We start from the raw sequence: 125,737 nt of genomic DNA on the forward strand, positions 1-125,737 counted from the left end.
TAAAAATGGCTTAAAACAAGTTAGAAATGGGCAAAAGAGGGTTACAAATAGTCAAGGAAGTGTTAACAAAGAATAGATGTATGCAAAGATGGGTTAAAATTTGCCAGAAATGGCTTAAAATGTTTTAGAATGTCAAAACTGGGTTGGAAATGGCCAAAAATGGCTTTGAAAGTTTTACACAGAGGACAAAATTGGATAGAAATGGCAAAAAAGTTTAGAAATAGCCAATTCATGGCTTCAATCTAAAGTATATATAATAAGCTGAATTCCTCATATTTTAATTAACACAGTAACTCTCTTCAGAAAGACTATATCATGTCTTGCATAATCAACCCTTATTTAAAGTACAAAGCTTGCTCCTGAAGTTTCCACATATCTGACTATATTCTACCCTATAGAGTACAATGGCCTAGCTTCAAATTTTTCCTCCAGCAGACTGTCTCCAAAATTTCAAACATTTCTTGCACTGTCTTAGTGCTCCTGGTTCTCAGAACAGATACCTAAAGAGCCTGGCATGGTTAAACAGGCAATTCATGAGAAAGCTACAAGGCCAAACAACAGCACACAGAAGACAGAAGCTGGGACAGGGATCCAAGGAAGAATTTAGAAAGATTGCCTGAATATGTAGCCATGGTGTCAGGAAAGCCAAAAGCTCACCAAGAATTGATGTTTGCAAATGATGACAAAAAGATTTTAAAACTACATTAAGGTAGGAAAGAAAACATGGACCTGCTTCTACACAGACTGGGTAATTTTATGGAGATAATAGAGCAAAGCACAGAGGTCACCATACTCCACCTTTTTTGCCTGACAAGGTCTTCTAAGCCTCTATGATCAGTAGAAGTGTTCAAAGAAGACAACTGCTAGCACCAAGGATTGAGTCAGGGCTTAGTTTTAAGAACTCAAACCATGGAAACTGAAGAGGCCAGCTTGCCTACACTCAAAGATTCTGACAAAGCTGGCCAATGTCACAGTGTGGCAGCTCATCATCTTTGAAAGGTCACAGAGAATGAAGGAGGTACCTGGAAGAGGTACCTGGAAATGGAGAACATAAATGTTGCAACTATATTCAGAAAAGGACAAAGGGCAAGCCAAGAAACTATAGACCAGAAAGCTTCATTTCAGTCCCAGGAAGATCATGAAGCAAGCCCTTTTAGAAGAAATTTCTGGGCTCATGAAAGAAAAAAAAGGTGATTGGGATCATTCATTGAGGATTTACCAAGGCTAAATCATGTCTGGCCAACCCAATCACAAGGCCAAGTGCAAGGTCCTGCACCTAGGTCAGGTGACAAGCACAACCACAGGTTGGGCGGAGAATGGATTGAGAGCAGCCCTGAGAAGATGGACTTGGGGTGTTGGTTGATGAGAAGCTCAGCATGAGCCAGCTGTGTGCACTTGCAGCTCAGAAAGCCAACCATGTCCCGAGCTGCATCAAAAGAAGCGTGACCAGCAGCTTGAAGGAGGTGATCCTGCCCCTCTGCTCTCATGACATCCCACCTGCAGTGCTGCAATCAGCTATGAGGCCCCCAACACAAGAGGGACATAGACCTGCTCAATGAGTCCAGAAGAGATTGGCTATGAAGACTATCAGAGGGCTGGAGCACCTCCCCTAAGAAGAGAGGCTGGCATTGTTCAGCCTGCAGAAAAGAGGGTTCTGGAGAGACCTTAGAGCAGACTTCCAGTACCTAAAGGGGGCCTGCAAGAAATCTGTACAGGGAAGAGGGACTCTTTCCAAGGACATGAAGGGATAAGACAAGGGAGAATGGTTTTATACTGAAAGAGTGTAGATTTAGATTAGACATTAAGAAGAAATTCTTTACTGTGACAGAGGAGGGACACTGGAACAGGTTGCCCAGAGAAGCTGCAGCTGCCCCATCCCTAAGGGATGCTCAAGGCCAGGCTGGACGGTGCTTTGGGCAACCTGGTCTAGTGGAAGGTGCCCCTGCACGTGGCAGAGGGTTGGAACTGGATGATCTTTAAGGTCCCTTCCAACCCAAACTATTCTATGATTTTATGAACCCAGTTATATTCTATGATAAAAAGAGATCTGTGAACAAAATGAGAGCAAGTTGATTAAATATAACTCAGCTTTAGCAAGGCTTTTGGCACTGTCTCACACAGTATTTTTATAGCCAAGTTAGGACTTCAGTCTAGATAGGTGAATTGCAACATCAATAAAAATGGTTTGATGGTAAGCCTCTGACAGTAGTCGCTGATGATAAGTGGAATACTGTAGGACTCTGGATTAGAATCCGTTTAACATCTTTATCCATCACCTGAATTAGGCCAAGAGTGTAATCTTACCACATTTGAAGATAACAGTGAACTCAGTTGAGGTGGGTGACTACACAATACAACTAAACACTTAAGAGAAGAGCTGTCATTCCCTAGAATCTAGCCAGAGAGGAGGAATAGGCCAGCATTAGCCATCTGAGATTCAAGTGATATGTGCAAATATCAGAATTTTAGGAAGCAAGAGTGGTATGGCTGGTAACTGGCTGAGAAGCAGCTATGCTCAATAAGGACCTGGTAATTGTAGTAGACAGAAAACCACAACAGCATGGGATGCAAGTAGAGACAGCAAGCACCATCCTGGACTGCATTAATAGTAGCATAGCCAGAAGAAGTGATTAATTAACTTTTATTTGGCACTTAGTGCAACACTTCTAGAACAACGACCATGTAACATGGGAAAAAGTTGGAGTGAGCTAAAGGGAGGATATTCAAGCTGGAGGAGAGAGAACTTCAGGATGCGTAACAGCCTCCCCCAGTATCTACAAGGAAGTTATCAAGAAGATGCAGCCTGTCACTTCACAGCAATGTATGGCTAGAGGACAACAGTCGCAAATTGAATCCAAAGAGGTTCAGACAAGGAGAAACATTTTCCACCTTAACGGCAGTTAAACAGCGGAACAGGTTCCCAAAGAGGTTCTGTCATCTCCATTCCTGTAGGTTTTCAAGACCTATCTGGACGAAACACTGAGCAACCTGATGTCATATCTGATCCTGGTTTGATAGGAGGTTGGACTACAGATATTCTTCAATCCCTGAATTATCCTTTGATGTAACTCCTAGCAATGGGAACACCCAGGTGTCTCTCCTTTCCTTGTCTCTTCTATCACTTCTGTCTCATTAACTGAAATACTGCAAACAGCTCAAAGTTCTTCCAGCTTTTGAATCGATATTGTCACTTCCTGACTTTGACTTATATCTGATAGATCCACATGTCTTTTTAGCTGAACGACTACTTCAACAGTCCTCGATATACCTATGTGCTTCTGCTTCAGCCTGGCCGTTTTTCTTTTATTTTAGTTGTAGATGGCTACTTCTTATTCTTAAGAAAAAGAACTCACCTGTTTCAGTCCCCCAAAGTAGCTTCTACTCCCACAGCTTTCAGAAACACACAAAAAGCAGTTCCAATTTATTCTATGTCACGATCTCACTCTTCAAGAAAAGCAAATTCACATGGAGACCCAAATCCCATGTTGCTTCGAATTTACATAGAGCTACTGGGTTCAGAGCTTATTAATAAATTATGCAACCCAGAAAAGCCTGCTTGCTTGGTTTTAGTTATTACAACTATCTTTTTCTGAGAAAAGAAATTGTCACAGCTTTGTGCAGTTTCCAATTTTGGTATCATTCATCCCACTCAAGTCCATCTATAAAGACATACAAGTGTTCTAACACAACAAATGAAACCCTCCAAGACTTTCCAAAGACTAAGGCCTTAAGACAAAATCCAGAGGACTCCTCCAGAGAAAGAGAAATTATGGTAGGATGTCAAATCACAGCTTAAAAGAAAAAGCCAGACTCCTGACATTGTCTGGAGTCCAGGGATCACAGCCTTCAAAGGTAAGTAGATCAAAGGCTCTTGTATTCTCTCTTGAGGGATCTAGTGAACGCAATCACTGATATTCACCAATGTTACTAATACTTGTAGGCTTCAAAGACTAAAAAAGGCACAAGAAACGACAAGGTATTACATGCCCACCACACATAATTACCTCACGGGAACTGAGTATACAGATGTCAATCTGAGACAAAGCTTGACCTTCACTACTCATCTTTATAGAGCTCTGGAAATTCAGGTGTCTGGACTAACAAAATTATAAAGACAGGCTGTTTCTGTTTCTTCGAGCTCTATTAACAAAACCACCAACTGTTTAACTGCACCAGCTTTCATGGAAGTATTTGCATTCTCTAAAATCACAGATGATAATTTGTTTTCAAAAACTCAGTTGGCAGAAGGTGCTAGGAGTCACTGCCTGAATCAACAGATGATTACAAGTAGTGATAAGTACTATTCTGGACATTAGACAAAATTTATTCTGATGTCCAATTAACACAGAGAACAGATGCTTTAATTAGGCAAAATTTCTTTTTCGTACCAGGAAAAAATAAAACAAAATGAAAAGACAAACAAGCAGGTAAAAAAAACAAACAAAAAAACAAAACCAACCAAACAACAACGAAAAATAAACTGACACAAACCAGGGCAAATCTTTCCTGAGGAAGAAGTGTTGAACAGAATTACCCAGTTTAAAGAAAAAGGGAAAGGCTGTTTAAAGTTCTTGTTGTACTTTAGCAACACAAGAGAAGTCTCACTTCTCTGTAAGCACCAACACTGAAACTCCTAATGCAACTGGTACCATAACCATAAGTACTGTATTTCCTAGTCTGGTATTTCTTATAGAAGAAAAAAAAACACCAGCCTCTAAAAAACAATTATTTTTATTCTTTTAATAATCTAATACCAAAAAGTATCCTTAACTCAAAGACTTGGAAATTTATCACTTGCAGATTTTCACAATTTTTAACTAACACTACTAACTTCAAATTTGAAAGGCAGATCTTGTGGTAAAACTTGTAAAGTTCTAATGGCTTGGAAAATTCCTAAACAGATGCTTAAGCTACCATTAAGAATGCTTCTAATTAGCTTACATTTTATATCTATTTTCATCCCTTGATTCTCAGAACATATTCATGCTAATAACAGAATAATTCAGGCCTTAAAAGACTCACATGTCTGTTGCTAACCTCAAAATTGCAAATTACACTCCGCTAAGTGCTTAGAAAAAATACAGCGTTACTGAAACAGTGTTCAATACCTAAGAGACAGTGTAGCTCCACACAGTAACAATCGGGCAGCATTGTTCCATGTGCATGCAGTACTCCACTTAAGACTATTTCTTGAGGTAACAGGTATCTGCTCATCTGAGAAACTATTATAATTCTCAGAATTAAATGCTCTGACTGACTCTGTTAAGGAAACCTAAGTGCACATGCATATAATTTGGGTCTAATGTGATAAAATCAACCAATCAAAATCATTTCAAAAAAATGCAGGTGAGGAACCCATATATTTTATTAATTTCATGTGGGGCCAAAAGGAATCTTCCTAGAGGATCTTCTACTGAAAATTATTACTGAGCACAGATATCCAAGATAAAACATCTTGTAGAAACATGAAAATAAAAATTTGCTAAAAGAGGAGTTCCTGAGAGGACAATTGTTATGAAAGTTAAAATGAACAACCCATGTGTTCAGAATCACATTAATTTTCAAAAGACCTATAAAGATAAAAAACTGCAGTTCTGCTGTGTTTATAATACAGCACAGGTTTCAACTATTTTACTAAAAGCATCTCTGTAACCATGCATATAGAAAGATTACCTAAGGCCCAGGCACAAAAACCTCCTTACTTGTAGGAAAACCAGCTTCTTTTGCCCTCCACTACTGCTTGAGTAAGTCGATATAAATACCTAGTGCACAGACCCATATCATCCTAGATCAAAAGAAATGACACCTATGTCTTTTTCCAACCCCTTCTACTAGCTCTAGTCTCTGCCAATACCCCCACTGTGTGCCACCTGCTTTAAGTCTTCTTAAACCTCCTCTTTCTCTAAACTTCACCTACTACTATCCTTTATTTCACCTACTCCTCAGTTCTCCGTCTTCTAACACGATTCTTCTTCCTGACATTTTCTCAGCCCAATATCTACTTGATTCACCCAGGGAAGAAAATTTAGTACTGTACATCCTCTATCTGTCTGGGGAATATAATAAAGCTGTTCTTCCAAAAGCCATCTGTTACCACAGACACAAAAGATTGCGCTGAGCACGAAGGGAATCAGAATCCCAAGTAATTGTGCCTGTTCTCACACACTTCACCCCTTTTTCTATTCCTTCTTACAAAGTTCAAACTTTCCACAATTATTCAAAAGCTGAAAATGAAGACTATCCACTATAAATTATACGGAACTTCAAAACAGAAATCTTCAAGATTTATCTAGCTCACTGAAGTAAAAAAAGTATTGTTTTCATAATAAGTGTATACAGAAAAAAAAAAGTTGTTACAAACCTGACACATATGTTTTGCTACACTCCTCTCAAGCACTACTGGAAACAGGACCCTATCATATCTATTATTTTCAACACCCGTGCTTTGGCAAATAATCTATAACAGATCAGTTATTTTCTCTACTTACTCATAATATGTATGGTTACTGATATGAACTTATTAATGGAACGCCAGGTTCTGAACTTTGGCTGAGTTTGGCAAATTGCATCAGACTGTTTTCCAGTGAGTGAAAACTAGAAAGAATGTAAACTATAAGTGGTACTCAAGCTGACTACTGCCACTTTACAATGAATTCAAAAGTTAACTTACACACTGAGTTTTTCCAGGTTCTCTTGGGCATTGCGTTTTTCTCTCTCATATGCATTTTCTATCTCTTTAAACTCTTTCTTGATCATTTCTAAATTTGAAAAAGCTTCTGCTTGGCTGGCTTTTTCCACCTGCAAAGCTCCTTCAAGGTCTCGAACTCTTAACTACCAAGTGATAAGAAAGCAATTAAAGCAAGTTAGGAAAAACTATCATGATCTCTAATACTGTTCTATGCTGTCTTCTGCTGGTAAACTGTATTATATTAATTCTATATGGAAGTATATACACAGAAAGCACCGAACACATGTAAAAATGCATGAATACATACAGTTCCAAATGAAAACAAATAGATACACTGACCAGAAGCAACTTTTTTCCTTTGGTGGTGTCTGGATTTTTTGTTTTTCATCTATTACTAAATTTTCCAGAGGAATTCTTTCTTTTTCTTTTTCTTTTTTTTTTTTAAGTAGACTCATGGAAGCATGGGATTAACAGTAAAGGCTGTATTTCCACTCAGCACAAAACACACTTGAAGCTTATTCATGTATACGAACAAGGAAGAAAAACTCACCAGTCATTCACTCATAAAAGGTAAGTCTCTTACTGTAAGGAATGTTACCCTCCAGTTCCTCTGTATGTTGTAAAAGTAGAGAGAGGAAATTAAGAAAACTAAATCCACTAGTTTAATCATCACTCTAGAAAAATTGAGTGCCTGTGCATAGAGAAGATGATGAGAATAAGAAAGCAACTGAGTGAAGAATGGCAGTACTTATTTTATTTACTCAGAAAATAAGGAAAAAAAAAATCAAACTTACTTTTTCTTTTTTTTTTTTTTTGCTTAGTTTTTCAGAAGTCCAGTGTGAAGGGTTTGTTAGTAGGAGGTTACTAAGCAACCACCATTCAGCTTTTTATCACTTGCTTTTTAAAGTAACCCGTAATTACTTTACTGGGTCAAACCCAATGTCATACAGCTTAATAATACAAACATTTAATATTCATACTACATTTTACATATATATATATACTACACTTTTTTCATATAATCAATCTTCACTGGCAAATGCAGATATCCTAACTTTGACGTTGAATGTACTCTGAATAACCACATTTGGAAGTGTAGTTTCAGAATGCGTTAAGCTCTCAGTCCTAGAAAAGTTGGACCCATGCACTTTATCTCCAAATAGCTCTAAGTGCCCATTCAAAAGATACAGGGCAGGATATTGAAACAGTAGTATAGTGTTTAACTATTGTGAAACATTTTCTTTCCCCTCACTGTTTAAATGCTAGTGGGATTCTCAGACTTAAATAAGAAAATATAATAACATCTTTGTATTCTAGTAGCTTCAAATGTTCCCTGAAAAGCAGGTATTTTTCTGTTGTCTCCTTTTATACATCAGCTGTTACAACTTTAACACTTGTTACAAAAAACCTATTCAGTGTTTTCACTAAAGCGAGTAGGTAGTCTTAACATTTTTTCAAGATTATATCTTTACCACTTCAACTGTTTTACTGTAAACTTCTACAAAGTATTTAACAAAAAGTTTACCTGGATGATCTCTGAATTGAATTTGGATTCCAAATGTGCTGCTCTCTCTGCTTCAATGTTTTCTTCCAGTTTCTTTATTCTCACTGTAGCTGCCTAAAAGTACATTTTAAAGAAACTTAAGTCCAGAGAGGTAGTAAACATGACACAAAGATTATTCTATTCATTCAGTATATTAGGACTTCATTCACCAAGATAACATGGCTGAACTACTCGTACTTTGGAACTGTGAAAACTCATACCAACAAATAAACACAGAAATAATTTTTACATATCTAGAATATTTATTATTTTATATTTAAAGAAACTGATGTAGCATTATGCTATTTCTGCATTTTTTACGACCAAGAAAATTGCATCTGCAGCCAAAAGGCAGAAAGACCAAGTTAAATGTTTCACCTATTCCCTTACTATTTTCTTTTTCACCAAAGTTGTCACCTGAGGCAATATAATCAGATACATAACATAAAGACACATGAAAATATAAGACAGAGGAAGCTCAGAGAAGGTAAGAGTATTCCTCAAAAATATGCTGGCTTTGGCACTTAAATTCCAATTAAAATGCTTAGGACAGATTGCTTTGCAGCCCAAAACTAGTCATAGTTTCCCTACAACAAAAATCTCTGAACTCTGTAATGTTTTAAAAGTACTAATCTAGTAAATTTTTACTGTTGCATTCCTTGACCTGTAACTATTCTCTTATGATTTTGTCTAGCAATTACCAGATGTTCTTGATCACTTTTAACAAATATCCTGATTTCTTCAGTCAGTTACTATGTCTCATTACACAACAGAACATCTGTACATGCATGAATAACCTAAGCAAAATGGGATTTTCCGAATTAAACTGTTCCATCTTTCTTATCCATTCTTACAACATTTAGGAAAGTAGAAAACCACAAATGACTATGGTAGAAATCTACTTGGAAATTTGAGTGATCCAGGCTGAAAATGTTTCTTTCAAGTTACAATAAACACAAAAGCAATCACCAGATATGTATGCTCAGATAAAGAAAAAAATACCTTTACCAGTAGTTACTACATATCTGCTATAATGGAAATTCACATGCAATCTTAACTACAATGCTTTTTATCAATAAAATCTTTTCACTTTGACTGATAGCTGAATTGAAAAGAAAAATTCATCCCAAAACATCTCTTGGCTTCAAGTTAAATCAGGAATATCAAAAAAAGGAATTAATATTAAAAACTCATTTACCATAAGCACACTTAAGGTTATATAAATACAATCAATGTTACTGATTTTTGAAAAGCAAAACAAAGTAGCATATAAGATTGCATCTTGATTCTGAATGTTTAAAAGAAGAGAAACATTAACAGATGCTAAAATAAAAGCTCTTGGCAATAAATTGAAACTTTGTATAATCACACACACACAAAACGAAAGACTTTTTGAAACTGATGTCCACGGAAGGCCTAGTAAAGAGAAAAGCAGCAACAGCACAGAGCTTACCAAGCTTACTTCACAGTAAGGTCTGACAAAAAGCTTATACCTTCACTCTTCCCAGGAGTTTAATCTGTTTAATACACTTAATTTAAAAAAAAACACAAATCTTGCACAAACACTCTCACTATACATTGATACTGCTAAGATTATTCTCAAAATTGCTTGATTTAGGCTCTTAACAGTATTATTCCTTCCAAATATCAGCTCCTACTACCTTTTGCCCTTAATGAAAAAATTTGCAAACTACCTCCTGCTTCAGTCTGGAAGAACTCGTTAGTTATCCTTCAACAGATTGACATTTGTCAGTGGATGGTTTTATACAAGAATGTTGTCAGCCTAGTAAAAGTAGTCAGTGAACAATAAATGTCAGTGATATGGATCTCATTTTTTTAATAACATTTTAAAAGTCAGCTGCAAAATAATTCTCAGTTTGAGGAGAAGAATAAAGGAAACAGTGAGGAAGGTACCTATCACAATACTAAGAGTGGGAAATGTAATTTTTAAAAAACAAAACGAAGAAATAGAAACGTCACTGAGAATATTTTACTGTACACCCTCAAGAGTAAAAATGCTTTCCTGTCTTTGACTGGCTTCTTCAAGTGTCTACTCTCCTAGCAAAAACTAAAATGGAAAAACAAAGTGATTCTGCAAGTAAAGTTTTTAGGCACAATAACTATTACACAAGCTCTGTAGTGCATTTGGCTTCCAAGTCTATTTCCTGAGCACGCATCCAAAGTAGAACTATGCCTTTATCTTGGTCTCTCTTCAGCTGAAACCAGAGATGCAAGGCACTATCAAAATGGTTAAACTCTGCTCTCATATGGAGCCCCCTAGAAGTGTTAGATTTCTTCAGTCCCAAGAAGAAAACTTAAGAATAAATAACAGCTTGAGTGAGGGCATCTGCAAGAACAAAAAACTGTAGCAATTGAATTCTCCCAAACTGTCCTGAGTTCAGCAGTATCAGTCATTTTTCTCCTTCCTGGTAGCTGCTGCAGTGCTGTGTTTTTGACTTTCAGCCTGCGAACAGCACTGATAACACCGATGTTTTTAGTTGTTGCTCAGTAATGTTTCCTCTGATCAAGGACTTTCTGAGCCTCATGCTCTGCCAGGGAGGAGGGGAAGCCGGGAGGAAGCAGAGACAGGACACCTGACCCAAACTAGCCAAGCAGGTATTCCATACAACAGCACATCATTCCCAGTAAAAGAAACTGGCAACAGTTACCTGGGAGGGCTAGATCACTGCCCAGGTTGGGCTGGGTATCGATCGGCAGGTGGTGAGTGGTTGTATTTTTTTCCCCTTGTTATTTCCCTTATCACTATTACTACTGGTGGTAGCAGCAGTGGTTTGTGTTATACTTTAGTTACTGGGCTGTTCTTATCTCAACCCTTGAGAGTTACATTCTTTCGATTCTTCTCCCCATCCCTCCAGGAGCAGCAGGAGGAATGGGGGGCAGTGAGCGAGCAGCTGCGTGGTTCTGGATTGCCAGCTGGGTTTAAACCACAACACAAACAGAGCATATAGGTGTCAATTCTTGGTATAATTCTTTAGAGTCTATTTCCTCAAGCCACCATGATCACAGAACCACAGAATGGTTTAGGTTAGAAGAGACTTTAAAGATCATCTCATTCCAAATTCCCTGCCATGGACAGGGACACCTTCCACTAGACCAGGTTGCTCCAAGCCCCATCCAACCTTGCCTTGAACACTTCCAGGACTCCGGCAGACAAAACTTCTCAAGGCAACCTGTTCCAGTGTCTCACCACCTTCATTTCTTCCTAATGTCCAACCAAAATTTGCAGAAAAATTACAAATATGCAAATCAAGAAACTAATGTAGATGCTGTCTGTGTCCAGTGGAACAGTGAATATTCTTTTTCCTGGGTTCTATGATTTGATTACTGTACTTTATTGTTCACCATACATCCTGCAAATCTAAATGAAGCCATATACCAGCAAAACAGTGGGACATCTGTGGGAAAACAAAAACTTTGTGAGAGATATCTAACCACCCATTAGTACATAATCCTTGCTAAGCAACAGAGTTATTAATATAAAGAAACTTAGATTTGCCTAGATTGCTAAAAGAATCTTGGAATCACTGTTTATGAAAGTACACATCAGCCACAGAAGTTGCACGTGGCTTCAAAGCTGAGTCTGAAGTTTTATTTGGGAATAATACAGCTGCCAAAAAAAAAAAAAAAAAAAAAAACACACAACCAAACAAAAAAAAAACCTACATAAAAAATACTGTCTGTTCTGCTAGTAATGGTTCAAACGAGTTCTTCTGAAACCCATATGCACTTCCCTTCACAATGAGAAGCTACATGCTTTACTAGTGAGAATGATCCACTATACACTGTGAGAGAAAGCTCAGGTATGAATCTATCCTGTAACACCATACTAAAAAACCAAAAAGAAAGGGGATGGGATGAGCTCAACTCAGAGCGACAACAGACACCGAGGGAGCCTCACGTCCTCGACAGGGCCTGCCCAGGAGCAGGCAGCTCAGCTGACGCGAGCAGCTGACTCACAGGGGGCGGAGCCAGGAGGAACGGCGCCAGCCGTGATTGGTTAAAAACGTGCCCCAGGGAGCGCGGCAAACAGAGCGGGTCGAGGCAGTTGGCGGGGGCAGGCGAGCAGGATGGTGAGCACTCGCCGTATGACCAGGGCCTGCTCTGGGAGCTCTGCTCTGGCTGCTCCGGCGGTGGCCACCGTAGGCACCCAGACAGCGCCGATGAGCGGGGAGGCTGCAGTGCAGACTTTGGGGTGTAGAGAGTGCCTGCACTGGTCTGGTGAGGGAAAGGTACACAATGGGCAGGGCTGCACTCGGTGCTCTCTGGTGGAGGCTCTCCTGCAGCAGGTGACTGAGCTGCGGGAAGCTATTAATAGGCTACAAGATGTCAGGGTAGTTGAGAGAAAACAGGAATGCTTGCTCCCTGCCCAAACTGTGCAGAGTCATCAAGCTTCCCCTGTAGCTCATGGAGGAATGAAGGAGGTTGTTAGCTCTCGAAGCTGGGAATTGGTGACAAAAAAACCCAAGAAAAAAAGAAGGAAAAGAACAATTAAAAGCAAGGGACTTCCTCCTGAACCTGTTGCCCCCACGCAGAACAGCTTTGCTGTCCTGCAGGGGCCTCATGAGGAAATGCAGTTGCGCCAGAAACAGCCGGCTGATGCACTAGTAAAGAAGATCTCTACTGGTGCTGGCAGGAAAAAGCAGAGGGTTGTAGTAGTAGGGGATTCTACTTTGAAAGGGACAGAAGCACTCGTCTGTCGGCCTGACCCGATCTCAAGGGAGGTGTTTTGCCTACCAGAGGCACGAATCAGGGATGTGGCAGAGAGGCTGCCTGCTCCGCTAAGCCCCACGGACTATTACCCACTTCTGATGATACATGTGGGTGCTAGTAGTAGTAGCTTGGGGAACATAAAGAAGGACTACAGAGCCCTGGGAGAGGTGGTTAAGGGCTCTGGAGCTCAGATTGTCTTCTCATCTATTCTCCAGGATACAGGGGAGGACCTAAAAAAAGCTAGGAGGATTAGCCAGGTTAATAAATGGTTAAAAGGGTGGTGTCACAGTCAGGGGTTTGGGTGTCTTGAACATGGGACCCAAGTTTGTAGGCCAGGTCTAGCGGGGGCTGGTGGAGCTGGTCTCAGCAGTTTTGGTAGGAGGCTTGCCAGACTGGTCAAGGAGGCTTTAAACTAGATGTGTTGGAGGAAGGGGGCATCATTCCATCCCAACACACCCAGTCAGTTGCCAGCACCTATAATAAATGCTTGGACCAATGCAGAGATATTCCGGCTGCTCCAGCCAATGAGCCGGCTTCATTTGGAGCTCGGCTCAGATGCCTCTGTACAAATGCCCGTAGCATGGGGAACAAACAAGAGGAATTAGAGATGTGTGCTCGTCTACGGGACTATATTATAGGCATCACAGAAACATGGTGGGATGGCTCCTATGACTGGAGTGTTGGAATGGAAGGTTACAGACTCTTTAGAAAAGACAGGCCTGGCAGGCGCGGAGGGGGAGTTGCCCTTTATGTTAGGGATAGGCTGGAGTGTATGGAACTCTGTCTGGGGACAGGTGAGCAGTTAACAGAGAGCTTGTGGGTCAGGGTTAAAGGGAAAACAGCGATGGGAGACATTACTGTGGGGATATGTTATAGACCACCTGATCAAGAGGAATCTGCGGATGAAGCACTCTATAGGCAGATAGGAAAAGCCTCACGCTCACAGGCCCTCATTCTCATGGGTGACTTCAACCACCCTGACATCTGTTGGAATGACGGTACGGCCCGGTACAAGCAATCCAGGAGGTTCCTCAATTGTGTGGAAGACAACTTCCTTCTGCAAGTAATAGAGGAGCCAACAAGGAGAGGTGCCATGCTTGACCTTGTGCTCACCAACAGGGAAGGGCTCGTTGGAAATGTGGCACTGCAGGGCAGCCTTGGATGCAGCGACCACGAGATGGTTGAATTTGAGATCCTTAGGACAGTGAGAAGAGTGTGCAGCAAGCTCACTGCCCTAGACTTCAAAAGAGCAGACTTTGGCCTCTTCAGGAACCTGCTTAGTAAGGTTCCATGGGATATAGCCCTAGAGGGCAGGGGGGCTCAAGACTCTTGGTTGGTCTTCAAGGATCACCTGCTACAAGCTCAGGAGTGTTGCATCCCAACTAGAAGGAAGTGCAGCAGGAGGGCCAGGAGACCTCCTTGGATGGATAAGGAGCTGCTGAGGAAAATTCAAATGAAAAAAGAGTTTTATAGAAAGTGGAAGCAAGGACAGGCAGCCTGGGAAGAGTACAGGGATATTGTCCGGGAAGCTAGGGACCAGGTTAGGAAAGCTAAGGCCCAGTTAGAATTAAACTTGGCTAGGGATATTAAGGATAACAGGAAGGGATTCTACAGGTACATAGCAAATAAAAAACAGATTAGGGAGAACGTAGGCCCCTCAGGAAGCTCTCAGAAGGCTGAGGTTCTGAATGACTTCTTTGCCTCGGTCTTCTCTAGCAAAGGCTCTGACCGCACCACCCAAGTCTTGGAAGGCAGATGCAGGGACTGTGAGAATGAAGACCTTGGGCCCACTGTAGGAGAGGAATTGGTTTGAGACCATCTTAAAAATCTGAATGTGCACAAGTCCATGGGTCCTGATAAAATCCATCCGCGGGTCCTGAAGGAGCTGGCTAATGAAGTTGCTAAGCCACTGGCCATCATATTTGAAAAATCATGGCAGTCAGGTGAAGTTCCCGATGACTGGAAAAAGGGAAATATAACCCCCATTTTCAAGAAGGGGAAAATGGATGACCCGGGAATTACAGACCAGTCAGTCTCACCTCTGTGCCTGGCAAAATCTTGGAGCAGATTCTCCTGGAAGGCATGCTAAGGCACATGAAAAACAACAAGGTGCTTGGTGACAGCCAGCATGGCTTCACTAAGGGGAAATCCTGCCTGACCAATTTGGTGGCCTTCTATGATGGGGCTACAGAACTGATGGACAGGGGTAGAGCAGTTGATGTCATCTACCTGGACTTGTGTAAAGCGTTCGACACTGTCCCACACAACATTCTTGTCTCTAAATTGGAGAGACATCAATTTGATGAATGGACCACTCAGTGGATAAAGAACTGGCTGGATGGCTGCACACAAAGAGTTGTGGTCAATGGCTCAATGTCCGGCTGGAGACCAGTTACGAGTGGTTTAGGATGGAAAGGACTACTGGAGGTCAACTAGTCCAACCTCCCTGCCCAGGCAGGGTCACCTGAAGCACATTGCCCAGGCTTGTGTCCAGATGGCTCCTGAATATCTCCAGTGAAGGAGACTCCACAATCTCTCTGACAAACCTATTCCAGTGCGCGGACACCCTCACAGTAAAGAAGCTCTTCCTCAAGTTCAGGTGGAACTTCTGGCAGTTTAGTTTATGCCCATTGCCTCTTGCCCTTTTGCCTGGCACCACCACGATGACTCTGGCCCCATCCTCTTGACATCTTCTCTTCAGATATGTGTATATATATATATATATATATTTATCTGATTCTGTCTGAGCCTTCTCTAGGCTGAACAGGCCCAGCTCCATCAGCCTCTCCTCATTTGAGAGTTGCTCCAGACCCTTATTCATTCTAGCAGCCCTTCGGTGGACTTGCTCCAGGAGATCCATGTCTCTCTTATACTGGGGAGCTGTCCTGGTTTTCACTGGGATAGAGTTAATGTTCTTCCTAGTAGCTAGTGCAGCGCTGTGTTTTGGCTTTAGTCTGAGAACAATGCTGATAACACACAGATGATTTACTTGTTGCTGAGTAGCATTTACCCTGATCAAGGACTTTTCAGTCTCTCATGCTCTGCCAATGACGAGGGGCACAAGAAGCCAAGGGGGAGCAGAGACAGGACACCTGACCAAAACTAGCCAAAGGGCTATTCCATACCATGGAATCTCCAAAGTTTCCTGAGATATTCAAGTTCAGTCAATTTCTGTCTTAATTAAAAACCAAAGATATCTAGGATGTTTCCATTACAGCACAGACAGAATTGTGACTTTTGAGAAACAGCATATAAAAATCACCATGAAAACTTCAATGCCAGCCTTAGAACTTGTAGGCAACAATGCTATATGTTTACTCTTATCCTTTAGGGTTCAGCCTCTTTTTCCATTGTCCTGTTACATGTCAATGCTAATGTGGTTTCTAGGAGATGTATTCTGCACATTAACAGTTTGCAACACCATTTTCCAAACTGGCCTTTGTGGCTTCACTTTTCTCAGACCCTTGGCACTTCCTCTAAGTACTGCCACATTTGTGAATACTGGGGCACCATGTACTGAAAGAATAATTCAGTAGCCTACATATATGCAATGCCACAGCCATGAAAATGTAATCATGTGACATTTGCATGTACATCAAAATATCCTTTATCAGATAAGCAACAAAGAAAACAACAGGAAAAATACAAAAGTACATTTACTAAGGTCAGATACAGTAACAGAAGTAGATACAGTAACAGAAGTATTTTTTCCTCTTCTCTGCTTCTACTTAGACCAATTCTGAAAGATTTTTCAGTTTCATTTTACTAACAAGTTGTCAGGATACTGACACTTCCCCATGGCTGAGATTCAATCCCTCTCTGAAATTCTCAGCCAAGATAAAGGTTAAAGTGAAGAGGACACATGTATCTTCTATTTGGATCATCATCCACCCACACTGTTTGTGTGCTTCCATATTCGGATTAAGATCCTACTTTTTTCTACTTGAAAACATTTCTGTATAATTCAAATCAGGAGGTCAGATCTAAACTCATCTTTGGGAGATGTGATGACCATTTCGACCTAGTGTTAGAAATGCTGATGCTTCTTGATCATGGTAAGGTGGAGCCATCTCCTGTCCGGATAATAAACAACCTTTTAGTAACTATAAAGTTACTTAACTACAAACAATTCTTTTGATGTCCCTTTTGATTCTCATGCTCAGTAGCTGGCAAACCCCTGCAACAGTTCATGAACTGATACTTTATCCATGCACAGACAAGATTAACCTGTGACTTTTTACTAACTCCTGCAGAGGGCTACATAAATATTCAAATAACTTCGGTCAGATAATGAGCTACGTCCAGCCTTCAAACTGGACTTGAATAATATAATGGCTTAAGAGATGACTAAGAGAAAGGTCCTTTCAGAAAGTCCATTATGACAATGAGCTTGTCTCTGGAGAAACATGAACTCTGGAGTCACCACAAAGGTATCGCTACATAAAATGCTTAGAGGATATACAAGACAGTCAGAGTAGCTATAATTCCTAGATGCCAGTTGTGGAGACACTAGAAAGCAGAGGATTAAGTAAGGGTAAGACATTAAGAAGCATGTAGTCATATAGGACAAAAAAGTTGTTTAAATTTTATCCAGTGGCACTGTTAACTAGCTGAGGAATGTGTCCTCTCTTGCAATGCTTGAAGCTTTTTCAAGTCTTTCTTACGAGAGCTGTAACTTATGTACCATTGCAGGTCATGGTGAAATAGGAGGGGGAAAAAAAAAATAAATACAATGTCTGTGGGTTTCATGGGGCAGGGAGGAGGAGGGTGTTTTTACCCAGGACCTAAATTTATGTTTCACTGACTTAGACACAATAAGAAATTTAATATACCCACAGCCTTACACTATTGCATACACATATAACTTCAGCAAATGCAGAAGTGGACTTACAGGTGGAAGAGCAAGAAAGGCAATGTGAAAGCTAAGGGAACATTCTTTAAATGGTAATTCAAAGTCTCAGAAGTATGGCAACATATCCATCTCAGAAATAAAATGGACCAAGTTATGAGACATTTCTCAGACCTCATGAGAAACGCTTAAAAAAATCCAAGAGACCTTGAGCTCCAGATTAGTAAGAGTTGGCACAGTCGAACACATAAAACAAACAATAGAGAATGACTATGTTTCTGTGAACAAGACAATGAGTTTGAAATTTACGAAATAATATTTCTTTTCCTTATGGCAAAATCCACATTCCACTTTTCTCCACTGTTTGTTAACAGCTTTCCCACTTTGCTTTCTGCCAACTAGACACACCACAATAAACACTATTTTTTATATACAAATTGCTTTATATTCCTCAATAAATCATCTTTGCAGAGCAATAGAGCTAAAGGCTAAAATGAAATATACTGCTTCCAGAAAACTGATTATCAAAAATAGTGGTATATTGATAAGTTCAATATAAATACATCAAGAATCTGTGTGACTACTTATTCTCAGGCTAAAGATGCAGAATGATAATAAAGTTCCCAATCGAAATATTCCACAGTTCGAAGTATGTGTTCCACTTCAGGACTCCATGTCTATGTAGTGTTACCACACTGGTATCACTGCAAATTAGAAAAGCTAGCTGGTTAGACACTATACCAACAGCTACCTTTCAGTTGAAGAATCCACAGAAACTGGCTGTTAGCCTTTCTTGTCATTTCTAACTCTATAAACTAGAAATGTCTTATTCTAGAACATGTTTAAGATATTGAAGTGCAGCGTCTGTAAAGAAAGAGGCTAAACACACACACACTACTTTCACAACTAGTTCCCCTTTATTCACTCAAGCATGGTAATATATAATTTACAGATACAGGTCTGAGCCATGAAGCCAAAGAGCAACTACATCATTCGCAGTGACCGCTGTCAGTCACTATAAATTCCATTCTATAAGCAATCGCTCCCCAGGCTGCTTCCCAGCCTAACCTTGCACGCAAACACTCCCTGGCTTACTCAAGACTCAGCTGCACTGTCAGCAATTATTCTTCTTTAATTATCCACATATCGGGAACAGGATGGCTTGCAGTTTCCACATTGAAGAATGAAACCAGACAAATATTAGGAAAAAACAGAAAAAAGGAGGGGGGCACAGACTTTTTTCCACCTTCATTCCTAGATACAATCTTTTGCAAGAGTGCCACTGTACAAAAAGAAAAATACACTAAATCTACCATTTTATTTCATTATTGAAACACAAATATTTTCCTATGGACTCCTCTCCTACGTCCAGCAGAGGGTAGTGAAAGAACAGCTTTGTGAACTCCAAGGAAGTTCATCCTCAACTGCCTATCAAGTAGAAGTATATAACAAAAGATTGTAAGATTGCCTTTGACTTAGACGTTCTATTCTTCAGACAAATCACCTAAAGTTTGCTGCCATCAACAAGAACTTAAGCACACATTTTCTAACCAAATGCTAATTAACAGAAGGTACTCTGCATGGAAATTGAAATGTCTCCTGTGTCCATTCTCCCAGAAAACCAGATTTCGATCTACAAGCTAAAAATACCACAAAGAGAGATAAAGAAATGTAGGGCTACTTCACGAAAGAAAATGTAGACCATTCTGTCTCAGGCATACTATTCTAAAGCTTCTCTATCTCAATGGAAATCCATCTTAAATAGTGACATCATAGGCAAAAATAAGTTTTATTTAACCATAGCTGCAAGTACGGGACTGGAGTTTTAAACTCACAGCTAGTACACCACAGTACACATGTAACACCACATGGGAGAAAAACATGGATACTTGGCATGTTGGCACACAGTGAAAAGTACTGCCCATGCTTTAGTGCCCTTCTTTAATGCCCCTTCCACAATGTATTTGGCAACTAAGAATGTTATCCACAGAACCTAGGACACTAATGAGCCAGCTATTAAAGCAGAGAAAAGGAAATTCTACTAAAATTAATGTATTTAATCTCCCACAATCTTCAGGCTTCACAGAAGCACCTCCTTCTACTTGGGAATGCAGAATGTAATAGAATCATAGAATAGTTAGATTGGAAAGGACCTTAAGATCATCTAGTTCCAACCCCCCTGCCGTGGACAGGGACACCACATACTAAACCATGTCACCCTAGACTCCGTCCAACCTGGCCTTGATCAATGCCAGGAATGGAGTATTCACAACTTCTTTGGGCAGCCCATTCCAGTGCCTCACCACCCTCACAGTAAAGAACTTATTCCCTATATCTAACCTAAACTTCTTAAGTTTAAACCCATTGCCCTTTATCTTATCACTGCAGTCCCTGATGAGGAGTACCTCTCCAGCATCCTTGCAGGCCCACTTCAGATACTGGAAGGCTGCTATGAGGTCTCCATGAAGCCTTCTCTTCTCCAGACTGTACAGCCCCAACTTTCCCAGCCTCTCTTCATATGGGAGGTGATCCAGCCCCCTGATCATTCTTGTGGCCCTCCTCTAAAAATGTCCTTTTAGAATGGCATAATCCTTTCTTTCAAACACAATTAGATATGAAGATTGTGCTCTTTTCCCCTCCTTTATTCAACGAGTCTGTCCTTGAACACCATTCCCTTACAGCCTCCAAGACCAAAATTCCAATAACTGAGCTACAGAGGTGAAGAGCAGCTCATCTGGTCCCTTTGGTTGGGGTCTTTCCACTGTGTCTCAGCATGAGAAGCTGCTAATACCTCTGCCTTATTGTGCTGCAGAAGGTTAGAGAGGAAGAAGAACAACAAATTTATAAATCATAGAAAGGTTGCAATTACATTTCAAATTCTTTTAATAGTAATCTGTTCCTCAGTATACAGTTTTTGGGAGAAAGGATTATGTGTGAGAGAACAGAAAATAGATTTTACTAACCTGCACTTTGAACTTCAGAGTTCTTGCAGCCTTTCATGACCACACAAAATGCATTCACAAGATGCAAATGACAATGTTGTTACAAATTCTGGAGTTTGAGTCCACTATCTAGTATGAAGACTACAGTAATCAATACTGTCTACAGTATGATCAATATTGAAAGCTTAAAATATCTAGTGCTTTTGCTTCTTAAAGAATAAAGGTATGTTCAAAGATGCTCATTAATCTCTCTTTGACTTCAAGTATAGAATGTTGTTATTGTTGGCCCTTTCAGACACTCACATACATGCTATTTACTTTTGAGATGGTAAAGTGAGATGCAAGCAGAGTAAGGCATATGCTTGCAGTCTAACTTAGACTTTAATTCACAGGGACTTGTGTTAATTTGCTTAAAACTTTTGAGGTTTCATCACATACTTTCTTTAATCACTGTTAAAATAGCTATACTTGCAAGTTCCACAAGACTGATTTTTCTGTAGTCTGAATGTGTTGTTTTCTTATGACATTATTAAAAGATTCAGTAAGTTAAAAGAATTTAATAAAAATCAAGCAGCAATAGAAATATCTTAGCTGACTCTGGTTTATCAGCATTCCCTGATAAAACCATCTCCAGGGCACAGTAGTTATACATTTGCAAGGAACTGAGTGCTTGCTTCTCAAATTTAAATAATGAGTACACCGAATCAAGATATTGAGAAAGACAAATAATTTGCTATCTTGCCTCTCCTCATTTCAGCTCATGATTCCTATCATGACATATCAATATATTAATTACTGTTAATATATTTAGTATAGTTAATATATTAATATAGATAATATTAATATATACTAGCTATATTAATATATAGGTAATATATTAATATAGTTAATGTATAGTCAACATATTAAAAGCTGTGAAATTACCAAAAAAAACCCTTGTTCAAGTACCTGGAAGCAAAAATCTTTGTTTTTAAAAGGGCTATTGGAACTTCACAGTATGCAGCACTTTCCAACTGATGTTAATTCTGCCTAGCCCAATACGTGCAGTTCACAATATACCTGAAAATAGATTTCCTGTAGATCTCTTTGAGGGCACAAACAGCTACCTTGTTGATCAATTACTGAGTGTTTTTTAGTTGATGAGATTTGATCTTCCCTGTAGGAATTTTCTTTTGTACTTCATCTTTAATGCAGGGCTTTACTTAACCTAGCAATCAATGCTTTAAACACTTCTTTTGCCTTTAAGGAAAAAGTAACAGAAAACACTGAAAACTGTATGCCATTTATTCCTTTAAGGGCTCCCAATAAACTGCAACTGCCAATTCTTTAAAATTCATTGCAGAAAATATATAAAAGTTTTTAAAGAAAACTTACATCAGGATAAATAATAATCCAGTCAGTATGCTTTTCTGCAGTGACAAACATTCTACCAAGAAAGTCTTGGTCTAGACTGTTCATACAGATATCTTATTTACTACAAAGCCTATCTATCAGTGGACAAACAAAATGTTGAAACTTAGGAAAGAACTAGTAGCTTAGTAAAACAAACACATTGAAGACTTGAGACTTCTCAGCAACAGGCGTCACTCAACAGACAGGTAAACTAAAATTACCTGTAGCATTTAAGATAGGAAGAGGCTGCCATAAGACCACTGTAATCTTCCAGTATGCTATGTCCCCTAACTAGTAGAATATCTGATGAGTTTCTCAGCTCCAGTAGATTCTCCCATTGCCAATCCACTAATAGTCAATTTCTGTTCTTAAATCAAAAAGGCAGGAACATAGACAAATTAAGAGATTAGGGAAAATTTACAGATTTACCAAAGTAAAGTTAGCCTTGTTTTCACGCTTACATGAACCTTTTCCCATCTGCTGTTCAAACACCAGTCTCAAGTCAGGCACACGGTGTAAACAGCATTCACCTGTTCCGCCATTTTTGTGAAACAGATGTTCAATGTTTTGTTAATCCAGTATACAGAGTTTACAGCCTAACTGGAAGGTTCCATCCTTCAAAATGAAATTGTTCAGAGTGTCAGCTCTTGTTAAGATTAACAGCAATAGTCAAAAAAAGCCTTACTTCAAGTTCTTTCTTCAGTTGTTCCTCTCGTTCAGCACTGTGTTCAATCTGATTGACCTGGTGCCTCAGCAGCTCAGTACAGCCACTGTGTTCCATCTCCATATCTTTCATTTTCTTACATATATTTTGCAATGCATCGTTTTGTCCCTGGGGGGGGAGGGGGGGGAAGAAGAAAAAAGCATTAAGAGATACTTTTACTAAGCTAAAGTATTATAGTAGAGAGACCAGAAGAGGAATACTTTGCAAGTGGAGACTGCATTAAAATAGGTTACTAAAATTAACACATTAGCATGTCAACAGAACCATTTACCCAACAGCACATGCTCTTCGTTCATCACCAGGTAAAATGTGTTGGTTCAAAAATAACTACAAACATGACCTTCTGAGGTAAAACTAAAATTAGAGCCAATTCCCCACCTGATATGTTCTCTAAAAGAGTACAAGGCTGCTCTTCCAGTCTCTTCTTTCTCTCAGCTCAATGGCCGTGCTGGAAATGGTTAAGTGCATTTGACAAAATGATACATAGGCACAGAAGTTCTGTTTTCTTCTGGTTTTAACTGTTAGAACTTGATATCGAATCAGACATTTTTAGAAACAGTTACTCTCATAGACTAAGTAATCTTCATTTCTTTTATTCTGAGAAAGACTTCCATCTGTCTAAAAATTTAATTACTTTAAAAAATTATCTACATGAACTACAAAGTTCTCAGTAGAATAAAATAACCAAGCTGTTCTCCATTTCAATTTCTACATTCAGAAGTTGAACCAAGCTACAGGCTGCAATAATTACTAACTCTACTGGACTCAACAGCTCTGCGGAGTCACTGCTACAAAATCCACATTCACACCACACTCAGCTCAGAGGAAAGTAGCCAAATAATGAACCCCCACTAGTCTAGCGCATACTTAAGATGGAGATCCCAGAAGTCCCCAAAAGACTAGCTTTGGTCTAGCGGACAGGAATAAGCTCTTCTGTAACTAGCATCAGAAACAAGCTATAAATCCTGTGATTTAGTTGGAGCACCTTTGGAGACCCAATTTGTTAAAATGACTTTCTGTGCAAAACACAGAAAGATTACAATAAGTCCTTCTGTTCATTTACTCCTATTCAATACCATGGCAAGAGACATTTTTTGAAAATAAACTGGTTGGTCTGCAAATTCTATTACTCTTACATTATATAACCTACTTCTAGAAATTACTAATCATCTACAGAGCAAGAAGGAAGAGGAGGAGAAAATGAATTATTCATATAGAATGAATCTTTGGAAGATTGAAATCTGACAGAACCATGTTTATACATGAAGATCAAAGAAATTCAAGTCTTTTCCAAAGTTTGCAAAACAAATCTTAGAAGTTCTTCCACTTTGAATGTAGAAAGTTTTGGCAACTCAAACATGACAATAAGGAAATCACAGAATCACACAATAGCTAGGGCTGGAAATGACCTTAAGATCATCTAGTTCCCACTCCCCTGCCATGGGCAGGGACACATCACGCTAAACCATGTCACCCAAGACTCCATCCAACCTAGCCTTGAACACTGCCAGGGATGGAGCATTTACCACGTCTCTGGACAACTTGTTCCAGTGCCTCACCACAGTCAGAGTAAAGAACAACTTCCTTGTATCTCACCTGAACTTCCCCTGTCTAAGTTTGAACCCATTACCCCTTGTCCTATCACTACAATTGCTGATAGAAAAGTCCCGCTCCAACATCCCTGAAGGCCCCCTTCAGACACTGGAAGGCTGCTATGAGGTCTCCACGCAGCCTTCTCCTCTCCAGGCTGCACAGCCCCAACTTTCTCAGCCTGTCTTCATAAGAGAGGTGCTCGTCCTTATTGTCTTCTTGTCCCTCCTCTAGACTTGCTTCAACAGCTCCATGTCTTTCATATGTTGAGGACACCAAATACGTACACAATATTCCAAGTGGGATTTCACGAAAGCAGAGCTGAGGAGCAGAATCACCTCCTTTAACTTGCTGGTCACTCTCCTTTTGATGCAGCCCAGGATACGGTTGGCTTCCTAGGCTGCGAGTGCACACTGAAGGCAGCTCGTGTTCAGTTTCTCATCAGCCAACACCCCCAAGTCCTTCTCCACAGAGCTGCTCTGAATCACTTCTACACTCAACTTGTAGCTGTGCCTGGGATTGCTCCAACCCAGCTGTAGGACTTTCTACAGTGTTAAATGTTACCAACTAGTAAGCAAAAAAAAATAAGTTGCATAGGCACTATACAAAGAGCATGCATGTGAAACACATGAATAAACAAAAACTGGAACCTCAGTATATCAAAATACTGGAAAAATAGTACACCTGGACGTGGACTAAATTTAAGCTAATCCTCTTTCTTTGCAATAAGTATCAAGTCAATGCACAGGTTTCTTCCCAACAGCACACTAAAAGAAAAAAAAACATTCTTATAGAAATACACAACTATTCCCACTCTTTGCCCCACCGGAAAGACACCAAGATATTTATCTCTTCAGGTATATTTTGTTAATAATCTTTCAATTATTAATAAAAGTGAGCTGGGAAAAGCACTCATGAAATAAGTAATACAGCATTTGCTGGAAAATAATACATCAAGACTTAAAAGCATCTTACACTGTAAATGTAGTTAACATTAATCAGACGAAAAATCAACATGAACACATCAAGCTTGTTGTACAAGTCAACTGGAATTGTGAGATTTCAGAATCTTGGAGATGTCTCTAAACTTTTCAGACTTGGTAAGAAACTGTAAGATTATCCCAGCAGTCACCTACACGTCAAAGGCTCAAAGGAGAAACAAACTTCACCATGTAACAATAAATACATACACATATATGTACACCTGCATGCCATATACAGAGTTACTATATATATCTACGTATGAAAAACATGGCTGATTTTTTTTTTCAACGTGTATGAACAACACTATTTCACAAGTAGCCTAAGCAGAAACTAAGTTCTGTAAAGGATTATTACATTCTTCTGATTAACCACAAGGTGATGCTATTGCACTTACTACTGAACTCCAACATCTTTTGTTAGGAAGCGGATGGCATGCTAAGCATACCCAATAGAGTAGACTACAAACCTGTTGGAAAGCAGAGTGGATTATTTTCCTTTCATATCTTAGAGCCACATTTCAATAGGTTAAGCTGACTTTGTCTTCATGCCTACCTCAGCATTTTCACAGCCAAGTTCAGAATTAAGAGTTCAGGGAGTGCAGTCTTTCCCAACCAGGATTTTTATACATGCTTAGAATCTCTTATTTACATACATATTAACACAAAAAACAAAATCTACTTTAGCTTTCATTTCATAATTTAGAATAATTATAAAAGTATTTAAACAGGCCTGTAAATGCACAACACAAAAACTGGTACACATTTCACTACAAGGGATACATTTTTCACCATGTGAGTACTGAGGGACTGGAACAGGTTGCCCAGAGAAGTTGCGGATGCTCCATAGAATCACAGAATCATAGAATAGTTAGGGTTGGAAAGGACCTTAAGATCATCAAGTTCCAACTCCCCTGCCATGGGCAGGGACACCTCGCTCTAAACCATATTACCCAAGGCCTCGCCCAATCTGGCCTTGAACACCGCCAGGGATGGAGCATTCACAGCCTCACTGGGCAACCTATTCCAGAGCCTCACCACCCTAACAGGAAAGAATTTCCTCCTTATATCCAATCTAAACTTCCCCTGTTTAAGTTTTAACCCGTTACCCCTCGTCCTATCACTACAGTCTCTAATGAAGACTCCATCCCCAGCATCGCTATAGGCCCCCTTCAGATACTGGAAGGGTGCTATGAGGTCTCCATGCAGCCTTCTCTTCTCCAGGATGAACAGCCCCAATTTTCCAACTATTAATACATCATACCTCCAAAAAACTTTCTAGTTTGGCTCTTTCCTTGAGAAGCAATTCATATTCATTCTTGCAAGTTCTACGGATATCATCCTTCTCACTTGCATGTCTTTGCTGTTCTTCTTTCCACTTCTGCTGAGCAATATGAAACGTTTTCTCAGTCTCTGCCACTTTCTGCTGCAGTTCTTCGTTTAACACTATTGTTTAAAGATAAGAAAGAAAACAAGTAGCACTGCAAAGCATGTTAAAAAAAAAAATACATAATGATCAGTTCTTCTGTGTATTGTGATATCCTGTGGGATACTGGAGCATAAAAAGTCCAGCATTGGATAGTACCAACTTCACTACAAAGAAACAAAATTGGTGCTCCTGTAGCATATTTCACACAAGGACATAGAATGCTACAGAGATTTTTATAGATTAAAACTCTTCTCCTCTCGGAAAAGAATAAAAATTAGCAGTAATGCTTTGAAGTGAAGTCTCTATTGCATGGAAGCCTTAATTTCAGATTTCTTCAACACTTGGCCAGCTTATTTTGAATTGTTTATTTCATATAGAAGTTAGCTTGTTTCAATTAATTTTGAGGTCAACTTGTGTGACAGTGAAGATAAGCACCTGCCCCATGAAAGGGACTGTAGAAAAACCTATGCCAGTTTGGGCTAGCAAGCAAAGGAAATAAAATGCTGCTCAAGAGATTCAAATCGCCAGCCAAGCAAATGCCTGATAGGGGTACATTTATATATTCCTCAGTAAAAGCTTAAATGGTGCAAAAACCTTAATTATCTACGGCTGTTTACTTAAGCAGTCTGACTTGGGAGTTTTCCTTTATTTTACAAATTTGCTTTCAGATGAAAGTACTTTAGATTACCTTTACATTTTCTTGAATATAACTAGCTACACTGGCAATTAAAAGATCATCACTTTCTAACAGATTTTTATTTCAAATTCATCCTAGTTTTCTGAAATTTCTTCCCAGTCAGAGAATGATAAAACAAACAGAAGAGGCACACTAAGACAACACAGAGAATCAGTGGTCACAATTATGGGAGAGGATTGTCAGACAGCAGAAAGGCAAGCCTGAGAGCTGCAGAAAAACCATCTGTAGGAAGTACTGAAGAGGACAAGGCACAAACAAGGCATTCTGCACAAGAAACAATCAGGGTCACATCAAAGCACCAAATGAGGTGAGAAAGACTCCAAGTGACCCGGGAAAGCAAGCAGGAAGTTATAAACTACAAAAGAACAAACAAGCCACACCATGATAATTTGACTGCTTTGGCACCTGTCATGGAAAGAAAAACAAACAAACACAAACCACAAAACCAATGTAATTTACTGTCAGTTAACAAGAATTCCAATTAGTGATTCTGGTATTGAATAAACTAACACATATACACATTTAACAAAACATTCTTGCTTCCACAAAACCTCGACTACACCCTTTTTGTTCTCCAGTCTTCTAACCACACACAAGCACAGTCCCTTCAGGAAGCTGACATTCATGTACTGTGGTTCCTTCATCTGCAACAGTCCCTTTTGAGTTCTGCCTCTTGGTGCCTGCATGTCACTACTTTGGTCCCAACCCCTCCTCAGGCTACAGCTCTGCTGATGTCTATCCTGCTGTCTCTCCTGCTGTCCCTTTTCTTCTCCTCTTCCTTCACTCTTCCTCTCGGCATTTACCATCCTTTCTGAAACCTGTTTTAGCAGAGATGCCATGCACTCTCTGATGAGCAGTTGGGTGCACTGTGGTGTGTAGATTTGTCAGCTGTGGAGCTGGCTCAGACCAGCACTGGGCAGACCCAGACCTCTTTCCTCCCACACAGGTGGCCCTGCAGACCAGCACCCACTACTGAACACACTGTCTGACACAGGAGTCAATGGGTTTTCCAAATGAAAGTGAATCACAAAATGACATTTGAAGTACTTCAATACATACACACTACTCGCTTCTAAATTGGCAAGGAGTAAAGTGAGCATGCAGAGTACGAAACAGCTTTCCCCTAAGTGAGAAACTAGCACTTCAAGTCTTTAGCTTGCAATCACAGGGAAATTTCCAAAGGGAAATAAAATGCATTCTTTCAAATTGCAATCTGTAAGATTTGTGTGTGTGTGTGTCCTCCAAAGGATTGAACAGTTCAGCTTTCTAATTACCGCAAAAAATACCTGATAACTTAAGTACTTGCAAGTCTCCAAATCTCCTTCCATTCTTGGAAAGATAAAAATCTCCAAGAGGAATGCTCTAAACTCCTCATGGAACACAAAAGCTTCAGCAAACTCATAAATGCACCTCCTGTACTAAATTAGAAAGGTACTATACTTGGGTAATTAAAAACACACCTCATTTACTTGTAAGAATGAGAAATATCTCTGTTGAGGATCAAGGAAATCTGAGTTTCTGAATACAAAACTAGCAGGGAAAAAAAATGTCTAGGTAAAAACCCTCCCTTCCATATACTACTGTCACAATATACATGTTCCATTACCTATAAAAAGAGAAACAAGGATGATGATAAGAAAAGAAACCAGGCGTGAGCAATGAAAAGCTTGAAACCTTTGAAAAGATGAAAGAAAGAAGCAGTATGATGAAAACTTCTAGAAAAAAGTTGTTTGAAATTGTGCAAATGAACAGAAATTGGCTCGTTTTTTTTTCTTTTTTTTTAACCCTGAAACAGAAAAAGAAGAGCTGCTGGACACAGTGATAACCAGGATGCGGAGACAGCCACCAGGATTACAATTCTGTATAAGGACAACACTGAAAGAAGGAACAATGAAAGGGAAGAGGCAAGAATAAAAAGGGTTGATTGGTATAACAGGTTAGTTCTAATTCACGTGTGAGATAGCAAGAGTTTTGTAGACTGCTATGGGTTTACAAAAGCAGACGGACAAGAGACTGGAAAAGTAAGAGAAGTCCAAGAAAAACAGCAATAACTATACATTTAATTAATCATTGCTTCTCACTTGTTTTCCGAACTTGGAACTGACTTAGCCTTTGTTGATGTTTGCTTTTTTGAAACTTACTTTGCAGTTCCACAAGTTTGGTATTTGCATCACTTAATTTCTCTTCTGCAGCATGCATGTTCAGACGACCATCTTTTCTGGCAATTGCCAATTCATACTCCAGATGCTGTCGAACAGCCTCTCCTTTCTCAATTTCTGACCGTAATTTGACTATCTGGCTTTCATAGTCAGACAGCTAGAAAATAAATTTGTTTCAGAAAACTGGTATCAATTCTCTTTTGACAAAATACATGTTACAGAAATACACCTACAGAATATTTTTTAAAGATACTTTGAATCACATTTACAGCTGCCTTCTTAGTCCACTTCAAAGTGAAATATAGACTTACAAATGCACATCTATGCAGATTTTAAGTACTTTTACTGGTTTTATGCAAATTAATGTTCCTATTCCTAGATAAGTTTCATGTACCTTAAACATAGCCCTCAATTTTTCAAAAAATACACTACCTTAAGAAAATAAATGTCATCATGCTGTCATCTTCCTGCACCTCAAAGGAAAAACTGCAGCAACAGAAACATTATATTCCACAGGCAATTTTCTAGTAAGTTTCTTCAAATTTAACACTTAAGAAAAACAATTACGTTGGAATGCTAGACTATCAGACATCTAATAACTCACAAATATGTGTATGAACATAAAATTCAGCTCAATGATGTTCAGTTGTCAAATAGAATGCTATTAAATTTAGCAGACAACAAACTAAGAATGGAAAATGCTTCAAAAAGTTATCTTATCCAGATTAAGAAACATAGTATAGTCATTGCTGCTAAACTAGGTCCAGAAAATCAAGCTCAAACTATGTCAACACAAGAAGGTAGAAAGTAAAATACACAGAATCACAGAATTGCCTAGGTTGGAAAAAACCTTTAAGATCATCAAGTCAAACCATTACCCCAATACTGCCATGTCCACCACTAAACCATGTCACTGAAGGCCTCATCTACATGGTTTCTGAATACTCCCAGGGACAATGATTCCATCACTTCCCTGGGCAGCCTGTTGCAATACCTAATCACCTCTCTGTGAAGAAGTTTTTCCTAATATCCAATCTAATCCTCCCCTGGCACAGCTTGAGGCCATAACCTGTTGTTCCTATCACATTTGTTATTTGGGAGAGAAGACCAGCCACGTCCTCGCTTCATCCTCCCTTCATGTACTTCCAGAGACGGATAAGGTACCTCTTGGGCCTTCTCTTATTCAGACTAAACAAACTCGGTTCCCTCACACGTTCTTCATAAGACTTATTCTCCAGACCCTTCACCAGCTTTGTTGCCCTTCTCTGAACCCACTCCAGCACCTCAATATTCCTTACTATTCCTTCAGAACATCTATAAAGTACCTCCTTGACTTCAGTAATATTGCATGTAAGTAACTTAAGCATGTCCATTATCTGCAACTATAGACTAAGTGAATAGGGGAAAAAAAAACTAACAACAAAGCAAATCAAAATAAAACCAAAAAAACACAACAGTCTCCAGTTTATCTGCATTGCAAACCAAAACAGGAAAATGGCGCAGAAGATCCTTGTGCACCCCCATCTTTCAAATTCTGTCTAAGAAGGGTTTTGTTTGTCTGAATCCAGGTAATTCCAGAGAGAATTGCACAGAATCACCCTGCAGTTGATAGGGCAATGGGAAAAGAATGAGTTAGCTGCAGCACAAGAGCAAGTCATTGTGTGGGAGAAACAGGTATTTCTTAATTTGGCTACACACCCCAATAATAAATGGATATGGAACAAATGGTTCCATAAACTTGGTTTATTCACTGGATTTGGCCAAAAACACATGAACGAACGGCCACATCAACTGCCCCTAGCAAACTGATAAAAACGGAATTGTTATCTGTAGTAGTAATAATACTTCTGCACCAGCACAGTTTAAGCCAGGATATGAGCTGCCAGATTGGCATTAGCAAGTCTGGTTAGTGTTTCTAGCAGCAACAAATCCAAATCCGATTACAACTACTGTTGTACTCAGTGCCCACCTTCTCTTATGTGTACCAGCATGAAAGTCAGTAAAAAAAAAGATTAAATATTTTCGTACTACTACTTGATTTTAATACTAGTTTGCTACAGTAGCATCAGGGAAAACCTTTGTAAAACAGGCTAATTATCCCCCTGTGAATGAAGTTCTTGTTAACAAATATTAAGTTACTGATGAACATATCACCACATCTGTAAATTATACATCATTACAGCTGTATAAAACTGGTGATTTGCACAAGCTGAGATACTGCCAGACCACTAAAAGCTGGATTTCGTATATACACAAAAATATGGTACTAAGTTTATGAGTTGCAAATAACTTCTGCAGAATTAAAATGATACTCTAATACCCTGCAGAAAAAAAAAATAAATAACAACTAAATTAGATCTTTTTATGAGGCTACAGTCAACTGTGGCTTTTAATTGTGTCGCCAGGCAACCCTACCTAACAAACCAATGGTAGCAGCAGTGACTCTTTTCTCTGGAGAAAATCCACACTCTGCTTGATGCATGATCTTTAAATATCAACAATGCCAGCAGATGTACTTCTGAACAGGTACAAAAGGTCTGTACAGTGACACCTTCCTTGTTATTCTTCAGCTAATGACCGCTTTTGATAGTCCATGCTAGAGTATTATTTTAATGAAACAAGATCACATTTGTTCTGACAGTAAAATAAAGCAAGCAAAAGAAGTCCTTACTTCTCGATTGTGTTTAATGGTTAAGTCTAATTTTTCTTTTTTAGCTTGACAGAGTTTCCATCTCAGATCTTCAACGATATATACTTCTGATTCATTGCTGTTTTGTAGTAACTGTGACTCACACTTGGCATTATGTAAACTGCAAAATATAAACGTTTTAAAAAAATGTAAGTATTCCTTGTAAGTTTTAATGCTCCTTTACTTCACCGATCAGATTGCAAGCTCAAAGCTCTAAACATTCACTTAAACAAAATTCTGCCACAGTTGTCATCATATTATTACTGTTCTTTGAAAAAGAGTTATACAGAAATGTTTATTGTGTGAGATATGAGATGCTGCAGCAGGAATTACTGTTAGATACACACTTCAGATTTCCCCACGTTGATTTAAACATGGTAAGTTTTTTATCAATTTTAATTACCACTATTATTTTTTCAATAAACTTTCAGGATGCTTAAAAAAAAAACATTATTCCAATCACATTAAAATGACTAGCAAGTTTTTGTTTGTGTCTTGCAGTAAGGTTCATTTTTCAACGTGGATTACCATCCCAAAACCATTTCTGCCATGAAACAAATGTACATATATACAACAAAAATCACTTTTCCACTTTTTTTTTCAAAGATACATACATTTAAACTAGACACAAGAACCTGATCACAAACAACATAAATTAAAGTTCTAGTCCTCTAAAATACACAGTATCTTCATTTACACTATTTCAGTTAAAATCTACTTGGCAGCTAGCAGGAGAAGCCCTTCAACACCACAAGCAATATTAAAATAATCAAAACAAGCTTTTACAAATAGAATGAAAAATAAGTATTAAAAATACATATTTAATTAAAACAGCCCAGTTTAGTAATCTTATATGCAATTATTGCAACCTCAGACTGAACAACTTCTGAATTATTTCGGGAGTTTAAAATCAGTTCTCAGATTATTTCATATATGTAAGACTGGCTGCAATAATTAGTTGTTCCACACAAAAGCACAAGCTGCCAGGATCACTAAAAATGAAATATACTGTGAAAAGAAACATGATTATAATAACCACAAAGTTGGCAACATGTCATACAGGACTGAAAATACTAAAATAGCTTACCTCTGTCTACACGAGGTCTTAATTACAGAAATGTCAGTCCCCCGGGATTTAATTATTTGTTACATTTTAAAAAAAAATTTACCACTTTACCCCTAGGTTTGTGCAGAGGCACCACTACCATTTTCCATGACTGAGAACTCAACCTTATGAGATATGTTTTTTTTATCAGGAAAGACACAAATGTCATCAACAGGGGGAACAGTAATTTAGATCAATTGTTGACTTTAAAGACATTACTAAGTAATGAAATTTCAGGGTTCTAGCTAAAGCCTATAAATATTTTGTAATGTAATAAATATTGTCTAGTCTCCATTCATAAAAAAAGATCTATGAGTTCAGAATATGTGTGTATCATCAGTAATTGTTCCACAGGGAACAATTAGTGTGTTAAGTACAAGTGTACTTAACACATTATATATATTTAATAAATGCAGGAGATAAGGATCACTAAAACCTGCATGTACTACAGAAAAAAAACACAGGCACATTTATTAGCTTTCAGTGTTTACTATGGGAGCTATACCCAGAGGAACCAACATGACTCAAAGGACAAAAAAATCAGCAACAAGGTAAGTAAAAACACGTATTATTATATTATGCAATTCTTTGCTACTGCAGTAGGAAAATGTGGTGCTAAGTCAGGCAGGTAATAAAAAGCACCTGTAAACTGTATAAAAGCTTATTTGTGGATATCATATAACATGTCTGTGAGACCTTTATTTTTCCATGGCTAGGGACAACAGAAAATGAAAGAAAGGCAGTCATGTTGATATGATTCAAGAAGTACCAATCTCAACTAAAGACAGCTAAAGGCCAGACAACACCAAAGGTAACAAAGCACAGGGTAGGGAGAAAATCAGAACCCAAATTGGAAGCTGGAGAGAACTAGGGCAAACAAACAAAAGTTATGAGAAGAGTAACCACTTTATTAGCTTGCAAGGAGGTCGTTTTGCTTCTTTAAACCTACTGGTATATAATGCTTCTTGCATGGACAGCACACTGGATGCAAGCACGGGAACGAGTACATTTTTTCAAATTAGTAGAAACCTACATTTAAATCTCTAAGTAAATTACATTGGTTTGTACGGCAATCAGCTTTTAAGAAAGCTATTCCTTTCAATGCATCTATTATACAGAAATTAATCAAAAAACCCCACACTAGTCAAGAAACTACATAATAAAACTTACACAGAGGAAAATTTAACTCTGCTTAATTGGACCAATTTGGGGGAGAGGAGACACTCAAATAAACCACAAACAAGTTACAAACCATCAGAGGTGACAGCAAATTAGGGAGATTATAGAAATGCTAAAAGAACATAAGAGCATTAAGACACAACAGCACAACAGTAAGTACTGGGGGGAAAAGCATTAAGAGCATTAAACACCTTTTTAAAATACCATTTTTGGCACAGCTTCTAAACTCACAATGCCATTACCGAAAAATTTAAAATATAAAGCAGAAAACCCTATTTTTCCTCTTAGTATAGAATTAAATTGAACCAGCTACTTAAAAAAAAAAAAAAATTAACTCCGAGGGAATATTACCATGTTAACCATTTCATTATTTTATTTGATTACCTAAACGTTTCCAAATACAACAGACATTGGCCTTAAGAATTCTTATTTCTGTAATATTTTCTTTAACCTTCACAGCATTTCCAGCACATAAAGTACTTTGTGAAAGCTTCATATTACCTACAGTAGGAGATTCTTCTTTCATATTCATACTGAAAGTACAAGTGCTACAAGCATAAAGCTTCTGGAAGCTTAAATCAAAGACTAAAACACACAAAATCCCTCAAAAGTTTCACAGCATGTATGATTTGCAGCTTAACAGGAATTCAGAGGATATTTTGTACTTCCATCTTCATGTATTAATAGCTTATCCACTGTTGGTTTTGAACCGTAATACGTAGTTTACTAACTACAGCTTTTATCTAAGACACCATTTTTAGTAGTACTTTTAAGATTCCTCAAGAAAGCATATAAGCAGGTGAAATAGCTTTTGAGTTCTATGCTGCAGAATGACTTTTCTAACTCAAAAACCAAATTCATATTCACTTATCTGTTAGGGCGTTGAGGCACTGGAATAGGTTGCCCAGGGAGGTTGTGAATGCTCCATCCCTGGCGGTGTTCAAGGCCAGGTTGGACGAGGCCTTGGGTAATATGGTTTAGAGCGAGGTGACCCTGCCCATGGCAGGGGGGTTGGAACTTGATGATCTTAAGGTCCTTTCCAACCCTAACTATTCTATGATTCTATGATTCTATCAATTCAACTAGAAATGACAGCCAACAGAACACTGCAGAAAAACAGCTTTTCACTAGCTTTTCTTCCACATCTGGCAGAAAATACAGTGATTTTGTAACAGAAAGAAATTTTATTTCCTCTACTATCCAGCACTGGAATTTTGCTAAACTTCCCCAGCTGAAAGTTTCCTAACCAAAATTTATATTCATGGAATTTTGCTGTTCCTATATAACTGGTACTTTTGTATAATCAGACTTTAAACAGTGACAAATAGCTCTCACACCTAAGAAAGACAGAATGAATTAAACCTTACTTTAATTGCCCCAGAGATTAAACACACATAAGGTTTTAGAAAATAAAAGTCATGTGCAAGATTTAAAGCTGACCTCTACCCCCTCAGCTTATGCAGAAAACCATTCTGTAACTGCAGGTCACACTCCTAACTGCAGAAAGGAACCACCTCTATCTCCAAGTCACATCTCCCACAGTCATGTGAGAATTCTTGCAGACCCAATTGCCTCAAGTAAATGCATGCCTTCAAGCAAATCTTGTCATCTATAATAACTGCACTGAATGGCATAGCTTGCATGTATCACACCGTACCTGGTGGTTCTTCAGTCTGAATTACATTATTTCAGGGATCTAGAAAATAAACCACAAAAACACAACAATACTACTAGAAGTACAGAAGTAGAGCTCACCATGCAACTTCCATGACAGCAGAGCTGACGGAAGAGGACACACTCATGACATCCATAAAGCAGCTTTGAGTTTATTAACTCTGGAGAAGGAACATCATCTTCAACCATGTACACTCTTAGTTGACAAGATTCAAAGATTACTCTTTTCCATATCATAACATTAAAACCTGCAACAGAGAGATATTTCAGTTTATTTGGCAATTAACCATTTAACATTCCCAAACAGTTACCAGTGAGACTACTATGCCTTGTGAACAATTACCACCCACAATCTGACATCAGTTTTAGTCAAGAAATAGAACTATTACTGTCCTCTAAGCTTGAATATTGCAGATGAAGATAAATATATATACTGTACAATATCTTCTACCAGGTTTTCAGAAGGAAGTAAACACAAAACGTTATGTTTGCATAGATTGTTCCCCTATATTTTTTTCCCCCTAAGAGTATCACCAATTTAATTTATCTTCAAAATAATTCAAGGGACATATAAGCACATACTGTGATTTTTTTAAGTAGGTCGACATCCAAGGTTTGCTGGCAAATGGAAGCTAACATAGCAAGTCTTCTAACTTTTTCATAAACCTGGAATTTTCTATTTGAACACATTTTTATTAGATAAGTCAGCAATATTTAGGGGTTATGGGAAGAACATTAAACTGAACTGTAACTCGGTTCACCCATAAAAGAAACCCACTGATTTAGAGTTACTGACAAAAAGAAATATACAGACAACATGCTGACAACACAGATCTTAAAAAGAGCTCCAACATGTACTTCAAGTTGAATAGTGAAGACATTTATGTGTTCTATTAATTAAAGCAAGACGACATGAAAACTAAGCTGTATCCAACAGTCAAGATTAATAAGCCACAACTCACTGAGGAACTGTTTCTCCATATCACCCTTTTAAGCTGTGTTGCAACAAAATCTCCAAAGAGCTCATCAAAAAAGTGTAACAAACACTTTCCCAGATATCTGAGAGATTTACCTCAAGAACAGAATTCACTAACTCTATCCAACAACAGCTGCAGTGAAAACTCTTTGTCTTAAAACACAATCAAAGCATACTGTCACATCCACCCCATTCTGTAGTTTAGAACTTCCTGAAATTACTCTGAGCCATATAGAGGGGGGAAAAAAACCAAAATATAAAAATAAACAAAAAGCCCTAAAGAATATTTTCTGAGAATACAAATTATTTTGAATACACAACATTCCTCTGTTAAAATACGTATCAACAGATAGCTTATTAGAACACAGGGATACCCTCTAAAAGCATGCTACTTCACTTCCAAACAAAAGTATTCAAATGGCATGGAATGGCTTGTAGGAGCCACATAATTAAACAACTGTTCATCTGAGGGATTAGTACATTTGATGGGCATTACCTTACAAAGTTTTCATCATATTCTCCCCATGGACTTCTGAATATGTGCAACTATGAACTAGGCCATTGATTTTGAGAGTGGATATAAGTAAGTTCTTTACTGTGAGGGTGGTGAGGCGCTGGCACAGGTTGCTCAGAGCAGCTCTGGATGCCCCATCCCTAGCAGTGATAAACGTGAGGTTGGACGGGGCTTGGAGCAACCCTGTCTGGTGGAAGGTGCTCCTGCCCATGGCAGAGGGTTGGAACTAGGTGGATCTTCCAAGGTCCAACCCAAATGGTTGTATGACTGAGACTCTCAAAAAAGGTCTATGATCTCAAAAGGTACTATTTTAAAATATACAATCCCAGGCATACCTAACATATCTGCACTGGACCCTATAAAAACTCACCAGCAGTTGTTTCAGCTCAAAGAATCCCTAGATTTTCATTAACGTGGATTAAAATTTCTATGGAAGCTAAAATTTAAGCAGCAGCAGCACTTCACTGCGTTACACTACAGGTGTCACTGGACCGTACTCGCGGCTCACACGGTCTGTCCGGCAGGCCGAGGTGACAGCCTCAAGGAAGCGGGACAGGGTTTCAGCACACCCCTCACACCTGCTCGCAGACACCCGAAACCTCCCAGCAGCACCGATCTCCGCCGTTCACCTAACTCCTCCAGCCGGCTGGAGACCAGCAGGGCAGCCTCAAAGCCCGCCCGCCGCCGGGATGGGGCTGACGGTGCAGTACCGCACAGACCCGGAGGCGCCGGACGTGGACTGGGCACTCCCGAGCCCTGCGTGAGGTGTCCTTGTCCCGCCGAAGCTCCGCAGACACCCCCGGCCCACCTCAGCTAGACCACCCGCGGCCCGCCCGGTTACCAAGGCCCGGGAAGAAGGACGCGAACCCGCCCCACCACGCCACGCCCCGCCCCGCCCCGCCCCGACGCGGCACGCCGCGCGCAGGAGCTCCCCAGCGACGACTTCCGGCTGCGGAAGGGTCCTAGCAACGCCGCCGCTCGGAGCCGGCGAGAGGAACGTCGCGCATGCGCGGCGGGCACTGTGGCGTTGCCGCGGCGGGGTGCCGTAATGGACTCCCGCCATTGCGCCCGCCCGGATTGTCCTTCGGCGGGGACTGGTGTCCGCCCGCGAGGAAGCGGAGGCGCGATGCTCAAGCCCGTCGCGCAGGCGGCTTTCACGGAGCAGGCAGCAGGGCTGGGAGGCCAGGATGAGGGGCAGGCTCACCCGCGGTGTTTGCCGCCAGTTCCACCTGAGGGTTTGCACTTTGTCCAGTTCAGGAGTTGCTTCGGGCCACCCGAGACTTACGGGTGAGTGCAAGTGTCCTCAGCCAAAACCGGTATCCCTCAGCCAAGCCACTCCACAGCTGGTTGGGCATGCAGGATGGTTCACCTAGCACAGCTGCCTGTGCCGGCCCAATAGGCAGTCACCCCTGTGAATATTGCCATCATCAGGAAGCTTTTGGCAGCACAGGCAGCATACCCAAACACCTCTCTTCATGGGAGGGTAGCTGTATCCTCCTTCCCAGAGCTGCTGGCATGTGGGCATGTCTGCAGCTGGACAGTAAGAGATACTAATCTGCAAATTAGATTATAGGGTAAATATGTGTAGGAAATCTTAGAATCACAGAATGGTTTGGGTTGGACAGGAGCTTAAAGCTCATGTAGTTTCAAACTCCTCTGAGGGACACCAACATCTTCCTCTAGCCGGATTATTCAAAGCTCCACCCAACTTGGCCTTCAACACTGCCAGGGATGGGGCAGCCACAGTTTTCCGGATAACCTGTGCCAGTGCCTCACCAGTCTGACAGTAAATAACTCATCCTAATATCTAATCAAAATCTACCCCCCCCTTCAGTTCAAAGCCATTAACTACCCCTTGTCCTATCAATACAGGCCCTTGTAATGACAATTACTAACATGAAAGCCAGACTGAGACTTGGATGCCCTTAAATATGGGGTCGCAGATTCTTCACCCGGATCACCAGGAAAACACGTGAAAGATGATGGTGCAAAATCATAAGAAGGGTTGATGGGGGAAACAAGTAACAAGGTTACCACTGTTGTTTGCCTCACTACACAAATTGAAAAGTTCTTAAGAAGCACTTCAACTGAGAGATTCCAAGGTCCAGATGGAAGCATATGTAATGTCAAACAGCAACAGATGCTGAGTAAAATTCACACTACAATAATCCTAGGAAAGTGGATGGGGTATTCTGGAAAGAGTGTTACAGGCTGAAGGGAATTAAAACAACTTTAACATGTTCAGTAACTACCATTGACACGTTCATAAGTAGATACACGTTAATATATTAGTAACATGTTCTCTTACTCTTTATACTTAACCTGAATTTCTGCAGGCTGTGAGAAATATTGCATGAGCAAAATTGTGTTAAAAGCTATCACAAATCACATTTGGAAAAGCAACAGTAAGGTTGCTTTAAATAAAGTAAAAGTATTATAAAGGTAAAAGTAGTAAAAGAGTATCGGTCTGCATTCCAAGAGAAAAATGCCTCACCATGTCCATAGCCTAGCAGGTTATCTAGGAAAATACACCATCCACAAATGACCAAGTTAATCTTAGAATTCATACAGTCCAAAAATGACCAGGTTATTTAAGAACACAGGGTCCAGAAGATAAATAAGGCACTTAAGAGACAATAATATAAAACGGATAGCGCACGGAATGGGCGCATGAGGAAACACAGAAAAAAAAAAAATCTGTTAACTCTTGAGCCCAAGTAATAGCATAGCTGAAGACATATTAAGATTGGATATATATGACTGTAGCGAGCTCACACAGTGCTCTGAGTAAGGTGCTCTGTTTCTTCAGCACTGGATATGCAGCACCCATAAATCTGACAGGCTGCATGTACTGCAGCTTATGCGAGTACAGTCTTATCACTAAGGGGAGCTGTGTTGCATTACCTATTCTCAGGTTTTCTAAGTTGCTTGTGATCTGGTAACCCATTCTAGCTCTGTGTCACTGTGTAGTCTGAATGCAACAAATTGAAAAAGAAGCATAAAGTCTTCAACTTTAATTCAGATTTTTTACTCTAAAGGTCTCAGAGTTTATAATGTCAAAAAAATCTACAGAGAAGTATGATTCACAGTTTAAATTAAAACATCTTTTATCTTTACATACATGCTTACATTTGTAAAAACACATAAAAATTGCTGGGATTTTTCTTCAGGTTGGAATTCCCCAAAAGGAGCAAAATTACACTATAGATAGTTACTTATGAAGTTTAAATCATCTTGTATTAACCACAAAGCTGCAGTTGGTCCTTACTCAGGAAAACACTCATACTGAATTCAAAGTACAGCTAAGTGCTTTGGCTTACAGGTCAGCATGACTGACTTCATGAATTCAAGTACTGCCAGAGCATTTAAGGTTCCTGTCACTTTTTATTCCAAAGTTGTTTCCTGTTGCTTTTAACTGCAAAAAGACCATTTTGGGCTAAGGTTTTCTAAGATGTGTGGTTAAGTATAGCCTGATACTGGTATCCTTCAAGGTCTAGACTGAAGTTTTAATTACAAGTCACAAGATGGCCCATCATGTTTTACCCCCTTTAAGATAAGTCTCAAAACTTCATTTCTAGTTTGTGACCCAGTTTATGTATAATTGGCTTTTAGCTGTCGTTTTGCTACTTCTGCATCACAGTTATTTTAGATGTCTTGTGCCAAATCAAAGAGGTTCTTTGCCCAGAGGCACAACATTGGAAGATTTCATTATGTGGCAATTCTTTTAATAATAGCATGGCTTTTTTTTTTCCTGATCAAAAATACATTAATGAACAGGGCTCTGTGTCTGCTGTTGTCTGATGAATAGTAAAAAATTGAACATCATTCAAAACAGCCTGGGATAATAAATGAAATAATAATATGAGAAGAATTGTAGAGATTTAACACCATATCTGGAGTTTTGGTAGGTTTTGGCACCTTAATACCTTAACCAGATACTGAATCGATAAGACAAGTTTATCTTCCCAAAATAATACACATATCATTTTTTACCTTCATTCACAAAAATTGCTTCAGATACAATGCTGCTGCTGCTGCATGCATGTAGCTAACCAAACACCTTTTCTTCCTCCCACACTGAAAACTATTTATCATATATCATAGAATCATAGAATCAACTAGGTTGGAAAAGACCTTTAAGATCATCAAGTCCAACCATTACCCCAGCACTGCCAAGTCCATCCCTAAACCATGTCACTGAGATGAGATCCACGCAGTTTTTGAACACTTCTAGGGACAGCAATTCCACCACTTCCTGTGCAGTGTGTTCCAATGCCTGATCACCCTCTATTAGGAAATTTTTCCTAATATCCAATCTAAACCTCCTCTGGCACAGCTTGAGGCTGTTTCCTCTTGTCCTATTTCGTGTTGCCTGGGAGAAGAGACCAATCCCCACCTTGTTCCCATCCTCCTTTCATGTACTTTTAGAGAGGAATAAGGTTCCTCCTGAGCCTCTACTCCAGACTAAACAACCTCAGTTCCCTCAGACGTTCCTCATCAGACTTATTCTCCAGACACTTCACCAGCAATATACATGCTATCTTAGGTATTTCTTCACAGTTCAAGTAATATTTTGGTCTAAAATCTACTTGTAGACAGGATATATAGGAGATTTTTAGAAAGGTAGAAACAAATCAAAGTTCTTTCACACATGGGATTCAGCATTATTCCTCAAAGAGACCTGTTCAGGATGTCATTAGAAAGAGTGCTTGAGACTGGGGATAATGGAGAGGAGAATGTGGTGCTTCACTGTGGATGTGGCCTTGGCAGAGCAAGAGGCAACTACTTATCTTACAGGCAGGATACGAGTGTGTTTCTTTGCAATGAGACATAACCCACACCTGCAGGAAATCAGTTGAAAATGGCTGTTTAAAACACAAGTTCAAGACATAAAACTTCTCACGGGAAGAATTATTTTGCCCTTCCAAAGTTCGTTCCTGGCTTGTAAGCTTAATGCCATACTGTGTTCTGACCTTGTGCTCAAGAAGTGGGTGGCAGATCTGTCTGAAGGACAGAATTCTGTCCTTCAGAATTAAACTGCTAAAAAATGCTGATATGGTACACAACGTTTAATAGCAACAGTATGGCATGTTACCCTCTTTCAAGTACAATGTCTGGATTGCAAAATACACATTTGTTTTTCCTTCTGTTGTGTCTGTCTGTACTTGAACAGTCTGTCTTCAGTCTTTACTAACCATGCACAAATGAGCCTGATTACACACAAAATATAACTTGTTCAAGCAATTTTATTTTTCATTCTTTAAATTGAAGTTTGCTTTGTTTTCTTTAGCTTTAAAAAATGCTTTAGTCATATTAGGCTGTCTTGAAGAACACCCTACTTTTGTATGAAGCCAAGTCATCTCGAGTTACTTCCTTAATTAGGAAAAAAAGCATTTTCAGCTGCTCTTCACTGGTTTTAACACAAGGCACAAAGCTTCTGATTCCTAAGGAATGTCAGATTCAAAAGACTTACCAAGGGTTAAGGAAATTAGAATGTTCTCAGGAGATTCCAAAAGCATTACTTCAAAACTAAAATATAAACTTATTTGATCTGATGTATAATTAAACAGAGTGGTGACTTAGCTAAGGAAATCCTTGCAGATTGTCAGTTTCTGCATAGCAGAATGTTAATATACACAGTTTTTGCACTACTTATTGCAGAAAAAAATACGAAACTTTATGTATTATTGAAATACTTACATATGTGCCAGTGGAAATACAATTTCTACCACTGCCAAGCTTTCATCTACCTCTAAACAATTCTAGATGTACAGTTAATTCTCTTAAGGAACTTTTGCTCCAGGTCATTCACTTGTGGATAGGAAGAAAGGCTTTTTTTCTGTCTAATATGATGTTGATTTCTGTTTATATGTTCTGTTTTCTGATGAGCTCTTGTCTAACCCTGTAGAAAGCTGATACTTGTGTAAGGCATATGAGTTTCACCACCTCAAATAAAATCAGCCACCGGAAAACTGCTGTTTGTCCCTGCTTAACGCAGATGGAGTAAAGTTTTGCAGTTAAAATTTGTAAGTGACCATTTTGCATTTGAGTAGGAGAGCGACTAGAAAAATTCACAACTTGCTCTTTGGCAACTGCAGTGGGTGTTTTGGCCCTGAAATGCAAGGCCGGTTTCAGTATCAAAACTGAAAGCAAGATTATGCTTATCACAAGGACTTATCTTTGTTTGCTAGCAGCAGAGGGCAGCTGGCAGAAAATTGGTCTGTAAAAGCCGTGTGCCAGGATGATCACTCAAGCACAAAATAGTTAGGTCTGCCCTGTGAGACAAGGTAATTGTGCAACAGGTAATTTTTTGTGCCACTACTCCTGCAGTGCAGGATTGCAGGTGTTGCTGTGTGGTACATGAGTTAAAGACAAAGCGAAGTCAGAGAGCTGACAGGCCAGCTAATTTTCATTGAAGAGGGAGAAGAACAAGAACTAGAGCCAACAGGACAGGCCAGCAAAGAGAAGGATGCTGTTGGGTTAAAATCTGGGTCTGAGGTCTTCTGTTGGGAGAAAAGTACCTGTTGGAGGAAGGTGTGGGGAGGCTGTAGGTCCTTGGTGCATGCAGTAGGGAGAACACCTGGCCAGCAGAAAAGGGAGAGGAGGGCGCAGTGGCTGAAATGCTGGGAACAGAGTGAGCTTCATACTGCTAAGCCATGAGAGAACAGAAACAGAAAGCACAAGAGGAATAAGTCTGAATTAACAGTAAAACTTCAAAGAAAAATAGGAGTTTACGGTGACTGGGTTGCAGGCAAGAAATGCGGTGGACCTGAGGAACTGAAGCTGTGGGTTGTTGGGGGGGGGGGGGGGGGAAGTCCAGACATTGAGAAAAGTAAGCAGGCAAAGAGTACGCAGGGAGCATGAGCATCTTTGGGGCCAACAGCAGCACGGGATGATGGCAAGTCTGGGAAAGGGAGGCCTCTGTAACAGGGCGGAAAAAAACACAAAGGGACCATCGGGAACAAACACCCGTCCGCTTTACACACGAGGGTGGTGACAGTTAGCTGTGAATGGAGCGAGCTTTCAAGTCAGAACGGGCCCAGCGCAAGGCCAGACTGACGAAAGCAACCCCGGGCGAGCACTGGTGACTGAAGTGCCGGCGCTTGGCCCCGGGCCAGGCTTGTCACCAGCCTGGAGACAGCCCCGCGCTTGCCAGCCACGCTGCCGCGGCGGTACCCAGCGCAGCCCGCTTCACCGTTAGGGGAGTAAGGGTCGGATTGACAGGGACACGCGAGGAAGTAGGCCGGCCCGCGGCCCTTCCGCTGCCGCCGGTGCCGACGGCGTCCGGCGGGCTCCCGCCGATCCGACTCCTGCTCCCCCAACCCTGCAGTCCAGCGACTGCCCCGCCCCCGCGGAAGGAGGAATGAGCCACTGCTATGGCTGAGGAGAGAAGGGGTGGATGAGACTTGGTCTCTCCTTTCATCTTTCCCTCCGTCCCTCGGGGCGGGCTGGCCGCTTCTCCTGACTGACTCCGTTCGCCCTCACACCTGGAGGCGTGAGCCGAGCCGTCTGTTTTCATCAGGCCTGAGCCGCCTCACCCCCGACACCTCCCCTGCCGCCTGGTTGCGGCGTGTGGTTGGTACCGCCTCGCCTGGCGGGAGGAGGGAGAGCGGCGGTAACTCCGGCGGCGGGTACGGCAGCTGCTGGAGGAGGAGGAGGAGCAGGAGGAGGTGGGCTGCAGGCCGGGCAGCAGCACGATGAGTAGCGAGGCTCCAGGCCGCTGCAGCTGAAAGGGCGGGGGGGGGGGGGGCCGGGGGGGGGGCGACAAGGGTAGAGAGAGATGGGCGGAGTTTCGCGTCAGCGCCGTCGCGGCTTATATGAGGGGGGCGGGGGGAGGATGCGTCCATTTGGCGGGAGCGGTCCGGTGGAGGAGGGGTGAGCTTTCGCTGAGCGGAGCCGAGCGGGTTGTACTGTGCAGTGTCGTGTGTGCGCGGTGGGGCAGTGCGGGCGGCTGGCAGGCGCTCCCGGCTGCGTGCGGCCCGGCCCGGCCCGCATGGGTAGGCAGAGCGCACCGCGGGTAGGGGCTGCGAGTGCGACCGCCAGGGTCCGCGGGGTTCCGGCGGGCTGAGGGGTGGGCGCGGCACAGTGCTTCCCGGCCGGGGGCCGCCCGGCCGCCGGTACGGAGCGCGCCGTTGATGTCCCCTCGTGTGTTGCCCTTGTCTCTGCTCCCCAGCGCGTTTATCCCAGCAGCGGGACCTAGGGCGGCTGGCAGCGCCTCGGTGTCGGGGACTTGAGCTGCAGACCCCTCCCCTCGGATCAGTTCTGCTGGCGGAGCGGGCGTCACGTCGGTGAGAAAACATGAGCCGAGATTTCAAACCTGGAGACTTGATCTTTGCCAAGATGAAAGGTTATCCCCATTGGCCAGCCAGGGTAAGGCACCCCTCCTCCCCTGCAGGCCGCAGCGCCCTCCTGCCCGGTACCTGCCCTCCCTCGGCCTCCCCTCACGCTGTTCGGGCTTTGTGTAGCAAGAAGCGCCTTCAGACACCCCCGGAGAGCCAGGCGCTGAAACCGCGCGACGCGCTCAGCCACCCCTTGCCCGAGGGAGGGCAGCGCAGCGCTCCCGTGGTTGGAAGCGACTTGTGACCCGCGCTGCAGATCCGTGCTCGGGTTTGCTCTTGCCTTACGCTTCTGTGCAAGTCGCTTCTAAGCAGTCGTCCTCTCTAGTAGTTGTTATCTGTGCTAATTTGCATAACAGCTTTTAGAAATGAAGGTTGCTGTTGATAGCGCGGTGCTGGAGCTCTGCAGGCATCTAACTGCACCAGAATGTTCGTCCCAAGTGACTGCCCTCTTTTGACAAAAGAAGGTGATGTCGGGTTTACTCTTGCTTTTAAAGGCGGCTATTCCTACACTGCTTCCTATAGAATAAGCCAAGTGCGTGCGAGGAGTTGTCTAGTCCTGTTTTTTTGCACTCTCCCTGGTTCTTTGGAAGAGGCAGAGTTCTGCGACTGCTGTAATAAAGCGGTATTTTGCTAAGATGCTGATTGAATAATATTTTTTTAAATTTTTTAAGTCCATTGACCTTTTTGTATCACTGGACATTTGGGGTTGGCCAAGCTCAGCCTAAGGGCAGGAAATCTTGCTATTACTTATACTGAAGGAGGAGTGGTGTTTGAATGGAATTGAAATGTGCTTTTCACTTGTAGCATGTCATGCCTCTCCAATTAAAGATGATCATGTGAAAAGTGTTGCTCTAACAGGAGAAGGCTTGTCATTTCCTATACTTGCTAATACTGGTTTTGATTCTGCTGTGTTTTTAACATACAATTGAAAAGAGACCTTGAGACCAGCTTTACTTCTCTGTAGTTGTTTTTTTTTCCTTTTTAATGCCAAGCAATTTTACCTACTTTCCTGTAGACTGTTCTTAACTGTTACTTGACTTGAATTACAGTCTCTCTTTTTCTTAGGTGGATGAAGTTCCTGATGGAGCAGTAAAGCCTCCTACAAATAAAATGCCTATTTTCTTTTTTGGCACCCATGAGACGTAAGTCCTTTATATTTAAGGGTCATAATTATCTTCTTTTTTTTTTTTTCCTCATTGTAGAATGCTATGACAAGAAGTTAACAGCTTGTCTGACCGTAGTGTTTTATAGTATAGGTTAAACTATAGTATTTAGTAGCAAAACAGCTCTTCCTAAATTAATTTCTTTTGACAAGACATGCTTCTCTAACATTTGCTGAACGTAATCACAGGAGTGGGATACCATAACTATATCATATGCACTTTCCTTGTAAAAAAAAAAATAAATCCTACCCACAGAGGCATGACTGACAGGTTTTTCTTTCTTCAGTAATAAACTTTAATTCTATAGTCCTTTATATCTTAAAGATTCTCAACAATATGTTGTCAAATAAAAAGAAGGCTGAGCACAATGAAGTAGGCAAAATTTCAGAAAGTGGCAAATAATCATGTATTGGCTTTTGGTAGGTTTTGTTTTCTGGAGAGGTTTGGGTTTGTAAGTAATTTTTTGTAAGACCTGGAGAGAAAAATGAGGAAGTGCAGTTAGATTTATACCTATCAACTTGCAAAATACTTGATACAGTGCTACCATTTTGCAGTTGTGGAATGTTTGCTTTGAGGGGCTGTTTCTTCCACTGCTAAGTTTGATTGTAAATATGCTGGGGTTTATAAATCTCTGTCGTTTTGAAAACTATCATGTTACTTTATAGCATGACTGGTTGTCCTAGTGTAGATTTCTAAGACATCAGATTCAGTTCTACTTTTGTTGTCTGGATGTTTGTGGTGTTTTTAGAGGAACCAAAACCTATAATGGTGTGATTTTAATTCCACTGGTTTTATTAATAAAATGGCAAATGGCGTATAAGCAGCTCAGAGATAGAAGTTGTATATACAAATAATGTTTCACACATTTTGTGAAAAGGCCTTGGGTTTTTTCCTTTGTCTGATTAAAAATCATTTGAAACTGCTTTAATCTGGCACTTTGCATCTGTCTTAATAAGCCAGTTAAGACAAAACACATTGCCTTGTTGAATTAAAGAGTAAGCATCCTCTTATGTTACTTGGTTCTTTTTTTAAGAAGTTATTTACCTTTGCAAAGGATTTGTGTGTGCTTGAGTCTTAACACCAGTGTGTTTTTTTAACTGTTCACATCTTTGAGTGGCTCGTGTTTTTTTAGTTTTGTTTTGTGTGTGTGTTGTGTGTTGTTTTGTGGGTTCCTGAAATTTGATTTAAGGTCGTGAGGTTTGAATCTTGTTGCTTGTTTGTTGTTTTTTGGTTTTTTTTTTAAGTAAGATTTCAAACAATGCAGAAGGTTACCTTTTTTATGAGTATTTTTTTTCAGTTTTTTTTTGGCATCTGAAAGCACAGTATTATTTTGATCCTGCCCTTGGTAATGTTGGTAGGCTGGAGGGAGGGGATAGTATCCAGAGGGACCTTGACACACTTGACAGGTGGGCCAATGCCAACCTCATGAAGTTCAACAAGGCCAAGTGCAGGGTCCTGCACATGGGTCAGGGCAGTCCCAAGAACAGCTACAGGCTAGGCAGAACCTTGGGTGGCACGGTCTAGAGTGTGGTCTCTGCCCATGGCAGGGGGTTGGAACTACATGATCTTAAGGTCCTCTCCATCCCTAGCCATTCTATGATTCTCAAATTCTGTTCTATGACATTTAATTTTTGTTTAGGTTTGTAGCTGTCAATAGTGGACTAATGATCCATCAGGTTATTAGGTAAAGCAAACGATTTTCTGTATTGTTTCATGGGAACCGACATAAATTGGTAAGCTTATTCTCTGCTGTGCTTCTCACAGAGTTACACACCTGGTCAAAGTTAAATGCTATGTATCTTCAGCACGTTAGTAGTCTGTACATATACAGCCTATCTTACTGTAAGTAGCAGCAGCTCTGAAAATCTAGATAACTAGTTAAATCATGCTAAAAAGTCCTTCTGTATAAAAGATGAGGTTTTCTGGCTGTATGGATGGTTACAGTAGGAAAATACGAGCTATGGCAAAAAACGAAAGCGAGAGCAGCTTGGGAATTATTCTTGACTTTTAGGAATAGTACTAGCTCAGTTTTGAAGATTACTATGAACAAGTATAAACTGGTACTTTGCTATGCAGGACAAAGATACACAGGCAGTGGTAAGACAATTACTATGACAGAAGCTTATATAAAAATATTTTTAATACTTCATCAGGAAAAAGTTTAGGGGAGAAACTTAAAATAAGGAGCATCTTGAAAGTTTTATTGTTCAAGTTCGGTAAGTTATGAGATCCTATTGTCACACTGAAAAACTACTGAATTAATGCTGAGTTGCGTAGCATGTTTAAAAAGATATGGGCAGTGAGTGTATCCAAGTGTTGTGTTTTCATGTCCAGTACACTAAAAATTATTCTTAAATTTAATATTTTAACCAGATTACTTTTAACTTAAGAACTTGGAAGGATTTTTGTTAGCTTAGAGGCATTTCTTCTCTTTTAAATTTTTCTCTTGCTTTACATTGTCCAGATTCCAAAATTTTTTATTCCTAACATTTAAGCATGATTTGTTTAATAAGGAAGCAATTGCTCTGTTTGTTTGCAAGCTACTCTTTTTCAACTGTTCTGGTTCAGTAGTTGGTTGTCCTGTTGGCTGTACTCTTAAGATGCAGCTTCAGCTGTTGCTTGCCAGACACTCAATACCCTGGGAAGGAGGGGGTCCATATGTGTGGTGGTACTAGTGAAAAACTTGGGCTGTTGAAGGCAAAACTTGAGGAAACTAAAGATACTTACATAATAGAACCAGTTGTAGTAGTAGTGAATTGCATACCTTAATAACATTTGGTGCTTACTTCTCTGAAAAGACTAACCATTTAAAATGTGAAATTTTGTTCATTTTTTGCTTTCTCTCCTTAAGGGCTTTTTTGGGACCAAAAGACATATTCCCTTACTCTGAAAATAAAGATAAATATGGCAAACCAAATAAGAGGAAGGGTTTTAATGAAGGGTTGTGGGAAATCGACAACAATCCCAAAGTGAAGTTCTCTCATCAGCAGGTAAGTTATGCAGAGTCTGCATGTCTTCATCACTGTACTGTTGAGGAAAAACAAAAGGCAGTGAATGTTTCCCTGCTGTAGGTTAATGAATTATTGCTGTTGTTCAGTGGCAGGTTATGCCAGTTATTATTTTAATTTCGTTTTTAATTGATCTCTAGTATTAATAGCAGGAGAGATGGGAGTGTTAACTAGGGGTATCTGCTTATTATAAACTTATTGTAAGCTATGGGGGATCATGTTGACTTTCAGAGCAAAAGTCTGAAAGTTAGCTTTTTACAGTACGCGTCAAGCTTTAGTTACAGCTATACGTATACTTATATGTGTATATATAACTGTAGACTGTATGTATTAATATGCATTCCTAAGATACTTACCTTTGGAACTGTACTCCAGAACTGGAGTTGTGTCTTTGCCTACCTTCTCTGAACATTCTCTGGCCTCTTGGTTTTGCTGTGTACCCTGGGCACATACTGGGTCTTCTAGGCAATGCTGCAGTAATAATAAAAATAGTAGGTATATTTTGGTATGATTTGCTGCTCTTACGCCAGACTTGCCATTTTGACACCAGTTAATCCCTGCTTCACGGGTGTTGTTTAAATTGTTTCTGAAGAACTTTTGAAAGATAAGGTGATGTACTCCACATGTTCACTTTCTCTGCTCAGGGTATGGAAAGATGCTAATCCCCTCTTTGAAGTGGGAAGGACTGTATTAATAATACTTCAGCTTCAGTGACAGCTCTTAAACAGGGTCTTTCATTAGCAGTTCAGGTTCTGTCTAGAGCTGTTGGATTGTTCTTTGCCATTTTTCCCCCAAGTCATATTTAAAATCTGTCTCTTCTACGATTCTAGTTCTATAAGTGAGCTGTAAAAATACTTAAAGAAGGAGCTTTTGTTAGTGGGGGTGTTCTGACTGGAGTACTGTGTCCAGTTCTGGGCTAATCAGTATAAGGGAGATGTGGACACCCTGGAGTGAGAGTTACACAGAAATGATAAACTGGAGCATCTCTGTTGTGAGAAAGGGCTGAGCAAACTGGGACTGTTCAGCCCTGGAGAGCTCAGGGCTGATATCATCAGTGGGTACAGATACCTGATACAGGCGTGTAAAGAATCATAGCATGGCTAGAGTTGGGAGGACCTTAAGATTATCTAGTATCCAACCCTCTGCCATGGACAGGGACGCCTTGTCTTAGATGAGCTTGCTCAAGGCCCTATCCAGCATGGCCTTGAACACTGCCAGGGATGGAGCATTCACAGCATCCTTGGGCAGCCTCTTGCAGTGCCTCACCGCCCTCACAGTAAAGAATTTCTTCTTTATATTTAATCTGAATCTCCCCTGTTTAAACCCATTGCCCGTTGTACTATCACCTCAGTCTCTGATGAAGAGTCCCCATCCGGCAGGCTCCTTCAGATACTGGAAGGCAGCTATGAGGTCTCCATGCAGCCTTCTATTCTCCAGGTTGAACAGCTCCAAGAGGTGGATCCAGGCTCTTTTCGGTAGTGCTCAGTGACAGGACCAGAGGCAGTGGACAAACTGCAACTCAGAAGGTTCCTGTTGAATACTGGGAAACATTTTTTTTGCTGTGAGGGTGACTGAGCACTGGCACAGCTTGCCCAGGAAGGCTGTTAAGTGTCTATACTTAAAGATACTCAGTTGTGTGGACATGGTTCTGGTCAGCTGTCCCTGGGTCACCCTGCTTCAGCAGGAAGGCTGGACCAGACTGAATTACAGAATTAATGAAGTAATACAGTAGACTTGTGCAAATTTTCTTATGAATTTTCACCTTAACTTTAAGGCTGTAGAAAGCCTTTCTTTGATAGCCTTCTCTTTCTACCCTATGCTGTGTGTTCTTAAAGTTTGATTTGGAGCAAATCAAGCCCTTAAGGTTTAGCCAGCTCTTGTTTTTACCTGTGGGCAGTTCTTGATGCTGAAGGAGTACATCTGCAAACAGCTGACTAGATTTGGCATTCTGTAAGATAAATCAAGATGTAAAACATCCTGTAATGTTACTTGTTCTGAAATAAAACTCTCAGTAAGGCTACTCCAGAGTAAGTTTCTGGGAGCATTTTTGATTTCAGCTCAGTCAGTCATGAATCTTCTATGTTACTTCTCAAAGCACTATTTTCTGGGCTTAATTCTTAGAATTGAAATATTATGTCATCGCTGTCTCAAAGTTTGTAGATAAGGTGGAGTAACATCCCACCTGTACAAGAATAAGAAAATTGTGGTGTGATATTTAACTTATTTTTGCTTTTACTTGTTTCTGCTTATGTGCTGAAATGAGCTTAATTTCTTCAGTATTTTGCAGGATAGTACACAGTTCACAGTGATAAGACTTCAGAGTTACCTTACTTCATGTTCTTGTTAATTCCCTTGGTGTTTGATGTTGCAGCTTTCCTGTTTATGAGGATGTGTCATTGTTTCCTAGGCGGTAACTCAGTACCATGCAACTGCTCACTCACCTGCCTTGGGTGGGATGGGAAGGAGAATTGAAAGAATGGAAAACCCTTGGGTTGAGATAAGAACAGGCTAATAACTAAAATAAAGTACAATATAATGTACTAATAATAAGGAAAATAACAAAGAGAGAGATAGAAACCTAAAAGGTGAAAAAGTCCCCAAAACCCAATTAAAAAAAAAACAAACAGCTAACCAAACAGTAACCACAAGTGATGAACAGTAAAATTGCTTGCCACATGGCTGACCAGTACCAACCCTGGCCCCAGCCGTGACTGGTCCCTGCCAGTCAACTCCCCCCAGTTTATATACTGGGCATGATGTGCTGTGATACGGAATACCCCATTGGCTAGTTTGTGTGAGGTGTCCTGTCTCTTCTTCCTCATGGCTTCTTGAGCCCCTACTCACCGGCAAGGCATGAGAGACTGAAAAAGTCCTTGACCACAGTGAGGGCTACTCAGCAACAACTAAAACATTGGTGTGTTTTCAGCATTGTTCTCCAACTAAAGCCCAAACACAGCACTGCACCAGCTACTAGGGAGAAGATTAACTATCCCAGCCGAAACCAGGACAAGATGTTATCTCAGTGTGCTGTTCTCAAAGATGGAAAAACAGGTGCAGTTGTTTTACAGTTCCTCCCTGCTAGTAATACAAGAAGGTACTTATCTGCTTGATAACAGGCTCTGTGGCTGTCTAAACTAACAGCTAACGGGTCTTTGAAAGGTAGGGCCTCTGAATGTCTTAGTTGGGGAAGGCAAGGAAGTTTGAGCAGTTGATCTAGGCATATTGGCAGTTTTATTGGGAGTTTGTGAGGAAGCTTATATGTCTTAAGGTAGCAGAGTGGCTGAAATAGGCTTCTGGGGCTCCGTCTCCCCATGTTTGCCAACTAGCAGAATGATGCAGGCAACAAAACACCAATGTCACAGAATTTTGCACAATTTAGCCTATTGACATAAGCTTTTTGTTACCAATTCTGATAACATGAAACGAAGATCTGCCTGCTCTGTCTCTGCTCAGACAGCATCTGAGGGCTGGAACCTGGATTGGGCAACTCCTTGTGTGCCTCCTTTTTCCAGTGTCCCTCTGGAGGCAATCCCCCCGGCAGCATCACCTCTGCAGCAGCATCTCTTCTCTGTAGCTGTGATGGGGGAGATCAGTGTGCTGTGTGATAGGCAGCGTTTGGTGGAAGGGGGCAGTGTGTCAAGCCATCTGGGGCCAGTTTTGCCCAGATTTGTGACCAGCTCAGGGCATTCTCAGAGAGGGTTCCATGCAGCATGCTGGCACCTACCAGCTGATTTCATCAGTGGAGTGTGAGAGATCAGTGTAGGCACTGGGCAGTAGCAGGAAAGATGAGAGTCTGGAAATTCAGCGTGAATAGGTAATTTTGTGTTTGGCCACACAGCAGGTGAGATCAGAGAGGAGTGGGTAGTTACTTGACAAAATTCTGGACACAAGATTAATATTAAAATGACAGACTTAACCAGCTATTCATATAGAGAAATTTTCTTGCAACTTTTGAGGTTTTTTCTCTTACTTGGCATATTTTGTCTTAGGAAGTCTTTCTGAGAGCCACATTTTCTGTTTAACTGCTAGAACTGGCTGGAATGTTCTGAAAGCAGTATTTATACTTTGCAGATGTTGCTTGTAACTGCTAGTAAGGGAAGTAGAAGGCAGGAGGGAGCTTGTGGCTTGGGCTTAAATCCAAAACCACTTCCTCAGTGGGGCAAAAATTAAGGGTCGGGGGCAGTTGTGCCAGCTTTGTTTGAAGAAACTGATATTTAAGAGTGAGAATGCTGTACACGATGCAATGGAATAATAATAAAAAAGCTATTTTGGCTTTACCTTCTCTTATTTCCATGCTTTTAATGTTAGCATTTATTATAATTTACTTTTTTTATTTCTCTGCTCATGTTCTCAGGGACAGGTAGTTGGCTCACTTAGGATTGATACCTCGTCCAAAACTGCAGGCAGCAGCATCCCAAGTTGTACTTGTCCAAAACCAACTTTCTTTCTTTAAATTGTATGTAAGAAAAAACCTACATTGTAGTATTTTTAGTGTGAAAAAAAGTTGTTATAGCATTAAGGGTTGAAAATTTGATATGAAAACACAATTTGAACTGAAAATTGTGGAAATGAATGATATATTTTAGTATTCCTGTAGTTCTAGTGAGGGTTTCCTTAGCATTATGCTTTTTTTTCTGTAACATACAGGTGGCAGAACACCTCTGAGTAGTGTTATTCTGTAGTTCAGGAAGGGATTTAGATTTCATTTTTGGTATTTTTATATTGAAGTCCCATTCAGCCGTTAACCCTCCTATCAAAGAAACTGCACAAGAAGGCACTCAGGAGCCTGCTGAAGGGAGTGAAGAAAAAGCAGGAGCCAAAAGAAGAAAGAATTTTGTCCCAAAAGTAAGTGATTGAATTGATGCATTGTTCTGTCAGAAAGGCTTTTAAGTCAAAATTGTATTGCCAGGTTTTTACTTACATATTTTAATAGGGTTTTACTGTTGTAATTGCCTTGCTCTTGCTTCTTTTCAGGTGTACTTGCAGTAATATATTTGTCCTTTTAAGTAATATGTACGTCTGTATATATACAGGCGTCCATATAGTAATATTTTTGCATTCCTTTTAAGATGCTATACATGTTCTTGAAAATTCATTACTGGTCTGTGATTCTCAGACTTGAGCTTACAGTAACTTAGGCTAATTTCCTACAGTACTTCCTAGTCAGGAGAAGGTAGAAATGATCACTAAGATTTGGCTTGAAGTTTTCCTTTCTGGTTTTGAAGACTTTAACACCATAGACAGATATGACTGTCTTTTTCAGTTACGAGGGTTTTTTGTTGAAAATCCTAACAAAGCATAAGGTAGTCTGGACTGAAGGAGTGCTGCAGTGTATCTGCCTGAACAGATTGTAAGAATCAGTTATAAATAGGCCATATTCCTACTGGACTAATTAGGATATAAATGGCTCTAAAGGATTTCATAGCTGTATCACTGGATTCTTGAGTCACGAAAATATCTGTGAGTAATTGGCATACAGTAGTTTATACAGAGTTCAGCTTTTCTGCTTTGTAAATGTCTGCATACCTTAAATACTTCTGAAGCAAGATTGTGTTATCTTAAGTCTATTGTATTCACAGTAAGAAAACACACTTGAGTCTGAAACAGCTCACTGATACTGTACATAGTTCATACTGTAAGGGGTGAATCTTCTTAGCTTACTGTACATTTAGTGATACTAGTGTAACATACTGGTTTGAACTTTCTCTGTCCTTTAATGCTTTGGTTTGTTCATGTGGGTTTATTTCTCTTATGGTGTGGAACAGATGTGTGTCATCTCTTCTTCGTTTTTTTCTAAAGAAAATAGAATTCTAAAATGGCAGAAATTTTGCAGATGGGGCTGATATATTCATGGTATTTATTTCTAACTCATTTCTGGAAATTACTATTGTACAGGATGAGCAGTGCCCTTAAGTGTCAAACTATTTTGAATAGACTTGCCTTGATTCTGACTGTTTTTGTTTTGATGGTTTGCCAAGTTTCAGTGTAGGTTTTCTAGCCAGGTGTAGTTGGCTGTCCTTCAGTATTGATTTACAGTTGCAAATGAAAAATTTGTAACGTGTTGGATACATGCTGGATAGTCACTAGGTAGCATTATGTAGGATTAGTTAGAAATGTGAACTTATTACTAGTAGCTGTAATAGCTTATTTTTTCAAGAGGAAAAAAAGACCTTTTAGTGGAGAAAAATTGCACTGGTAGTACATAGATATATAGATTTTAACCTGGACTGGTGCGTCGGTTTGCTTCACTGTGAATTTATGCAGCAAGCAGTGTAAGCTAGTGGGAATGGCTGTGATATAAGCTTCACGTTTCTCATGGAAAATGCTTTCAGCCTATCCTGAGCTGGCACTGTGAAAGAGAAACAGGAAGACATAAGAGACATTTAAACACAAAGATTGAATGGAAGATCCTGAATAGGTCTTTTTACATGGATTCTGTAATAAGTGTTAATCAGTTTAAGGCAAAATGTGGAGCAGATTTACTCCTTCTGATCCCAATGTAGCAGTAACATTAAGTGGTCATTGTTCTCTAGTTTCCTGTGGGTTTGGTGTACCTTTTACCCTTCTGTCTTAAAGTTGTAATCTGTAAAAAGACTCCGTGATACGACATGTCTTCAAGTAATTAGGAGCATTGCCTCACAGCCTTGTGCCTGAGTTGCTTTGGTCAGTGTTGAAATTTGAGAACTGCAGCTGCATTAAAAAGGAATTTCACTGAAGGTGCTTGAAGATCCTTGCAGGTGGGACAATGCAATAACATTAAAGTTGAGAGAACAAACCGAAGATCTGAAAAATGTGCATACATAGGCTGCAGGGAAATGTTGGTTGTTTTCAAGTAAATTATTACAAACTTGATTTTTCAAATCTTAATTGCTCATCTAAAATGCAGACTAGTATTTTAAGCTTAAAAAAAAAACCCAACAAAACAGGAAAAAAAGGCACAGATTAGACGACACCAATTATCACTAATTGCTATCTCATAAAGCAACTTGTTTGTGGTCTGGTTACTACATTGTCTTTGTTTAGTAGAATGATATTCTAAATTGTGTGTGATCTGTGACTTGGATATCCATCTGTGTGTAATAGATAAACAGTGATCCAGATGAATCTAGGGTGTTTGCATGAACACTTACAAGTACTCATGTAGTGTGATATAGTGAATAAGTGTAGTTATGTTATCATGAAAACAAAGTGAAATTTAAGTTCCACTGTAGTACATTGCTGTATTTTGACTTGTTTTGACAACAGTCTGCAGTTGTGTACTGGAGAAAGGTGATCCTGCCTTAGGCTCTTAAGGTGTATTAAGAAACAAATGTATCTACAGACTTAAACTATTTTAAGTGAAAAGCAACCTAGTGGTTATTAGTGTGTTCTCTTTTCAATATGAAATACTTTTTAATGCATTTTTTAACTCTGTGTTGCCTCCCTTTGCAGTTATCACTTAAAGAGGATAATAACTTGCCTACAGAAGCTGAAACAGAAGAAAAGAAGCTGGATACTTTGAAGGAAGATGATCTACCTCCTGAAAAAAACAGTAACAAAGAAGTAGGTGAAAGCTTTTTCTGTGTGCCAGAGAGCATCTTGATATTACATTGAGTGACATAAATCTAGTATCGAGTACTAAGAAGCAACCGTTACTACTGTGGCAGTCTCAGGAGCTGTTTAATGATGTAAAACTTCCTATGTATTCACTTACATTTGTACCTCTCATTGAAGCTAACAGGAACTGAAGCTTTCATCAGAGAGAAAAATTTTAATCTGGCTTGTCTGTGAGTTCAATTAAAACATGCCTACATATTTATTTAAAACTGAATATTACTTGGTACTTTTTTCTTTCAGAAAAAAAAACCCTGATTACCATGTAATCAGGATTTTAACAATTTAAGAGCAGGAGGTGTCTTCCTATGTATTACAGGTTCTTCTCTAAATTATGTGCTAGAGCCTTCATTGGGGAAAAAAAGCTTAGAATCATGCAAGGTACATCTTTGTTTTGCTAACACTTAGCACTGTTTTTAATCTTCACAGGATGTGGTGAAAACAAATGATGCTTCTCATCCTAAAGTAGCTAGAAGAGGAAGAAAAAGAAAGGTAATAATACGTTTAATTCACCATACTGGAAATTTTGGATGTGATGATATTGGATATTATTTCCTTTAATGACAGATTTTGCATACGTTGAAGTGCTTGACACCCTCCTTTCCCCTTTCAAATGGCTGAAAGATTTATAGGAATGAAAGTTTTCCCTGAGAGTGTTCCACAGGTCTTAATTCCGTCTGATCTTAACATAGAGTAGGGAGTTCCCATCTTTTCCCAAACAGTCCACTGCAGGTTAGAGAAAACAAGACACAAACTGTTGCTAGACCACCTTTTTTCTCTTTTTTTTTTTTTTTAATATAAATAGTTTATTTTAAAAGTCTGAAAATTTCTTCTGACATACTCATCACACTGAGCTACTTCTATCAAGACATGTCCTTTCTTAAGAGGTTGTGATTTTTGTGGTCTCTTCAACCTGGGAAAAAATTTACTTAATTTTGAAAGAGGCACTTCTAGCTGCTTGCTTGGTGTGCTGCAGCCATCATATTCATGTGGTCTCAGAGCAAGCCGCATCAGGGCACTGATGCAGCTGAAAACTAGGTTAAAGTGGGGAAAATCTTTAATTTGAAACCATTTAACTTGTCACATTAGTGCTGACAGCAGGGATGCAATGAATGCAAAGTAGCTGTGACCTTGGTGTGTTTGTCAGAGGTAAGTTCCATCACAAAGAAAGGTAGGTATATGTTTAGGTGGTCTTACAAAAATGTCTCGAATATTCAAAAAATACAATTTAAAGTATACCTTACTTAGAAAAGTAAGTTTTATGAGAATCTAAAATAAAATTCAAAGAAAGCTTTGGTCTGAAACAACATTCTTGAAATTCTCGAAAAAATGTCTGTGACTATGCATATTTGTGATTTCAGCTTGTAAATAGGAGAGAATTCCCACAGTTGATGCAGACACACAAAGAAGATCTCATTCTTTTCTTTGTCAAAAACCACTCAAATCATATGGTTGTGGTGTGTTTTGTTTTAGAGGCTTTAGGGCTTTTTTTTGCATCATAAGGCACTGCAGGCCTAAAAAAGTTTTCCTGTCAGTTTACCAGCTTTAGCTGAAAGACTTTTGTTTGGCATGTGCTCTGTGCATTTGCATTGCTATAGGCTGTTGCTGAACAGAAAAACTGTATTTCAAGGGATGTGGTATATGCTTGTAGGTTAGAAGAGAGTTGGCTATGCAGTTATATGACATTGAATGTGTTTCTTACTTGCCTTAAGAAACACGGTGTTTTCTTTTATTGGGATTGTAAGAACACATTCTAGCAGGTGTTTTTCTGTCTTCATTTAAACTTCTGTTGGCTGGTGTAAAGCACAGTTAATAAGAGAGATGTACCTCTGCTCTGTTCTAGATAGAAGCCTGTCTCTGTTTTTTCAAATTAGCTTTTATTATAGGTTCCCACAAAGAACATGAAGATAAATATGTATTTGTCCTTAACTTTTCTCTTGCTGTTAGCTTGCGCTCCTACATCCAGGACACTAAGCTCTCTGAATATTTTTTCCAGTTGGAATTTTTCTCAGTTCTTTTTATCTGGATGGCATGTTTCTGCAGGGAGATACGTATCCTTTCATTAAGATTTTTCTTTCGTCTTAAGTTCTGTCTGTCTCTACACATGCCTCCCTCCACCAAATGGCTTTGTAGATTAAGATAGTTGTCTAGTTAGTGCAGTTCAGCGTACAGTTTTTTTCACTGTGAGTAATTGGCTATAGAACTAGAAGCAGGTGGATTGTTTGTTCCTTTTTTTTTTTTTTTTTGTTCTGAGTATCTTCATCTACTGACTTGACACTTTAATGCAGCTGGAGAAGATGAGAGCGCCTAAAACAGGAGTATTTGTATATGGGCAGGGGAAATATTAACTGCTTAAAACTGGGTTTTGGAATGCTGTTATGGTGATCTCGAAAATACTTACAAATAATCTTTCTCCTTTGTTGTATCAAGATAGTTTGTTTTGAAGATTAATGGGCTGGTTGAAATTGCGTAAAATATATGAATGAATGGGTAGCGATGGTATGTAGATGGGGAAATTAGTAACATTGCTAACGAACTTATCTTTTTCATGTGTAGAAGCAATAGCACAATTTCTAAAAGTTTAAAACTTGTTTGAGAAAGTAATTGATGAATTGGCACCCTGTGATTTTTTCACTTGTGAAATTCTTTCTTCAAATTAGGCTGAGAAAAAACCTGAAGCTGAGGAAGTGGCAGCAGTGGCAACAGCAGGAGGAGCAGTGACAACAGCAGCTCCTGGGCCAGCGTCTCCAAAAGTAAGCCCCAAGAGAGGAAGACCATCAGGTAACTTCAAAAGACAGATTTATTTCTTTTCATCACAGAAATATCTTGGAATCATTCAGAGAGCTATCACTTTCCCCTGAAGTACTACAGAGTATATTCTCATGCTAAATGCAGTCTTTGCTAAACACCTTATCTCAAACTAGTGAATTTAGAACGTAAATGGATTTAAGTTGTTAGCATTAATGCTCAGTCCTCTAAATAAGACAAATTTTTGAGTACAAGTATCACCTTTAGGAAAGCTTCCTTCATAGAATGCTACTAAACTATAAATATACAATAAGAGATCTTTGTGCATTTTTGCTCCATTAAGACCTTAATGGAGGTACCGTTAAAGGTCTATGAAATACTTTGTGTTAGAATATCCATAAAACGGAAGAGAACTGGGGGAATACAAAGCCTGCAGGTGGAACTCACAGGACAGTGAAAACAAAGAGCTGGAGAGACTACTGTAAAGTTTCAAGGCAGTCTGTGTAGATTGGTAGACAAATGAAAAGAAGGTTTAACTGCCTTTTTTTTTGCGTGGGGTTTTTTTGTTTTTCCACATGTGTAATTAGAACCATTCGATAATTCTCCAGTGCTTGTTTCTTTCAAAGTAGCAATGATCTAATTCATTGGAATTTTTTTGTAAGCTTGCAGATATTCTTGAGCTAATCATTAATGACTTCATCAGAAAACAGTTCTTGCAGCAATTAAGTACATTGTATGAGCATCTAGTCTGGAAAACAAGTAATATATACTTACCTGCATCTGCTGATGATACGAAAGTAAATTTTAGGAAATGCAACCACAATACACTGGACTTTATTACTTTTGCCTTGGAAGCTGTGAGGAAACCCAGTATTATTTCAGTTCCTCCTCTCACCCTCCATTTCATTACATGTACTAAATGTACATTTTTAATATTTGTGTGGGAGTTTTTTTGCAGTTCTTTCAGTTTTTGCTGTCTGTGAGAGCAGGCAAGGATCTGTAAGAGATGCTTTCATCTCCTGTATAAAATACCTTTTTGTAAAATGTACTGTGCAGCCTTTTCTGATGTTGATGTGATGCGGGCGTCTCTTGCTTAACAGCGCTCCATGGTAACTTGAACCAGAGTTTAAAAAGCAAGTATGAGGTTTCCTAACCACATGTTCACTGTCATGTCAGACCAGTATTTAAAGGATATAAGTGCAAGAAAGGCAGATAAACTATTTGTCTTACTTTTAACAATAAAGTGAGTCTGAGGAAATAGAAAAGTTTGCTCTGTACTGTAGTGTGGTGGTAGAGCTTTTTAACAGTGGTTTGTTATCAAGAAAAGCAATGGAAGCCCTATGATACATCTAAAAGTAATGTAAAAAAGTGATGGAAGCCCTCATGATACATCTAAAAGGCAAACAGACTGCGTAAATGTGGACACTAAACTACTTCTTTCCACTGTTTAAGTTTAGTCTTTCCCATTCTCTAACTTGAGGCTTGTTTACACTAGTTATGCAAAACATAGGAACAAATCCTAATTGCACAGAGGGCAAAACCCACAAGAACTGCAAGTTGGAGCCTGTGGCTAAAAAGGCCACCAAATTTTTGAATTTACCAATCAGCTAAAAAGCCTCTAATTTTTCAAAGATATCTTGAATTTTGTCTAATAACAAAGTTAGGTTGTACGTTTTGATTTAAGTGTAACTTCTGTCTGTTGAGCACAAGTCTTTCCTTACATATGAGGAGCATATGGTGGCTGTGGACTAACCTGTTATTTCTATATAAATATTAGCTTCTGAAGTAAAGGTTCCAAAACCAAGAGGGAGACCCAAGTTGGTGAAACCATCTTGTCTGTCAGAGAATAACTCGTGAGTTGTTCTGTTTTGTTTCTTAATGTAAAGCTTCTTCATTGTATATAGTATTGTTCCTTATGTTAAGACTTCATAACTAGTACTGAGTTCCTGACAGATTTTTTTTTGCCCCTTTAGTATTTAGTATGAGTTACTGTTTACATTGATTTTTGTTATTCACAGCTCAAGTAATAGATAATTCAAGGTAGTACATTTCTGGAACAAAAGAAGATTAACTTTCCTAATCAGTAAAATCTGTGTACAATTCCATACAGAATTGTATTATGCTGAATGAAAAGGAAAAGGTACTTACTAAGGGAAAAGACAGAATATATAAAATGAAAATACTGAATTCTTTTGTATTTTTGTTTCAGGAATCCGTTCTAATAGAATTCCAGCACCGTTTTTACCTTCTTCATTTCTTGTGTCAAATCCTCAGTGGTTCTAATAACTGAGGGAGGGGCTGAGCATTAGTGTAATTTTCCATAGATAAACAGATGCACAGTTTCAGTGTATCTACACTTCAAATAAGCATATGTCATAAAGCCAGTTTATAGTGTATGTGCTCTTGGTCCTGCAGAAGAAACTTATGTGTGGGAAGAACGGAGCATTAAATTCTTGGGTTTGGTTCATACACGTAGATTAATGTTAGCTTCATTAGCGCCTCTTTAAGAAGAATGTGATGTTTTAATGTTTTAAACTCACTGTAGGCAATGGATACAATGTCTAAATCTGCTCATGTTTTAGTGTTGAGGATGAGAAGCCAAAGAAAAAAGGTCTGGAAGACAAGCTCAAAAAGCAAGGGAAAAAAGATGAGGAAAGTCAGAAGGAAGAGGAGAAATCAAAGAAAGAATTTGACAAAAAGGAAGGAAAGAAAGAAGCTGAACCAAAAAGGAAGAATGCTGCAAAAGTGGGTTCTGCACCTGCCTCTGATTCTGAGGGTGATGGAGAAGAACAAGAAAGTGACAAGGTATAGTTTTGCTTTCCTGATACATTTACTGTAGGGGAAAGTAGTATCTGAAGATCTTTCTTTAAGTTAATGCTTGACCTTGGTGTAAAGGTTGGAGACCTGTGTGTGGTTAATATAGATACACAGAATAAAAGTTGCAGAACTTCATTTTGTCAAGTAAGTCAGGAACTCATTTCATATTATCTAAGCATCTTTTCTAGAATACTTTTCTTCTAATGAAGGATCTAAATGTAGCAGTTTTTTTTGTCAAAAGGCTTTTTCTATCTATGTTCCTTATAATGCAGACTTTTATTCCTTGGGTATACCCAAGAACATTTGGCTTGAAATCAGGTTTTTGAAAGGTATAAAGCTGCTCCTAGCAAGTCATTGGAATGTCTTCATTTTTCTGGTGCATAGGATATTGCCTTCTATTAGAAAGGGAGAAAGAACTAAAGAAATTCAGAGCTAACCAACATGTGGAGATCTTCTATTTCGTTGCAGGGAAAGTCAGCTTGTGTGAGGTTGTATCTCAGAGCAGAATTGCTTTGAAGATGGTGTATATAGTTTATCTGTTACAGAAACAATTATTTAATAATATTGATTTTTCTCTTTCCAATCCTAAAACCTCAAATAAAAACAGAAGAAAAAAGGGGGAAGAAGCTTGCAGACAACTCATAGAAAAAATGTTGTAAAAGGCCAACATGAAAGAGAAGCAGCAGAAAAAAAACGTAAGCAAGAGGAACAGACAGAATCTGAATTGTGAGTATGTTTTAACGTGTGATGTCTGCAAGTTTTCGGTAAGATTTGGATCCATTAGACTGAGAACTGGTAGGATGTATTAGTCCATAGTTACGGATTTTTGATCATGTTGTGGAATGCATAAGGTTACCTGGAAAACATTTCCTTCTCTGTCTGGCTGCTGAAGCTCGTGTTGTAAGACAGAACAAGGGAAAAAATTAAGAATTACTCTACTGTAGCACTGCAAAGCCATTAGAGGGATACTGGGAGCAGTCTGCATTTGGCAGATAAATTACCACAAATGAATCGTGTGAGATCCTGCCAGAAACCGAGGGGGAGGGAGGAGGAGCTATGGGACAGTAGGAATGAATCCGACTCGTTCTCAAGAGCTGTTCTGCCAATGAGTGAAGAAGCTGCCACCATGAGAGCGTGATGATCATGTCCCCTGGGGTGGGGGGGGCCGTGAGGCAAAAGAAGGGAAGTGCAAGGTAACAGTTCAGAGATAAAGGGGTAGAACAATGGTCCTCTTCGCCATTTGCACAAGAAAATTCTATTTTTCACGTTCATTAACAAGAATTAGTGTGGGGGTTTTTATTCTCTAGCTCTTCCTTCTCTTCTTCCTGTCACTCCTCTGGAAACATAACATAATTACTCTACTTGCCTATAGCAAACCTAAGCATTTCCAACTCCAGAGATACTAAACTACTCTCAGCATCTTTGCAGCATAATAGATCACTAAATCTGACATAGGCTGATGATTTCTGCAATCAAACTGTCATATACTGATTTGGTTGTAACAGTCAAGCCTCTGCTTTTAAATAGCAGTAATTTTATGCATTGGAGGGATGTGTAGAGCTTTGTTTCAGTAAGATAAAGGAGTAGTAGCTAATGAATGCATAATGAATTCAATTATAGCTGATAACTAATACCACAAAACTCAATACTGATTAAAAAGTAGAAAGATTTCTTTTTGTGCTGTCTTCGGGTTCCTCTGCTAATACACTGAATATAGGCTGATAGCCCTTTTTTTTTATTACTTTTCTCATCATCATAGTTTCTGTTTTCTGGTCTTTGTGGCTACTTTATTAGCACTTATGTAAGTCTTAATACTGGTGCTTTATACACCATTGCGTATATACACACGGTTTACATGTACCGTTTAAATGGTGTGGGCTTATGCTGCTTGAAGTAAAATAGTCATACACACTTTAAAACTGTTGATTCTGTAACTGAGTAGAGTATGAAAGGAGAATGGAAGATGACAGGCATGCCTGCCTGGATACTTTATGGGTGCATGTTACTCTGAAGGAGGAAAATTAGTTACAGAATATTTAGTTATGGTGTGCTGAAATATGTAAATTCTAAAAGCCTTCAGTAAGACAAGACTTGAGGAACTGCTAAACAGGGGTTCACAGTCTTCTCTGAATAGAGTTCAAAAGCTTGGTTGAAAGACTTCTGTCTCTCTTCATGCTGACTGAGAGGGAGAAAAGTTTTTGCTCTGTTTTTCTTGAGCTCCAGCTTTATTTTTAGTGACAGAACTAGAGAAAGAACCAGGAGATTTCAATTAACTTGTAATAAGTCTTTTTTGTTGTTCTTTTATAATTTTTAGCTTCAATAATATTTAAATCATAGATACATTTATGGTCAGTTGTAGGATACTTACACAGTTATAATTAATTGTATGAGAGATTATGTAAGAACTGATTATGACTAATTGATCTCTTGATAATTCCCTGTGGTAATGTCAAATAGTTTTAGTCTTCTCCATCATAATAAAAAAATTTTCTTTCTCCATAAGTTATTCCATACAATGCCATTTAACCGATTTGTACATGCAACCAAAACAAAATACAGTTTGGAAATGTGACTTGTTTTTAAAACACTTTATCTGCTGCTTCTGGGCAAAACTGTCAGTATGGAGGATTTATCAGCAGTATCTCAGCTAAATAATCTTGTTAACTTATTTCAGTCTTTGAAAACCAGAACTTGACTTTTTGTGGTTTTGCATGCTAGTACCTCAAAACATCACATCTTCTCTAAAAATTAGGGGAGGGAAGATGAAAAAGCAGATTTTATGACATTATGAAAACACTTTAATGTTTTTGATAGGCAGAATAAAGAAGAAGGCAAGAAAGCAGAAGTTAAGAAGATGGAGAAGAAGAGAGGTTAGTTTAGCTTCTTTGGACTGCTTTTTGGTTATCTTAAATTTTGAACAAAATTATCTGCCAGCGTAGGACAATTTACTGCTGGGGTGTCTGTGGGATCTCAGTCAGAGATGTTTGATCCATGACTGTCCTTCAGGTCTGTGAAACAGCGCATTCTTGTTCTTACTATGCTTGTTCTTTCTTCAGTGCATGAGAACAAGTCTTTGCTATTCCCATTTTACTGTTATTCAAGCTAATAAACCTTGATGATCCCTTCTGGTTATGAACAAGATACAAAAGTCCTTATTCTTTGAACCAAATCTCTTCAGTTCTTCATTTTTTCCTTTCTGTCTCCTCACAACACAATAATCTGAGGGACCTTTTGGAAGTACTTCGGTACTACCTCTTACTAAGCAGGAGGCTTCCTAAGCAAGAGGCTTTGATTCAGATTAGTCTAGCCTTGTCTACTAAACCACTCTTGCAAACTGACCTTCATAGGGATAAATCATTCCTTTTTTAGTGCTCCCATCTTTAAGGACAATCCAAACCACTGGCTGTAATTTGTAGTATAGTGCAGATCCAGTGACAAGGACTCCAACCAAACCAGTATTGGTGAGGAGTAGAAGTTACCGAACCCGTTGAAGAAGAATTGGACTTGAAGGAGACTCCGTTTGCTTGCAGCATTTTTCAGAATACATACCACTTGTGTATTGAAAAAAAATCCAAACAGCCATTCAGCATCAGAATTGGAGACAGACATGTTCATGCATCAGTCACTCCTCCTGGAGCATGTGTACTGGGAACATTTTATTTGGATGGATTTGTACTCTTAACTTGAATTATGTCCAATTTACTGAAAACAAACCCATCAATTGTGTCCAGTCATTAAAGGTTTTCTAGCTTTTAACTCTTAGTGTTTAGTGAAACTTCTAACCTGGCCCACAGGTAGAGGGTGACAGCTGTATACTGAAATAGAAAATTATGTTCAGTTTGTAACTCCTAAGGAGAAAACCGTGGGTTGCTGATAGTGTTCTGTTTTAAAGAGCTGTGTACTTTGTTTCTAATGGTAAGCCCTGTGGTTTGTTTATGTGTGCACTTGCAGTATTATCTGATGTGGAGTGCCTTCCCATATTTTTCTGCATTCTATGTGAAGTTCGTAGAAAGGTTTCTGTAAAAACAGACCTCATGTGATTATCAAATATTCAGGCATGCTATTTCTAATCTTCAGAAACATCAATGGATTCTAGGCTTCAAAGGATACATGCAGAAATTAAGAACTCATTGAAAATTGATAATCTTGTAAGTATATACTTTTTAACTGATTTATGTGTATAATTATGGTAGGAAATACTTGATACTTGGCATGTGTGTTTGTCTTTAATTATACTGAGAATGAATGGAATTTTGTCAGTTTGAAAGATAACTGCTGCCTAAATGAGGTTACTAGGGACATTAAAAGATCAAAGTCAGCAAGAAAAAATTGTTTTGTTTGAAAATACTGCATAATAAATTATTTACCTGAAACATTCAAATAGAATTCTGTCAAATGAAGCATCTGTGCTAGCTAAGCCTGAGCCATGCAGCAGCACCAGAAAGGCACAGTGACGGTAGCACTGGCACACTCTCTGAAGGAAAGGGAAGGATTGAACCATCCTGGTGTCTGCTTGAAGGGGCAAAATGGGGATTATACAGCAATCCAGGACCGTTCTGGAGCATGATAACTTCCGAACACATCAGTACTTCTGGGTGTACTCCATAGTCTGTCATTTATCAGACTTAACTGAGAAACAAAGATAAAGTACAGTATATTAACTGAAATCCACTTAAGGTGCTTTGCTACCCTTTCAGTGGCAGGTCATGTGGGAAAAATCATGTATGGAAAAGGCTGATGATAGAGAATAGCTTCAAGCACAAAAGTACTACAATTGTGAAAACAGTATAAAGCTCCAGTTTGTATTTTGAAAGTGTAAAATTATTTTTTTAAATTGCCTTGTGTTAGGGAAGTATCTGAAAGGCAGCTGTTGGTCGTTTTTAATTGCCAGTTTGACTGTACAGGTAGTTCCAAAGCTAGGCACATAGTCAAGCTTAGGATATTATAGCAAGGTATCCCTGCACAAGGAAATTAATTTAGTATGGCTAATTAAAGACTATTAACATGTAAGTTAAGTTTTCAAACTATCTTGTTTATGTACAGGATGTGAACAGATGTATTGAGGCTCTTGATGAGCTTGCATCCCTTCAAGTCACAATGCAACAAGCTCAGAAACATACAGAGATGATTCTGACTCTAAAGAAGGTGAGATCTGCAGTGTTAATCAGAGTACCCTGTGTTTTCTTAAATTAGTATCAGCACTATTTGTGCTCCAATTTGTAATGGGTACAAATTGGAGCACAAGAGGTTCCACTTAAACCTGAGAAGAAACTTCTTCTCAGTGAGGGTGATGGAACACTGGAACAGGCTGCCCAGGGAGGTTGTGGAATCTCCTTCTTTGGAGACATTCAAAACCCGCCTGGACACGTTCCTGTGTAACCTTATCTAGGTGTTCCTGCTCCGGCAGGGGGATTGGACTAGATGATCTTTTGAGGTCCCTTCCAATCTCTAACCTACTGTGATACTGTGATACTGTGATATTTACTACTGGAGTACTGTGTCCAGTTCTGGTCCCCCCAGTTCAAGAATGGTGCAAACAAGCACTAGAGGGTCCAAAGAAGGTCCATGAAGATGATCAAAGGGCTGGAGAACCTCCCCTGCAAGGAAAGACTGAAGGCGTTAAGTCTTTCTTCCTGGAGAAGTCTTAGGGAGGGAGGGTTTATCACCGTATTCCATCACCTAAGGGATAGCTACAAAGAGGATGGAGGCTCTCCCTCCCTTCACAAGGAGCCACATGGAGAAGACAAGGAGCAGTAGGTACAAGTTGCAGTGGGAGAGGTTTTATCTCAATAGAAAATTTGTTTTTACAGTGAGTTCAATCTTGCACTGAAACAAGCTCCCCGGGGACATGGTGGAGTCCCCATCACTGGAATATTTAAAGCTGCAGTTGGACAGGATGCTTGATAACTTCATGCAGGCTCCTCCTACAAGGGCTGTTGAAACATTGAAACAGATGATGTTTGGAGGTCTCTTTTAACCTGGGCTGTTCTATGATTCTGTGATACGTCAGAGAGTGTAGAAGACCATGATCTCATTTTAGGTTAAATGAAGACTTTCATCTAGCACATGATGAAATTACATGGGTAAATTCCTAAGTGGAGCTAATGATTTTATTACTTTGATTTCAGATACGGAAATTCAAAGTTAGCCAGGTTATCATGGAGAAATCTACAATGCTGTATAACAAGTTCAAGACCATGTTTCTGGTTGGGGAAGGAGATTCTGTTCTTTCCCAAGTATTAAATAAATCACTTGCTGAGCAGAAGCAGCACGAAGAAGCCAACAAAACCAAAGAACAGTGGAAGAAAGGAGGAAACAAAAAAATGGAAAAGGAAAAGGACCAAACAGGTAAGTCACTGTTGCTTTTAGCTTCTTGTCAAATAAAAGACCTGGTCTCCATTGATTTTTTATTTTATTTTTTTTTGAGCCAGCTTAAAGAAAACTGTTGATAGAGGAATTGTACCCATCTGCATATCTGACATAGTCAGGATAACTATAACAAACTTTTAAGTTCAAGGGTTCTTGTTTTCTGTGGCTATTTTACCTTTATTGCCTGAAGACAGAGGCTTTTGCAAGAATTTATTTTAGTGTTCTTGTACTTTGTAAATTTTCTAACTTTTTTACCTTGTGGAATTTAAAAACACAAATTAAGTAGAATAGCAAAGCACCTTCTGTTCCTGAAGTAGTCTTCTGGTGCCTAGACATCCAACTTTGCTTTAACTGCTTAATCTCCTTCACTAGCTTCTTCCTGTATCATACATACAACTATGTGTAGCAGTAGCTTTTAACTACTTACATACTATGTCTGTGATGCAGCTTTAATAGTTCAGTGTAACAGTAAAGAAACAATCATCATTTAAGGGAGAATAGATCTTTATACCCTTAGTAGTACTATGGCAGATTAAACATGAGCACTTGCACAAGTACAGCATGATTTCGAAAGCCTTCCAGAGTAAGAATGCTCTGCAATAACTTAGATCAGTTATTAAAAGAAAAAAAAGCAAAAGAAATACAGAAAATAGATACCTGCATTTTTAAATAGAGGAACAAAATGAGAGAAACAGTGCGAAGCTGTGTGGCAAATGAATTTATATCCTTGAAGATGCAGAAATTCTATCCACCTTGATCTCCACACACACTGGAAAGAAATTACATTTACTTTGAACTTGAATCCTGGGGTCGTTTCACGAAATAGTTTAAGAGTCACACCAGCTGGGTCTGGAATAAACAAATTACTGTAACTGTGGTGATGGAGGATGACGAGGATTCAGAATAACCGCAGTTGAAATGCCACTGTATTTGTAACTGCTAAGAAAGCAAGGAAGATAAGATCCAACCATTTTGTGGTGAGGGAAGTATGTATGATATAGTAGAGGTTCCCTGCAGGTATTTCCCTAACCCAGTGATCAACACAGCTAATAACATTTCAGTGAAGGTACTCCACATAAGATTAACACTAAACTTCAAAAGAACACCCTGAAATACCATATTGTTGCCTACTCAAATGGAGAATGGTAGTAAGTTTTATGAGAGTAGGGGGATATTTTGTGGAAGTGGGGTTTTCTTTATTTGCTGCAAAGAGAAATTTGGGTTCCTTAAGTTCGTGCTTTTGCCTTTTTAAAAAGGCAAACTACTTAAAAAAGTAGTTTAAAAACTACTGAACTCTCACTGTCTCTACAAAGCACAGTTGCAGCAGGTTGTACTTCAGCTGAAGTACAGCTTCAGACTGTCTGCTTCATAACATAATTAGAATGTCATCTCACAGTGATCTTGTTTGGGTTTAGCATCTCTTAGCCTGGAGGTACTCGGGTGAGAGTGTCTGTCTGGTTTTGCTGAATTGTTGTTTGAGGTTGTTTTTTTTTCTGTACATGGTAGTTTAATGGAGGATTGGCAGTTTTTTGTAAACCTGTAACTTCAAGTAAAATGGGACTGACTTAGTGACATTCCTTGGTAATTCACTCAAAAGTCACTGGTTTGTAATACCAGAGCAAGACATGTGTTAATTATAGAAATCTTAAAACGAGTTAAATATTCCTGCTTTGATTTCACAAAGTACAGCTTGCACATACTGCTTTGTTTTCCTGCTTGACAGTCGCATGCTGTAACTTAACACTTTTGCTCTATTTTACAGATAATGTTTGTCATGTCTTGGTTATAGGCATATATGTTAAGAATTGAAAGTAAACAAAAATCCATGGAACTAGTAACTCTTCCAATTATCCCCCAAAATTGTCTGACCAGGTTAGAGTGGAAAATGCAGTTTGTTCCTGAAGTATAGTCAGAATATATAAAAATATTAGTCCTGTTACCTGTAGCCTGGCAAGCACAAGAAGAACTTGAAATTGCATGGAATATATACCGTTTATTTTCCCATTGTTAAAATTTTGGAATGAAGCTCACTGCATGGAACTTTTTGAGGTTGAAGTTGTATAAGTTACTGCTTTCTGTATTGTTTCAGCTGCTGAGCATCAAGGTGAGGGGAAAACATTTATAGTGCTTGAGTTGGTAAAGGTAAATTATTTCAGGCTTTTTGTAGCACAGCTTGTGCTGCCTGCAGTACTGTTTTCTTTTCCTGCCCTTTCATTTTAAAGGTCCAAAGGTTCTGAATGGAGGGTCTGAAGCTCAAGACACCAGCCAGTCACAACAAACTGGAGAAAAGGCTGAGGACAAGAAAGATAGGCATGAAGTTGGCAGTAAGAAAAAGTGAGTTAATAACCTTACTGAGCTAAGGATCTGTTCTGCTCTAGCAAAATGTAAAACAGAACAGCAGTAGATTAAATTTACTTAACCATGCTGAGGTACTGTTTTCTTTACAGAGTTTTCTCTCAACTTCAGAGGATGATAATAGCATATGAATCTTCTGATAAGGTTTTCAATGAGCATTTTTAAAGGTGCTTCACTCACTGCTACAATGAGACTTTAAAAAATGCCATGGTATTCTGCTAGGAGAGAACCTGCATGTCACATGGTGAAACAGGGCAAAGTATAAGCTTTTTGCTGTATTTCAGACTATTTAATGCTGTTAAGTTGCAAGGAAAGAAGCCTTGAGCCAAGTCTTACAGAAACGAATGGGATTTATCAAGTTTTTGTTAAATCATATATCCTAACCAATAGTCAAGCCATCTTAATTAGTGTTCTATAGTGTACCTATAGATTTGCCCAAAAGCAGGTAAACTGCAAGCTTGAACTTTTAGACTGGTGAAATCTCAGGACTGTGAACACTTCAGAGAGGTTGATGCATTTACGTTCTCTGTAAGGATGATTGAATTGTCAGGAGGTGTAGGTACTTAAACCTTAACCTCACTGAAAAATACGGGTTTGCAAAGAACAAGTAATGAATCTCTTGTGAAATATGAGAAGTACTTAATAGAATTCAGTACACAATGAGGAAAAGGCCTACGATTGTCCTTGAGCTGAATTGGTTCGTTGAAGTACCACTTTGTTTTGACTGAGTACTTCTGCAGCTGTACTTATTGAAGGAAGCTCTCTATCCATCACAGTCTTCATGCAGGCCAGGAGGAAGTGCAGTTGCCTGGTGTCACAGCTTAACCCAGCTGGTAACTCACACCACGCAGCCATTCACTCACCACCCCTTTTGTCCCCCTGGGTGGAAATCAGGAGACCTGGTGTTCTCTTGGCTGCCTGCTAAGTTAAAACTGTGCAAGTAAGTTGAATATTGACTGCTGTTTACAGTGAGGTAAAATTGAACAGAACAAACCAAAAAATCCCATGCAGATGAAAATGAATGCAGTATTTGCTGAGAGGCAGCCTCAGAGCTGCTGATTACACAGCTTTCAGAAGTGACATTTGGGAGTCATTTTGTCTGAAAAGTGTGGGAACATAATGAAGGCACAAGCATAGGTTTCTGGTACAGGTTACATAGTTTAGCATGCTGCTTAAATAGGTTATTTGGCCAGGTCACGCCATGGTACTAAGAAGGGGCAAACCCCAAGTTATTTGAAATTGCTAGCAAAGCAGTAGCAATAGAATATACTTGACAAAGTATTTAAAAATACCTGACTACTAAACTGGTTCTCCAAGGTAGAATTTTTTTCATGCCCTGCTCCTTTCCTTGCTCCTGCAGAACATGACCAACATGAGGATTATTGAGTGGCAGAGACAGTCTCAGTCTGATTGTTCTTTGTGATTTAAAAGAATTAGGAATATTTGGGTGTATACATGGCACCTCAATGGACATTGGTCAGAAGAAACTCAAGGCAGATACTTCAGATAGTTGTGCAACATGCTTGGTAAAGGCTGTTGACTATAAAAATTGTTTCAATCAAACAACTTTGAGGCAAGACAATTTATATTCTTAAAACTTCAGTAGCTGTGATTGTATCTGTAAAACCTCCAAGTATATATCCTCCACGAATGAGGTAGTGGGGGTGTTATGAAAATTCTGCCTTGGCCATGATCTGATTTAATTACTTTTTTATTACAATTCATTGATATTGAGAGGCAATAAGCAAGCAGCACTGGGTGCGCCAGGAAGTCTCCACTCCACCCAAGACGCACACCGAGATTTCTGGGGTACAGTCTCTTATACTCCTCGATTTTGGGTTTCAACCAATCCTGTCGTCTCCTTCACCCGAATATCGACATGGTTCCTTTTCATTGTTCTCCTCCTGTTGCTGGGGGCTTATCTTTGGGTGATGAAACTTCTTAAAAAGTCATTGAATTCCTTGGCAATACATTAACAGGGAATGTCTGTCACAAGCTTAACCACCATCTTAGCCCCCTCAATTCCATTTCTTATATAGTTACATACTGAATACACAAGTTTCACCTCATCCCGTAACAGAATGTATCCCTTTATTACCTAACCCCCTTAAGGCATTCAAGCAGTTAAACAAAACACCCTCTGTAATTAGCAAAACATTTGAGACATTCAAGTAGTTAAACAAAGTACCCCTTAAAGTAACAAAGACTTTGATTAGGAAGGATTATTCCTTTGTTCCTTCTTTTCTTTCATCAGGAACTTCCATCTTAATCTGATCATTCCTATACATTCTACACATGATTTTCGATTCCTCCCAAAGTGCAATGATGACAAGGACTCCTAAGTTTCTGACACGAATCATTCCTAGATATCTCACAGGGGTGTCATATTCTGCTAAAAAATATGTCTTGAATTGTGTGTGGTGTTTGCTACAGCCTTCAACTCGACACTCCAGCCCATTCTTCCACTTTCCTAAGCAAAGAAACAAGCCCACTTTATGAGTTACTTTTGTGTTGCTGCTTGAGTGCAGTTGTACTCATTGCTGCCTCTCAGCTGTAGATGCCTCTTGCAAATACCCTACATGTTAAGAAATGCATCCACATACCTGTACTAAATTCAAGCAAGCTACAGACTGGTGTCTGTCCATCAGACAAACTTCCTTTTCTTCAGTATCTTTCATACATTTTTATTTGCAGCATTCTGTTTCTTAGAAGGGAGAAACCAGTAACCAATCTAAGTTACGAGCACATGGTCAATGTTCAAAGCAGGATGGTACTTAAGAAATGCTGGAAGACAGCAGTTGTTTACCATAATACTTTTCAAGTGATTGATTGGCACTTAAGAACATCTTTCTGTTCTCATTTGGTAAAAATACATACTGCTTCCAGAGGATTATTCACAGCTACTAAGCAAAGTTACAATTGATAGGGTACATTACACAGGAGTGCTTCTCCCTGTGCTGATCAGCAGAGCAGGGAGGACTGTCTGAATGGAACAGAGACAGACTTCCTAAGGACTGCCTTTCACAGCTAGTCACATACATCAGTGTGATTGATGTTAATTGCTGCCTGCTTAGATTTGTATCTGGGTGGTAGGGCAGTTGCCTTAAGAAAACAGCTGGCACCTCCGTGTGCTTCTGACCTTCAGGCTCCATCTACTGCTGCATGTGCATCAGCATCACTGCACAAGTGTGTCTGGAGTAAGTCTTGCTCCCTGCATTTTTACATGGTCATTGATGCTGCTTTATTTTGTTTCTAGGAGGTGTGGTGAAGAGAGAGAGCTTGAAAAGCCAGCAAAGGATCCTGCCTTTGGAAGCAAATGATACCAGTCCTGTCTTTTTTTTGAAATACACATTAAAGAGGATTGTTAAGTTTTGCATTTGAACTCGATAGACTGCTGAAAGTTCTAAGTAATTTTATAAGCATAGTATTTTGAAGTTAAATTTTGTGGAATAGAAGTCTCTTTTAATCATGGTTTAAAAGTATTTAAACACTTTTGCCGATAGTTTTGCCCAGTATTAACAGGCAACACATTTCGATAGATGAAAATTGGTTAGAAGACAAATGCTTACATGTTACAGGACTTAGAGTGGTAGTATATTTTTACCTGACTACTGTGTTGTCTAGGTAACAGCAGGGAGAAGTGTAAATACTTTTAACTGCCCACCTGCTTCATTTGTATAAAACTTGTCTTCCTTCCTATGATACTGACCTCTGTTTGTGCATAGTTTTTCAACTCTTGTTGGGATGTCTTTTCACTGTGTTTTGTAGGAGTTGGAAGCAGCTTTTTTATAGCTGTTAAAATGTTAATGTACGAGTTAAGTATACTTAATCACCTTTTTTAAAGAAGTTTAGCTCTGTTCTTGCAAACTTGTTGTGCCAATTTACTGCAGTGTGACTTTATGGTATGCTTTTGGTATAATAAGTATACTAGAAAGAAACATAGTGCTCCTGCAGAGCCTGTAGGATTCACATTGGTTAGAACAGTCTAAAACACTTCATGAAACTAAAGAATTTTAAATCGATAAGGTTTATATAGACAGAAACATCTAGAGGAATGACAGCCGTCTGGGTGTAGTTCTACTTTGGTTTTATTGCCTTGGCATTAACTTGGGGATTTTGAACTTGCATTTAGCAGAAACACTGGTGGAGTATGTTAAGAACAACTCCTAAAGGCACAAAAGGGAAACGTAACAGCTATAACGTCTTCTGAAAAGTCTTTCTTGAAACATATGCTTTGCCTAACATCAGAACTGTAAGTAGCTTGTATGCGACTGGAAACAAATACTTGACAGAGGCCAGCTAGGTTAGAAATTAGAGTTTAATAATTCTGAGAATCTTGTTATGGGGATATTAGGGGAGATGAGGGTGTTCTAGGTGTACTTACCACCTCGTTGCACCTTACCAATGCACCTATTGCATTGCCTTCAAGGTGGGAACAGAAAATCAGGATTACAGCCTGGCACAGACCAGTACTTCTAATTCATACTGTTCAACAGAGAAGAGTTTCAGTACTGCAGCACAACCAAAACAGTAGCTCATTGCAGCCTGAGAAGTCTTATTATTTCTGGTTGACAGGCCTTGTAAATTGCAGCCCACTTGGGTTTGTTTTCTTTTGTTCTCAGCCAGGGTACTATGGGGAAAGGGATTTCTCATACTTTAAAGGGGGTTTTCCCATTTCAAGTGCAACAACTTAATACAACCTTCACTTCCATTTGCAGTTCTGCACCTGTAATAGTGCTAAGCAGCTGAATAGTCAATGAGAAAAAGCAATTTCAACACTTAGTACTATTGTTACGATCAGGTGAGGGTAACTTCAGCACCCTGTTTTTCCAGAACCCAAAAGTGACAGATTTATCTTCCTATCCTTTTTTCTAATTGTTACTTATCTCCTATGCAGACAGGCTGAGAGAGTTGGGCTTCTTCAGCCTGGAGAAAGCTCAGGGGAGACCTTGTAACAAGTCTTCCAATACCTAAAGGAGGACTACGTGAAATTTGGAGAAGGGCTTTTTACAAGGGTATGGAGGGACAAGATAGGGTGCAATGGCTTTAAACTGACTGGGGAGATTTAGGTTGGACATTGGGAAGAAATTCTTCCCTATGAGGGTGACCAGGGAACCTCTGGATGCCCCATCCCTGGCGCAGCATTCAAGGCCAGGCTGGATGGTGCTTTGAGCAGCCTGGTCTAGTGTGAAGCGTCCCTGAACATGGCAGGGGGGTTAGAACTGGGTGATATTCAGGTCCTTTCTAACCCAATCATTCTGTGATTCTGTGAAACTGACAATGTTTTCTCACTGAAATCATGCACTGCTATGAAGTAACTCCTTATTCTCCATCTGCCAGTTCTGAAAATATTAAAACTTCTTTCCCTAGCACTGGTCTTTTTGCTGCCTTTGTTTGCTCGGGTTTGTGTGTTCCCCCTGTGCCACCCCTCCCCCCTTCTTCCTAACAGACAAGATTAGTTTTAGGATCGCAGCCTCCCTTGAAACTTGAACAGTTTCAGTAACAACAAAAACCATCCTTACTTTGTGACCAGAGACACAGACAAAAGGGATGAAAAGCCTGAAACCAGAACTCTGATACTCGTTGCACAACCAGTATTAAGTTTATTGTGGTCAAAACTGCTGTTCCATCATCCTTGCTACTTTGAAGTAGTTACTATTTTTTTATGTAACTTGCCAGACTCCATGACAGTGAATGTTTGGGTTTTATGCCTGCCAAATGTGCCACTCCTCCAGAGACCATGCACGGAACATGCAGTCACTAGCCACAAGCTGCTGCTACTGCCTGGTTGAAGTAGTCTGACCAACTTTTAACTGTTTACATAGTAGTACACCCAGATAACATTAGCTGTGTCCACAGGCTGGCCTTCAGCAGAACCCACTGCATTTATTTTTTGTCTCAATAATCTTTAAACTCGCTGTAATGTTGAGGCAGGATCAAAGGTTTAGTAACATGAGAAGGCCAACAGAGGAAGAGTATTTACCTTAACATTCAACAGCAGTTCACTGGGAGCTGAATTTATGGCGCCAGTTTTGCTGCATTTGTACAGCAGACTTACGAGTATATGACGTGCTGATTATATTGAGTACTTATAAGCTTTATCCATGAAAGCATATTTTTGGTACCACTATGCTATAATTCATGCTGATGGATAAAAGTACAAGCACACGTATGCATGTGCACCAATCTTTGCAAACACATGGCTTGTGCATACTTACAAAAGGGCACTGCCTTCCTGCCCGCAGCTGCAAGCAGCCTACAACCTCTGTTCTCCACAGCCCTATAGATCAAAGGGGAAGAGCTGCAAGGAGTGCCTGGGGTGAAGCCTCTGTATTGCTGCTTAAAGCAGCATCTGATGGATGACTTTTTCCACAGAACACAGCAGCACTCGGTCACACTAGTACTGTGTAACAACACACTGGCTGCCTGGGGAAATGATGGTATCCACCTACAGGCACCTAGAGCCTGTAATAAATCCTGTATTTACAATATAGAATCCCCTGAGGTGATTATGGGAAGTTAAAACTCAGGATGGAAAGAAGTTTCAGTTTGCAACAATACAGATAAGGTTTTGAATACAACAGTCTCTCACAGCAAGGTAAAAACATGCAAGTTGTTATTAAATGCTCAACTTGCTTGCAAAGTTTTCCATAAACATATAGTTCATACTTGCATAATGAAATGGAAGGTGTCCATGTAGCAAAGCTGAAGAGGGTACCTCAAGTTATACCTGAAAGATCAATAGCCATGGCAACTCCCACTATGAAAATGTCCTCAGCAGATGGCTGTGGCATTTAGCCTCCACACATTGGGAGTTATAATGATCTCTGGTGTTTCACAACATTCTGCTGTTGTGGGGAGAGCTGTGCTGTGTTTTGTACAGCCCGAGTGGCAGACAGCAGCATTCTCATTCAGCTTTCAAGTACAGGTAGTTACTTCACACTGGTTTCTGCATGTTTCTACATACAGCTAGTCATAAAATGTATTTCATGGCTTTAGGAAACTAAACTTTCAAAAGTGTTTCTCAAAAGATGTTAGCTCAAATGGGAATTCTCGCATAGGCACTTCCAGATTTTGACCATTCCTTTGTATCGAACTGTCTCTTACAAGAAGAGGCACTGTGGATTCAACAAGTATGCCAAATGGACTTTGCTTTTCAAACATGCGTCCAATAGGCAAACACACATCTGTCACAGCTGTTTGGAGATAATGGGTCACCATGCCCCTACTTCAAAGGTTTAACTGAGAGAGATGCAGAGGTGAAGCTCCTGTGTGCTTCCGAGAATCAGAAAGCTGAGTGAGTCACTGAAGTCAGTGCAGTCACTGAAGTTGTGCTTCATCCACTGAGCTGCTTGTGCTTTTACTGCATTTACAAACCATACGTAGCCTACACCCAGACTTGCACCGACTGTGGAAATGTCACTGCACCTCCCAGGATGCTGAGTGTCTGTGAGCTGTGTCTCTTGAAAGGTACGGACTTCTGAGTGGGAACTGGCTAGGCAGGCAGACTTCATTTCCCCAAGAGAAAGGATTATTCTTTTTGCAGAAAGGAAACGAACCAGTTAATACACAAAACTGAAAGCACAGTTCACTTTGACAGAAGCATCCCTACTTGCACAATCAAGTTTACTAGAGCTTACAATACTGTGCAGCCCTGTTGAGTTAAAGCACACAGGGGGGTGTTATGACCATGTTACATGTACCCAGGAGCAGTGGGAAGTGACACTGCCTGTATGAGTCACATTTTGCTTTGGAACTTTACACCAACAGTAAAGATCAAAGGGGCCTGTCCTCTTCCTCAACACAAGAAACAGTGTTATCACCCATCAAGGCAAAAACTTGCACTGGGGACTGACTCTCCAAAACCTTTTCTTAGTTCGAAGTTAGCTACAAAGGTTCACACTGGCACATCACTTGAGCGTTTGAAAAAGATCAAAGAGCCAACCACAGATTCAGGTAAATGCTTTTTAGATGCAAGGGTCAACTACAGATTTTAAAACTCCAACCTTTTTGCTTCTCCCAGTAAGTACAGACACAAATCATTGTATATCAAGCACACAGGGCCCTTAAATTTTTATTTAAATACAACTCAAATTGTTCGAAAGTTACACACACATCATAGAATAGTCAGGGTTGGAAAGGACCTTAAGATCTAGTTCCAATCCCCCTGCCATGGGCAGGGACACCACACATTAAACCATGTCACCCAAGGCTCTGTCCAACCTGGCCTTAAAAACTACCATGGATGGAGCATTTACCACTTTTTTGGGCAACCCATTTCAGTGCCTCACCACCCTCACAGTAAAGAACTTCCTCCTTATATCCAATCTAAACTTCCCCTCTTTAAGTTTTAACCCATTACCCCTTGTGTCCAATCACTACAGTCCCTAATGAAAAGTCCATCCCCATCATCCCTATACCTTCAGATACTGGAAGGCTGCTATGAGGTCTCCACGCAGCCTTCTCCAGGATGAACAGCCCCAACTTTCTCAGCCTGTCTTCATATGGGAGGTGCTCCAGTCCCCTGATCATCCTCGTGGCCCTCCTCTGGACGTGTTCCAACAGTTCCATGTCCTTTTTATGTTGAGGACACCAGAACTGCACACAATACTCCAAGTGAGGTCTCATGAGAGCAGAGTAGAGGGGCAGGATCACCTCCTTGGACCTGCTGGTCACGCTCCTTTTGATGCAGCCCAGGATACAGTTGGCTTTCTGGGCTGCAAGCGCACACTGAAGCCGGCTCATGTTCATTTTCTCATCGACCAGCACCCCCAAGTCCTTCTCCACAGGGCTGCTCTGAATCTCTTTGCCCAACCTGTAGTTGTGCCTGGGATTACTCCCACCCAGGTGTAGGACCTTGCACTTGGCATGGTTAAACTTCATGAGGTTGACATCATCCCACCTCACAAGCGTGTCAAGGTCCCTCTGGATGGCATTCCTTCCCTCCAGCGTGTGAACCGAACCACACAGCTTGGTGTCATCAGCAAACTTACTGAGGGCGCACTCAATCCCACTGTCCATGTCAGTGACGAAGATGTTAAACAAGACCGCACCCAACACCGATCCCCGAGGTTCACCACTCGTTACTGGTCTCCACCTGGACATTGAACCACTGAACCCAACTCTTTGTGTGCGGCCATCCAGCCAGTTCTTTATCCACTGAGTGGTCCATTCATCAAATTGATGTCTCTCCAATTTAGAGACAAGGATGTTGTGTGGGACAGTGCCAAATGCTTTGCACAAGTCCAGGTAGATGACAGCAACTGCTCTACCCCTGTCCATCAGTTCTGTAGCTCCATCATAAAAGGCCACCAAATTGGTCAGGCAGGATTTCCCCTTAGTGAAGCCATGCTGGCTGTCACCAAGCACCTTGTTTATTTTCACGTGCCTTAGCATGCCTTCCAGGAGAATCTGCTCCAAGATTTTGCCAGGCACAGAGGTGAAACTGACTGGTCTGTAATTCCCCGGGTCATCCATTTTCCCCTTCTTGAAAATGGGGGTTATATTTCCCTTTTTCCAGTCATTGGGAACTTCACCTGACTGCCATGATTTTCCAAATATGATGGCCAGCGGCTTAGCAACTTCATTAGCCAGCGCCTTCAGGACCACAGATGGATTTTATCAGGACCCATGGACTTGTGCATGTTCAGATTTTTAAGATGGTTTTGAACCAGATCCTCTCCTACAGTGGGCCCAAGGTCTCCATTCTCACAGTCCCTGCGTCTGCCTTCCGAGACTTGAGTGGTGTGGTCAGAACATTTCCCAGTGAAGACTGAGGCAAAACCGTCATTAAGAACCTCAGCCTTTTCCAAATCCAGGGTACCCAGTTCTCCTGATAGCTCCTGGACAGGGCCTGCATTGTCCCTAGTCTGTCTTTTATTTGAAAAATAAATATTTATTTAATAATATAATGAATATAATATATATAATATACATTATATATATAATTTATATTATTTTACTGTATTTATTTTTATATAATATATAAAAATAAATATAATAAAGTTATTACATGGGATTATGTATTACAAGAGATTTATTGAAAGAAAATAATAATTGCTGATGGTCTTGCTTAGAAAGCTGTAACTATCAAACACAGGAGAAGGTATTATTAAAAAATAATTTTCTCATTTTTCACCATGAAGTAATAAGCCTGCTTGTAAGTTCTGATCAGCCACTAACCACATTTAACAAGCAGCCAGAAGACAGATATCCAGCTGCTGTCATAGAAATTGAACTGCAAATGGGCAGCTGGGTGCAACGCTGGATTTCACTCACAGGACTCATTTTGAAAGACGCATTAAATCAATACCAGGTTTGGCTGTCCTGCAATAGCTCCTGGGAAGCATCTTTAAAAATGATTTAGTGTAGCCTTTTTGTTCTGCTTGCCATTTGAGTCATTTGGTATGAAATACGACCTAATCACACAAACAGCAGCTTCTCGTACAAGTTTGTTTGTAGTTAAGCGCTATAAACACACAACTCCTGCACCCAAGACTTACTCTAAGTACAGGGCTGACCCTAGTGGAATCTCTTCATCTGCAGGGACAGGAATCTTGAAATACATTTGACCATAAGTTTTTACTGGAAAGAATGTGAATGGTTTGAGTGAAGGACAGCATACCAAGGCAGAATTAGCTTAATGAAAGAATAAAAAAATCACATTTTGACCACTCTCTTCTCCCTGCAGCTAAAGAAAAACAATCCACAAAAAATCCTTACTGATTGCTGCCTCAGAACTCAGCATAAGCCATCCAACAAGCAAACAGTACCTGTAGAAATTATGTGAGCTGTCTACATGATCTTGGTTCCAACACTGAAGAGAATTCAGACGCCCATGTTACCAGGAGACAGCTGGAAAAGGAGGTCAGGGCAGAATGACAGGTAGCAACTCACTGAAGTTGCAACCAGAAGTGTACTGCAACTGCTGCTACAGCACCATAAAGCAGCACAGCCCCAGCAGTCTGACTGGTCACAGTTCTGCAGGTTCCTGAGGGGTAAGGACCCATTCAGCCCCTGCTGTGACAAGTGCTGGTGCTGAACAGTTCACTGCCCTGTCTTCAGGGTACAGAGGCCAACAGCTGCCTGACTTAGATGACAAAAAACCTCACTTTCCTTTTGTCTTAAACCCCGCAGATTAATATTCACAAGACACTTCTGTTTCAAGACATCTAAGGTAATCAATCAGTAAGCACTTGCAGGATCTGCGGCCACAGGACCTCAATAGAATTCAATGTGCCAAATACACTTCTGTATGCAGGTTATCAGAGTTGGCCGTTTTTCTTTTACTCCAACCAGAACTGGGGTTTTTTGAGAACTAGCTGAAGCTTTCAAAAGAAAAGCAGTAGTACTACTAGCTTGCCTAAACAACAAAGATCTCTAATAGCATTCTCTGAATTCCAGACTTTAAGAAGCAATGCACTGGATACATTCTGTCTTGGCAAGCAGAGTTTCAACTTAACAGCAGACTAGCAAGTACAAATTGGTCATATTTAAAAAAGCAACAACACTTACGATTACAGGATGATACTAAAAAAAGCAGTATGAACAGTTAAAACTTCACACACAGTAAAGAGTCAAAGTAATCTGGAAGACAGGCCACAATTCTGTCATCAGTGCAACGGAGCTTATTCATCACAGAATCAGTCCTCAGTTGGAATGCAAGGACAGCAGCAGTTCACAGACGCAAGCACCCCCTGCTTGCAGGAAAAGTCTTCAGAAGTTAACAAGCACCTTGAGCTTCCCTCTCAGGACGTATCCCCACAAATGCAGTGCTACCCACCCTTCTTCAGAGATGACAACTGCCAGAGTTTTCAAGGTGAGATGCCCAAAGACTGTGTTTTCATCCTCTGACGTCAACAAGGCCTTGGATGCACAAATCTTCTCAAAGTCACAGCTGCTTTGGCAAGGTATTCTCTCTTGAAACATCCATATTTGTAAAGTTCGTAATCTCCAAACTACCATCTTCTTGCCCAAATGTATTAGAAAAATGTAGCTGATTAAAACACGTTTGAGCATATTTTTCCATAATTACTCATTTTTAAAAATCATACTTGCTTACTCAGAAAAGCACACCAGAAAGACTTCATGTGCAAAGGGCTCTTTCCACCTTGGGGGAGAGGATTAAGGCCTAACCTAAGCCCCAGCAGGACGCTCAAAACTCAAGCTGTGTGGTGGTTGTAACAACCAGAGCAACAGTTTCACCAATGCACTTCACCAAATCCATTCTGTCTCACATCAGTTTCAGTTGAAAATTCCAGGATCGACATAAGGATATGCAAGAAATTCCCCCAGTTTATTGCCTTCCAGATCGTAATGGAGCATCTGAAAACAAACATCGCAGAAGAAACAAGGATCCTCTGGTGCCAGACTGTCGTTGTTGGTTACCCACCTGCAGGTTACAAAAAACAAATGTTTTCCATGCGAGTCCAACACAATTGTGACACTCAAGTCAGTATTTTATTCAGAGTTGGGGATGGCAGCACCAAACATCAGTGATAATGTTATACTGACTGGGTACTCTCTATACTCCATACCTTCCACCCCAACACAGCTCTTTTCCGAACTCCACACCCATCAGTGCCAATCCCAGCTGCTATCTTACACTGCTACAGCAGCATCTCCTGAGGAGTTCCTCACACCTGTGTAGCTGGTATGGAGCATAACAAAAAAACCCTCCCCCAGAGCGCCCCAAAATATTAACAGGAACCTTCTGTCCACCCCATGGCCATTTAAATCATAAATCTGTTTGCCCATAAGGTAAGAAAGTAAGAAACTGTGATGCAGAGCAGACACATGACTGACCCAAACTACAAGTCTAAAAGACGGACGTGGATGATGCAGACATGGAAAGGATTGCCACACGCTCTGGCAAACACTGAAGTTAACGTGAACACAGCTGCCAGTACAGGGAGGGCTCACCATGTCACCAAGCAATTAATTTATGGTAGGACTCAGGGGCCATGACAGCTCAAGACTTCCAGTGATTAAGGATGGTATCTGCACAGATTAGAGCATGCAGAGCAGCCAGCCAAAGCTTCTCTGCTGTCCATGGTTTAGTACCTCCCCACCTGAGCTTAGTGCTTAATCCTGGTTTTAAGTTAATGCATTTACATCACCTCTGGTAAAGCCCTTCCTATCCCATCTTTCCCCCATACTGACCCTTTGGCTCCACCTCCCCTTATGGTCAAATGCCCTGCAGATTACAGCCACTTGCGAAGGCATCCTGGGGGCTCTGCTAGGAGCACCAGGATGGGCTTCCATCACCAGGGGAATTGGCTCTTTGCCTGATTCCAGGGAAGTTCAAGGCCAAATAAGCAACATAACAAGGACACAGCTGCCGTGCTAAACTGAGGCTGAAAGCTTAAGCTGCCATCGGGGAAAAGAAGAGCAGCGAGTGTTCTTGTGAGTAATTGATTCAGACCTGTAAAATCAGGGAGCCTAGCCTAGTCTGTAGAACTCCTTTAGAAACACTTCTGCTGTGTCTACTGAATGGCTTTCTCACGTCTAAGTAAACAGCACTAACATGAATAAAGAGCACCAAATTCACATTCTGCTCTCTTAACTGCAGAAAACCCATGCCTCACAAATAGTTCCTTCAAATACAGCACAAGAGTTTTCAGGTAGAGGTCTACCCCTGGGGAAAGCTACAGCCCTTAAGAAATCTCTGTATTTTACTACATTACGTTTGAACAGATCCATTCTTCCCTCTACTTAGACACTAGATTTAATGAAAGCTCAGTACAATTTCTGGCAAATGAATCTGAATCACGTCTCTTGTCACAGGGCAAAAATGCAGCATTTTCCCCTCAAAAGTAAGATATTCAAAAGCAGTTGTTGAGAGCCAAGTTCTATGTATGCAAAAGAACATGAGCCAAATAATTAACCTCTTCATCACTGCAGATCTTCTGATCTCCCTGAATGCTACCTGCAGGAGACCTTTTCCTGTGTAGAGAAAGGACAACTGCCTAAATATTTGCATGAATATTTTTCACACACCTTATTAAATATGTACAGAGCTTTGATGGTTTTTACTAAGTTACTGGCATCACCTACAGAGACATAAGACAAAAAGAGCGAGAAATTAGCGTACCTGGCTGTATACATTTTGCACACAAAGCATTTTCTGGTACATAGCCAGTGTTTCTTGATTAGCAATGGATAGAGGTTCCTGTCCAGGCAGTCATCATGATGAATGAGCCTTGAGGGAAATAAATAAATACATAAAATACAATAAAGACTCGGCCACACTGGAATTTGTCTGAGCAGGGACACTGAAAACAAGGCATGATTTAAATTCCTGTGTAAACTGTGACTAGACTTCTGCTAAGCATTTCTTATCAGAGATGAAGAGCTGGAGACAGCCTGCTAGTTGCACCACCCCTGGATTTTATGGTCAGGAGTAAATTCAGTTTGTGCAGTAACTCAGAAACCTTCAGAACATTTACTTTAGATGGTCTTTTCAAAGATTTTACCTCCTACAGACCAACAGGTAAAAAAATCACAGACGAATGTTTAGAGGCTCATAATTCTGAGATCACCTGCTTGCAATGTCTATGCCCTTGAGTTGTATTTCTCTTTGGGGGCACCATTTATTAACAATGCTTAGGTACATCAGGCTGGGAACTCAAAACGATCTGCAACTCGCTACAATCAGAGAAGTGCTCTCTCTATCCCTTATGCACTGAGTATACACAATAGTTCTACTGTTGATGTGGTTGCCACCTCACAGCCAGTACTGCCTCCTCTTCCTCTCCTTCTACCCACCTTGGCCTACTACTTCCACTCCTCTGCTCTGTGTTCAGCTCCTGCCCCTTTCTACCGAGTCTAAACTAATAAGCCCATTGACTCCAGCCACTCCAGAATCGGTATGCAGATCTGGAGTACACAAACTGACCTTGCACAGAAAAAAACTTATCCCTGTAGGTACCATTCCTCACATACCGCAGTCATGCCGTGCTAGTTAGAAAGCAGTCCTTTTATGCAGACAAAAAAGGGGAGATTACTTTCTTCCTTGCAGAGTCAATCATATGTATGTGGAATAAAATCTTAAATTAGCCCTGTAGAAGGCAGCGAAATATCTTAGCCTAACAAATATTCAGCCTTTAACATCTGAAGTTTGTCCACAGAAGGGTTGCTTTCAACTGCCTATGGACTCCCGAAGAGCAGTAACTTACCTTATGTCCGTGATGATAATGATGTGCTCACAGTCCCCTTGGTGGCAGAAAAGGTATGGGAAGCCAATTTTGAGGGACAAATCATTGAATGTGTAGTCCTCCATATCATCAGACTGAAGATTTACATAGCCTCTGTCATGAGATTCTGACCACTCAATAACAGTTCTGAAAACAGAAAGGTCATCAGCATAGCAAACCTACAAACTGCAAATGACAGAAAACAAAAGGGGGACATGCAAAACCTGTCACTGGGATACAGTTAAAAAGATGGAAATCAAAACAGCTCATGACATTTTGTAATGATTTAAGGTAATTTCACAGCAATACCACACCCCCAGGGAACTGTGCGCTGTTCTCATGGAACACCTGCCCTTAAATCACCAGGTCACTTCCTGAGGAGTTCCATGTAGTGTAAGCTCCTTACAGCGTCCATCCATGTCAGGATGTTTGGAACACAACACTTCTCAACCATTCCAATAACTCAAGTTACAAGCAGGTAATTTCTGTTCCTTGGTCAATACCTTTGTTTCAATGTATTAAAAAGCTTTTTTCGTTTCTGTCAAAGAGAAACAAAGCTGACAGTTGAATACTTAAACTTCCAAAATTTAGCACTGGAAAGACACTGATGCAACTATTTCTGGGCCTTTCAGCACACTCCTGCATACAAGGCATTTCATTTCTACAAACTGCATTATGTTACCACAAGCCCTTCCAAAAAGATCATTGTTGCTCACGGACAGAAAGTAAAGGAGCAAAATAACTTCTCTGAAGTCACACACCAAGTCTGGCATAACAAGAACAGAGTGCAAACTCACAGCTCATCCATACCATCCATTTTAACATCTTGATCTCCTAAATCTCACAAAATGCATCAGCAAGCCCATACTTTCTTAAAACAAACTAGTTTGCACATTTTAAATGGCTATGACGTGCTCAACCAGCATGAGGTGCAGTTCCAAATAAGAGATACCTGAGTCTCTTCGCAATACCACCTCAGATTTCTTTTTCTGACAGTGGCTCAGTCCCCTTGTTGACTTCACCATGACGATATTCAGCATATTTTCAAAACCGCACAGAAAGCTGACTTTCACACAGCTGAGCCTGCTGTCCTTCTACCTCACAGACAAGTCTTTTGGTGGTCATCACAACTAGGGAGGGAACTTAAAAAACCTGTACAGACTGGCATCTGTCACAGCAACCCCATCCCAACAGAGCAAAACAGGATTTTAGGGGACAAACATGCAGTCAGCCCCTTTTCAGAGAGGAACTGAGTGGAAGGAATAAGCAGAACAAGTAAGGTTAAACTTTCATGTAAAAATCAGTTAAAAGTGAAAAGGTATCAAGAAAGTCCATTCTAGCTTCATAGACAACACATCCAGCCTTTAAAACACCACAGTTCATCAATAAAATGAAATAAATTTTCTGTCACTTAAGGTTTTCCTTAGTCAAAATCTACAAATACTGTACCTGCTCAGGTCTCTGCATTCTGGGTATCTTTTATCATTATAAAAGATACCTTCAAAATAAAAGAAGGCAGACTTGTAGAGATCCTGAAAGAGAGAGAGAAGGTCTGCATTAGTGTTATGGGAGACTAAAACACCTTAAACAAGAACAGACTGGGGAAAAAAAAAAAGCACTTTATATATATAAACTATGGTAAGAGACTTCATTCTACAGGTTTCTAAGAAAAGCTCTGCACTGGTTTTAGATGCTGATGTGACAACAAGGCTTGTAAGACTGCTAGATGTGCAGTTGTTCTGCTGATACTATTCTCAAGCCATTACAGGTTATTTTAGTGCTCTTCTCTTATTTCTATCCCCAGCATAGGAGTTACGTATTTCTCCAAAAACACAGAACAGGAACTCAAGCATCACTGCACAAACTGAGCAACTGCACAACACTGACTTTAAAAATAAAAAGAAAAAAAAACTAATAATATTTTTGAAAATGAGTAAGATGTAGTGGGCTGCCCCTCTACCCAGCTGCTCTCTCACTCCCCTGTATCAACAGACAGGGGAAAGCAAGCATGACAGGCAAGCTCACAGGCTGAAATAAAAGCAGTTTAACCAGAAAAGCAAAGGTTTAACACAGAAGTAAGGCAAAAAGAAGAGATCTATTCCCTGCTTCCCACCAGCAGGCCATGTCCCACCACTTCCTGGGAAACAGGGCTTTAGCTTGCATAGTGGTTGCTTTGAAAGACAAATTCTTTAACCTTTCCTCCGGCTCTTAATGCTGCACAAAACATCACGTGGCATGGGGCAACCCTCTGGCCAGCTGAGGCCAGCTGTCCCAGCTACTTTTACTCCCAGCCTGCTGGTCCTGGGTGGACCTGCAGAGAGACAGCCTTGAGGCTGTCAGCAATATTGTTCAGCAATAGCCAAAACACTGATGTGTTATCAAGCCAGCCGAGGCAAAAATGCAAAGCATGACTCAGAAGAAAATCCAGCAAAATGATGGAAAAAAAAATCCTTTCAAAATTCCCTCTTAATTACAAAGTTTGTCACATACATAAAGGCCATTTGTATCAGTCTATCAAAGACACATAATAATTAATAACCTATGGCACCCATACCAGGAGTGCAAGAGTCACTGGACTTCAAATTATCCCCCAAAACTGAGCTAGCCCATGAATCCCCATTACACACAATATATTCTGCAGCAGAGCTACAGACATAAAATCATATCCATTCACTAAAAAAAAGCAGACTCCAGCTGCAAGCACCTCCTTGAAAAGGAACAAAATAAGAACAGAAAAACATCTTGTTGAAATAGCACAATCAAGTATTGTTCTGTTTATCCAGTCTGCTCACACAACATTTACAGAGGTGTTCTGTCTTAAAGCCAGTATCGTACTTTTACAGCCTGGAGAACAAGAGGCTGGAGATCAGCCTCCTGGAAAGAGATCCAGGGGCTTAGGCTGATGGCAAGTTGAATACGAGTCAACAGCATGCCCTGGTAGGTGAAAGTCAGCTGTGTCCTGGGGTGCATCCAGCACAGCATCGCTACCTGGTCGAGGGAGGTGACTGTCCCACTCTGCATTCCCACTGGTACAGCCTCACCTTGAGGGCTGGGTGCAGCTGGGGGTGCTTCAGTATAAGGACAACAAACCATTAAAGTGTGTCTGGAGGACCACTTCACTGTGTCCAGAGGAGGGTGACCAAGGTGGTGAAAGGCCTCAAGGGCAAGACCTACAAAGAGTGGCTGAGTCACTTGGCTTGTTCATCTTGGAGAAGGCTGAGGGCTGCCCTCATGGCAGTCTACAACTGCTTCACAGGGAGCAGCAGAGAGGGAGCCACTGATCTCTCTGGTGACCAGTGATAGGACACAAGGAAATGGAATGAAGCAGTGTTCAGATTGGACAGTAGGAAAAGGCTCTTCACCGAGAGTGTGATTGGTCACTGGCACAGGCTTCCCAAGGAAATGGACACAGTAACAAGCCTGCCAGAGTTCAAGGAGCATCTGAATGACACTTTCTGTCATATGCTTCAGTTTTAGGCAGTCATGCAAGAAGCAGGGAGTTGGACTCAATGATCCTTATGGGACCCTTCCAATTCACGATGTTCTGTGATTCTATACAAAATATTCTGTTGGGTTTTGCAACTCAATACCAGCTATACAACAGGAGAAAGAAATTAACAGATTTACATTATATACAGAGAGAGGGTGAAAAACATACAAACTTTTTCTTTAGACATAAATATAATTTAACATCTAAAAAAGAAGTAATTGTTTAAAGGTCATACATCTGCTTCCCATAATTTCCATCCTCTGCTGTTGCTGTCAGAACAGCCTCTGTATAGACAAGTAGCTTGAGCAAACAGGAGACAATCAGGAAAGGTTGTATTTTTTGGTCTACGTAACTTTTATCTTTAAACTGTGTTCTTCCAAGTTCTTTCTGGTGTGTAAGAGGTGTTATTCTTGGTTTATGCTACAACTCTTTAAAGACTGAGGCCAGACAGCAGTGTATTTTATCAAACTGATCACAACACATGTACAGGGCTTAAGAAACAGTTACAAGAAGAAGGAGACAGCCTCCGCAGTGGACCCTGAAGTAGGAATATGCCTCAGACCACAAATCCACAGCAAGCAGGGAAAAATACTGTTCAGGTACTTTGTTATACTTTGCTGAAGAACAATAATAGAGGAGTGAGGGGTGGAAAATCACCTTTGTTGCAAGAGCTAACCTGCAAGTCTATCCTGGGCTGGAGAAAACAGGTTAGCTACCTTGCACAGCATTCACTACTGGAAGCTAGGCAATGTTGAAGGACACAAACCTAAACCTTCTCAATCCACTTCAGAGCAGAACACTACTGACTGATACTCAGGGATGCACTCCATGCTGTATAAGCAGCTACACACACCTACAACACGCACGAGTGATGCTGCAAAACACTCTATACACACACAGCTGATCTGTAAGTTACAGCATACTTTTTTCATATTTTCAATTGCACTTTGACAAAAAGCAGTGTTAAGAAAAAAAACCCGTTTGCAATTATACACTGCATTCAGATACAAAGCCTATTTAAATCCTCTGTTTGCTTCAACATACAGAAAACTGCAAGGAATCACAGAATCAACTAGGTAGGAAAAGACCTTTAAGATAATCAATTCCAACCATTACCCCAGCACTGCCAAGGCTATTACTAAACCACATCACTAGGGGCCTTATCTACATGTTTTTGAACACCTCCAGGGACAGCGATTCACCACTTCCCCGGGGAAGCCTGTTCCAATGCCTGACTATCCTTGCAGTGGAGAAACTTTTCCTAATATCCACTCTAAACCTCCCCTGACACTGCCTGAGGCCTTTAGCTCTTGTCCTATCACCTGTTACTTGGGAAAAGAGACTGACCACCATCTCTGCGATAAGGCTGCCCCTGAGCATCCTCTTCTCCAGACTAAACAACCCCAGTTCCCTCAGAATCCTTCATTCATGGGTCTCAAGAGCCTTTTGATAAAGTATTTCTCCAATGTATGTCAACATACAGCTTTATCACAGTGAACTGGTCCCCACCTCTACACCACTGTGTACAGGACACATTACACAGCATCCCAGCTCTCAGGTAAGTGAAGGTTGTATTTATTCATCAACAGATGCATGTGCAGGCAGCTCATGCAGATAATGACTGGGGAAGATACCTTCAAGCTTGGTTCCCTTCCATGATTAATTTCATAGAATAGTTAGGGTTGGAAAGGACCTTAAGATCATCAAGTTCCAACCCCCCTGCCATGGGCAGGGACACCTCGCTCTAAACCATATCACCCAAGGCCTCGTCCAACCTGGCCTTGAACACTGCCAGAGATGGAGCATTCACAACCTCCCTGGACAACCTATTCCAGTGCCTCACCACCCTAACAGGAAAGAATTTCCTCCTTATATCCAACCTAAACTTCCCCTGTTTAAGTTTTAACCCATTACCCCTTGTCCTATCATTACAGTCCCTAATTTGGTGACTGACTGCTCCTCACAGGACATGCCTTCCAGCCCTTCCACCAGCTTTGTTGCAATTCTATAGTGCATTCAAGAACTTTCACATCCTTCTTGAACTGTGGGCCCAGAGCTGCACATGGGGCTCAAGGTGAGGCTGTGCAATGCTGAATATTGCAGGATAATCATCTCCTCTGACAGGCTCGTTCTGCTGTGTTTGATGCACCCCAGGGTGCAGTTTGCCCTCTTGGCTGCCAGGGCACACCACTGAGCTTGTTTTGGCTAGCACCCCCAGATCACTTTCTGCATGGCTGCCCTCCAGCCACTCCTTTCCCATTCTATACTTGTGTCCTATGCTGTTTCATCCTAGGTGCAGAATCCAGCATTTGAACTTGTTACGTTTCATCCCATTTATTATTGCCCAATGAAGAAAAAGCAAAGAAAAATCACAAAACCCTGAAGCAGCAAGAGTGAGAGAGAAGTTAGGCCATTTATGCCAATAAAATCCAGAAGTCTCTTACTCCATGTATAGGGTGACAAGCAATGTTTGTTTACTTAAACAATGAGAGCAGTAACTTGATCCTTCCATTATGCCTACGTTCTCAAACTGCACTTCAAGAGAAGCAACATGTAACTTCCTTACACAGCCTTTGTCCTGCAGACTCTCAGAGCACCATGATTTCAATAAGTCTCTAAGGTCCTTAAATCAGTGAGAACTTAGTTTCTCCATTTGGAAAAGTTAACATACTTTTGGTAGGTCATGATGTCAGTCCCTTCCTAGGCTGGAAGGAAGAAAATCCCACCCCACTGACGGCTAATCTCCTGCCTGCTGAAGCACACTTTATCATTAAGACTACATACTGAACCTATACTTCAATGCAAATTCCAAATTCACAGTCATGCTTGAGGAAAACAAACAAATGGAATGAATGCACACCACTCATTAACAGTTCCTGGTAGGAGGCTAGGCATGGTGGCATACACGCACTTTGGGGAAACTGTGGATGTGAGGAAGCTTAACCTCAGCCTTGCTGAGGCTGACAGCACACACGACGTTCATGCATGCCCAGGAAGAGAGTTTCAGAACTCTCTGGTCTCAGAAATAACCAGCTAACACTTTACTAAATCATGGTAGACAGACTCTTCCATTTACTTTATATAAATGAAAAGACTATTATCTTTCCACTATTACGTATACAAGGATGTATATTTCTCTGGTTTCTCTCAGATTGTAGATGTTATTTTATGTCTATCATATTGATAACATACTATATTATTAATATGTAATCTTGGCAAAACAGCTGGGCCCCAAGGGTGATAATCAGTGAAACAAAATCTAGTTGGAGGCCAGTAACTAGCAGAGTACTCCAGGGGTCAATACAAGGTCCAGTTCTGTTTACCATCACAGAATCATTAGGGTTTTAAGGGCCACCTACAGCAGGTTACACAGGAATTCATCCAGGTGGGTTCTGAATGTTTCCAGAGAGGGAGACTCTATGATCCCCCTGGGCAGCCTGTTCCAGTGCTCTGCCACCCTCAATGTACAAGTTCTTCCTCATGTTGACATGAAACTTCTTGTTTGTTTTAGTTTTTGGCCATTGTTCCATGTCCTGATGCTGGGCATCACTGGAAAGAGTGTGGCACCATCATCCTGGCACCCACCTTTGAGATATTTAATATGCATTAATGAGATGCCCTTGATGACTTTAAGGATCATCAAGCTAGTTGATTCTATGGTTCTATGAATGAGATCCCCTCTCAGTCTTCTCTTCCCTAGACTAAAAAGGCCCAGCTCCCGCAACCTCTCCTCATGAAAGATGCTCCAGACTCCTGATCCTCCTTGTGGCCCTCCATGGACCTTCTTCAGTAGCTCCTTGTCTTTCCTGTACTAAGCCCTGAACTGTACACACTGCTGCAGATGCAACTTCATCAGGCAAATGGGAGGATCACCTCCCTTGACCTGCAGGCCACACTCCTCCCCAAGATACTATTCGCTTTCCTGGACACAAGGGTGCACTGCCGGCTCATAGTCAGCTTGTCATGCACCAATACTCCATCTGTCTTAATGGTCTAGATGTTGAGGCAAAGTTTGCTGTTGACACAAAACTGGGAGTGGCTGATACACCAATCATGCTTGCCACTCAAAGGAGCCACAACAGCCTGAAGAAATGGGCCAACAGGAACTTCAACACTGCGCACCTGGGGAGGAACAAGCCAATGCACTACTCTATGCTGGGGTCTCTCACCTGGAAAGCAGCTTGACAGAAAAGGACCTTGGCGTTCTGGTGGACACCAAGTTGACCAGGAGCCAGCAGTGTGCCCTTGCAGCAAAGGAGGCAAATGGGATCCTGTGCTGCATCAGACAAAGTATTGCCAGCAGGTCGAAGGAGGTGATCCTTTCCCTCACCTCAGCAGTGGTGAGGCCACACCTGGAGTCCTGTGTCCAGTTCTGAGTTCCTCAGTACAAGAGAAACATGGACATACTGGAGAGTTCCACAAGTGCCACGAAAATGAAGGGAGTGAAGCATCTCTCTCATGAGGAAAGGCTGAGAGAGCTGGCCAGTTCAGCTGGGAAAAAAGAAGGTTCAAGGGGATTTTAATACACAGGATGAGGTACAATGAGCACAGACTGAAACACAGAAGGTTCTCTCTGACCATCAGGAAATGCTTTTTATTGTGAGTGCAACCTAACACTGGCACAGGCTGCTCAAGAAGTTTGCAGAACCTCTACCTTCGGAGATATCCAAAAGCCATCTGGACATGGTCCTGGACAACTGGCTGTATGTGGCCTTGCTTGAGCAGGGCAGTTGGTCCAGATGACCTACAGAGGTCCTTTCCACCCTCAATTGTTCTGTGATAGGATGTATATTACATGTGATGTATTATCAAAATTATGCAGTTTCAGTATTTTCAATTAAGAGTACTTTTTCTTCTTTGACTCCTTTCGCACATTCCCAGAGAACACCTTACAACTGTGGGACAGGGGAACAGCCTTGACCCCTACTTTTGATCAGCACGTAGCTGCAAACACCACAGCATGCAAGTTCAGAGGGGCATGGCCTACATTTAGTTTTCTACCTGTATTTCTATTCTGGTGTTTTCCAATATAGCACAAAGTCAGTCCCCAGGGATACATCTGTGTGAGAACTCATTACCAGCATTACTGCTTCCCATTGGTAGCATTAATGATGTTTTTCTTGACATTGCACAAAACAGGTCAGCTTGGTAATGCCACCAGGAAGTTATTTACTCACAGTGCAACCCTCTGGCAGAAACAACGCAGTTTATCTAGTGCTGAAGAAAAAAAAATTCTGCTTCCCTCTCTCCTGTACATTTTCAAAGCTCCTACACATGCAGAAGGTTCCACACAGAAGATTTTACCTTGCTTACGTGTTCTGGTGCTTGATCTGGCTGACTGCTGAACTCACCACCTATCTGGAAGTCGCTGACGCAGGAAATTGAGTCTCTCAGCTCGGTGAGCTTCTGGCTGCCCAGTACAAGGACTGTCTGATAAGGTTTGTAATCTTTATGCTATGAAGAAAAAAAAGCATAAAAGCGTCAAATAAAAACTACTTGTCAGCATTAGTACTGCTCTTCAGCTGTCAGCTTGAGAATCATTTAGACTGGAAAAGAACTTCAAGATCATCAAGTCCAACCATTAACCTAGCACTACCACATCCACCACTAAACCATGTCAGCGTATGGCATATCACCTATGTGTACAAGATTTTAAACAGCACTTTGCCTCAGCGTCTCCTAAGGCTGCCATTTATTAGTTGTATTTTGTCACATTCCTCACCAGAAAGTGCAGGAAAAATAGGAGTTTGAGTGTACTTATCCCAGATCCAGAAAGGATTTGAGTATTTAGTTTCAGATTTTGAGCTTTCTGTGAAATCAATTAACTGCTAAGTAATTACTGCAATAATTGCCTTTGGTAAACCAGTAACAATGAAAGCCAGATTCTGGAAAAAGCTTGAAGAAGTTACACGCTGAAGGATTTACCACACTCCCTCAGTGGATGCACTGATTTTAACAGCTTAGGAAAGCACAATATTACCTGAGTAGGGAAGAAACATCAGAATACAACCTAGAGAATTTAGTACCAACCTTCTGAAATATGACAGGGTAGAATATGTTTAGAGTTAAAAGTAGCTCTCCCTCCTCAACTAGATCTGTAGGACTGTCTGGCCTTTTTCCACTTGCATGTGATTCCTGGAAAATAAAGATAGGTATGCATATATATATATATTTATATAATATTGGCAACCACTTATATAACATAGCCCCTGGATAAAAGTCTGAGAAACACTGTTCTAACTGCAACTCACTTTTGACTGTATAGCCTTCTGAATTGGTAACAGCCTACTTCCTCGAAGATGGAAATGTGAGAAGCTGCTGTAATTATGGATTTCAAGTATCTCCCATCATTCCTCAGCTCTGTGGAAGCTAAGGTGCTTTCAGCAATTATGAGATAGCTGGCTACTCCTTGCACATTGAGAGGCCCTGCATAAAGGAATTAAAGCTGCCACTCTGACCTTACGGAATACAGCTGCTACCAACTTCCACCATTTAATGTTTTTAATTTTTTTTTTTAATGCATTCACATGTAAAGGAAGATTACAACCCTCAACTTCAGAAAGACTGGCCTAGAAAACAGCCACAGGATGAAGTATATGAAAATAAAAATCAGTGCAACACTTGCTCTTATTAGGGAAACTTGACACTGCTGGAGCTCTCAATTTCTCCAAAATCCAGCACTACCCTTGCCACACTACTGTTTTACAGAAGAAGTGAAAGCATTTCCACGTTTCCACCCTACTTTATGTTTAAGACAGAGCCCAGCTGTGAGAATAAGGGAGGGCACTTTTCAGTAGTCCTGTTTACCCCTTTTTCAAGAAATCATGAGAGAATACTGACTGCATGAACACTTCCCACCAGCTTCAAGTGTTCTTCAGATTCAATAACATGAGAGTGTACTGATATGAGACTTCAGTTCTGAGATCCTTGCATCTCCCTTTTTCATGTGACACATTCCAAACTCATTTTTATTTTTGCTCTCTTCCTGTTCTAGTACACCATGGTCCTAACCAGCTGTGACACAGAAACCCCCTTACCACAGCTTAAAGGATGCAGTAACTGATCACATACTCATTCTTCAGAAACAGAAGACACCACTTATTGAAGCCCTCTATGAAGATTTTTACTGCAAGTATTTGCTGAGACGTGTCAGGCTAAGAGCTCAACATAGCTGTTGCATCTCAGTTTGCACACAATGCTTAGATCATGTGCCTGGGTCTCTGGACAGTTGAAACAAAACCACTCATGACAGACCAGGAAACCTCAAGGATAAAAAAAATGTTTTCACAGTCACAAGTGAGGCTCCTTCCCCACTACTCCTCCATCCCTAATTTTTACAAAATTCATGGCTTGCTTTCTCAAGCCTTGGACTGCACCACTGTAAAATTTACGAATGTCAGTTTTCTTGTTTCAGACTTTCATTGTGAAGAAATCTTAAAAAAAGAGTTACTAAGCATAGTTAAAGGAATTCCAAGATGCTTTTGAGGGGCTGATCGCTAAACTCCTGGTTCCTGTCAGCTCAGAATGGCAAACTTGGGTTACAAAGCTCAGAGTTAGAATCTTACTGCCACCATGTGGCAGTCCTACTGCCTCCCTCCTTCAGTCCTACAGAAACTAGCTCACAGTTATTTACACATTTCCGACAGAGGACTCCAGGAGCAAAACCTTTACATGTTTTGTCTAGCTCTATGATAAGTTCACGTAATCCTCGGTACACCTGATCAACTACACACCGCTTTATTAACAACCAAATAAAAACAGACATATAGCAGTAATGAGACAGAGCTCCTCTTTAGTACTTCTGGTACTTACAGACCATAGGAGCAGTGTTCCTGCCCTATCTTTCTATAACATGTCTTTAATCTTAATCATTACCTGCAAACCCCTACCTGCAAACACTTACATTGAATAGAGACTCACAGTGATGAAAAAACAAAGCAACCAGAAGTTGGACTTCTGCTGTACTGAACTACCTTGAGATCCTAGGATGACAGGGAACTTACCATCTCATAGGCAAGAGTTTCTTGTCTGCAAGCCCGATCCACAATAATTGTTTCTTCTCTCCTCTCTAATGCCTCTTTTCTAATTCTGAGGGCAGGAACACAGGACAAAATTCCATTCAACAACTTCCATACAGGATGTGTAAGTATACTTTTAAATAACACAAGCCACTACAGTGCAGCTTCAAAAAGCACGACTTCTGGCTGTTTTAGTATGACAGACTAACTTAAAATACTCTTGTCTCCCAATTCCCACAAAACCTGGTCATGCACACTGGCATGTAGATTTCAGATTTGTTTTTGTTTTGCTCTAAGTGCAGACCACAGGTTGGTTGTGGGCAATTTTACACTTATGAGAATTAAAAAAAAGAAAGAAAACCTGCAAAATTTTGTGTGAGGAAGCTTTTACAGAAAGTATGATTTGCTACCTTCAAGGAACCTGTTTCAACTATGCCTCACACTTCAAAGGAATTCAATTCATGCTCAAACAAAAACCAGGAAAAAAACACAAATATTCTCAATCCCATGACATAGATACTTTTATTAAAAAAAAAAAAAAATCAGTACCATTTGTAGAAGAAAGAGTATTATACACAGAATATCTACTAAAATAAACACATTTAACCCCCGCATGAACAGCAAATCCTTCTGTACTTCTGGCACAAGGCCACCTACTCTCTAGGCCTCCCCAAAGGTTTTCAGTAACAATCAGGCTTAACACTGATGACAATCCTAACACCTTTTTTACATCCTGTGCAAACTGAAATTCAAGTATAGCAAAGGCCTGGCCTGGCTGAGCATGAATTCAAAGTTCACTAACTGACAGAATCTTAACATATATTGTTCAACACCTGAAATGCAGAATAGGTTTAGATAAAGATGTTATCTGGCTATGACTTCAGTACTTAACAGTTTGGATGTTAAAATGTGACTACAGGTTACTAGCTTATAAGGGCTACAGATTTACTTCACAAGGCTTTGGAGAAATCTCTCACCAACAATTGTGAGACGTCACCCGCACACTCTAAATTTAGGCACTAGTTCAGAAGGACATAGGTCCAGAAATCCTAAGTTCTTCCAATGGGAAAGATGGCATATTCTGTCTATCTTAATAAAAAATTCGTAAGTAACATTAAGCAGAAGGCTCATACCAATTATCCTGTCATAAGCTGGTGTTTCTGACCTTAGAGTATTTCTGGACACTGCTTCAGAAAGCAGACCATTGCTTGGAAAAGGAACAAGCAGCCAGCCATGCTTTTGTGTGTTTCCTACCCCACCTCATATCAGGGTATTGTGAGTGTACTGTAACAACATACCGTAGAGTTAGCAGCCTGTTATCTTCAGGAATAACATCTGGGTCCTCTTCTTTATCAGAAGACATTAACATATCAATGCTTGGGCAATAAAAAAAACATAAGACCACTATTATACAGGTACAAACATGGTCAAGACATCACATTTACACAAGCTGTCACTGCTGTATTAAGGCATTAATTTATGCCACATTTCTTCCAGTGGGAAGAAGACATTTCTGTCAGAAGTGGCAGGTCCACTTTTCCTTGTATCCTGCTTTCCATCCTCAGATCTTTTCCACCGTCACTCTTCCTGTGTTTGCACAGAATCCAGAGTAGAGGTAACCACAGTTTTTTTGCTGTAGTGCAAATCCCTGCAGCTTGTGGGAAGGCAAAGTGGAACTGCTTTGGCTGCAGCAATGACTTAAAAGCGATCATACAAACATTACATTTTTATAATCACATGCATTGAAGTCTTGGAAGGTGTTGCTGTACGGCCTTTTACACAGGCCATCGTGGAGCTCCTCCCAGGTAACTCCACTACAGCAAGTGGAACCACACCACTAACATTTAGTCCACGTTCCTGAGGAAAACAGACTTTACAAACGGAAAATACGTGCTAATCCCTCCAGAAATTAAGGCTAAGTAGTCAGTGCTGTACACCTAACAGATGAAAGTGCAGGCAATATGAAGCATGCACCGGGCACACCCCACTTCAGCCATAACCATGGGATTCCACCATGCCCCCTTTCCTGCACACAAGACAGATGCACTCAGTGCAGTCAGTCATAGCAGAGGGGATAACACTGCCCATACTGTTTAATGGACACTGACGTGAACTGTAGGACAGTACCAAGGAAGAGTAGTTGCAGGTCCCACTTGAAAAAAAATATGCAAAGTGTTCTACGAAATTTATGTCCCCTAGAAAAGTATTTTAAGGCAGCCAGAAATAAAAAGGCCAAAGGAAAGTCTGTGGAAATTTGGATATGGAAACAGGATATCAGTGAAGCCTTCAATCACCATGACTTTTCTCAGAATATCCTAGCAGCCCAAAGAACCTTCTCAGTTTTAGAAATTCAAAGATGCTTTAGTATTTTGTCTGATATTTTCATAGTGAGCAGATACAATGTTTGTATTACTCTTCATATTGTGTATGTTTTAAACACAGTACTTTCATCATCTTTGAGACACTAATACTACAAGACACTAAATACTAATACGCTAAGATGCTAAGGCTAGCTTAATGCAGCTTTATAACACGTTCCTACAGATATTTACAACTACCCCTTCTAATAAAACAAGAAGGTGAATTAGCACTGAAGTGGAATAAGGTACATGTAAGCCTCACCTATGTTAACCTACCTAAGATCCACACTGATTTGAGCCTTAGCCTGTCCTACATACACACAACAAATCACTCAAAAGGCAAACCAGAATAATATGACTTAGCATCTCCAACATTCAAGCCCTTCAGCTGCTCAAACACCAATAATGAATTCCAAGGTAAACCTCTGCTTGCAGACCGCAACAGCATTTGAACAAAACTTAAACCCTTACCCTACCAACACCTTGGTTATTTAAGAGAACTACTGATGTTATTTCCTAGTTAAGGACACCACTTCTGCACCTGTTTAAAATCTGATGAAAACCCAAGCAATCTCTTAGCAATTGTCTACATGCAATATAAGCAGCATGAAAAGCGTTTTTCTGAGTCAAATTTGAGTGACAATGGATTATCTTTTTTCCTGCATTCTGTCTGCAGTAACATATTACAGGAATAAAACATAAGGAAAACAAAAATCCACCACAACATACTGAGATGCACAGAGTTAAATAACATTTAACCATTATGCCAGTTTTCCTTACCAGAAGACTCTAAATTGTCAGCAATACTTAAATGCACTATGTCACTATATTAAAAAATAAAAAAGAAAAATTAACTTCATTATAAGTCCATTAAAGATTATCTATTACTATTTTTAAAGTAGATATAGGAGGAGTATCCACATCTTCCCATCTCTCTTCCACCCAAAGAAAACCTCCTTAACTTGCCCTAAATTCCCTTACAAGTAGTTCAGTCAGAAGAATCTGTGTTTGTATCCAGGATGTGCTCATTTCAGTGCCTAGAAAACGATATTTATGCTGATAATATATGTGTCCCCAAGACACCACAGAATAGAACTTAGTGGAGCCCAGTGTTCATCTCTTCTCAAGGCAGGAATACAAACCCGGAGCAGGCAAGTGAAAGTTATCAGAGGTAGTGATTTGAGGTTAGCCAATGTTAAGGAGAGACTCAGAAGGTCAGGTCTATTTAATTTAAAAGCAAAACCACATGAAGATTAGGGATTGGGATTTCCAGCCTGCACAGGGGACAGGTCACATGAGGATGTGCATGTTTATCTTCATTCTCCTGCAAAGCCAACAGGCAGCTGCCAGGTGATTTGTTCTCTCCCGTCATAGACTCCCCATTCTTTTTTTTCTCTCCCAAACCTTTCCACAGTACACTCAGCAGCAAACAGCACAGATCTTAACACCAGCAAACACAGACAGCGGATGAAATATCGTAGTCGTAGACTGAAGAAAGCAGAATGTAAAGCAGAATGAATGAAGGAAAAAACAAAGCATAGAAAATCTGCTTGGAATTCCATTTTCACATTTCCCATAATTTGGGGAATAACTCTGAAAACATTAGATGGACATGCTCATGACACATTTTTTTATATGCACCCTTCAATGCAGAGCACTGAAGGAAAATCCTAGCTGTATTTACCAAATTATGCCTTCTGCACTGCTTCTGTGCCTGAAAGTGAAAACCTCTATCTTGCATTCACAATAGCTTGTAAATACTTCTACACCTTCCAGGAAACAGTAAGTGAAGGCCAGAACTTTCACAACGCTATACAGATAGCAACAGAACTCTGACATGTCTTCCTTAGTGATAAGATACAGACAAATTATTAATCTTTACTTTCTGTAGGAGTTACTGCCTGAAAACAGGCTTTCCTACAGGTGAGAGACGATTCTCACTATTCACGACCTAAAAGCCTTCCAGCTCTAGTATATTTGGTATCTAGATGGTTCTTTTTTTTCGACACTAGTCTGCAATTCACTGGTCCACAAATATGAGTAAGTTACAACTGCAAAACAAGAGAGTGCCTTATCTTTCCCAGCCCTAGTGCCACCTGGGCTGTTAGGGCAACAGCACAACCAGCACAAAAAAGCACTTCCATAGCTTTGACTTCACCTCCAGCCCTGACTGAAAACAGTCAATAGAGGCCAAGGGCCGAGGTAAGCTCGAATGTTAACGTATGTTGCCATTACCAGGGCTTATCTAAATGATGTTAATAAAAAGAGATGCCTAGCTCTTTTTCTTCATAGAAGTTACGCCTTTCATTTTGCAACTGGGGCTTCTTAAATCCATGCACGTATTCCTGTAACTTCAAGTTCTAACCGAACAAGTAACACGTTGATAAATATTTACTTAAGTAACTTAAGTGCTTAACTGTTCATGCCATAACACAAAGTTTCCGCTAGCGGAGCATTACACCCCAGGAACACGATGGTCCCCTTTTCCACAGCGCATATACCCGGGTGATAAAGCCCCCACGTGGCTAAGATCCGGAAACAATCGTTCTGGGCAGATTTGCCCGAGCACCTCTCGCCTCTCTTTGAAGCACCGGCGCAGAGCCCGAGCCACAGCACCCACAACCACGCCCCGGTGCGGCCTCTGCTGCATCACACGCAGCGAGGCCTCAAGCTTCCCGCTCGGGATGGGACAAGTCCCGGCCTGAGGAAAGGCAGAAGTTTCAGCCCTTCCTCGGGACTCCCGGCAGGAGGAGCCCCGTCTCCCCCACCCGCCACATGCCGCGTGGCCACCACCTGCACACTTCCTGCAGCTCGGGCACCATCTCCACCTCGCAGCCCAGCTCCGCCACTACGGCCGCGTCCTCATCGGCTGCCGCCTCTGCCGCCAGAGACAGGTCTGGCGGCCCCAAGTGCTGCATCCAGCAACGGCTGAGCGCGCCCACGCGGAACGCACGGGTGTACAACTCCGCTGCCTCGTAGTCGGGCGCAGCCCCGGCCGCTTCTGCTTCTGCCGCTGCCGCCGCCATGACCGCCGGGCCTACGCGCAGCTCGCTGCAGTCTGTAATCCACACCGACTGCGCGTCACTGCCGACTCAGGCTCCTGGGCCCTGTGGGCGGGCTCAACAGCAGCGGGCGAGCACAGACAGGCTGCCCGGAGCGGTGCCGGTCTGCTGGATCGGAGCGGAGTGGAGTGGAAGACGCCGAGGGCCTTTATCAGGCCTCCGCGCCTGCAGGGTCTTCCGCCTTGCTACCCCGGGGGAGGGGAGCGGCAGCGGCAGCGGCAGCAGAGCTCTTGCTGTGGCGCTGGGAAGTGCCGGGCGCTGTTCATTAAACACAGCCTAAAGAAAAACCTGAAGTTACTAAAAATGCGTCGTGTCTGTGGGTTTACAGCGGTCCAAAGTCTTTAACCGAGCTTATCCAAAAAGCTGAATTTTCTTAACACCAAAGTGAAAATATAATGCTTGCCAACCTTCTTTTTGTATCATCTATGTTCAGTAACACCACGAACAAGGTTCCTGAACTAGATAATGATTTAATAACACTGCTCATACCATCGCTTTAAAACCAGGGATCTCTTTGCCTCCATCTTGCTTTCTAGCCATGTGGGATTAGTGATGCACTCCAGGAGCAGTGTTTTCAGGGAATATACAACGAATACCACAGTGGACAACTGCAGAATTTTCTTGTGTTGTATCACCTGGGAATGCCCACTGCAACAGCGTGACAAAGCTGCCATGAGCAGAACCTGTTAAGAAAGAGGCAGAAGTCATTCTGGATTGAGAGAGAACCTGATGTACCTGTTCCTCATACCAGTTGAACCACGGCCTTCTCAGTTGCTTCAAGCCAAAACATCCCATACTTCTTTAAAAATTAAAATAATACTTTAAAAGAATGTGTTAGGAGGTGGATTGTTGGATCAGAGGGGAAAGGTAAAACCAGGAAACATTCATGAGAATTGGGTCTTTGCAAGCTGCATGGAAGGGTTAGGGTGCTGACAGCATAAGATCACAACATTTCCCTGCTGCTTTCACAAAGGAAAGTAGTTAAGGGGGAGAGGTAAGAATGTAATAGCACAACCTGGTGATACAAGAGCATGTTTTGCTTTGTTTAGCAATAACAGCATCATCTAAAGCCCTTACACCTCCCCCACTTATATTTAGAATTGCACTGCATTTCAGTGCTGAATTTATTTATTAGCTGTCACTCACCTCTGCCTTTTAATTGCAGTTATTATACATTATAGAGCTCTTGCTAAGCTTCAGCCTCTGCTTTCTTAATCCATCACCTTTGCACAACATGACACTCCCCAGCTCTGGAAGTAGCTCTTGATTAAGGGCTGTTACCCTCACTTCCTGTTGTATCCTCCCTGAAACTTACCAGTTGATCTGTGAGGGATTCTCATGCCAATTTCCAAAACCATGCCTGCCTTTCAGTGTGCCTGTTTATATTAGGAACATACCTCTCCCCTTCGTGTACTTGGAGCGTCACCTGAAATTTGGAAACACCCCACCACTTACCTGTTGTAGCCACATCTGGGGTAGAAGTGCTGGGGCTGTCTTGATCTAAGTGCACTGTTGACATAAACATGGAGGAGCCGTTTCATCCACAAGTAGCAGGATTAAACCGTACTCTTGCAGAAAACTATGAGAAGTTTTTAGTGTCTTTTCTATGAGAAAGGAGGTAAGATACTGGTTTCAAAAACCTTTGGAAAACCAAACATGCCAAACTGTATGGAAATCGGTGGGCTGGACTTTTTTGTAAGATCACATGAAAATGACATCAGCGGAATTCTTTTGCACAAGAGTGGTCACTGCCAACCACAGTCCTGTTACAGACAGGAGTGTGGTTTGGAAGGGGCTAGTTACTGCCGTGCTGTAATTATTCATATTTCTTGGAATAATCCCCATGGGCTGTTTAGGTAGATAGATTAATTACCCTCACTACCTCTCTTCCTCCTCCCCATGACAGGACTGATTTTGGAGTTCCTCTGCAGTACTTAAAGACAATGTAAAGTACATAAAGCTCAGGCAGGAAGACAGGATAAGTAGAAGTTCAAGGAGCAGCCAAGGTGAAAATACCAAAGGTGGTAATTTTTAACCATGAGTGGATAACATGTATTCTGTTTCATTTCCAAACTTCAATACTAAGAAGTCATATACTTACAAAGCAACTCTGCTCAATCCAAATCCTCTTAAGAACAAAGAGAGCTATTTATTTTTATAGCTTGGAATTAATCTGCCCTTTTTATAGCAGGCACAAGGCACATGGGCACTTCAAGGTTTCCAAGAGGTGCTTACTTTCCTCCGCTGGAGAGACTTTAATAATTCAACATTAAGGCAATGAAGGATGTATGAAGAACTCAAGCAGTGTAAACCAGGCAGGTATTAACCTGAATTCTTTTAAGACAAGCAATGCTGAAATCCAAAGAGCACTGAAAGACCGTTTAAGTTATGGGAGAAGTGTAGGTAATGCAAAAGAGACTGGAAAACAAGCTAATAAAAGCACCCTATGTGCCAGAGGAATAAAAAGAAACTGTAACTAACATGCTACTGAAGAACTCAGGTAGCCTCCATTTGGTACTCCTCTGGTATCCTGCAAGCTTAGGAGGCTCATTTTCAGAGTTCACAGTACAGAACTCAAATGAAGGTCAGTAAACACTCTGGGTACATAACCTTTCTGAGAAGCTGGTCCTAAATGGTCCAGGAAGACTAAGGCATTAGACATTAATTAAACCCCTTAGTTCCAGGATGGCCTTTCAACACAAGAAACATTCCTTTGTTGATTCACACAGCCTCAGAAAAACATAAATATTTGTCAAGCTTATCACATTCATGGCAGTAGTGTATAGTGCTTGCTCCAGCACACACAGTCTTAATATAATGACATGGTAATGCTTATGAAAGAGCAGTTTTGTGGTGTAATTATAAATCAGATTTTATGCTGTTGTCAACCCTGGCTCAAATCTCTAAATTTAGAAAAGTCATTTAAAGTACCATGGGCTTCCACTTCAAACAAAAATCAGCATGATAATCACATGCACTCCAGCAGGAGTGTCATGACACTAGCAAAATTGATGTTTGTAGGTAGCTTGAAAAAACTTTGGAAAGTTGGTGTTAAGCATTACTTTGGTTTGGTATTTTAGATTCTGTCCTTGTTCATTACCTCAGTCATGAGTTCTGTGGTACCCTTGTACTTTGGCAGACAAGGAACCTTATCAGTGGTTTCTAAGCACTGTCTCAGCACAGCAATTACACAGATACAGAAAAGTTCCATGGCTGTCATTTTAGGAGATGAGGCTTCAACAGCTGTCAGGTTTTATTTTGTTATGCCATCTATTGCAGGTCTCTGTTGTGAGGGTGCAGCAGTCCTCTCAATGGTGGCACCCAAAGCACTGATCAAACCCAGCTGAAAGTACTCACTCAGTCCTACATACTAAACAGTTCTGATACACTATTACACTGAGATCATATTATAAACTACAGTGTTTATAATATGATGTCAGACAGGGTTGCATTGGTTACAGCCAGCCTGGTGTTCACAAAGAGTGGGAAAGAATGGGGAGGCCAAGCAATGCCCTGCTTGTCACTGCTTCCAGAATTCCCATGCCAAGGAAGAGTGGTCTGGGGGTGTGGCAGCCTTTGCATCAACGACTCACTAAGGCAGCCACTAATACCTTTCACTATTACACCTGAACAGGAATGATCCATTCCTAGAATGTAGCTATAGGTGGGACAAAAAGTAACTTACATTACTTCTACAATAAAGTAAAATATTAACACACATAAATACATTCATAAAGGCTCTGCACAGGTCTTTATGTCTAAACAGATCACATAAATTAGCAGGCAATTTGAAAGCTGTGTAACAAAAAACAAACAAACAAACAACCCAACAAACCAAACAAAAAAAAAAAAAACCCACACCACAACACCAGAAACAACTAAAAAAAAAAATAAATCTGGTGGTTGGCAATTTCTGAACTACTTCATGGGTGAATATTACTTTTACATAACCTAAATGTTCATCTCATGAATGTTGAGCAGTCAGAATTATTTCCTTGAAGGATTTCAAACTACCTCTGGTGGTTGTTCTTGCTTGCCATTAAAACAGCTGAAACTGAAGACAGAGACAAGCTTAAGAGAAAGATGATGACAGGGATGCATACAATCCAAACCAGACCAAACAGAGGTCTGGTCTGTAGGCTAAATGTTGCTGACCCAAGTAATTCTGATGTTTACAGCTGAATTTGAGTATATAACTGGAACAAGGAACAAAGTCACACATAAAGCAGTAGTAGTATTACAGAGCAGACACCATCTATAGTTGTGAAGTATGTTGTAGGTTATTTTCAATCACGAGCAAGCACAGCAGTAAATAACATTTTGTTGAGGAACTGGAGCTGCTGAAGTTGTACAAAACTTTTACTCCAGTAGTAATTTCCCAGCAGCATTCTCATTTCAAAGCTGGTTTGTATAGTGAAACACTCCAATAAGTACAAAAATGCACATCATGGATGCTGTTTTCACTTGCAGCTTCATTGGAAATTTGTCACAAGTATCATTCCTAGGTTCAGTCATATGCCTGATCATGTTTGCTTTTCATGTTTTGCTTGTTACAAGTTGGAAGGGGGTGCTTCAGGATGTCACTTGGGACTAGAAACTCAACTGGTGAAATTACCAGGTAGAAAACATGACATGTCTGTGATATTTGCAGGACAAAGAATTGTAGTAATTGCTTCTGCAAGATGTTTCATCTGATCCATCAGCTGCCTTTGGCTGAAGACTCAGATGCTGAGGTCTTCAGCCAAAGACCATGTGAGTCTTCAGCCAAAGGGCATCTGAGTCTTCAGCCAAATGATGCTGATCAGATGCTGAGAGCATCTGACCTCAGCTTGGATCTCCAGAATAGTATAAAAGCAAACCTTGGTATCTTTAGAATAAAATACATGTTAACCTCCTTCAATTTAGGCTTCCCATTCCATGGCCAACAGAATAATCTCCCATCTACTAAATAAAGCCTATCTGTTAGTGACAAGACAGATAATAATCATGCCTGTTTCTTATTGTGTGGGCGTAATTCAGGGAGGTGCGCTACCATCAGAAATTGGAAGCTATTCCTGTACACAGATCTGTCAAATGCCAGTGATGATAATTACTAATGATTATGCACCAATTGCTAATGCGGTCTAGATTTAGCATTCTAAAATGGGGACAGCCTGGCAGTTTTTCACATGGGTGCATGTTCAGGGTAAATTTTTAATTTTTATTTTCTAACAGTAACTCTTCGTAAGGAAAAAGCTAGTATTCAGTAGCTGAAATCTGGACTGCCTAAGCTTCATGGAGTTTTAGACTTCCTTTACGTGCATGTAATATTTCAACTTAAGAATACTCTAGGAGGCAGAGGGGGAAGTGTTGCCTAAAGCCTATTAAAATAGAGGATGTTGGGTGAAAGACGAAATCATCTTCCTGGTAGAAGAGATTTATACTAGGTCAGAGTAAAATGGGAAGTTGTTATAATTCATTTGCACTGTGGAATCTATGCTGCATGAGATCTGTTGAACTAATCAGATGTTTTGTGAGCCCACACAGCACAGCTGGGAAAGGCTGACAAGCTTTTAAGTACACAGAGCATTTATTAGCTGACAACGCAGATATAGTAAACTCACAGCTAAGTACAGAACAATGTAAAGAGATCTCTCAAAACTTTTTGAAAAAGACTGCTTAACCCTCACCTCTGTAGTCCTCTCTTTACAGGATTTGAGCAGTCATCTAAATCTTACACATCGGGTTTCCAGTACTGAAAGACAAGCTAACCTGAAATGGCAGTTCGTGTAAACCACTTGGAAACCACTTGTTTTTTCCTTATGGGTATTCTTGTTGCTGATGCTGTTGCAGTTGCATTCTTTTCATCTGGAACAAAGGGATGATCTTACTGTGTGACCATATCAGCACTAGCATCAAACAGAGGAAGAATGCATGAGGAGGGGCACTGTGGGTTTAGATCACTGTAAGGCCTCAAGAGCATAGTAAAGCATTCAGGGAGAGCATCCTCTGTGCCCATCTGTTCGCTAATCATGAAGGTACGCTTTGTAGGTGTGAGAAAATTTTGAACATTTAAATGGTGGGTTGAAAAGTTGTTTCAGTTTCATACAAATGGCATTTTGCAAACTTATGCTTAAACTCATGAGATTTTCTACAACTAATACAGTTTAAGAAATACCTATTATTGTTGCACTAGGGAATCTTCATTCTGCTAAATGGGCAGTTTCAGCTGTTCTGAATTCTTTGAGAATTACTGTATACCTAAAGAGGCCTACAAGAAATCTGGAGAGGGACTTTTATCAAGGGCATGTGGTAGTAAGTCAAGGGGGAATGGCTTTGAACTGAAAGAAGGAAGATTTAGATTAGAGGTAAGGAAGAAATTCTTTACCATGAGGGTGGTGAGGCACTGGCATAGGTTGCCCAGAGAAGTTGTGGATGCTCTGTCCCTGTAATTGTTTGGGGCCAGGTTGGATGGGGCTTTGAGCAACCTGATGGTTGCTCAAAGTGGGAGATGTCCCTGCCTATGGCAGGGGGGTTGGAATTAAATGATCTTTTGGTCCAACCCAAACCACTCTGTGATTCTATGATTCTGTGATATAACTGGCATTCTGATTAAGCAGAACAGTATGAAAAGGAGTATGGTTGCACATGGTTTGTGCCTTTTAGACACTGACTGTGATTTGGTCCTCAAAATACTGTTCTCCCTGACTGCATGTGTGCTGTCTTCTCTGTAGCTCCCAGGATGTTTGCTGTCCACATTCCCAGTGGCATCATCCTCTCTGTACAGAGCCTGGCTCTATGTCACATAGGACTTCTAAACTGATGGTGTTCTCCTCATTCTCCCCTGAACTGTGGACCAATCCAGCAATACAGGCAGAAGGAACAACTAAACCACCACCATCTGGTCAGCTGTATCCCTGTACTCTCCTGTGTTTAGCAGCCTTCCAGTATCTGAAGGGAGCCAGTAAGGATGCTGGGGAGGGACTTTTCATTAGGTACTGTAGTGGTAGGACAAGGGGTAATGGATTCAAACTTAAACAGGGGAAGTTTAGACTGGATATAAGGAGGAAGTTCTTTACTGTAAGGGTGGTGAGGCACTGGAATAGGTTGCCCAAGGGAAGTTGTGAATGCTCCATCCCTGGCAGTGTTGAAGGCCAGGTTGGACAGAGCCTTGGGTGACATGGTTTAATGTGAGATGTCCCTGACCATGGCAGGGGGCTTGGAACTAGATGATCTTAAGGTACTTTCCAACCCTAACTGTTCTATGATTCTGTGATTATGGAAAAGAACAGCTTTGCACTGCAGAAACCTCAGGTGATGGCTCTTTACTTTGCATTGCCAGTGCATGAGGTGACTTTTACAAAGTAAATTAATTGGTACCACCTCAACTGGCCTGGGGGTTTATGTTACGGTAATGAATGTTTAAATACTACTGCTGCTCCCTAGGAGACAAGACTCCATTTGGTTACCATTAGCTACTAATGCCACTGCTGTGGTTTGACTGACCCAGGGAGAGACTGGGGGTAAAAGAATACAGTCACTGTGGTTCTCAGCTCCCATCACATAGCTCCCAGTGAGAGGATGTCGTGGGTTAAGCCCAGCTGGCAATCCAGAAAACCACACAGCTGTTCGCTCACTCACCCCACTTCCTCCCCCAGCTCCTGAAGGGATGGGGAGGAGAATCGAAAGAATGTAACTCCCAAGGGTTGAGATAAGAACAGCCCAGTAACTAAAGTATAACACAAACCACTACTGCTACCACCAATAATAGTAATGATAAGGGAAATAACAAGGGAAGAGAATAAAACTGCTCACCACCTGTGGACTGATACCCACCCCAACCTTAGGAGTGATCTAGCCCTTCCAGGTAACTGCCCCCAGTTTATATACTGGGCATGATGTGCTGTGGTATGGAATACCTCTTTGGCTAGTTTGGGTCAGGTGTCCTGTTGCTGCTTCCTCCCGGCTTCCCCTCCTCCCTGGCAGAGCATGAGACTCAGAAAGTCCTTGGTCAGAGTAAACATTACTGAGCAGCGACTAAAAACATCAGTGTTATCAGCACTGTTCGCAGGCTGAAAGTCAAAAACACAGCACTGCAGCAGCTACTGAGAAAGAGAAAAATGACTGCTACTGCTGAACCCAGGACAGAGGCATCCTTAGTTATAAGCCAGGACTAATCTGGAGATAAACGCGTTGACCTTTGTAGGTTGGGCTATCTGTACACAGGCCTATTACAGGCAGGTAATGTATACATATTCTAAGTAATTATATGGTCTCACAGGGTTATGCAAATACCTATGAGAGCACCAATCATAATGACAGCCTGCTGATGCAAGCTAGTCTTGTTATGCCATCTTATGGGACCGTGGAATGGAAAGACTAGGTAGCCAGCACAGGGTCATCTAGTCAATATGTACTACAGCAGACAGCAAAACTAGTTATTCAAGCTCTGGACTAGTTTTCTAACTTCCATCTTGTCCTTTCTATTCATCTATGTCTTTGCAGGTGGCTGGCTGCATCCCAGTGCTCTGTCCTATTTTCCATGCTTGGTTACCTTCCGCACTGGCTCAAGCAGGCATAAAATCTCATGATCACAGGTACCATGACGTTGAATTTCTTATTCCATTGTTCTAAGAACATTTTGAAACCTAGAATTGCAGCCTTTATTTGCACTCAGTAAAGAAAACATGATCAGACATGACATTCTTAAGCTTCAGCTTGATGCATCTAAAATGTATCTTAATTCAAACTGCCAAATCCAAAAGATTTTATTTTAAGGACTACAAATACATGCCATTCTGCCAAGTAATCGTTGTTTCAGTGGGAAATAGGAAGCCCACAGATACATGCTTGGCTTCTCAGCATGACCTATGGTGGATCACAGCCATATGTGTTTACAGTAAGAGATCGCCCACATGCGTTAGTCTGCAAACAGTATCAAACCCCAAAGCTCTTCTTTTTTTCTCTTTCACGATTCATCTATTGCAGTCTCAGGGTGTCTCCATCTAGGTGTAAGAAACTGCATCGGTTTTTTGGGGTTTGTTTTTTTTTTTTTTTCATTCAGGGGTAAGCAGTTCTCTGAGCTAGTGCTTCACAAAGTTGCCCTTGCATTATTGGTAACTGAAAAGATTATCAGGTCACTGATGTCAGTAGCAAGGGAACATTTGTTAGCTCAAACCCTTCCTGGTCCTCTAGCAGTGAGTGGATATTCAGATAACCAGGCAAATTGTAAATGAGAAAAAGCCAAACCTATTAATTTCTCCAGAGTATGGGAGGTTTTGAGGGCACCTTAGTTATGCATTTGGGAACTCACTATTTCTCCGTGTTAACTGACTTCAGACTGTCAGCATGCTGTCTTTCTGACCAGCACTGGAGACAGGATAAGCCACATTTATTTTGCAGCCCATTTATGTTCCTACTGGACCACATATATATTTGTGAGTGTGATTATGCAAAATTCATGAAACCCAAGGTATCCCATAAATATCACTGGCAAAGAATGTAATTCAGATCTGATTAGGACCTGATATTTTTTACAAGATGATATTAAAGAGCAAACTCACATTTCAGGTAACAAACAGGAAGATATTTGTGGAATACATAAGGCACAGCTGTTCTTACCACTTTATGATCTCCAGTACAATGAAATCCTCATTTGCAAATCTTCATAAAATACATAGTGCCCGCATAAAATACGTAGTGTCTGCATCTAGCAAAGATAAACTGCTCTAACATGGTTGTTGCAAAGATGAAGAAATCCTAGCATATCCTTGCAGCATAGCATTTAAGGCAGCTTGCAGCTTCTGAAGCAATCCTGGGATTGTCTTGCAGTTCTAGTCACTGCACAGCAACCCCTCTGCCTGAAGGGCAAGAGTGTGAATTGATGCTGCCATGGAAGAAGCCATGGCATTTGCTGTTGAGGAGCCTGAATAAAACACAGCTTTCCTGATAAATGTTTAGAAATGCATGCTGTGTGTGCTAGCTTGTGCAGCATCGCACTGATTGCTGTCAGCCCTTTTTCATGACCTCAAAGACATTGTCTGATCTGTTGCCCAAGATCAAGGATATGGATAGCACTTAGAAGTCTGTTCCCTGCTTTGCCACAGACTTCCTGTGTGACTTCCTTAAACTGAAACATACAACGTAACTGCTCTGCTGAAGTCTTGCCCCTGAAGTGTATTGAGAATAAAGCTTTATAAGCCTTATGAAGTATGAGAAATGCTTAGAAATTATCTGAAGTGCTTGGTTAAATAAAGCAAATACACCGTAAATTTGGGTCAGATACAAAGGATCGATAGGTAGGTAGGTAGGTAGGTAGGTAGGTAGATAAGATAGACAGACAGGATAGATAGAAGGACACATCAGACACACTAATATAAGCGAATTATGGTAAAGGAATCTCTGACAATTTACAACATTTTTGTTTACAGTAACTTATGGAGAGTGAGAAGTTGCTTGGCATACTGGCCTTCACCAGAAAATTATCGTGCAGTTTTCACAAGTGAGAATATTTGGACGGCTAGTCCTAGTAGCCCACTCACTGTGCATTCACATCTTATGGTGTTTTCTCCACACACCCACATTTGGGGCTTAACATGGTGGAGCTGAAAAGGTCCAACCTGGTTTAGCCACATAATAATGAAGTGTTTTGTGAGTGAGCACACTGAAGATGTACTGATTTTCTAAAATCCAAAAGTAAAATCAGGACTTTTAAAAGTGGGAAATGAGACCAGAAGAGTTCATACAAAACCAGAAAATATTTTAAATGTGACCTTCTTAAAACTTCTGAGAGCAAAAGTGAAATTAAAAGTGAAATTGTTTCTTCTTACTAATGATTACTATGTAATTTAGTAAAAAAATAATTTTAAAGCACTTTTAGCTAATCGCTATAGAAGCTAGAAATACGCAAAATATTACCTTGTATATTGACTAGCTACATTCTGCTGCATTACAGAAAAATAAATGGATCACTACTCTTTCTGTACTCTTAGAAATTTCCTTGTTTAACCAGAATAGTTTTGTTTGTATGGAAACTGTAAATATTGTGAAAATTCTGAGCTGAAACTTTAACAATATGAGCCCTAAATTTCTTTTAAAGGACCTATTTGGTGCATAACTGATAGGAATACCAAAACTCCTTGTCCCCCAAAGGATCTTATATTCTGGTATGACTTGGACAAGGCCATAGTAATATTTTTTTTTCTCAGAATACCTGTGCCCTAGCCCATCTATTTTACAGATGAAAGCTTCTCCTTGTATTATGTCATCGTTTAAACACAGCCAGTAACTCAGTCCATGCAGCCACTCACTCACTCCCAGACTAGGATGGAGAGGAGAATCTAAAGAATGTAAACCCCTTGAGATAAGAACAGTTTAATAACTGTAATAAAGTACAGTATAATACTACTACTACTAATAATAATAATAAAAATAACAAGGAGATAATATAAAACTAAAATGGGAAAGAAAAAACAACCAATAAACACAAGTGATGGACAATACAATTGCTCACTACCTGCTGACTGATACCCAGCCCAACCCAAGCAGCAATATGGGCCTTCCAGGTGACTCCCTGCAGTTTATATACTGGGCATAATGTGCTGTGGTATGGAATACCCCTTTGGCTAGTTTGGGTCAGGTGTCCTGTCTCTGCTTCCTCCCAGCTTCTTGTGCCCCTCCTCACTGGCAAAGCATGATACTGAAAAGTATTTGATCAGGATAAGTGCTACTGCCAACAATTAATACATCAATATGTTAACAGCATTGTGCTCAGACTGAAGCCAAAACATAGCACTGCACCAGCTACTAGGGACAAAATTAACTCTGTCCCAGCCAAAACCAGCACAATCTTTCTCTAAGTCAGACTCAGAGCATTCAGAAAACATCTTCATAGCTTATGTACAGTCTAGCAATCCCTAACTACATGCCCTTCAGCATGTTTGGTTATTATGCCTGTGCATGAACAGAATTTTCATTTGGTTATATGTGGCCAGTAAAGGAAATGATGACTTGGGAAATACCAACCCTTTATCTGATATTTTGTCCTGTCTTGGAGTTGTGCCACACAGTGCTGAGGATATTAATTAAGCCAGAATTACTTCAGAGAATTTATCTGCACTGCAAACAGAAACACCCATCTGAATTCCATCCATCCAGGAGAATTCTTACTGGTTTTATGACTGGATGCAAACCCTTAAAACACTGATTTCCCCATCAGGACCTGCCTGTGACCTTGCAGTCAGCAGAGGCTAAAGCAAATATTGTCACAAAGCACAGCTGTAGGAGAGCTTACTGCAGAATATAGTAGTTCATTTTGCTAGGAAGCCAAAAATTAGATACAAAAAGACTGTAAATTCACCAGATGCTTTTTCTGCATAATCCTCCACAAACCTACTCATCCTCTGATCCCTTTTGGAAGTAGTTAATCTTGTTTCTCAGTTCTTTCAGATAGTCTACCAAATCACTGGCCAAGTGAGCTGCCACAAAGCAGTATGTTATGATTTTGATATGGAGTGTGTATGTTTAATGCTAATGAAGGAACATTTGAAAACTGCTGTACACCAATCTGGCATGGAAACATATTAGCTTGGGCCCAGCATCATTCCATCATACCTGCTGGGGTTTTGATTAGGAGCTAGATCAGCTACAACCAGTGTGAAGTGTGTACATGGCAAGCCTGGGTTTATCTGTAACTGTCTATGATCTAAATCTATTTATTAAATTTTAACTGATAAAATAAAAGCATTTTAAAGAAATTGATTATTTAAGTCTTGCATTTTTAGGACTTCATAAATAGCAGGTGGCTTGAGTGAACTAATTAAATCATCAATATAGTTAAAGTTCAAAGTAAACTATTGAAACAGTATTTGAAACTAACAGTACTTGGCACTTAGTAATTAATAATGTTCACTCTAATAAAATATTACAAGGAGAGTACAATATCTCACATTATTCTTAACATAGATGATTCTCTCCATTGGCTAATACAGAATTCTGAAGCCAGAAGAGTTATATTCAAGTTTCAAAAGCTCTTACTAATAAACTGGCCAAATGCCATGATATACTGAACAAGGTTTATATCTCCAAATGAGTATCATCTCAGCCATTTCTCAGCTAAATGTACACATTTAGCTACAAAGCATATAGATAGTCCCTACCCAATACCTTGGCATCAAAATCTCTTTCTTGAACAGAGGGACCCAGATCTGCCATTCAAGTCAGAGCTTCCGAACATGGCAGTCTATATGGCAAAAGGAAGAAAGCACATGTCTGTTTTACAGGTCTGTATGTTTTTTTTAAGAAAAAAGTACCTTTAATGTGGATGTTTCATAATTTAAGAGGAGTTAAAATGCAAGCAAGTAAATAAATACGTATTTTCCTACAGTGTGAAAGGGAGGCCTTTGGATGCAATATAACAATTATGAATTGCTGTCCTATCATTAACTCATAGGATCCTCTCTCTCAGATTCAAGTCCTGTTTCCTTGTGGGAGCAAGAACATTATTATGTATGCATGACATTTTGGGTTTGTTTTGGGGGACTTTTTTGGGGGGAGAGGAGGGAGGAGGGAGGGGTTGCATTCAGGCGTTTTCATTCCCTGATGACTTCAACACATTACAACCATCTGTTCAGATGGTTCAATCCAGAACATGTTGTTTTCAGAGCAATGAAAGAATAACAGAATGAATAGACAAAAGATGTAACACATTTTCTGGCAAACATAGCTTTGAAAACTTTTGTTAGCAAGGCAAAGAAAATATCTGTAAGGTAAAGTTTGTTTGCCTTTTCTGGTACAAAGAGTACCAGAAGTACCTGTATGTGCAGAAAAAGCACGTGGAAATTACTCAGCTACAGAAATAGTGTAATTTCAATGTGCCATTGGCTCTGCTTACTAGAGGGTTTACAGGTAAATGGCTCCATTTCTTGAAGCTAATAAAAGTACCCATGACAAAAGATAGTTTAGACTGTTAATAGGACCAAAGGTTTCAAAGGGAAAAAATAAGCCAATTAACAATTAAGCCCCTTAAATGACAGCAATGCACCAACATCCCTAAGGGTTTATTTAACAAGACATTCTGCAAGAAGAGGTGATCAGTCATTCACAATATCCCATTCAAACATCAATCATAGTATCAAGCTAGTATCAGGGGGAGTGATGACACATTAATGTATTCTGTTTTCTAAACAAATACCCTCATTTAGTGTGGCTTTTTATATTTAAAAAAAAATGGAGGTTGAAGGATAACAGTTGCAGGGGTAATTTCTGACCTGTTTACTTATTACTCTGTAATTCTCTGAAACATGCAGTTCGACAAGAGGCTGGGAGAAGCAACATCAAAATGCTTCCAATGAAAAGAAATAAGATGAAATGCAATGATAAACAGGAAGAAGCTCAGAGATAAGACTGGGAGAAGTACATAGAATATCTTGCTGAAATAGCAGGAAACTGCTTAGCTTTAAAGGAGAAGAGAGAAGGCAGGAAAACCGCAAAGGGTAAGACGTAGGATACCAAGATAAATAAATGTACCATTTGCAGTAGGACAGGAAAAGGGTTAATCGTTTTGGCCTGTGGTTATAGGTGGGGCGACTTGAGTACCTGTTAGGGAGTGCTCTTGGCTGGAGAAAAGAGCAGAGGAGAAGATTAAAAAATCCAAACCAAACCAAAAAAACAAACTATAAAAACAAATGAAACTTTTTTTTTCCTTCTTCTCCCAGGAGTTGGGGAAAAGAGAATGAAATGAAGTGAAATGGTCAGAGAGTGTTGTGGGATATCCATGTTGAGAAAATAATGCTGGTCTGTAACACCACCAGGAGAAGGGGTTTAGGTGACAGAAGGCCTACCTGGGCTTCCGAATGTAGTGAAGTATCAGATAGGTCCTCTGCTTTGTTGTCTAGAATCGCAGAAAATGGGGTGACTTTTAAACTTCCTAAGAGTTAATAAATGCTTTGGTTTTCTGTTGTTGGGGCTTTTGTTTGGTTGTTTGGTTTGGTTTGGGGTGAGTTTGGGTTTTGTTTGTTTACTGCTGTTCTTTACTCTTCAGGGCTTACCAATTTCCTGATGTATCAACCATCCTCTTGAAACTAACCCAATGTGTTGATGCTTTGCTTGAAGGTCTGCATTTATGTGGTGTATTGAGTGCTCTCTGTTAAGGCATATGTATACATGTATAATGCAGTGCAAGCAACCTGCTCTGACCTTGACCTGGCTGCACTTTCAGCACTGGCTGGGTCAGGTTACCTCCTGAGGTCACTTCAAACCTGAAGTATTCCCTGACTTACTGTATTATACCATTGTGAAAAGTTGTGCAGTGGCTGTGGATACCTCCAGTTTAAAGTGTCAGCCTAAGACCCATTTGACTCCACCTGGAGCAGGAAAGATACCGCATTCAAGTGTTGGGGGTTGTGCCTGTTTCTAGAGATAAAGAAATTAACTAGTCTTTATGAGTGACATCTTTTAGAGTTCTCCCTTGGAAGCTGATAACAAAATAATCCATATATAATCCATAAATTAGACATGCTACCTGTAGAAAACTAGTATGCAAATAATGTCAGTGGAGAGACACTTTGTAAAAGCACTAGAGAAGCTGACTGAAAGGTGCATTAACTGCATTATGTTTTTACCAAGGGTTACTCATACAACCTGTCTCAGGGGCACAGAAGCAAGTCACATGGTAACTAAGGTAAACCACCATATGTTGTCCAAAGTTCATTGTTGTCCTTTCCCTGGCCTTGAGATAAGGTGAGACTTCCCTAAGTAGTGGAAGCTTTTTTGTGGATATTGTTCAAGATCCTGTTTATGCTGAAATGTCTGGTAACTGCCTGATTACCACTCTTCTAGTCTGTAAGGTACTGTCTCTGGTAGTTCTGCATTTATTTTCATCACTACAATATCTGCCACGTGCCAGTATGGTGAGTGAAGGGAAATGTGGCTGACTGAAAGAAATAGTGGCTTTACTTCAAGATGGCTAATGCTTTTAAATGTGGAAACACTAGGAGTTTGAAACCACTGTGGTGTTCTGAAAGTGTCTAATGAATGTGAAAGTCTAAGTACTGCGTTAAAAATACTGCATCAAAAATACTGCATCAATATATTTGTCAAAGAAATAACGTCTGTGTTCTTCTCTTCCTAATAAAGTTCTTGAGAGGTCTAACAAACAGGATTTAGATGAAGCTTATGGAAGTAGAAAGCAGCAATTCCTAACTGTAACAGCCCAATACTTTAAGCTTTACTTAATGTATTTGTAACCACTGCAGTATGCAAGTACTTGGTGCCATACTACTGCCTCTGTGCATGCCAAGAGGTATCTTGGAAAGGCTGCTGTCTTTTATGTCTTCCATAAAAAGCGTACCTTGGTGTGCTTGGTTCAGTTACTTATGCCCTTTTACTGGGGTCTGAGGCCCCAGAACGTATTTCCAGGACATTGACTCTCTGTTATTTATAAGTTTAAATGTTGCATTTACTTGACTAGGTGGGCTGCTCTGCAGCTTACTAAACTTTCCTCACGGGGGGTGGGCACACAGGCACTGGGAGCCAGAGCTAATATCGCTGCCAGAGACTAAAGGTAAAAACTGAGACTTCTTGTAGGGCTGGATAGTGGCAAAGGACCCTGTGTGTGTGCAGGAAGGGGTAGTTGACAAGAGAATAATCTTCTAATCAATCTTGGCTTCTGCATACAACTACATGTATGCATCAATGCACTCCCATGTATTTTAACTCTAAAGGGATTACTGCTTTTGTTACAGTAATCTCTGAAATACTGTTTGTGAACAATGGAACTAACTCAGCTTGTGGTAAGAAACAATATTTTGATACTGTTCCCTGTTAAGAAAATGTGTTGCTTCATCTTAATTGGCAAAATTAGTGCTGACTGAAAAAAAAAATTGTCCAGAGGTTACAGAATAGCTGTTATAATCAATCAGGAATACACCCTCACTGGTTTTTCTCTTGGTATATCTTGCTCTCATTGCAGAGTTGGGTTGTTTTGGTTTTTTGGGATTTTTTTGTTTGTGGTTTGTTGGTTGTTTTTTTTGTTGTTGTTGTTGTTGTTTTTTTGTTGTTTTTTTTTTTTCTTAACTGGCTTCTAACTCAGCAAATATTTCACAGTGTATTTAAATGGGTAGAGTCACATGCAGTTTGTACTGCTCTGAGTACTCATTGTTCTAACAGGTAGTTTATGAAACAGTACTTCTGGAACTAGGTGGGACTTGGTTTCTGCCTTGCTCACTTGCCCTACTTCCATCAGGGAAGCTGCTAATTGTTTATTGATTGTTATCTACATTTCTTCTTGTCTCTCTGAGTCTGAGACTGTGTAACCTTACTGGAATGTAGCTACAGGAGTGCTAAGGCAACTTCCTAGGCTTCATTTATAGCAGGCCTGTTCTCAAGGGCTATTTTCTAGTCCTCAAGAATACTAGGTTCGTACCAAGTATTTATACAGAAGTTGATTTTATACTATCTGATGATAAGGGGCGGAATAAGACTTTTCAGCCTTGTGGGATCTGTATTTGCTCACAGAAGCTCAGAAAAGAATACTTATTTTTCGTTATTGTCCCATGAATTCTTAAGAGGCAGATTCCAAGTGAATAGCTATACTGCAGAAAGAAACACTAGCAGAGCTATCAAATATCCAGGTACTGTTAACACAGCAGTATGCAGGTGATGGCCCTGAAGATAGGAGAAAATGCAGGCAGGCTTTTCTTGGACTGGAATTCTATGTAGCCAAGCTAGCCAGAGGGGAATGGACTCTCAAGGTCTTGCCTGCTCTGTCAGATCTCGCCAAAATCTTTTCAACACATGCACAGGAATGCTCTCAAATACTCTCTGAAAGATTAGCAATCAGTTCATAATCTTCCTAATTCCTGCTGCAGAGATACTTAACATTCAAATAGATAGAAACTAGAGCTGGCTGGAACTGCAACAGGGTTATTTTCAGAGGAGTAGGACCTATTAATTCTTGTGTATGTTCCTTCAGAATTCCTGGGTTTTGTTTTGTGTATTTTTTTACAACTGGAAAACTGAAGAGGAAGATCAATTTGCAAGGATTTTCTTTAACACTTAAGCTTCAAGGGAGAAGGGAAAGAATGATTAAACTGGTTAAACCCAGTGTGGGGATTTAGGGTGGAGTAGCTCTGAGATGCCCTTTTGACGGTTATTATAATTACCTAAATGGGAACATGCCCTGTGGCAGCCCGTCAAAGACCAAGCAAAATTAGGTAATGGCTCTGCTATTCAGTAGCAATTTTAATGCCTTAGCTACATGGGTCAGGAATGATATGACATAGTTACCTCCACCATGATTATTTTAGCATGCATCTTGGTTCTGACCAGAGAAAAGTCACTGCCTTGAATATTCCCAAAAGAGTATGAACGAGCTAAAGCACTTGGCAGGGAGGAACGAATACAACAATATAAATGAAAGTTATCGAGAGCTAGTCATAACGAAGTGGTATTGAACTTGCCCAGTATATTTACTGATCCTCTGACTCATGCAGTTATGCCTCCCATGCACAGAGTAACTACTCGTGACTACAAACTCCACATTGGTGTGATCTCCCCAGTTTAACTCTAAAAGCCTTGGTGATCCATTAACCGTTTCTACAGGAACATAAGGGATCAGGCTAAACTTTTATTCTCTGTAGCTGGAACTTGCAGTGCAGAACTGCTTAGGTCGATGGTTCCCACAGAGCCATAGCTGTTTTCTTTGTCTTTAAAGATGGTGTTTCTAGAACTTGGGAGACCTTATGCGTTAGCTATCTTACTCATGTACTATGGACCCCATAGTATTCTGTTACAGAATAATAGTGGTTGGAATGGAGACAATCTGCTGCTGTAAGTAAAAGGGCATCTCAAAGGGATTGCTTTGGAGCTGAAAAATAAAAAGGGAGTCATGTCTTCAACAGGGGATGATAACTTGTATGACTTTTGTGAACAGTATCAAATTCTGATGTAATGGTAACAGGTTTCAGGAGGAGCTGTGTGGGCAGACATGACTGTGCTCTGAGTCAAATACAAAGCATTTGGGTCTATCTACTGCATTTGCACTACACATTTCATGTGCTTCAGATTGGTTCTCAAGTAAGTATATTAGTATCACTGGAGTATCTTCCAACAAGTTGCCAGTGAAGAAACATACTTAAGTGCAGTAGGAGTATGGGAGAACAGTGTGTCTGTGACACCTTAACTGAGAAGAGTGCAATCTTGCAGGACAGATGAACGTGTTCAAATTGGGTTCCCCTCCTCCTTTTACTTAGCTTAAGTGGGTAGAAACAGCAGAACAGATACAAGAGAACAGTCTACATAAAACTAATGGGAACACTAGAGTTGGTAGCCTATTCTGAAAGCCTGTACTTCTGCTTCCGTTTAGGGGACTGAAGGAGCTTCCTTATCTGTAGACTATAATCTCAAATCTTGCAAAAACTCTTAAGGCTGTATGTATCTCCTGGTTAGTTGGATCCATTCAGTTCTCTTTCTCTTTTAATCTCTCGTGTTCTAACCAAAGCTAGTATATCAAAACTGTATGTACTTTTAAACAGAGGCTATGACAGAAAAGTAACCTGTAGGAAGTGGAGATGGGTGTCACACAACCTACTTCTTAGTGGAAGTTGACCTCAGATGGCAGAATACAGGAAGGGAGAAATGGTCAATTTTTAGCATTATGATAGTGTGAACTAACAATAGGATAAGGCAGGGTGGAATTTAATGGTCTCTCTTAGAGACCTGGCTGGTTTGCAAACTTTCTTCTCAAGTGGTAGTCAGAATGTTGATGGAGCAGCTCTTCCACAGTGTGCGGAAGGACTGTGGCTGCAAGCTTCTGGACTTTGGATAGTGAATACCTGGAGCAGACTAACAACACTGAACTCATTGGGTCTGCAAGCCTGTGTCCCCTTCAGACAAGCTCCAGGACAAACACAGCAGCACAGCCTGTGCTTTCCTTCCTCTGCAGCAGCTGGCTGGGCTCTGCCACAAGCCAACGAGGAGGCCTGTTGGTAGTGGACAGCACAGGACACGCACCAACCGGCAGTGCCGGTTCAGCTGTTCAGGGCACCGTGCCGGGGGCCGAGGGGTCGCGGGGACCACCTGAAGGGAGGCTCGCTGCGCTTTGGCCGGTGTAGCTGATTGGAGGCTAAGGGCCGCAAACGCCTGTGTGTCTTAACAGGGGCCACGGCGTCACCTTGTGAGGAGGCCTCGGCATGAGTTTGGGACGATGCTCCACTTGCCCCGAAGGCCGCGCCGGCCAGCCTCACCCTCCGACCGGTCCGGCCGGTGCCCGGGGAACCTCTGGGCCACCGTGGCCGTGCGGCGCCGGGGCCTGGCATTAATGGACCAGAGACGGCTGGGACTCCGCACGCGACAGGTCGCGACTGGTGGGGCGGGGCCTCTGATGCAAATGAGGGGGGCGGCCGGGGCTGCGGGAGGGAGGTGGCGGGAGCGGCCCCGGCCCCGGCCCCGCACGGGCGAGGCGGCGGACGGCGGGGCCGGGCCAGCTTGAGGCGAGCCGAGCCTAGCGGGGGCGGCCGGGAAGCGTGGGGGCGGGTCCGCCGCCGGGCGGTGGGAAGCCGGACGGGGCGCGGCGGCCGCAGTCATCCGGCGCGGCGGGCAGCGGAGCGGGAATATGGCGAGTGTAGGGAACGGCACAGAGGAGAGTGGCGGCGGTGAGGAGGTAACCGGAGGGAGACGGCGGGAGGGTTCCGGGGGCGCGGTGGTCCTCTGGCGGCGCGGTGGTGGGGGGAGACGCGGGCGGGGACCCCGCTGCGCCAGCATCGCGATCGCCCACCTGCCCCGCTCCGCTACCCTGCAAGGGCCAGCCGAGCGCAGCCGCTTCCTCTGGGGGCAGGCCCGGCCGCCGGCGGGAATTGGGGAAAGTTGTTCCCCTTCCCGCACCGCTGCCGCCGCCTTCGTTTATCATTTTATTTTCTTTTACTTCTCTTTTTTAAATTCTGTACTCTTTAATCCCGGCCCGGCGTCACCGCCGCGCTCCTCTGCTGCTCCGTGCGAGCGTGCCGCGCTGCCGCTCCGGTGCGCCGCGGGCGGGCGGGAGGCGCGACCGCCGCGCATCTCCGGAGAGCAGGGCAGGAGTGTGGCAGGGCAGGGCGTGTGGACAGGGGCAGCTGGATGGGCAAGGGTGCGGGCAGGGCAGGAGGACTGAGTGGGGGAGCGAGCAGGGCAAGGGTGCGGGCTGGACAGGGGTGCGGGCTGAGCAGGAGAATTGGCCAGGAGGTATGGGCAGGGCAGGAGGACTGGGCAGTGAGAGCTGCCCGGGCAGGGGTGTGGGCACGGCAGGATTGGCCAGTGGGAGCGGGCAGGGCAGGGGCGCTGGCAGGGCAGGAGGATTGGGCAGGGGGAGCGGGCAGAGCAGGGCAGGAGTGAAGGCAGGGCAGGGGG

At 40.8% G+C, this 125,737-nt stretch overlaps 3 protein-coding genes and 2 long non-coding RNA genes across 6 annotated transcripts; 3 read left to right on the top strand and 2 right to left on the bottom strand.

Moving 5' to 3' along the window:
- Positions 1 to 6,374: 6,374 nt before the first annotated feature.
- On the bottom strand, positions 6,375 to 36,628 carry LOC133223709 (coiled-coil domain-containing protein 171-like). 2 transcript variants are annotated; one of them, XM_061374667.1, is made up of 7 exons: positions 36,453 to 36,628; positions 32,396 to 32,534; positions 29,707 to 29,881; positions 26,704 to 26,885; positions 22,831 to 22,977; positions 8,214 to 8,306; positions 6,375 to 6,831 (listed from the first exon to the last, which is right to left on the bottom strand). In XM_061374667.1, exons 1-7 carry the CDS (start codon positions 36,506 to 36,508, stop codon positions 6,667 to 6,669), a joined length of 957 nt encoding a protein of 318 aa, XP_061230651.1. In that variant the 5' UTR covers positions 36,509 to 36,628; the 3' UTR covers positions 6,375 to 6,666. The 2 variants fall into 2 exon arrangements, with proteins under 2 accessions (XP_061230651.1, XP_061230652.1); XM_061374668.1 differs by lacking the exon at positions 22,831 to 22,977 and having other exon boundaries at positions 6,376 to 6,831.
- Positions 36,629 to 38,951: 2,323 nt separating this feature from the next.
- LOC133223712 (uncharacterized) lies at positions 38,952 to 43,008 on the top strand. Its single transcript, XR_009728663.1, has 2 exons — positions 38,952 to 39,148; positions 39,734 to 43,008. It is a non-coding gene; the product is annotated as an uncharacterized LOC133223712 (long non-coding RNA).
- Positions 43,009 to 45,922: 2,914 nt separating this feature from the next.
- Positions 45,923 to 75,914, top strand: PSIP1 (PC4 and SRSF1 interacting protein 1). The gene is made up of 16 exons (XM_061374670.1): positions 45,923 to 46,231; positions 47,266 to 47,342; positions 50,215 to 50,353; positions 55,100 to 55,216; positions 57,803 to 57,913; positions 58,394 to 58,456; positions 60,625 to 60,745; positions 62,490 to 62,565; positions 63,295 to 63,517; positions 64,137 to 64,255; positions 66,344 to 66,399; positions 67,607 to 67,677; positions 68,573 to 68,674; positions 69,658 to 69,877; positions 72,121 to 72,232; positions 75,510 to 75,914. Exons 1-16 carry the CDS (start codon positions 46,160 to 46,162, stop codon positions 75,571 to 75,573), a joined length of 1,743 nt encoding a protein of 580 aa, XP_061230654.1. The 5' UTR covers positions 45,923 to 46,159; the 3' UTR covers positions 75,574 to 75,914.
- A 7,882-nt stretch (positions 75,915 to 83,796) lies between these two features.
- SNAPC3 (small nuclear RNA activating complex polypeptide 3) lies at positions 83,797 to 104,342 on the bottom strand. The gene is made up of 9 exons (XM_061374671.1): positions 104,109 to 104,342; positions 100,254 to 100,331; positions 98,941 to 99,025; positions 96,968 to 97,072; positions 96,242 to 96,391; positions 88,897 to 88,979; positions 87,430 to 87,594; positions 86,346 to 86,453; positions 83,797 to 84,644 (listed from the first exon to the last, which is right to left on the bottom strand). Exons 1-9 carry the CDS (start codon positions 104,339 to 104,341, stop codon positions 84,497 to 84,499), a joined length of 1,155 nt encoding a protein of 384 aa, XP_061230655.1. The 5' UTR covers position 104,342; the 3' UTR covers positions 83,797 to 84,496.
- Positions 104,343 to 105,213: 871 nt separating this feature from the next.
- LOC133223711 (uncharacterized) lies at positions 105,214 to 108,101 on the top strand. Its single transcript, XR_009728662.1, has 2 exons — positions 105,214 to 105,371; positions 106,566 to 108,101. It is a non-coding gene; the product is annotated as an uncharacterized LOC133223711 (long non-coding RNA).
- The last annotated feature ends 17,636 nt before the right edge of the window (positions 108,102 to 125,737 follow it).

The sequence above is a fragment of the Neopsephotus bourkii genome, unplaced genomic scaffold (genome assembly GCF_033783945.1).
Source record: "Neopsephotus bourkii isolate Nb327-2 ecotype Australia unplaced genomic scaffold, CSIRO-AGI_Nbou_v1 NB_1642, whole genome shotgun sequence".
Taxonomy (NCBI): domain Eukaryota; kingdom Metazoa; phylum Chordata; class Aves; order Psittaciformes; family Psittacidae; genus Neopsephotus; species Neopsephotus bourkii.

Excerpts from the sequence above, each read along its gene's own strand:
- PSIP1 (XM_061374670.1), top strand. The coding sequence starts at position 46,160 with ATGAGCCGAGATTTCAAACCTGGAGACTTGATCTTTGCCAAGATGAAA. Across the intron at positions 57,914-58,393 it reads AAAAAAACAGTAACAAAGAA|GATGTGGTGAAAACAAATGA; the intron begins GTAGGTGAAAGC and ends TAATCTTCACAG. Across the intron at positions 68,675-69,657 it reads TGATTCTGACTCTAAAGAAG|ATACGGAAATTCAAAGTTAG; the intron begins GTGAGATCTGCA and ends CTTTGATTTCAG.
- LOC133223709 (XM_061374667.1), bottom strand. The coding sequence starts at position 36,508 with ATGGATGTCATGAGTGTGTCCTCTTCCGTCAGCTCTGCTGTCATGGAA. Across the intron at positions 32,535-36,452 it reads GCTGTCATGGAAGTTGCATG|TTTACATAATGCCAAGTGTG; the intron begins GTGAGCTCTACT and ends TATATTTTGCAG. Across the intron at positions 29,882-32,395 it reads CCATTAAACACAATCGAGAA|CTGTCTGACTATGAAAGCCA; the intron begins GTAAGGACTTCT and ends TTTATTTTCTAG.
- SNAPC3 (XM_061374671.1), bottom strand. The coding sequence starts at position 104,341 with ATGGCGGCGGCAGCGGCAGAAGCAGAAGCGGCCGGGGCTGCGCCCGAC. Across the intron at positions 99,026-100,253 it reads AACAGGCTGCTAACTCTACG|AATTAGAAAAGAGGCATTAG; the intron begins GTATGTTGTTAC and ends TCCTGCCCTCAG. Across the intron at positions 96,392-96,967 it reads ACCCTGTCATATTTCAGAAG|CATAAAGATTACAAACCTTA; the intron begins GTTGGTACTAAA and ends TTTTCTTCATAG.